The sequence below is a fragment of the Notamacropus eugenii genome, chromosome 5 (assembly GCF_028372415.1).
Source record: "Notamacropus eugenii isolate mMacEug1 chromosome 5, mMacEug1.pri_v2, whole genome shotgun sequence".
Taxonomy (NCBI): domain Eukaryota; kingdom Metazoa; phylum Chordata; class Mammalia; order Diprotodontia; family Macropodidae; genus Notamacropus; species Notamacropus eugenii.
In genome coordinates, this window is record NC_092876.1 from 55,698,843 (window position 1) to 55,823,837 (window position 124,995).

A 124,995-nucleotide genomic window follows, 5' to 3' on the forward strand; every position below is an offset into this window, starting at 1 on the left:
AGTATAGGTATCCCTAATTATATGGAAATTATTTCAATACATCCTCCTTCTCCCTACCATGGCTGCAGGTCACAACTCCAGTACACCTTTGTAGAGAGCTTCATTAGTTGCTGAGGACAAAAGTTAAATAAATTAAAACAAAAATAAATTTAAAAAATAAATAAAATCATATGCAGAAAGTGGCCATACAAAATAATTTGTGTGACTATATATACACACACTATATATGTACATATATGTATTAGTACATACAGTGTAGGACTTGAAGTCAGAAAGACCTGTGTCCAAATCTTCCCTTTGACACTGACTAGCAGTATGACCTAGGGTGGCTAGGTGGGACAATGGACAGAGAGGCAGGCTTGGAGTCAGGAAGACTCATCTTCATGAGTTTGAATCTAGCCTCAGATACTTAGGAGCTGTGTGACCCTGGGCAAGTCACTTTACCCTCCTTTACCCTCCTTGTTTCAGTTTCTTCATCTGTAAAATGAGCTGGAGAAGGAAATGACAAACCCCTCCAGTATCTCTGCCAAGAAAACTCCAAATGGAGTCAAAGAAAGTTGGACACAACTGAAATGACTGAGCAACAGCAGCATGACCTCTGTCAAATCCTTCAATGTCTATGGACCTTAATTTCCTCATCTATGAAATGGGGAAGTTATTCTTGATGACCTCTAAGGTCCCCCCAGCTCTAGATTTTGGACCTTACAATCAAAGGATTTTGGAGTTGGGACCTAAGAGGACATGGAGTCCAACTATATGCTGCCAACTCCACTATAACATTCCTGATAGTGGTCATTCAGCATAAATACCTCCCCATCATTGGATGGGGCATTCATTACTTCCTGGGGCAGCCCATTCCATTGATGAATAGTGCTAATCGTTAGAAAACTTCCCCTTCAATTAAATTCAACAAGCTTTTATTTTTTTAATTTTTCCAAAATATTTATTAAATACTAGGCAATGGTCCATAAGTGCTGAGAATACCAAGTTAAAGCACATCATCCCTTGCCCTTGAAGAGTTTACATTATTACAATATTATATTACATTGATCACAGAAAAGAATAAATATGCCAAATACATTTAAAGCCATTGGGAGGCACTAACTGAAGGCAAATGAGTATAAACTTCTAGTAGGTGCTGACACTTGAGCCGAAACTTGGAGGAAGCTAGTGATTCCAAGAGGAAGAAGTGAGAAGGAAGGAAATAGCATTTAGAAAGCACCTACTGTGTACTAGGCACTATGTTCAGCACTTTACAAATGTCGCCTCATTTGATCCTCATGATAGCCCTGGGAGTTAGGTGTTATTATCATGCCCATTTTACAGTTGAGGAAACTGAGGTAGATGGAGATCAAGTGACTTGCCCAGGGTCACACAGCTGCTAAGTGTCTAAGCTCAGATTTGAACTCAGGTCTATCCCAACTCCAGGTCTAGGGCCCTATCCACTGAGCCACCAACTGCCTGCAGGCAGCTTTAGAAGAGAGAACCTTCATTTCAGGCATGGACCAATCTGTCCAAAGGGACATCTGAATCTGAAACCTGCCCCCCCTGTAACTTGTACCCATCAGTCCTAATTCTGCCAACTAGAGCTGCCATGAATTTGCCGTGAATTCTCTTCAAAGTAATTGTAGACAATGATCATGCCCCTTCTATTTCTACTCTACTAAATCACGTCCCCAGCCTCCAGGCTCCAATCAGTCAATAAATCATCATCAAACATTTATTAAGCACTTACTATGTGCTAAGTTCTGGGGATACAAAGAAAGGCAAAAAAAAAAAATGGTACCTGTGAGGGAGTCCACATACAAAAACTAGGTACATACAAGATATGTAAGCAGTAGATGGGAAGTCATGAGGGGGGATGTAGTGGGTGGGGAAGCAGGTGGGGGACCAGGAAGGCCTCCTGAGACCTGAAGGAAGCCAGGAAAGCTAAGAGGGAGAAACTCCATTAGAAGGGAGAGTCTCCCAGGCATCAGGAACAGCCCATGAAAAGCATAGAGTAGATTCGAGAGTCAAGGATTAAGGGAAATGAAATGCATACGAGAGATCTATGGTTAGGGAATATTGTAAATACTGTCAGACAAGCATATTGTAGGTTGGCTTTGCCTAACTCTTCTAGTCCCAACCCCATCACCTCCTAGTGAGGTATTTGACCGTGGTCAAGTGATTTACTTTCCTTGTGCCTCAGTTTCTTCCTCTGTAAAATGGGAATAAGGGTACTTGCCCTCATCTACTTTCCAGGCTGTAGTGACTAAAGTGCCCTGTAACAGCAGAGTACTAGAGAAATGGGGGCTATGATTATTTCCGGGGCAGAGCAGTGGGAAGAAGGGGGATATACGGGGAGAGGGGAGAGGAAGTCTGAACAGATCTAATTAGGAGGGCTCTCCCTCCCCCATCCCCAGAGGGTGGCAGAAGGCTGAACTGCTTCCTTTCAGGCTCAAACTGACTTCCCCCAGTCCTTTGAAGTGGGTTCCACCCCAATCCTGCCTGTTGAGCTCCTGGGGATGGGGGAAGGGGATCCAAGGCTGGGGGCCAGGGAATCATGCCAGGTGGAGCCCAGGCAGAGCCTAAGACTGCCAGTTCACCTGCCATGTCTCCATTCTTCCTTCTCACTCCTTCTTCTCCCTTTAATGAACACCAAGAATTCCAACCCACAGTTCTTCCTCACATCTTCCCATTAGGTTGGACAAATGCTTTTTCACTCCTGCCCTAAGGCTTCCTGTCCCCTCCCATTCTGTCCTGGGTGAGCTGGGCCACCCGGTACACACCCTCTTTTCTTGCGGGTTGAAGTTTCTACACTATCTTCCCAAGAGGGTGTGCAAGGCTCATACTTTCCCATACATCCCAAACCTTTCCTTTCAGAAAACACAGAGGAATTATTACTTCCTTCAAGAGGTCTGTCCTAATCACCTCACACTAAGAACTCACTCATTCACATGAAGCCTTGAATTATTGCTAAACAGTTCTATGTGTGTCTGCCCTTTGAGTTTCTTCTCTTTCATCTCTCCGAATACCTTGCACAGAGCTTGGAGGCTCATATTTGATGTTAGAGTTATGAGAAACTTGAATTTAGAACATAGCCTGTGTGAACTAGAAGGGGTCTCAAAGACAATTGAATTCAATCCCCTCATTTTACAGGTAGGGAAACTGAATTCAAGAGAGAAGTTATTCAAGTAGCATGCATCAGAGCCAAAATGCAAACCAAGTCACCTGGCTCTTCCCTGACCCCAGCTCTACCCAGTGCCCATCCCTACTACCCAACTCTACCCAATGCCCTGACCAGAACAATCAAGATACCAAAAGGAAGGAAGTCACATTCTGGAATGGGAGAACCCTAAGAACACCTGATCATCAGGTAGGAGAGAGAGCTTACCCTAGGGTATTGCCTCTCTGAAACCCCCAAACTTCACTCTCCCAGTTGCCACCATTAACTTTGTCTCCACTGCTAGAATGCTGGGGGAACAGGAGACCTTGGCTCCAGACTCCAGACCAGATTCGGTTAATTTTCTTGCTGTATGACTAGGACCCGTTACCCCCTCTGGCTCTGTTTGAGCTGTAGTTTGGGGATAGGCATCTCTGCCCTGCCTCCCTCACAGGGCTGAGAAAGCAGTAATATAAAGCACATTGTGACCACAAAGTGTTGTGTTAATGTGAGCTGTTTTTATTAAGCTATTAAAATTCCCTTAAGCTCCTAATCCTCCCTTCCCTCCCCCACACTGCTAGGAACAGCATCTGGAAACATCTGGAGAGATGTGCCCCCAATCCCCTATGCTCTGTACCTTCTCCTTCAGGGAGGAAGATGTGAGGGCTATAAAAGGATGTGAAGGATCTGGTCATGGATAAGTAATTTCCCCTTTCTGGGTCTCAATTTCTTTATCTGTAAAATAGAGAAAGGGGTGTCTGAGTAAATCTGATTAAGAAGGTCCTTCATATGTTGAGGTAGGGGAGGGGTTTAGTCACTAATTCACATAGTCACTAAGGTCCCTTTTAGCTTTAAATTTATGATCTTATGGTCTTCAGATACCTATGAGAAGTAATGTAGAATAGAGAAAAGAGGGTTGGACCTTGAAGTCAGGGAGAAGTGGGTTCAGATCCTTCCTCTGACTCTAGCTGTGTAACCATGAACAATCACTTAACTTCTCTGGTCCTTGAGGGATAATACCACCTGTAGTAGCACTTCACAGGATTGTTGGGAAGCTCAAATGATTTAATGAATAGAAAGTGCTTTGAAAACCTTAATGTGATATATCAATCAATAAGCATTCATTAAGCACCAAAAATCAAAGAATGAAACAATTCCTACTCTTAATGAGCAACAAGTCCATAGATACATATAAACAGCACAAATACAAAGCTTATAAATATATACAAAGTAGTTAAATGTGATTGTTACTGTTAGCACAATCTGGCTCTGCCCTATCTTTCCAGGCTGATTGACAATTCCTCCCTCTTGCTCACTCTATGCTCCAGCCAAACTGGCCAATCTGTTATTCCTGGTTGAATATTCCATCTGCCAGCTCCATCCCTTTGCCCAGACTGTTGCAGTGTAATCCTTCCTCACCTCCATCTCCTAGAATCCCTAGCTGCATTCAAAGCTTAGTTCACATGTCATTTGCTACATGAGCCTTTAGCTGATTTCTTCACTTGTTAATGTTGCCTCTGCCCCCATCACTGAATATATGTGTGTCTAAAGATATATACTTAGTGTTTATAGGTGTCATAGATAATATTGTAATCAATATTATCTACTACAATATTTATAGGCATGTCTTATCACCTATATTTCTTATCTGTTGTATGTATGTCCTAGGTAGACATAATCTTCTACAACAGTTGAAGAAACTGGGATTGTTTATCCTGGAGAAGAAATGACTCAGGGGGACCTTGGTATCTATTTTCCACTAATTGAAGTGCTTTCATGTGGGAGATTAGACCTGTTCTGCTTACCCCCAGAAGGCAGAAGCAGGAACAGTGGGTGGAAACCGTAGAGCACTACTTTAGGCATGATAGCAGTGAAAAAAACTTCCTAAGAATCTGGACTGTTCAGAAGTGGACTGCATTGCCTTGGAAGATGTGGAAGCCCTGAGAGATTCTCCCTCATTGGAGACCATTCAGCAAAGGGTGACTCCTTGACACTTATAGTGAGGGCTGCTTTAGTGTATATAGACCTAGTAATGCACTCAATATCCTCTGAGGTCCTTTGCAGATTCTGGGATTCTGCCTAAACCCAGAGCCAGGCACACAACAGGAGTTTGGAAAATGCTAGTTGTTTAATTGATCGATAGATTGTTCATGTTTTCTGTCTTCAGGACTGGGGGAAGGGAGAGTGGGAGGGATGGGAAGGGTTGAGCTTGTGGATTTCCTGCCAAGGAGGATCCTGCTGATCTGACACCTGGGTGCCCTGCCCCGCCTTCCGGTTATCACTTCACACATTGAGGTGTCTATCCATCAGGAGGTCTCCCCTGAGGGCTGCCTTCTCTCCTTCCCCAGAGCCTACTGCATAAACACAGGCCGTGGACCCCCATCCGCCAGCTGGGAGGTTAGGTGAGGAAAGAAGGAACCGCCATGCATATGCACACCATGCCCTTTCTCTCTTACACTCACAAACACACATACACACATCTGGCACAATATATCTTTACACATCCCTATGGGTACACATACATATGCACATACACACAACACTTAAGCCGTGTAGTGCTTTTAGGTTTATGTTCCTCAATACAGCCCTATGAAATAAGGAGTACATCCAAATATTGTAGATAAGGAAATCAAAGCTCCAAGGGAAGGTGATTTGTGCTCAGGGTTGAGTAGTTAATAAGCCCCAGCATCAGGATTTGAACCCAAGTCTCCTAATTCCAAGTCAGGGATTTTCCCTCTCTATATCACTGCCCTGAAGATTTTTCCAGAGAAGCCCCAGGAGCCAGTGAGTGAAGTAGATGGTGAGCAGCCCACTTTTGCTAGTCTGTGGGGATCTCACTCTGTCAAGGAAACCTCTTCCTTTTCTGCCACTGTCCATTCAAGGTTGCTGACAAGCCCTAGTGAGAGAAATGATAAGAGTCAGATTCTCTTTCTTCCCTCCACTCCTGCCTCCACCCGCTTGTCTGTTTGCAGGACGCCTGTCTCCTGTCACACATAGCTGTCAACCGGTCCATCTCCTGCCTTCCACCCCCTCCAAGGTCATACCGCTTTCTCAGTTCTTTCATCATTTGTCCATCCAACTATCCATCCATCCATCCATCCATCCATCCATCCATCCATCCGTCTTTGCCTCTCTCACACCGTGTACAATAACAGTCCTTTTATATCACCTTCCACTTACTCAAGCAATTTCACCTCCTAACCAGCTCTAACCTATCTGTCCACCCACCCATTCATCCATCTTTCCACTAGCCCATCCATCCAGTCCTTTAGCCACTTGTTCATTCATCGAGCCACCTCTGACCTCAGTTCTAACTTCCCCTGAGTCCCCCACCGTGACTAACTTCATCTATCCTCCCCCAATCCACTGGCCTCTCCCTCTACCCCCACATGCCGGTATTATCAGGAGACATGTAGCTCACTGGGCACTAGTCCCCCAGGAAACAAGCAAGGCCAGAAGGGATCTCAGTCTTTGAATGTTGGTACATATGTGAGGGGCTATAGTGTATGCCTGTGTGCAGTCATATAGGTATCTCTGTGTCGGCATGTTTATATGCTTGCAAGTCTGTGAATATCTACACATGTGTCTATATGTATATCCACAGGTGACTATGCATCCCTTCTCTGTGTCTTTATGGATACATTTGTGTGTGTGTCTAGGCATCTGTTTCTGTGTGTATTTAAATGTCCCCTGTGTGTCTGAGTAAATGTATGACTGTGTGTGTGTGTGTGTGTGTGTGTATGTATTAGTACATTTGCATGGCCATGAATATGTTGCATTGGGTACCTGTGTGCCTATAAGTATACCTATGGGTCTATGTGCATGTTTGTGTACTTTTCCTCTCTCTATGTGTCTGCACATATAGTCTCTGTGTGCATGCATCCCTGAGTTTATGTTGTATGCCCATGTAGATTAATGTGTGCATTTGGGTCTAATGTGTGTACACTTGCTTCAGTGTTGTGTGAGCCAGCTTCCATCTCCTGTGAACATGTACAAGAGAGCCTGGGTTATAATCCCCCATGTGGGGCCTGGCATGCTGCCCCACCGTCCTGGGCCAAGGCCTCCCCCAGACGACTGAAGTGTCTTCCAGAACAGGAGGGGATTAGGGCCTGGGTGAGCAGGATCCTACAGGGCCAGCCCTAATCCTAAAACAAAGCGGGGCCAATTAGCGCCTTTAAGGATCACCTCCACTTCCCCTCTCCTGGCTGGCACTGAAGAATTCCTGAAGCAGACATGGGCTCACAGGCTCAGCTTTGGAGGAGTTGAATGGATGGGGGGAAGGGGATGCAAGGGCCTGAACCTCTTCCAACTGTCAGGCTGACATTCCTTCTCAGGATCTCCCCTCCCACCCATTGCTGAATCCCAGAATCTCAAAGTGGGAATCGGTTGGTCCAGGCCTTTCCATCCCAGAGCAAAAATCAAGCCTATAATATCCCTGACCAATGGTCCTCCAGTGATAGGGGAGAGCTCTGCTGTGTGACCTTAAGCAAGTAACAATCTCTCTAGGCTCTCGTATCAGCACCAATAAAACTAGGAGTTGGAGTACGTGATCTCAAAGGGTCCTCCCCACTCTAAGTCTATGCAGTAAGCAAACTGTCTCCAGAAACAAATTCAGACAACTTGCACTATTAGGGTTTTTTTTTCTTTACATGGAACTGACTTCTGCCTTCTTGAGACTTCAAGTCCTCTGCCCCTCTGGGGCCAGGCAGAACATAACTAATCCCTCAGCCACATGACAGCCTTCCAAATACCTGAAGGCAGTTTTCACATTTCCCTTTTTTTGGATACTTTGCAGCAGAGGGGCATCTTTGTGTCCAGAGGGGAGGTTGGGGCTGTATTTCATAGCCTGTGGAGCTAACTGCAGGCAGGACCCTGAACTAGCCTTCTACCCAGCCCCTTGGGGACCAGCCAACCAACTAGATGCCATATCTGTAGTCATAGACTTGGTCCCAGGATCCAAATTCATGGATTGGGGGTCAAATGCTGGCTATTTCCTGACAGAAGGTTGAGGATCATCACCTCATCACTGAATGGTTCTGGGGTTGAACTGATGATGTCTGAAAGTCCTTCCAATATTAAAATGATAATAATAATAACCTAAAATGCAGAGTCCCCCAAAAGTCTTAGGGTAGTCAATCTTTAATAGCATAAAGATTTTGAAACACCCTGATTAGCTGTATAAAGCTGATGCTTTACATATATTATCAGAATCTTGGGTGTAGGTTTGGAAGGGACATTAGAAATCATCTAGTCCATCTATTTCTTGGCAGTACAGATGGGGAAACTAAGATCCATAGAGTTTAAGTGACTTGACCAAGGCCACTCAGTGAGCAGGTGGCAGAGCCTGAGTCCTCTTGGAAAATGTTATATTATTCATCTCCATGGAACTCAGTTTCCTGACATGTAAAATGCAGCACCCTGTCTCCTAGGGTTGTTCTAAGAATCAAATGAGTAACAATAGCTGTAACAGCCTCGCTAAATGTCAGCTATCGGCTACTACCTCCTGTGGAATTCCCTTGTAGACTGGGCCCATCCTTTTTAAGGTCAATTCCCTGTTCAAGTTCACTCTGAAAGAAGAGCTCCAAAGGTTTCTTTCTAGGGAAGCCCTGGAGCCTGGGTAAGATGGGCCCCTGGGTACAGTCAGTCTGTCAATAAATATATATTAAGCACAAGCTATGTCTCAGGTATTGTGCCAAGCACTGAGGTTACAAAAAACAAAGAAGGGTAAAAGTTCCAGCTCTGGAGGAGATCTCAGCCCTATAGGGGAGAAAATATGCTAATAACTATGTAGAAATAAGCTATATATAGGATAAATTGGAGGTAATTAACAGAGGGAAGTCACTGGAATTAAAAGGAGCTGGGAAAGGTTTCCTGTTGAAGGTGGGATTTTAGCTAGGACTTAAAAGAAGCCAGGAGGCAGATCGTTGCAGGGATGAGAGACAGCTGGAGAAAATGCCTGGAGTCAGAAGAGGGGGTGTCTTGTTCATGAAAGAGCAAGGAGGCCAGTGTCACTGGATCCTGGGAAAGGGGATACAGAGAGGCGGCTAGAAAAAGAGACCCAGAGGACAACAGAGACAGAGAATGATCCCAATTGTTAACTTTTATATCACCCTTTAAAGCTTACAAGGCAACTCACAAACATCTCAGTGCCTCCTGACAACAACCTTACGAGAAGTGGATGCTCCAGGTGTCAATATCCTCATTTTACAGATGTGGACGCTGAGTCTTGCACAGCTAATAAGTGTTAATGGTGAAATTAGGAGCCCAGGGTTTTGTTAACTCTATATCCAGCTCATCTTTCCAAGTAGACCAAACAAGAGATAGAAAGGGACCAACAGAAAGAGACTAAGAGAGGAAACAGAGACCGAAGGAGTAAGATAGAGACATAAGAGAGTGGCTGGAAGAGACAGGGATGGAGAGAAAGGTGAAGGAAGGAGAAAGTGACAGAGATATGAGTGAGGGAAGCAAAGGGAGAGGTAGAGAAGAGGGAAAATAGGTGGAATGTTCAAAGAAGAGTGAGGAGGGAAAGGCAGAAAGGTAAGAAGGAGAAAAAGAGGGAAGAAAAAAGGAAGGAGGGAAGAAAACAAAAAGGAAGGAAGGGAGCAAGGAAGGAAGGAAGGAAGGAAACGTATGCCAGGTTCACTCTGTGAGAGGTGGAGACAGCTGAGGGGAGGGCAGAGCAATGAACCAAAATTAATTGGTTCCAGCTGGGAAAAAGCTTTGTGGTGGCTGTTGATCATTATCAGGTCTATGGGAATGGAAAAGGGGGCTGTTGAAAAGTGATGGGATTGGGGGGACATGGAAACTTTGAAGGGATGATGGGCTTAGGACAGTATCATCCACAGAAGCAGCCTAGCTTCCTCACAGACCCAAGCAGCAGCCTTCATCCCCATTAGCTTTCTGAGGCCTCTCTCTTTTTCAGAGTGGGTATGGAATAAAGGAATAGAGGCAGGGGCCTGGGGGCAATAACCCCAGGAATCACATCTGGTTTTGGAGCTCTCATCTGTGTCAGCCTGGTTTCCCCCAGCATCCTAAAACAACAACAAGTCAATGTACTGGGAGTGGGAGAAGGGCTTCCCCACCCCCAGCTCCTGCCCTGTCCTCAGTCCAAGCCTCCCCCTGCTTTCTTTTCCTACAGGTGTGGCTTTATCAAGGTCCTGATAGACGTTTACAGCCACCGGCCTGGCCCTGCTCTCCAACTGGGAACAAACAGTCAAGCAGCCCCAGCAACTTATAAATTCTATAATGGGGCCAGCCAGGAAGTGATTGTGAGTCTGGGGTTAGGGAGAAACTAGACCTTCAGTTGCCATGGGAGCCATAAGGCCCCCTGCCTTGTCTCTTCAGTATGTGCACCAGGATGGCCACCCTGCACTAGAATGTCAGAGGTGGAGGAGCCTTAGTGCATGAGCTAACAGGATCCTAGATTTAGAGCTGGAAGAAATCTTGGGACCCTCTGGTCCAAATTCTTTCTTTTACAGTTGAGGAAACTGAGGCACAGAAAAGTAAGTTGCCTTGTAAGCCCATTGCAAGTAGGGATCATTTTATCCCTTGTATTTATAGCCCCAGTACCTAGCACATTGACAATCATATAGTAGGTGCTTATTTAAAAAAACAAAAAGGAAATGACTAATTGATCAAGAACCTAGAAAGTAGTAAGTAGAAGAAGTATATTATTAGATGTATTATATTATATGTAATATGAACCCTGCTCCTCTAACTCTAAGGCAAATGCTCTTTCCATTCTGACATGTTACAGTGTCAGAGCTAGAATATAAAATATTCCAGGCACGTTGGTACCCACCTGTAATCTCTGTTGCTGTGGAGGCAGAGGCTGGTGGATCGCTTGGGCTCTGGAGTGCTGAGCAGCAGTGAACTAAGCAAGTGTGGGCTCTGGTCTGAATCTAATATGGGGAGCCACATAGGAAGTGGGAGAGAGAGGGAGCACCAGGCTGTCTAAGCAAGAGGGATCCAGCTAGAATCTAATCAGTAGTGAGATCTGCCAATGGGCTGCTGCACTTCCAGCCTGGATGAGAGAAGGACAACCTGATGAAAAAATGAATGAATGAATAAAGAAATGAAATGTGAGGGAAACTTTAGGACACAGAATGTCAGAGCTGGGGAGATCCTTAGAACATAGAATGTCTAAGATAGAAGGGCCCTTAGAATAGACTGTCAGAGCTGGGAGAGCTCTTAGAACACAGGATATCAGAGCTGGAAAGAACCCTTAAGATCATTCAGTCCACCTCCTTTGTTTGGCAAAAGGAAATTGAGCTCCAGAAAAGGAAGATGACTTTCCCTAGGACAGCAGGTCAAGAAGACAGATATCCTGATTTCAGGTCTAGGCCTCCTTTCACCACACCAAGTTTCCCTGAGGGAGGGCGGGGCCAGTGCTGTCAATGAAATAGACAGCCCAGCCCCCTATGACTCCAGCATGACAGCTGCTTCTTTTCCTGTTACTCTGCTACCTTTGCATATTATTCATTTAGTGTCTCAGGCTCTCCTCTCCTCTTCACCATCCACATCTTTCCCAACATTTCAAACTCACCTCATTGCCAGGAAGCCTTCCATGATTAAGCCCACTGGACTTTGATCTCTTTTTCCCTCTAACTGCCTTCTCCTGGCACATTGGGAAGAGCCGTGATGTAAAAGGTCTGACCCAGAGAAGAGTCAAAGGCTTTATGTGTTTGTTTCATCTTGATCCTGAGTAATTCATTATGTCAACTCTACGTCCACTTCAGCAAAGTCTTCACCTATTCTGGCCTTCAGAAGAGGAAGGCCAGAGCCGTTGTTTTCTCTTGGCTTTCTAAACTTAACTTGAGATGAAGAACACTGAATTTTCAGTCAGAGTACCCAACTTTGATACCTGGGGGATCTTCAAGTCATTCTGTTATCTCTTTGGGTTTCAGCTTCCTCATCCATAAAATTAACCACTTCACACTGAATTCTTTTGTGTTTATTTGACATATATATTTCATCTTCTCTATGACCAACATTTCCTGTGGCTGTATGTAATCCTCATATGTCATGACCTCTCCCATGTAAGGATCTGCTTCTGAATGCCTAAACCTTTGTAGGAAGCAGCATCATAGCCAGGAATGCCTAGGCCCTGGGCAATTTCAACTGGGGGTGGGGTGATGTGGGGTGTGTAGGGAATGATACCACACAGCAATCTTCCCATGTTGGGAGAGTGGACCTTCTCCCAGAATCCATGGACAGAGGAACTGGAAGTAATACTAATAATAGAGTGCCAACTATGTGCCAAGCACTGTGCTAGGTGCTTTACAATTATTCTCTCATTTTATTCTCACAACAACCCTTGGAGGAGGTGCTATTATTACCCCCATTTTACAGATGGGGAAACTGAGGCAGACAGTTAAGTGACTTGCCCAGCGTCACACAGCTAGGAAGTTTCAGTCACAACTCAGGTCTTCCTGACTCCAGGCACTGTGCTCTTTCCACGATGCCAGCTAGCAGTCCCCTAAATAGATACTTACTAATTGTTTGTTGAATTGAACTGAATTGACTTGACTATGAGTTCCATAATAGTAATATAAAATAATAATAACATTAAGTAGCATTTTATAGTGCCTACTATGTGCCAGACACTATGCCAAGTGTTTTACAACTCTTATCTCATTTGGACCTCACAACAACCCTGGGAGGTAGGTGCTATTATTATCCCATTTTACAAATGGGGAACTGAAGCAGGCAGAAGTTAAAGTGGTTTGCCCAAGGTCCAGGGCCAGCACTCTAACTGTCTAGAGTTCCCAGAAGACTCCTACAGATGTCTGGCCACATAAGACATAGGATCAGAGATCGGCCCATGTGGTCCTGTTTACTATAAAGCTATAGTCCCTATGTGAAAACTATAAGTTCAAATGGAAATAGGAAAAAAAACAAAACATGATTTTGGTGGTATTGGAGAATCCCAGATGAAAAAGCTCTGTCTACTAAGAGGTTAAGTGACTTACCCAGGGTCACATAGTCAGTGTATTTCATATTATTTCACCATGTTCAATGTGTCGCTGTATTTCAAGGTGAGACTTGAACCCAGACATTGAAGCCAGACATTCCTGGCTCTCAGACTGGCTTTCTTATCTACTGTGTCATGCTGCTTATATGAGAGTCAGATTGAGAGAGTTATTTAAAATAGGACCCAGGCATGACACTTTCAGCCTTACCTAAGTCTTTCAAGCAGCAAGGTGCCAGCTTCACCTGGCCTCTGCCCCTGGGCCTTGAGCTTAGACTTAAGCTCAGAGTGTGGGTGAAGGAGGTGTGTCTTTCACTAGCTGAACTAGCTCTACTCACCCCCACCAGGTCATGCCCACCTGAATAGGGGTTGGACCCAATGACTCTCACAATTTCTTCTAGTTCTAATGTTCTAGGCTTCCATGGTTCTTGGAGAGGACCAGTTGTGGAGAGAAGAGAGAAATGGTATGGAGGAACCCATACTCCTTGCCATGAGGGGGTGTTTGAAGCAGATAGTGCCAAGGGAGTTACATCATCAAAATAGGTGCCAAAGTGGCCCTGGGGCAAACCAGGTGCCCATGCTCCACCTCCTGCCAAGGATACACCCTTACCTTCCCACTGAGGGTACCCCTAGGAGAACTCAGTTTGGAACTTCCAAGTAACCTGAAACTCATTACTTTTTCTTGAGTTTCCATTTTATCATATTTATAATAAGAACAGAGCCCCCCTTTCCTTTCTGTAATGAGCAGGGAGAACTTCCTCTTTCTTACCCTTCAACCCAATCTTCTGGTCTTCTGCAGCCTCTGGTACACAGGATCTGCACCTGGAAGGGCCCTTGGAGGCCTCTTGTTTTAAACTGAGGCCCTTAGTGGTTAAATGACTTGCCCAACACTACACAGTGAAGAATGAGAAAAGCTGGGGTTGGTGGCTCCGAAACCAATGCTCCTTCCTAAAGCACAATTCTATGTCTCCCACTCTTTCTCAATCAACTTCAGGGGCTCCCTGTGGCCTCCAGAATCAAATATGAAATCATGTACTTGGCATTCCAATCCTTCCATAACCAATCTCCTTCCTATCGTCCCAAGTCTACTTTCTCCTTTGAGATCCAAAGACACCAGCTTCCTTGATCTTCCTCAAACCAGACACTCCATCTCCAGGGATTTTCCCTGGCTGTCCCCTGGGCCTGGAACTCTCTCCTTCTTCATCTCCACCTCCTAGGTTCCTTCAAATCCCAGCTAAAATCCCACCTTCTACAGAAAGTCTTTCCTGATTCCCCTTCATCTGTTGGTTACCTCCCATTGACTCTGCTTATATCTTGTTTGGAGGTATTCATTTGCATGTTGTCTCTCCCATTAGACTGTAAGCTTCTTTCCTTTCTTTAGCAAGGTGTCTAGAACGTAGCAGGCACTTAATAAATGCTTACTAACTGACTGACTATGCCATGCTACCCAGATGCTACTTAGCTATGTGGAGGAGGCTGGAGAGAGTCACCCTTCGTAGTGGCCAAGAGATATTTCTAGACTATGAGCTTCTTGAGGGCAGGGATTATTTCATTTTTATCTGTGTATCTCTAGTACCTAGGTGATTGATAATGCTTGTTGATTGATGAAATCTTGACCACTGGCTGGAGCAGGGGTGGGGAACCTGCAGCCTTAAGACCACATGTGGTCTTCTAGGTCCCTAAGTGCAGCCTTTTGACTGAATCCAAATTTTACAGAACTAATCAGTGTAGATTTTCGACAAATTTTATAGAACAAATGGGTACGTCCTTTTGACTGAATCCAAATTTTACAGAACAAATTCTATAAAATTTAGATTCAGTCAAAAGGTTGCACTTAAGGATCTAGAAGGCCATACATGGTCTTAAGGCCTCAGGTTCCCCACACCCGGGCTGGACTAGGAGACCTTTATTCATTAGTTCATTCATTCATTCATTAAACAACAGTAATTGAGGCCTGTCCCATTTGTGATAATGAGTCCCATATCTAATAACACATCTTAAGGCATAAAAAGTTTTTTCTTGAATGGACTCTATTGGACACGTAGTGTAGACATCACTTCCGTTTTAGAGGTAAGTACATTTAAGACCCAGAGAAGGAACAGAGATTTGCCCAAAGTCTCATGGGTAATAAATATCACCCTAAGAGCTAGCTCTCTGCACCCCACACCAATCCACGCTACCCATGTAATTGGTCAATCCTTACTAAGTCAGATATCAGAACACTGAATCTGCAGTTAAATGACCTTGGTTCAAATCCCAGCTCTTTCACTTACTAGCCATGGAACCTTAGGCAAGTCACCTTCTTTCTCGGGACTTCAGTTTATTCATCTGTAAAATAAGACAGTTGAATTATTGCTATTTACTCACTTTCAGTCATGTCTGACTTTTCTTAGCAGAGATACTGGAGTAGTTTGCCATTTCCTTCTCCAGCTCATTTTACAGATGAGGAAACTGAGGCAAACAGGATTAAATCACTTGCACAGAGTCACACAGCTAAGTGTCTGAAGCCAGATTTGAACTCAAGAAGATGAGTCTTCCTGACTCCAGGCCTGGAGCTCTATCCATTGCTGCACCTAGATGCTCCAGAGTTGAATCAAATGTTCCTTAAATCCCCTGTCTAATTCAATCCAATAAGGATTTACTAAAGGCCAATGATGCATAAGCAATTAGGAAACAAGGACAAATCTCCAAACAGCTCCTTCCCTCAAGGGCCTCACATCTTATTTGGGGGTGGAGGTGCAGAGTACTCTCAGGTGTTCATTGCCTACTTCCAATCCGACGCATGGAACTTTGGTGAGCCTACTTCCAGCCATAGATGACTCAGGGATTTGTAGTACCATGATGTTGGTAAGTCTTCTAACTGGCTTAGGAGCTGGAAAGACTGATGGGACTGAGGGAAGTGAATAAGCATTTATATAGCACCAGCTCTCTGCCAGGCATTGGGCTAAGCATTTTTTTTTAACACATATTATCACATCTGATACTCACAACCACCCTCCAAGGTAGATATTTGTCATTATCCCCATTTTATAGTTGAGTAAACTGAAGCAAACAGAGATTAAGTGACTTGCCCAGAGTCATACAGCTAAGTCTCTGAGGCTGGTTTGAAGTCAGGTGTTCCTCCAGGCCCAGTACTCTATCCACTGAGTCATCAGCTGCCTTTACGATAGCTCCTTAGAGGCCAGGAAACTGAATTGCTTCCATTTTTAGGAAGATTCTGAAGATCGCTTGGCAGGGTAAGATACCAGACACCAAGGTCCTTTTTCAAACTAAGCATTCAAACTTTGCTTCAGAGAGGGCAATTCTGATGGTCGGCTGGCCACAACGTTCAAATGCCAAATGCAGGCTTGCCTAAAAGACTATTTTATGGAGAACTCACACTGGACAAGTGCTTACATGGTGGTCCGAAGAAGTGGTACAAGGACACTCTCGTGGTCTCTCTGAAGAACTTTGGGATTGATTGCATGCCATGGGAGACACTGGTGCAGGACCACCCAGCATGTCATGCCCACATCAAAGATGGTGCTGTGCTCTATAAGCAAAGCAGAATGGAAGTAGCTCAAAAGAAACGTGAGATGTGCAAATTTAGAGAATCTGCCCCAAATGTTCACATGGACTATTTGTGCCTGAGCCATGGTAGAGCATTCCAAGATGGTATTGGTCTGAGCAGCCACAGTCAGACTCACTGTAACTTAGGTTTAACATAGTGATGCCATTTTGGTCCTCTTAGAGAATGAATAACTGCGCTCAGAGGCAGAGTTGTAATGGAGTGAGCATATAAAAGATTTTATCTCAATCTTCTCTTTCCTAGTAACTTTTGAGAAAGAGAGACTGATAGAAACTGCTGGATGGAGGAGAGGCAAACCCAAGCTAATCTCTTCTACTTGGCCACTATGTGTCCATGCATGATGCACATCATTATTTCATTTGCTGATTGTTTCCCAACCTTAGGTGAATGAGTATCAGGGGCAAAACTGACCAGATTATGACCTTGTATGCTTTGTATATTTTTGTAAGAACTAATTAATGTAAATTGGTTGATTATATTAGGAGAAACACACCAGACAGGGGGCTTCTGAGGAATAATATTATTTCTTCAGATTATTCAATGGTGAGACCCTGAGGGGGCAAAGTAGTCAGCTATCCTCTGAGGACCCAACCTGCCACTATGAGTGGAGTATTTGGGAAACTAGTTCATAGGGGATTCTATGTTAAAATAAGAAACTATAAAGCATTTGATGAGAGAGGGACCACCAATAACTATGAAAAAATGGAAAGGCTTCCAAGAGGGAGTGGGACCTGAATTAATCTTTGAAGGAAGCTAGAGATTTTAGGAGAGGAGGGTAAAGAGTGAATATATTTCAGGAATGGGGAACAGCCTCATAAAGAAAGGTTCAGGAGTAGAAGATGATATGCTGAATTTGGGAGATGGTACATAGATAAGCCAATTTGGCTGGATTACAGAGCACAAGAAGGAGAATACTGTACAATACTTGGCAAGACTGCAAAGGCCTTCAAATACCAAGATGAACGATTCCTCTTTTATCCCAGAAGCAATAGAGAAGATGATTGAGCAATGGATTCACACGGTAAGAGTTGGGCTATAGGAAGTAATTTTGGCCACTGTGTAAAGGATGGGATGAGAAGAGGAGCTAGGAGTATAACCAGAAGTCTATTGTGACAGTCTAGGCAAGGGGTGATGTGAGGATCCTTCCCCTTCCAAAACCAATAGAGCTCATTTCCTAGAAAGGACCTGTGTAAGTGCCTTGTCCTTCCTATATTAGACCATAAGCTCACTGAGGGCAGACTGTGTGTTGTTTTTCATCTCTGTCTCCCCAGGGCTTTGCAAACATGTGGCATTTAAGAAATAGATGTTGAATTTAATTGAATAGTAGTTCACCTTTGCTGATTTCCTTACAACCATTTTTGAGGTACCTAGCTCAGAGATTATTTTGATCTCCTCCAGATTAGACAGCTAGGAAGTGATCAAGGAGGATACTGAACCCAGGACTTTTAACTTCAAGATCAGGGCTCTTTCTAACATCACTGTGCTTCCAGCCCAGGGATATCATAAAGGCAGAGACAGGGCCCTTTCCCCTCCACAGCCCCTCTTAGAAATCTGGTCTTCCTTAGAGACACAGTTGAGGTGCCTCTCCCTCCCCTAACCCCTTCCCAATCAGGTTTTATTGTTTTTTCCCTCTTCACATTATTTGTATTTACTTTATGCTGTGTCAACCCTATCTCCTGGATGATGAGCCCCTTGAAGGCAGAGTCTGCTTTTTGTCGTTATGTTTGTGTCCCCAACACTGAGTAGAGTGGTCTGCACATAGTAAGTGGTTAACAAGTACTTGTGGAAATGAAGAGAGAGGAACTTCAAGACCTCCAAGGGGTGGGGGGTGAGGGGGCACAGAATGGTTCAGATTTGGAGTAGCTACTAGGAACAGAGGCTAAGGATTTAGCCAGGTGCCCTCCTGGAGGCGCCAAGGCCAGCAGACCATTATTTATTCACCTGTTTGTTTATTCACTTACAGTGAATGCTGCAATAAAGGTTACAACCCTATCATTTTCTTTAAGGAGTTTACAATCTATCCAGGACTTAAGATAGAGATTTAGCTCATGGGAGCACCCCTTTGGGGTCATTTGTCCAAACTGAACTCATACTTGCAGGTTGGGGTTCCCAGGGGGCAGTCATTACTCCCCTCAGGATTCTAAGGGGAACCCTGAGTGGTGGAGGTTTCTGGCACTATGGTTCATTCGTTAGCTTCTATGGGTGAGTAACTTCAATTATCAAAGAGCATTTGCTAAGACGCCGTATTAAGAACTGTTGGTACAAAACATTCCACTTCTGAAAAGTCTTACATAAACTGATGCAAAGTGAAGTGAGCAGAACCAGGAGAACATTGTAACACAGTAATAGCAACATTGTAACATGGAGAATTGTAAGTGACTTGTCTGTTCTCAGCAATACCACAATCCAAGACAACACAATGATGAAGCATGCTATCTGCCTCCAGAGAAAGAACCAATACTGCTTGAATGCAGCCTGAAGCATGCTATTTTTTACTTTCTTTCATTCTTTTTCTTCTATTCTATTCTTCTTGTACAAAATGACTAATATGAAAATGTTTTGTATGATAACCCATGTATAAACTATATCTGATTGCTTGCTGTCTCAGGGAAAGGGGAGAAGAGGCAGGGAGGGATATAATTTGGAATTCAAAACAAAAAAAATTGCTTTAACATGTCATTGGGAAAAAATAAATATATATTATAGAGGAAAAAATTAAAATAAAATATAAATTTACTTATGAGAAAATTAAAATAAATCAGTCACATCCTTCCCCCCCTCGCAAAAAACCTACACACCAAGTCCCTGGAGAGAGTGAGCTCAAACTTATAGTTAAAAAAAACTAGTGAGACACACATGTAAAGAACACGTATGACAAAGAAATATCTCCCAGCTCCCATTTGCTGGAAATTCTTTTCTCCCTTTGTGTATAAATAGGTAAATGTTTGACAATTAGCTTTCAAAAAATGTATTCAGGAAACCCTTTTAGTTTAATCTGCATTATTAGCATTTTCTCCATCATTTTCTTAAGTCTAGAAAGTCAACAAAACAATAAATGAAGCCCTTATTTGTAGCTTTTGCTAGTTAGTAAGAAAGAAATGCTCACATCGAAAATGGAACATTTGGCTTGAGAGCTGGTTCAAGGTGACTCCAGCTTAGCCCTGCTGAGGCTGCCCTTGGGTCTAACTCTGCTAAGTTCCAAGAGCCTGTCTTTTTATAAGACTCAGAGCCTTAGATATTTTATTTCTTTCTTCTGGTGGCTACCTTTCTATTTAAAGGGGCCATCCCTCGACTACTTTTTAAAGAGGTCTGTTCACTGAATGGGCATTATCTCACTTTAAGTGAGTACCTGAAAAGGCCTTAGGTCTCCCATTGCATCCTGGGTCATCTTCAATCATCCTAATGAATATCTGGTCATTCATTGGATCCAGGTGGCTCAGGAGGAGAAAGTAAGGCTGGTGACTTTGTACAGCCCTCCCTCACTCAAAACAAAGACAAGTGCAAGTCATGTCATCACTTCTCTGATGTCATGGTCCTCTTCAAAAACGAAGGATGAACACAACCTTTCTGTATGTCTCTGTCCATGTTTGCCTTCAGTATGCCTTGCTCTTCTGGCTGGATGAGCCAAGTGTCTCTGATAGCATCATTAATGAGGGTCAGGGAGAGCATAACCCTCCTTCAGAATGTTCTCTTACCTCTTACCACCTGCTTTCCTCTGGTACAGATCCAAGTCTTCAAGGTGGTCCTTAGCCTGGAGACTTCTACCAATAGACTGACCTACTACAGAAATTTCTCCTCCATTCAAAAATCCCAGGCACATGCTAACCTGTTCTCCAAGAGGATGAAGGGATCAAAAGGTGTAGACACATTGTTAGAATAGAATGCTGCCTGTTGATTGGTTGAGGTGGGGCTGTCTTCTAGGATACTCCATCACTACCATCTCTAAGGTCAGTAGGGACCACTGGAGGGGCAGGATGTGACCTGCTGTGCTGACAACTGCCTGAGTGATATGGAATCTAAACAGAGAACAGAACCAGTGACTTGGGGAGAACTTCCTCTTAAAGTTTGGTCCCTAGGACTCAACAGGACCCCATGGCCTTATGAGCATGGGCCCTGGGAGCCTGGAGAAGGGGATCCCACCCTTACAAAAATAGAACCTAAACTGAAGACCACAGGTACTGATAGATTTATGTACACACCTTCCCTTCTCCATGCAAATACCTTGAACCTACCCATCCAGGGACCTCAGTGACTTCATCTCTCCCTGTTTGTGTAAGGGCCGTTAGATGTTTCATGGATAGAACACTAGACCTGAAGTCAGGAAGACTTATGTTTCTATCTAGCCTTGGATGTATAGTAGCTGTGTGACCCTGGGCAAATCACTTAACCTCTATCTGACTCAGTTTCCTCATTTGTAAAGTGGAGATAATAATAGAACCCATCTCCCAAGATTATTGTGAAGATAAAATGAGATATTTGTAAAGTGCCTTGCAAACCTCACAGCTTTATAGACACTAGTCTATAACATTATTATTATGTTTGCAAATATGCGGTAATGTGCTTAGATATATGTATATGCATGCATGTGGACATGGGAGAGTGTATGATTGTATCTATGACTGTATTTCTGTGTGTGTTTGGGCATTAATGAGTATGACCATGCATGTAAGCATACACATGTGCATGCATGTTTGTTTGTAGAGGATGGGACTCTCTGTCAGTCCAAACCCTATAATAGACCTTCCCTTGTCTCGCCAGGGCTGGTTGAGCTGATGCTTAATGAGTGTTTTCCCCAGTGGGTCCAGCGTCACGTCACAGCTAGAAAATGTGACTGATGTGTCCTAAAGCTGACCGCCCCCTCTCTCTCTCAGCAGCCTTCCTATTCCCTCACCAATACTGGCATGGGGGAAAAACAGAGCCAGATGTCTGAAGGAAGCATGTTTGATCGTAATGAGCCTGAATGGGAGTCTCTGAGCCCCCAGCTTCCTTGTCATTCATTCACTCATTCATTCAATAAGCATTTATCATGTGCCTACTAAGTGCCAGGTACTATGCTAGATGCTGGAGAGACAAAGACAAATGATTTGTACAGAGAGAATTAAATGAAAAATATATATAAAGGGAACCCAAAGTCCTGGGTGTGAGATACTAGCAACTAGGGGAAACCAAGAAAGGTTTCACAGAGGAAGTGGAACAAGAGTCAAGCTTTGAAGCAAGCTAGAGAATATACAAGGCACAGTTGAGGACAGAGGGCATGCTGAGCACTGGGGATCACAGCCTTGCAAAGGTATGGAGAGTAGAAATGAAATGCCACATATGGAAAACATCTCTGGTGGGCTAGTTTGGAGGGCATGTTGAATTTATGAAGGAGAGTAATACATGATAATCTAGGTTGGTTAGAGTCAGGTATGTCAAGCAGAAAAACTGGTAGTTTATTCCTGCAACAATAGGGAGCTCCTGGAGCCTTTTGAGTGGAGGAGTGACCTGTTCTTTAATAATCACTAACATTTATATATAGCTCTAAAATTTTAGAATTATAGAATTTAGAACTCTAGAATTAAAAAAAACCTATACGCATATTATTTCACTAGATCATCACAATAACCCTTGGAAATGTGTGCTATTATTATCCCCATTTTTAGTGGGGACATCGAGGCTGAGAGAGGCTGTGCCTAGGATCACACAGCTAATAAGGACGTAAGGCAGAATTCAAACTCAGGTCTAGGTTCAGCACTATCTTTCACAACACAGAACTGCTTTAAGAATGTCACTTTATTAAGTGGAGGGAAAAAAAGAATATCTCTTCAGCAGCAGCTGTGTGGAGGATGGATCAGAGGAAGGAGAGACTGGAAGCCGGAACATGAATTAAGTTACTTTAATAATCAGGATGAGCCGGGCATGGTGGTACAGGCCTGTATAGATAGTCTGTGATGTTGGGGAGGTTAAGATTAGTGGATTACTTGCATTCAGGAGTTCTGAGATGTAGTAGGGCTAAATAAAGCCCATAGATTTTCTTAGCCAAGTCTGATACCACTTATGATGAGCCCCTAAGGATGGAGGGCTGCTAGGCTTCCCAAGGAAAGGCAAATCAGCCCCAATCAGTAAAACAGAGGGGGTAAAAGCTTCCATACTCATCCGAGGTGGGATCAGCCCACAAGTGCCTTCTAATTCTAGGGCATTCTCTCTTTGTTTACTTGTTTCCCCCTTTGGATTGTAAGCTCCCTGAGGACAGGAACCATCTTTTGATTTTTGTTGTATCCCCAGCACTTTGCACAGTACACAACACATAGTAGGTGCTTAATAAAAGTTTATTGATTGACTGATTAGCCCCTTCACTTTCAACCTGGGTGAGGTAAGGAGGTTCAATTTCAAAAAAAAAAAAAATCCAAATGAGAGGAGATGAGGGCTTAACCTTGGGTGGCAAGGGGAGATGTCGGCATGCAAGAGATGGAAAGATGGAATCGGCATGCCTTAGCACCTGTTTGGATGGATGGAGGAGGGGAAAAATTCAAGGACAACCCTGGTGGGCCTGAAGGAAAGATCATCCTTCTCAGAAGAGGGAAGTGTTCTGTTTGGATGTGATGAGCTTGAGATGTCCATGAGAAGTCCAATGGAAAATGTCCAGCAGGCAATGGGTGATGTGAGACTAGGTTTTAATATGTAGACCTGGGAGTCATCTCCACAGATGCTAACTGAACCCAAGGGAACAGACGAGATCACCAAGGGAGATAGTATAGAGGGAGAAAAGAAAGGGGACCAGGACAGATTCTCAGGAGGGGGCCCAGCCACACAGAAGGGTCAGGATGTGGATAATGAAAGTCTCCTCTGGCAAAGGAGACTGAACAGGATCGGCTGGACAGGCAGGAAGTAGTGGGTGGGCAACAGTACTCAATGTAGCAGAGGGGTCAAGAACACCTCAATAATACCTGAAAAATCACCTTGGAAAGAGACTCTCTAGTTTCGTGGTGGGATCACAAGCCAGATTGCAAAGGATTGAGAAGTGACAGAAAGAATCAGAAGTGAAGAATGCCAGTATAGACAGTACTTTCTACACATGTGCTAGGAAAGACAGACAAGAGCATGTCCCAAAACCCTTAGTGCAGTTTTAAGCTTTGATCACTTTAGAAGTAAAAATACATTTGAAAGGTTGATCATTAAAAATTTTTAAATATTGATTTATTTCTTATTAAATTATTTTCACTGTGTAAAAACAGATATCAGCTGTTGCTCAGTGACTGAAAGGACATTTGCAAGCCCAGCCTTAAGATCATCTGTAGAATGAGGTTTTGATGGGTATACAACAGGATTGACATGAGCCCAACAAGACAAAGTCTAATAGAAACAGATCTCTATTAGATCTAGGGATCCCTCCTGGGATGACCCAGGAGGCCATGGAAAAGGGATTCTTCTACCTCTCCACTGGTCATCCAGAAACTGTCCCACATGCAGTGTATAATACCACAATGCCCCATGTTGTTAAAAATAAAAATATAAAATGTATTGTTCAAAATTTACAAAATTAAATATGAGTATAAGAAATGTCAATAATTAAACTTTCAAATGATTCTTTTGCAAGTTTGTAGCATTTATACTTTTGAAGTTAATAAAGCATCAATACTTTTTGGACGTTGTATAAAATGAATGCCTGAAGGGCTGTTGAGCAACATGTGAGGGCTTCCTAGGAATGATTGAAGCTCGAATGTGTGCATGGTCAGCAGGAAAGGAGTCACTAGATGGGAAGACATTTGTGATTACAGAGAGATAGAAGAAATGGCTATCTGGGCAAACTGCCCAGGGAGACTGAAGGGGTCAAGGATTCCAGCAAAATAATTAACCTTGATGAGTAGAAGGGCTACATCCCTCTCTGTTGGACTCGATCTAAGAAAGGGAAAGTGAGGAGTAATGTCAAGTTTTGAGATGTAGAATAAAGGGGAAAGGGAAGGGGAAAGGGAGCTGGAGGCAGTGATCTCTATTTCTCAGTCAAGCATGAGACCAGGGCCTTTGCTGACAACAGTTGATGTCGAAAGCCTTGAGGAGAAAAGAAAAGATTAGGAAGTATCCATAAGGAGTGCAATAGTCATCTAGGGAAAAATGGGAAAGATGGTCTTGCAGTGGTGAGGGCCCAGTTGAGATTAAATAATGCTAATTTTGAGTAGATCTGGTCAGTTCGGTTATGCACAATTAAGCAGCACTGGGGCAAGAGTGGCAAAGGTTAGTGGTAAGGGTGATCCAGGACCAGAGTATGAGAAGGAATGAGAAGTGATTAGGACAAGGGCAACAAAAGATTTGAGAGCTGTAGATAGTGTGCGGTTGAATTGATCAACTATGGGAAGGGGGAGGAAAGTGAAACCATAAAATGGCGGTACCCTAGAATGGCACCTAGCTCGCATCACTTTCAGAGGGACTAGGAAATAAGGCTTGGTACTACTCTTTTAGTCCACCACGCCTTGGCCCATCCCTCCTCCAAGTTACCCTTTTCCAGGAAAACCTTCCCAGACTAATCTGTTGGCATTGTTCAGTCACATCAGACTCTTCATGACCCCATTTGGGGTTTTCTTGGCAAAGATACTGGAGTGGTTTGTCTTTTCCTTCTCTAGGTCATTTTACAGAAGAAAGTGAGGCAAACAGGGCTAAGTGACTTGCCCAGGGTCCCATAGCTAGTAAGTGTCTGAGATCACATTTGAACTCAGGTCTTCTTGACTCCAGAGACAGCGCTCATAGTAGAGCCTGTTTTCTCACGTGGCATACACTTTCCAGCTGCCATTGGTTGTTACAGCCTGTCGGAAAGATTTCTCTTTGTGTCAAAAGTCATTTCCTAGCGTGTATTAATCTCTCTTCTCAGACTAGAAGCTCCGTCAAGATAGCAATTTGGATTCTAGTCATTTAACAGAAGAGGATCTAAATCTCACAGAGGGCAAGAGATTTTCCAAGGTCTTGCTTGTAGACAGTGGCAGAGCCAGTTTGAAATGTGAGTCTTTGGACTCCAAACCCAATGTTCTTTCAGTTCCTCCAGTGGAGCATACCTGAAGGAGACCTTGGCCTAGGAAGAGGAAGACAGTCTGAAAAAGGGACCTGCCGATGTCCTTTACCAGAGAGGATTCTGAAAGAGCTGGGGCTTTGGAACTGGAAAACTGGGCTTTGGATCTCTGTTTTGTCACTTAGACTTATATAGCCTGGAAAAAGTTCCTTCCCCTCAATGTATCTCGGTGTCCTCTTTTGTCAAATGAAAGGACTGGGATAGGTTTAAGACTTCTCCCAGCTCCCAGTCTATGAGGATCCCAGATGCTCTCGGCTCTTAGACTATGATCTGCCCATCTCTTATCAAGGAAACCAGCAATTGAAACAGGGCCCTGTGGCGCCAGTGCCCTTATGCCTAGTGGGCAAGGGAAACCTGCTGTTCTAATAGTTTCAATGATCTATTGAACAAAGGGGAACCGGATGGGGGTGGAACCTAGAGCCCAGGGCCCTGGCACAAGTGGGCACTGAGTTCCCCAAAGCTCCTCGGACTTCCCTTTTCGTAGACACCTGCTGGCTCCAGCCAGGTCAAGAGTAGATCTCTCTCAACCTAGGGAGAGGAAAGGGCGGGGCCCTCAGGGCAGGGAATGCTGTGGGGGAGGGACTCTGAGGGGCCAGGACTGGGGACTCATCCCCGGATCTCCGAGAAGATCAAAGTCTGGGAAGTAAGGAAGGCAATACTAATCTAAAGCAAATACAGTTGAAGGAGGAAATGGGGTGGTGACAAAATCTCACTCAACATTCATTCAACAAATATTTCATCAAATCCTAGACCTTTAGAACTGGGAGGAGCCTTGGAGCAGAGTATCAGAGATGAATGGGGCCTTAGAACATAGACTGGCAGAGCCAGGAGGGGTTTTAGAACATGTCAGAGATAGAGGGGTCTTGGAGCAGAGAATGTGATGAGGCAAGGCGGGGAGGCCCTTAAAACATAGACTAGAAGGGCTGGGGGGAGCTTAGAACACAGACTGGCAGAGCCAGGAGGGATTTTAGAACATGTCAGAGATAGAGGAGTCTTGGAGCAGAGAATGTGATGAGGCAAGGGGGGGAGGCCCTTAAAACATAGACTAGAAGGGCTGGGGGGAGCTTAGAACACAGACTGGCAGAGCCAGGAGGGATTTTAGAACATGTCAGACATGGAGGGACCTTAGACCAGAGAATGTGATAAGGAGGGGTGCTTAAAACATAGACTGGAGGAGCTGACAGGGAGGAAGGGGGGCCCTTTGGCTGAGGGGAGCCAGAGGGAACAAGGTCGGAAGCTGAGCTTCCTCCTGGCCTGGGTCACCTTGCAGGTGATGGGTCTACCCCAAGAGTCAAAGCCCAGTTTTTACCTGCTGACTCAGAGCCTGGGGGCCCCAGGCTTCTTTTACTTAGCAACAGGCTGAGGCCTGGGGCAAACAGAGCCAAGGGGCAGCCACACCCCTGCCGCAGGAATGCGGGCTGCATTCCTAGGGGGTGTGGTGTCCGCTAGACAGAGGAGGGGAGGGGAGGAGGCAGAGCAGGAAGACAGGTAGCAGCCACAATCAGCCCCTCAGCACCTGAGCTAGGGCAGGCCAGCTCACCTGGCTGCCACTGGAACACTTTCTAGCACCAGTGTCTTGGGAAAGGGGGCAGCTCTGACCAGGGCCTCCAGCCTTTTTCAGCTGGAACAGCCTGTGGAGGGCTGGTGTCACAGAACTAGTCACTGGCAGATTCCGAGCCAGAGTCCAGGTCTCCTCACTGGCTGCTGGTCCAGTGGGCTCTTGGCGACATGTTACCATAAGTAGGTAACTTGTGCTCTTCTCTGACTCTCACTCTCCCAAAGATGCCTCATATCACCTCCAGGAGAGGCTGAGCAGTGTAGAACTGGGCCCACAAGGCAGGTAGAAAGGCATGGTGACTAAAAAGCAGGCTGGACCAGGAAACAGGAGGCCTGGCAGCAAAGTCCAGCTGGGCTCTCAGCTGTCTCTTGGGACCTTGTGCGACTCACTTCAGTTCGGCGAGCTCCAGTTCACTCTATGAAATGAGGGAATTGGTTTAGATGCTCCCTAGATCCCTTTTAGCCCTGCCAGTCTGTGTTCTATGGGCCTTCCCAGCTCTGACATCTTGTGTTCTAAGGGCCTTCCCAGCCCTGACATTCTGGGTTCTAAGGGCCTTCCCAGCTCTGACATCCTGTGTTCTATGGGTCCTCCCAGCTCTGACATCCTGTGTTCTAGGGGGTTTCCATCATTGTCATTCTGTATTCTAAGATTCTTTTCCCACTACTCTTCTCCCCTTACCAAATACAGTGTCTTAGGTTCTAAGGCCCTGTCTAGTCCTGACTTTGAGGTCCCTCCTAGCTCTGATATATTTTACTCTAATATAAAATAAACATTCTTGCTCTAATATTAAATACTTGTGTGAGTCTGTGTAGGTAGGCAAGGGCAGTGCAGCAGGAAGTGGGGACTGAGCTCACATGAAGCGCCCCCCTCATCTCTCCCTAAGTTCCTTTTGGTGGTGCTCCCCTGCTCCTGCCCTCCCCCTCCAGTCCCTACCCCGGCTTCTCTGCCCTTTGATCTCCCATTTTTCCAGGCTGGCCACAGCTCTGAATGGGAAGCTTTGAGCTCATGGGGCTTTGGGGACAATGAGAGAAGGCTGAGCCAGCCAGGGCTGCCCCATGGCCCCCTACCATTCATTGCTAAGCCTGGGGATCTGGCTTCCTTTGTGCCATGAACAAAACCCAGGAGATCAGCTGCTCCCAGCGTGGGCTGAGCCGGGCTCCGGAAGGGGTTGGAGGGGGAGGCATGGCCCCCAGAGAGCCCCTAGTCCCCTCCCTTTCTCCACTGAGGCCCAGTCACTTTCAGCATAGGCCAACTCAATAGAGCCGAAAACATTACACACACACACACACACACACACACACACACACACACACACACACACACACACACACACACACACTCCTCTATGCAATCCCAATGCATGTGGGTCTTCAGAACTGTCTTTCTTGATCCCCAGTGGAGTTTTCATATTCAGTCTAAGGAAATATACCCAACCTGAAGCTGGCTGGACATGTCGCTGCCCCAGAAGGCCAGCCTGGAGCAGTGGCCAGGGCTTTACCTTCCCTTCCCACCCCTTACCATGGGTTACCCTACACAGAGGACCCTACTGGCCCCTGGGGAATCCAGGTTTCCATCTATGACTGAGGACCTAAGGACCAGGGCCAGAAAGAGGCATTCAACCCACCAGGGTTTGTGAGCATCTCTCCAGAGGGAGGACATCTCCCAAGCACTTTGCAGAGCCCTGTAAGGTCTATAATGGGCCTACAGTGGAAATTACCCAGCATGTAACCCAATTAGAATCACAGATTCAAGGACAGGAGTGGTTTCATGAGGATAGGGGATACGGGGTGGAGGGAGATCTAACTCTTGCCTAAAATCCTAAGTTTGGGAAGTAGAGGAGAGGTCTCCTCATGACTTTAGAGAGCCATCTTTTGGCCCCTCAGACGTTCCCCTAAATCCTCAAGTACTCACAGCAAACCTTACCCAACACAACCTCCAAAGACAACCTCATTTCAGATGTAGGATAATGGATAGAGCAACGGACCCAGATTTGAATCCTGCTTCAGACCATTACTAGTCATGTGATTTGGGCTACATCGTCTCTGGCCCTCAGTTTCCTTATCTATAAAATGAACATGTTAAATTTGACCTCAAAGGCATCTTTCAGCCCTAAATCTATGTCCCTATGTTTGGGGATACCAGGACCCCAATGAAGGGGAGTGGCAAAGATCTCAGTGAGATGTCTTAGGTCAGAGGGTACTTACTCTGTGAAGAATTTCCCTTCTCTGGATCTGTTTATTTCCTAATCAGAAAAAGGAGGGGATCAGGCTAGATGAGTGTTAGGTTCCTTTCAGTTCTGACATTCTATGTTCTAAGGTCCTTACAATTACTACATTCTGTGTTCTAAGGACCCTTCCAGGTTTGACCTGCTATGTTCTACGTTCTCTCAGCTCTGGCATTCTATGTTCTAAGGCTCCTCCCAGATCTAACATTTTGTCTTCTCAGGGTCCTCCTAGCTCTGACATTCACTGTTCTAGTGTTTCTTCTCTTCTAGCTAGCTATGATTGGGCATGGGCTACATGGGGTTCTAAACAGTTGTATCTGCATGAGCCATTCCAATCCGAGAGTTTGGTGTGCCAGGGAGCAGTTCCCAAACCCCCTCGCCAAGGCACCAAAGGATTGGAGACCAGGTTCTACAGACCATTGTGGCCCCTGAGTTCACTCCAGGGGATTCATCTCCATGGACAGGCTGGGACGAAGCATTGGGGTCAGAGTTGTGTCAATGTGGACAAGTCTCTTAATTTCTTGGTACCTTGTAGTAACTGTGAAAGACCAGAAAAGGCTGAGCCTCAATCTCCATTAGGTAGAGAGAGTTTCCTACAGACCAGAGTTTCCTGGTCCAAACTGAAAGAAGAAACAGGCAGAAAGGCAGAAAGACAGAGAGACAGACTGAGAGAGAGAGAGAGAGAGAGAGAGAGAGAGAGAGAGAGAGAGAGAGAGAGAAGAGAGAGAGAGAGAGGAGGGGAGGGGAGGGGAGGGGAAGGGAGAGAGAAGCCCCCTTCTGGTCACCATGCCCCTTCCTTTGGACTCTCTTCAGAAACAACCCCCTTTCCTCTCAAAAAGTATAGTAATAACAACAGTTTTAGCTGAAAGTTCACAGTGTTTTATGCTTAAAGAGATAAGTCAATGAATTGAATTAGGGACCATCCAGCAGGTTCTATAGTCATGGCACTCCAAAGCTCCAAGAAAGGTATTACCTAACCAGGGGTCCTATGCCACTCCGAGAGACTGGCGGGAGCAGGGGAGGGGAGGGGTGAGGTTTCATGGTTGGTAGGACCAAGCAATTAAGCAATCAACAAGCATTTTTGACACTTGTCGGTAGGACTCCTGTATACCAGGCTTTGAGACAAAAATAGACTAGACCTGCATTGTAAAATCTCAGAATCTCAGGACTGTAGGAGACCTCAGAACTCACATTTCTACAGCACTTTAAGGTCTGTGAAGCCTCTTTCACATATTAACCCTGGGATATAGATGTTATTAATATCATCTCATTTTACACACGAGGAAACTGAGGCCCAGAGAAGATAAGTAACTTCCTTAGGGTAGAATAACCAGGAGGTATATGAGGCAGGATTTAGAGTTAGGGTCTCTTGGCTCTAAGGCCTGTACTTTGTGACCTTGGGCAAGTCACTTAACCTCTGCCTGCCTCAGTTTGCTCATCTGTAAAGTGGGGATAATAGGAGCACCTAGGCTGTTGTAAGGATCAAATGAGATGATAATTCCCAAGTGCTTTGCACAGTGTCTGGCCCATAGTAAGTGCTATATAAATGTTAGCTGCTGTTGTTGTATGACTTGGCTGCCAGCCCTTGCCTGAAGAGACCCCCCCTCTCCATTAACAAGTGACTTACCACTTCCTGGGGCAACTACTTTGGGAAATGCCTAATGGTTTAGAAGTTTCTCCTGACGTCAACGTTGTCCTCCAGCCACCGCCCAGAACACACCCCCTCCCCAAGGCACCAAAGCAGGTCCCTTACCCCACCCATGGTGCCTTGGCAGGGAGGGGAGGCCCAGGGATTCGGGGAATCAGGGGTTGGGGACTGGGATGTCTAGGTGGTTCTGGGGAATTCCGCCCACTCAGGCGATGCCAAGAGCTAAGCTGCCTCCGAGGAGAAAGATTAGAGTGACTGAGGCAGCTAAGCCTGTCTATCCAGGTTGGGACAAGCTCCCGTCATTAGCCATTCTCATTCTCCAATCTCTCCTTGTCGCTTTGCCCAGGATGCAGGGAAAGTCTGGATACTCTGAGGAAGTCCATCAATGACTGAGAGATTCCAAATCACCAAGGGGCTTTGTAAGTTATTGAAAAGTATAGGAAGAAACCTTAGGACCCCTCATTCCTCAGAGGAGAGTCCTGAAAGGGCCTGCAGTCACACAGCTAGCAAACAGCAAGGCCAGAATTTCAACCTGGGCCTCCAAGTCCAGTGCTCAATTGGCTGAGGCCATGGTTGGCCACCAGGCCTGGGGTTACCCAGAAGCCTCTGGGCTAGAGCGAAGGAGGAACACTTGTCTCAGGGAAACTCGGGTCAGGGAAGAGGAAAGACAGGTGACCTGCCAGGACCTGCTCTGCTCAGTTTTTACTGTGGTTTCCTGGTTTCCTCCCTGCTCCCTGTCTCTTCCTAGTAGGACTCCCCAGTCTCCCCCCGGGTACTGTCAGTGCCCCCCCTCCAGCTCTGACAAGTCAAGTTTTTATGTGGTTTAAATAATGACCTTCCCAAAGGCAGGGGGCTGACTTTCTGAGAGATGGCTTTCACAAAGCTTCATCCTATCCATGTTCTTGCCTGGAATGCCCTTCTTCTTGGGGGGGGGGGGGGGGAGCGGGATGTCACAGGTAGATTTGGGTGTGTATGGGTGTGGGTGGAGAAGTGCTTAGTGTCCCGGGTCACCCCACTTCAAGGAAGGCAGGGCTAGAGCATTGTGGCAGAAAGAATACTGTCTCTGCTACTTTGTATCTGTGAAACTTTGGGCAAATCACTTCTTTTCTCAGTCTCAGTTTCCTCATTTGTAAAATGAAAGGCTTGAACTAAATGATCTTGAAAATCCCTTCAAACGTAAAACTTGGAGGGACCCTAGAGGTCATCTAAGCCAAACCTCTCATTTTACAGATGTGACTTGTCAGAGTCTTATGCTAAATTAATGGAAGAATTAAAACTCAAACCTAGAACTGGTTTTGAATCCAGGACTGTTTCCAATCCACTCAAGTCCTTTCTCTAAGTACAAGGATCCAATGGAGACTATGTACTGGACACCCAGTCTCCCACCCTGCCAGCTAATGAGACCCACTCTCCTCTCCCTTCGGGTAGCTGCCCTATAGGTCCTTTGTCCATGAGAAATACTTAGTTGCCTTTGTCTTGTAATTCTTTCTGTATGCATTATAGTAATCATTGTGTATGTTGTTTTCCTGGTTCTGCTGATTTCATTCTGCATCTGTCAATCTGTATATGTCTCCTCTTGCTTCTCTATATTATTCATACTTGTCTTTTTTTTTAACTTTTTACAAAGGAAAATTTACTGACTAGCCATAGGAAAGACAGAATGATCTCCTTTTTATTAATTCTCTTAGTTCCTGGGGAAAATGGAATCAAACTTTTTTAAAAATAATTTTTATTGATATATTTGGTTTCTATATCTCTTAAATTTCTCCCATTATCCTTCCCCTTCTCCCCCCTTCCCTTTTAGAGAACTATTCTGTAAAATAAAGATTTTTTTAGGGGGGAAAAAGAAGAAAAAAATCAGCAAAACTGATCAATAAATTGAGAAAAATCTGAAAATATATGACGGTTTCACATCTGCGTGCACCTCTGCAAAGAAGTTGAAAGAGAGTGTCTTCTCATATCTCTTTTTAGGGTCATGCTGGTTCTTTGTAATTTTCCAACATTCACTTTCATTTGATTTGGGATTGTTGTTTTTTTATTTGCATTGTGATAGTCAGTGTGTGTGTGTGTGTGTGTGTGTGTGTGTGTGGTTTTCTCAGCTCTTCTTACTTCAGTCTGTTTCAGTCCCTGTCTTTCCATGCTTTTTTTCATTCATCACATTCATTATGTCTTACAGCATAACAATATTCCACCATATTTGTGCACCATAATTTGTTTAGACATTCTCCAGTCAATAATATCTACTTTGTGTCCAGTTCTGCTACTACAAAAAGTGCTGCTATAAACGTGTTGCTTCTTCTGGATGACTCAGACTTAAAGCGGCTACTACAAAACCTCTCCCCGCACTGTGCATGTGGCATAATCTTTGATTACAGAACCTGATCTCTCAGCTGCTGGAATCAATACATTCATTCCTGGGATTGGTTGAGTACTTTGCCCCTTGGGGCTGGCTCTTCCTGCTGCTGCAGGTTCTGTTGCTGAAGGGAACCTCTGACAGCTCTTCCATTTCTCCAGCATTCCTTCACCTAAGATCAGAAGAGAGCGACAGAAACAGCGCATGTTCAAGGCCACACAGTGAATGGGTGGGGGGCAAGGGAGCTACAATAACCAAGTGCTTGCTGTCTTTGCTCCCATTCAGAGGCCCACTGCAAAGATGCCAAGGAAAAGCCCATATTTCTCCTTGCTCTCGCACAGTAAGGGAGGAGAGGGAGGAAGTAAGCATTTCTTTCAGTTTCCTCATTTGTAAAACGAAGGGTTTGAACTAAATGATCTTGAAAATCCCTTCAAGCTCCACATTGCATGATTCTGTGGAAGGAGAGGGACAGGATCCACAAGCCCCTGCCCAACAGTTCCATAGTCAGTCCAAAATGCTTCATGGTATCCCTGGCTGCTCTACTCCACTAAGGTGGGGGGCTCCTCCTGCTCTGAAGGCCAGTTACAATGGCAGAGACACAGCATAGTCAAGTTGGAAGGGATCACAGAACACTGAACCAGCACAGCCAGTGGCAAAATCACTGAAGCTGGAGGCCCAGGATCCAGGCTCAAACCCTGGCTCTGCTCCTTACCACCATGTAAGTCATTTAACTGTGAACTCTGCATCTCAAGTTCCAGAATGTAAGAGCTGGGAGGGACCTTGGAACACAAAATGTAAGGTAGGAGAGGGCCTTTAGGTGGGAGGAAGGAAAAAGGGAAGGTGGCTCAGTGGACAGAATGCCAGGTCTAGAGTCAGGAAGACCTGAGTTCAAATCCAGCCTCAGACACTTACTAGCTGGATGACCCTGGGCAAATCACTTAATCCTGTTTGCCTCAGTTTCCTCATCTGTAAAATGAGCTGGAGGAGGAAATGGCAAACCACTCCAGTATCTTCGACAAGAAAACCCCAAATGGGGCCATGAAGAGTTAGACATAATTGAAACTAATTAACAGTAACATATAGGAAGGAAATAAGCATTTATGAAGGACCTACTATGTGCCAGGCACTATGCGAAGCCCTTTACAATGATCATGTCATTTGATCATCCCAACAACTCTAAGAGAGGTGCTGTTATTATCTCTATTTTACAGCTGAGAAAACTGAGGCTAACAGAGGTTTAGTGATTTGACCAGCATTATATAGCGAGTATCTGAGACTAGATTTGAACTCAGGTCTTCCCCAAAACAGGCTCAGCTGTATCTATACCACAGTAATGTTCCTTTACATTCCTGTATCACATCTTGTTTAGCCATTCCCTGGTCAACTGGGCATCTGTTTTGTTTCTTTGCTTCCACAAAAAGTGCCACTATAAATATTTTGGTTTATATGGAGCCACTCTCTTTATCATTGACCTCTCAAGCACCATATATGGAACTCTGCCATCTCAGGAGATGTATTGGTAGGGTAGTTGGAGTTCAGACAATCCTGCCCTGTGGTCTGCCCTTCATTTTAATCCATTGAGGGCCTGTAGAGAGCTTCTTACGTGCCCATGCCTGGGTAAGACACTGAGAAGGATGCTCAAACTGTTGGAGACCATGGGTGCTGTCCTTGAAGGGATAGGAATCGGCTGCTCCTAGGTCTGGACCAGAACTGCTTTAGGGAGGGGTGCTCAGTCTCAGCCCAGCCTTGGAAATAATAAAATGTGGACCAGTTTAGGAAGAGGTTATCAGATCACCTATAGCCCAGAAGCAAATCTTTTAGAATTGTGAGCCACCCTAGAGGAAAAAAGACCAGGGAATCTTCATTGTTTCCTTACTTCTCTCTGGGTCATGTGGGGCTCAAGCCCTGGCATGGGGGAGGGGAAGGGAGAGATGAGCATAGTCAGGCTTCTCAGCCCCTCCAGCAAATAGAGAAGAGGAAGGAAGTGAAGGCTGTTGGCCAGCAGTGGTGGCGAGGGTGACACAGGCTTCAGGAATGTGAAAACAACCTCTCAGCCACGGAAGGCAGAGGCCTGGACCAGGACAGGGTCCCCTGCCTCCTGGGATAGAGGGTGAATCTGCAATCCTGTTGGTCCTGAGACCAAAGGGCGTGGGACTGATTATTTCTGGGGAGTTTCCATTCTGCTAAAGAGATTAGTTGAGGCCAGGAGTGTGGGGAGCCATGGCTGACCCTTCCTCACTCCCCCTTTCTCTTCCTAGTAGCCTCCAGGAGTAAATGATTTCCATGGGCCACCGACTACATGTGGAACCTTGAACAAGTCTGTCTGGGCCTCAGTTCTTTCCTCAGTAAAATTAGGGAATGGGACTAGATGATCTAGGCCCCTCCCAGCCCTGACATCTTACAGCTTAAGCTCTTCATATACTAAGCTCTGACATTCTCTGTTCTAATGGCTCTCCCAGAACTGACATTCTCTGTTCCAACGCCTCTCCCAATCTTGACATTCTGTGTTCTAAGGGCCTTCCTAGCTCTTAAATTAACTTTTTTTTCTAATACCAACCCCTCTGCTCCAAATCCCACCGTTTTATGAGCTCCAGTCTGGAGAGGACCCAGGAAGCCTACTTCACTATCCTGGCCTCCAGCCCTTAGGTCTGACGACTCAAAGAGAGAAAACAAGTCTTTCCAGGGTTGGAAAGTGATCTTGGGCAGGAAGAGAGAGGTACCATATATGGAACTCTACCTTCTAGGTCTTACCTTCTCCAGTCTCAGCTCCACACAATGCCCCCCACTACCACTCCCAGGTGGCAGACCCGCCTCTATCCTCGAATCCATCCACTTTCACACACAAATGAAGAAGGAAGGAAGGAAGGGAGCAGGCCCTGAACATGCCAACACCTGAGTAGCCACTGGGCCTCCAGCCAGCCCTGGGGGCTGAGGTCCCAGACTAGCCAGTATGCCTGCTGACTGTGCTGGGATGGGAGTGCCAGGAGGAAAGCTTGAGAACTAGAAGATGCCTTGGGGATCATATAGCCCAAACCCTTCATTGTACAAATGGGGAAACTGAGACTTAGATGGGAAGTGGCTTGTCGGAGGCCACCAGGTTAACAAGGAGCATAGCAGAGACTTGGCTCTCCAATCCAAGCCAGCAACGTTCCCTGTTAAGAGATGTTCCTCAGACTCAGTCAAGTCTGCTATCAACACAACTCCCCTTCCTCTGTTCCCAGATCGTCACCTGTATCTTTGGTCTTTCATCATCCCTTTCCTGTGACTGGGCAGGGGGAATTCCTGGTGCACTAATGCCCTGGGGTAGGGATGCCAGGCCAGTTTAGCCTCCAGGGCTCTGGCACTGAGTTTAAGGAGGAGACCTGGTAGACTGGATTATTTCACAAGTAAACAATTAGAGTTGAGTGTTAAACATAATTACGATGAGCTGATTAATGTTCCAGAGGAGTATTAATGAGAAGAATAAATTCTCATCTCCCTCCTTGCCTGCATGCCCTAGGAGGACAAATATACTCAGGCAGGGTCTGCTCACACAGCAGTGATCATCCTCAGAGGAAGATCTCACAGAGGTCTTCCCCTCCTCCACTCAATCTCAGCCTCTCTATAACTCCCTAACAAACCCCATCCCCCACCTCCAGGGAATCTTCCTGTTTTTGCCAAACCAACATTCCCAGGACAAGCAGGCTGGCATCTGAAGGACCTGGTGAGAGGATGTGTCTGGGTATGAGGTGATGCTAGCAGGGAAGGGGAGGCTGGAGAAAATGAGACAGAGGGAGGGAGGAAGGGAGGGAGAGAGAGAGAGATACACACATATCCACAGAGGGCAGTGCCAGGGAGACAATTGACAAGGGTAGGGAATGGGAGCAAAGCCAGCACTGGGGCTTCCCAGCCAGGCCTCAGCTGAGGCCCCGGAAGCAGCAAGTTTATCCTGTAACGATGCCAGTTCAATGTCAGCCTGTAGACAGTAGCCCATCAGCCGAGTCAACAATCACATTGACCCTTGACTGAAAACCTGGGAAGCTCTGGGGAGGCACCTGGCCTATGGGATCATAGGTTTTAGAACTGGCCCAGACCTTCAAGCCTATGTAGTCCTATCTTCTCATACTACCTTTAGAAGAGAGGCCTGAGGCCTAGGGAGGGTTGAAAGGTCCCCCAACTAAAAAATAGCAGAGCCAAAATTCAAACCCAACGCTTTGTTGAAAGTCTGGGGGAATGGTAGAAAGCAAGGCTACAACCCACTCCTGTCCCTCACCCTCTGCCTTCATCTACTTTGCATTTTATTAATCTCCCCCTGACTTGAGGATGGCTGCCCCTGCCTACTCCCCTGTCAGACTAGGCAGCCCTGAGCCTACAACCCAATCCCCAGCTTGGCAGAGGGTCAACCTCCGAGAACCAGTTTGTTGAATTAAAAATAAATTAGGCAGGGCCTTTGGATTTGGAGGGAGACAGAAGCGGTTGTCCATGCCTTTACTAGGTTGTACCCCATGCCTAATATGCCCTCCCTCCTACTCAAACCCTTCATTAAGTCCCAGTGCATCCTGGAATCTATCCAGATGTCCCTACTAAAATGTTTTCTGTGTCTGTTCTGTAAACCGGGACTCCTGCTCATTTAGGTTCCGGTTAACTCTGTCAACTCCAAATGCAGTTTAGGGGCTAGTCCTGGTAGGAAAGCCTGAATGAGGAAACTGAGACAGGCTGTTCAGGTCCTCAGAGACCTTCCTACCTACCCTCCATGCCCAGCACCCACCCAGAGGTCCTTAAGTCAGTCAGGGGCCCCCAGCATGTGGCCAAGCCCACGTTTACTGTTCCCACCTTTGCTCTCTGGTGGTTCCCAGCTTTGTCTTTCATTTTTCCTTCATTTCACCTAAGCTCTTCCCTTCTTTAAAGCATAGCCAGAGCCACACTTAAAGAGAGGAGGGGGCTGCTTCAGATAGTGCTTTGAGATCACGGGGTGCCTGAGAGAAACGTAACTGGAGGAACTTTTTGAGGTGCATCTTACAGAGGCCCCCTCCCCTCCTAGCTGGGATTCCTAGGTTAGGGAAGGGACTCATGGCTCAATCCCTCCCAGGCAAAGAGACCAGACTGGGTACAGCTGAGACTCTGGGAATGTTCAGGAAAGGCTTTTGAAGGGAAGGTGGGGGTTGAGGGTGGCAGACGCAGGAGAGTCACAGGGCGTTCTGTTACTGCTGTCACACCCCTGGAGGCTGATAATAGGATCAGGGGTAGGGCTGTCAGCCTGGCTGGCTTCCCACACCCTGCTTGTAGGTAAGGGAGGCAGGGGCACAAGGAAGCCAAGAGGTGAAATGGAGAGAGGGTTGGAGTGGGGACCTGAAACCAGCCTTTCAGCCCTGCTTTGCCAAGAAAATGGTGCTAGGCTTGGGGCAAAGAGCTTCCTTCTCTGGGCCTCAGTTTACTCTGATTAATGTGAGGGGATTGGATTAGAAGGGATAAAGGACCCTCCCAGTTCTGATATTCTGTGTCCTAAGGGCCCTCCCAACTCTGATACTCTGTGTTCTAAAGTTCCTTTCAGCTCTGAGATCCCGTGTTCTAAGTCCCCTCCCAGCGCTGCCATTCTCTATTCTAATATTCTCTCCAGTTCAAAGATCCTGTGTTACTATAACCTGGTCCAGGGAACACTGAGAAGCTGAGTCTAAGACAGGGGTCAGAGAGCCAGAGTGGACAACGGGGTGGGGAGAGTTGACAGGGCCAGAAAGACTCAATGATGCCTCAAGTTGCCTAGCCCACGGCCTCCCAACTCACTCTCAGACTACAGGCTCAAGGAGGGAATGGTAATATCTCAGTTCCCCAGATCCCAGCTTACATGGTCCCCTAACAAGAACTCACACCACATCTCTTCCTTCAGTCATCAGAGCTGGAAGCGTTCAGAGCCAGGCCAGAATCCCACATGGTTTATGAACCTTAGCTGGGTGTGGTTGGAAATAGGAGACAGCAGTAACTGTGGCCTCCTAGAAGATCATGACCTCCCATACCTTCTCATCAATCAATCAAGCATTTATTAAGTGCCTGCTGTGTGCCAGGCACTTCATCCCATTCTTCACCCAGCCCTATCCAAGGGTGGTCCTACACAGGAGTCAAAGTCACCAGTTGGCAGAGTCTGAAGGGGATTGCTGCACTGTGCCTGGTCCCCCAACATCTTCCCCAATTGCCCTTCCAGGGACCAAGATTTCCACTCCTCAGTCCTTTCCCATGCTGCTCCTAGAAGGCCTACTAAATAAGGTAGGACTGTTATCTGGGAAGGGTGACCTCACCTTGCACAGGAGTAACCTGATTATAAGACAATTGTAGATTTAGAAGAGGAAAGGACTTCTGAGGTCACCTGGTCCAAACCCTCCTCTTGCAGAGGTAACCGCTGAAGCCTAGAGGGGTTAAGCAGTTTGCCCAAGATCCCATGAGCAGGAAATAGCAGGAGTCAGACTACAAACCAACAGCCTCCAACTCCCAACCCAGTGTCATGACTCTTCCCTCTACCATCACCCTGGTGGTTGCACCGTGTCCAGGGATTGAGATGGATGGGATCATCTAAGTCAACCCTCTCTTTATATAGAAGAAAAAGCTAAGGCCCAAAGAAATTGAGGGAACCACTCAAGGCCACAACACAAGAAAGCTGGAAGGTCAAATCCAAGTCCTCACTTAAGGTCTTGGTCTACACCACTAGTAGCGTGCTCGTCAAAGGATATCAAGGAAAGATCCAGAGCAAAGGACAGAGAGCATAGGCCCCACAGGCCCTGAGAGCGTCCAAAAGGGGTGCCTTGGGTAGCAGATGGGGCTAGAAGGGATAAGCTTAATTTCCAAATATGGCAGCCTTTAACCCTTTGCCTATAGAGTATTTCGGCCTAGGACTCTGCTGCCCCCTCGTGGCTTACATAGGTACGTGAACCTGAAACTAGGTTTCAAAATTCAGAACAACGTAGTGACAAGTCTCTTCTCCCTAACGTCTGATCCTTCATCTCATTGGGGCACACAGTGCATAGAGCATTCCTGTGGAATTAAAATCTCTAATCCCACTGGAGCAGCTAGGTGGCATAGTGGATAGAGAGCTTGGCCTGGAGTCAGGAAGCGCTGAATTCAGATCCAGCCTCAGACTTTTCCTTGCTGTGTGACCCTGAGCAACTCCCTTAACCCTATTTGCCTCAGTTTCCTCATCTGTAAAATGAGCTGGAGAAGGAAATAGCCAAACTCTCTAGTGTCTCTGCCAAGAAAACCCTAAAAGGGGTCACAAAGCGTTGGACATGACTGAAAACAAGTAAACAACAATCTCATTCAAGCTGGGAGGGACAATATTACAGAACCATAGAATGTGAGAGTTGGAAGGGACTCTGGTGGCTAATCAATAGAATCCAAACCTGATAGCCTCCCGGTGGGTCGGCCTGCCTCAAGTGTCTCCCCACTTCAATCCATCCTTCAATTAGCTGCTAAAGTGATTTTCCTAAAGTGCAGGTCTGGTCGTGTACCCCTTCTAACTCAATAAATTCCAGTGATTGTCTCCAGGAGCAAATATAAAACATTTAGTTTGGTATTCAAAGCCCTTTATAACTTAACACCCCTACCTTTTTGGTCTTCCTAGACCTTATTCTTTTCTTGAGAGGCAACCAGGGTTAAGTGAAATCACTTAGCCCAGGGTCTGTGTGAAAGTTATGAGTCAAACTTCTGAGGCCAGATTTGAACTCAGGTCCTCCTGACTCCAGGGCCTTTAGCTCTATCTACTATACCATCTAGCTGCCTCTCTTCTCACCTCTTATTCTGACATGTACTCTTTGATCCAGTGACATTGACCTTTTGGTTGTTCCACAAACAACACACTCCATCTCTCAGCTAGGGGCATTTTCTTTGGCTATCTCCCATGTTGTTCTTCTTATACAGACCTGAACACTATACTCCAGACTGATCAGACTATGGCAAAGTATTCTCAGAAGCTAGGCCTCTGTTAATTCAGCCCAATAAATTGTCTTAGAGTTTCTGGTCACCCCAGCCCATTGCTGACTCATGTTGAGCGTTTGGTCCACTAAAATTCTCAGATCGTTTTCAGAATTTTTTTTTTTATCTAATCATATTTCCTCAACTGGTCCTTGTGAAGTTGAATTTCATCTTATATGGTTCAACCTAATGTTCTGACTGGACAAGATCTTTTGGGACTCTGATTCAATCAATCAACCACCGTTTTAGCAATCCCTCCCAGCTTTCTGTCATCTGTAAATTTGATGAACCTGCCATCTCTGCCTTTATCCAAGTCATTGATAAAAACATTAGATAACCTGGGACAAAAGCCTGAGCCCTGGAGCATTCCAATGGAGTCCTCAGCCAAGTTGACATTAAGCCATTGATGACTGTTCTTTGAGACCAGTCATCCAGGCAGCTCCAAATTCATCTAACTGGATTTTCATCTAGGCTCCATCTTGCCATCTTCTCCATGAGAACAGTGTGAGAGCCTTTATTCAAAGCTTTGTTAAAAGCTGGCTAAAATAGCTATAACATTCCCACTTACTTACCAGTAAGTAACTGTCAAAAACAGCAGATCAGGCATGTCTGGTATGACCTGTTCTTGAGGGAACCATGCTTCACTGATTCCCTTTCCAGATGTTTGCCTACCAACCCTTTCTAGAACTTTCTCAGGAATCAGAATCAAGCTCACTGGCCCATAGTTTGCATAACTTGATCTCTTCCTTTTTTTAATAAATAGGGACATTTGTCTTTCTCCAATCTTGTGGTCCCATTTTCCATGATATCTTTCAAATATCCATAAGAGTGGGTCAGTGATCACACCTGCCAGTTCTATCAAGGACTCAGGGATGGCATTGGTTCCTCTGGGCCACAGTGGGCCACTGAATTTATTATTCATTGTTATCTTGGGTTAACCATTTGTTCTTTTATTTCTAATATAAAGATCATTCTCCTTGGCAGAAAAAAGTAATATAAATCTTCAACATCTTTATCTTCTGTTATCAATTTACCTTCATCTCATTTAATTCAAATGAAGGTCTTATCCCTTCTCCAGTCCTCTTTTTTCTTCCAATAAGGCTTCTTAAAACTCCTCTTTATTATCCTCAGGTGCCTTTTCCAGCTTCAACTTATGAACTTGAACATTTCTGAAACTTTTTGCAGGACTGGATTACATTCTTGTATTTATCTGTCCTTCTTTCCATCTTCTGTATATTTTTTCATTCTCTCCTTCTTTTGGCAATTGGGGTTAAGTGACTTGTCCCGGGTCACACAGCTAGTAATTGTCTGAGACCAGATCTGAACTCAGATCCTCCTGATTCCAGGACTGGTGCTCTATCTCGTGCACCATCTAGTTGCTCCTATACATGTCTTTGTAAAATCTAAGTTCCCTTGTGCATACATATTGGTCTCTTGAACAAATCATATTTTTCCACCTCATTGGAATTGTTTCTCTTGGTGTGTTTTAGAATTTCCTTCTTGCGCATCTCCCATCTCTCCTGAAATAACTTCCTCTGGAGTCCATGAGATCCCGCTTTTCCTTCTCCTGAACCTTTTGAAATCTACTTTGCTAAAATCTAGAATGCCTGTCATAGTATATCCAGATTTCCTCTCCTTATCTATCATAATCTCTAAGAGAGAATATGTACTTTCCCTCTCCTTGTGAACTGCTATCATTCCTATCCTGTACCCAATTCCTCCGTTAGTGAAAATCAGATTCAAAATTGAATTTTCCCTCTCTCGTTTCCTCAATTATTTTGGAGGAGGAAATTATCATTAAGACATGTCAAGAAGATATTAATTGCTCTGCTTAGACATAAAGAGCCCCAGCAGATGTCTGGATATTTGAAGTCCCCCATCTGTACTATATCACACCTCTGTTCTAGGCACATGATACGTTTCCTAAATTCCTCATTCATTCCTCTTTCTGTCCAGGTGGTCTGTGGACTCTCTTCCATTGACAATATCACTTCTGTTTTGCTCCCTCCTTTATCCAAATTCTCTCCACCATGCTTCCCTCCTACGGTTCCTAGATTTCTAAAATCTAGGGTATATGTCATAGCTTACTCTATATAGCAATATACTTTGATATTATACAATGTTGTCCCTATCTAACTTACTTCTTTTAAATAAACTGAATTCATTCAGAACAATATTCCAGTCATGGGTTTCATCCTACCAACTGTCAGTGATGCCTGGGAAGTCCAGATATTCAGATAACTAGTTTCGCTTGACTGAACTTTGGACATTTATGTATAGACGTTGGAGGTCAAAGGTTTTACTCTTGACTCCTTTTTTGAGTTTTTTCTCTTGTGAACTTCTACTATTCTTTCTTTATTGCTAATATTCTCTAATATCTACTTTGTAGTATATACATAGATGATCTTCCTCTCTTATATTTACCGTTTAAAGTCCTTTTGATTAGATTTGCAAGACACCTGGAAAATACATCATCCTTATCATCACCACCACCATTTATCTAGCTCTTTAAGGTTTATCTCCATTCTCTTGTTGTTTAGTCATTTTCAGTTGCGTCCAACTCTTTATAACCCCATTTGGGGCTTTCTGGGCAAAGATACTAGGGTATCTAGCTCATTTTACAGATGAGAAAACTGAGGCAAATAAGGTTAAGTGACTAGCCCAGGGTCATACAGCTAATAAGTGTCTGAGGCCAACTCCAGGCCCAGTGCTCTATCCAGTGTACCATCCAACTGCCCTTACATTTATTATCCCATTTACTTATTTGCTGTGTGACTCTCATGATAGATTACATCTATTATCTCATTTAATAATAATAATGGCTAACTTTTTTTCAAGTTTGCAAAGTGCTTTACCTGTGTTATCCTCACCATAACCTTATGAAGCAGGTGCTATGACTAGTTTCTCTTTACAGATAAGGAAACTGAACCTGAGAGAGGTTAAGTGACTTGCCAAGGGTCACACAGCTAGTAAGAGCCTGAGGCACGATTTGAACTCAGGTCTTCCTGACTCCAAGTTTACCATTCAACCTAGCTAAATCTAAACTTTATAAGACATTTTTTAAGGTGAGTTCCAGCTCTGGGGAGAAACCTGCAGGCCCTATATTGTAAGTCATGATCTAGAAATCTATTTTTAGACACTATCATCTTGCTCAGTCTTTCTCTTTGGCATCCTTTGCTTTCAATGGCTAACAAGGAAGGAAGAAAATTTGTGCCCATGTGGTCTTCAGTTTCTGGCCCAAGACTTTGTTATCCCAGGTATGTAGGTTCCTTCTGGCAGTATCATTTCTACCCACATGAATCACCATAAATGGGTGGTTGTCATATGTTGTGATAAGCCTTGAGAGGTTCTCTGTTATGTCTTGGGTACATGCCCAGGAAAGACAAGAGAGTTCTCTGTTTTTGTCAGCAAGTCAACAGAGTGTTTCCTTAGTCCACCTCCCCCAAGCTGGGCATCACCAACTACTCCATTCACATCTTCTTCTTCTGACCTTCCTTGGATGCCCTCTCTCAATAGCTTCTGTGCTTCTGTGATATTCTTGGGAGCAAAAGTAGCCTCCCTTCTCTTCCTCCTCAGAGCATCCAAGTCCTTCCTGTTCACACAAAATCTCCAATACGTGAACAATCCAATGGTAAAGCCGGTCCTCTCTCCGCCCTTTCTTCTCTATGTAAACACTTCCACAATCCAACCCCCTGACAAATGGTTCTCTTCTCCACCTCAGATCCCTCACCCGCCCCCATTCCCACTGAAACTTTGATTCTGTTTTCCTTATGAATACTTCATTGTCCCTAACAACCTGGTGTATAGAGAGGTACCCTTCCAGCCTTTCACCTTGTCCTACAGGAGGGAGATCAGCCTACACTTGGCCCATAGATAACACTCACTGGACCGTGGCAGAAACACAAACATGGCAAGCTTGATGTGAGGCATTGCACAATTCCTCCTGCTTTTTAAATGCTTGGCCTCAACCCTAAACTGAAATTGTTATTCAGTCATTTTGCTTGGCAAAGATACTGGAGTAGTTTGCCATTTCCTTCTCCAGCTCATTTTACAGATGAAGAAACTGAGGCAAACAGGATGAAGTGACTCACCCAGGGTTACATAACTAGGAAGTATCTGAGGCTCGATTTAAACTCAAGAAGATGATTCTTCCTATTACTTATAATAGTAAAATAGATTTTAGAATTGGAAGGGACTTTAGAGGTCTTCTGGTTCACACCCTTTATTTTACAGCTAAGGAAATTGTTCAGCAATTTGACTAAGAGCTTAATGGCTAGCCAGTCAGTATCCTAACTCTGCTCTGTCCAGGGAACCACCCAGCTGCCTCTTTCATCTGGCTAAATTTTTTATAGCTAATTACACCTCTTAATAATTTGAAGATCCCACTTAACCTCCTATCTTTAATCTCAACCTCACGGCTATATACCACCCTCCTTTTCCTCTTGTACCAATTTCTTACCTATTTCACCAATTTGCTTCATACTCAGTCTGTTCTGTGAGTTTGCTTAGCCTTCTAATTGCCCTTTTTCCCCGTATCTTGACTTGTCTGGCCAAATATACTTTCCTTCCAGAATCTTCCTTTTCAATCCTTCCTCCTTAATTCTTCTTAATCCACCCTTTAATCCTTTCACTTCCCCCTCTATCCATTAAGCAATCAATCAGTATTTATTTATTATGGCCTAGTATGGGCCAGGGATTTTCTAAGCTGCTGTTTCATTGTTTCAGTCATGTCTGACTTATCACCCCATTTGGGGTTTTCTATTCCCTTCTTCAGCTCATTTTACAGATGAAGGAAACTGAGGTAAACAGGGTTAAGTGACTTGCCCAGGGTCACACAACTAGTAAGCATGTGAGGCCAAATTTGAATTCAAGTCTTCCTGACTCCAGAATGGGTGCTCTAATTACTGTGCCACCTAGCTGCCCCATTCTGCCCACTATTCTAAGTTCTGGTGTTGAGAGAGATAAAGAAAGACAGAGAAAAAGACAGAGAGAAAGAGAAGAGGATCCCTACCTCCTTCCCTTCCTTCTGGATTCTTCTCCTTCCCTTTAACTTCCTTTCATAGAACCAAGAAGTAGATTATGGACCAGTATCCTGACCTGGAGAATCTTCCTCAAATTTTCCATAAATTTCCCCTCTTAAACTCAGTCTTTACTCTCCTTCACTAGCCTACACCTCTCCGATATTACATATACAATCTCCTTTTCCTTCTTACCTTAGAACAGAGAGTGTCAGAACTGGAAGGAATTTCAGAGATCAATTAGTTTTACCTTCTGGGGCTTGAGAAAGGGGAAGTCATGGGACCAAGGTCTCCCAGGCTGTAAGTGACAAAGATGGCTCAGACCTCATAAGTAAGCTTAACAGGCACCAAATGGAAAAACAAAATTTTCTTGATCTTCAGAGCAAGAACGAGAGGTATCATGTATAAAAGAAGCTGTCTTCTCTCAGCAAATTTAGACGACAGAAGGCACAAAATTTAAAACTCTTCAGGTGATAACAGCAGAAAATTTGAGTAAATCATTGTATTTTCCAAATGGGAAAAAATAGATTTCTACTTTCAATTTTCAGTAACTAAGAGGCCTATGGCAGTATCAGAAACCATAATTTGGCACCCAAAACTCGACTTTCCCTACATCTGTAATAAAAAGCATGATTCCACTGGTAGATGTTGCTAAAATGTTTACTCTTGATGACAGAGCTTAATGAACAAAAATCACACTTTCCTGGACACATTTTTCCTGCATCAAATATGATTTGGCTAAAAGGTAAAAAACTGCAGAATCTGAGAGTTGGCAGGGATAATGGACAACTGTAGCTGCCCAAGACTCCTTTCCCTTTCTCTCACACCTATGGCCAATCAGTTGCAAAATATTATTATTTCTCCCTCCACATATGTCCCTTTCTTTCTATTAATACATTTTCAGTCACCCCCAAGATTGAACACTTATCACTTTTTGTTTGCCTCCTAACTCAAGCCTCATGAAAAGCAGCCTGCTCTTCTGGTAATTCTCAGTTTACACATTATTGATGCCTAGCTTGTAAAATTTTAAGCCTAACCTAACCTGCCATGTGAAAAAAGTGCAATTGTTTGGTGATTTTATCTGTTGGCATTGGCCTTCTTTGGGATTAGGATGTACACTGATCTGTTCCAATTCAGTGGCCACTGTTGTGTTTTCCAAATGTTCCAGCACATGGAGTGTAGCACTTTAACAGCATGCTCAGCCAGAATTCCATCCCCCCACTATTGTTAGCGAGGCTTGCTAAGGTCCACTTGACTTCATTCTCTAAAATGTCTGGCTCCAGATCAGTAACCACACCTTTGTGGTTATCAGTCATAGTAAGAGCTGACTTTCTCACCGTTCCTCATACATGGCCTCTCTACACCTCCCATCTCCATGTATTTGCATTGGTTGTCCCTTATGCCTAGAGTGCCCTCCCTCCTCACCTCATATAACCTCTAGTTTCCTTCAAGGCTAGTCTTAAGTTGCACCTTCTACATGAAGTCTTTCTTGATCCTCCCAGGCGTAAAATCCTTCCCCCCATTATCTTGTATCTGCTTTGCATATGTCTTTGTGCATTGTTTCCTTTGGCTACAGTGTAAGCTTCTCAGGGGCAGGTACTGCTTCACTTTTGTCATTGTATCATCCGTCAAAGTGCCCTGATATATATCAGGTGCCTAATAAATGCTTGATCTATCTCTAACAAGTGGTCATCCAACCTCTTCTTGAAGACCAGGGTATCCAATGAAGACAGCAAGGTTAGTTTAATTTTGTAAAGGTTTTCCTTATATGAAGCCTAAATCTGACTCCTTGAAGTTTACCCCTGTTGCCCCCTTGGAGTCCAAGAGCAAAATCTGCTTCCTATTTTGAATAGCAATCGTTCAAATGCTTGCAGTCGGTAACCACATCTTGCCTTAAGGCTAAACAACCCACCTTCCTTCAACCAGCATGCCTGTTTCTTGCATGAGCTACAGAACCTTCTCCATCCCAGTGGCCATCGTGAGGCCCCTCTTTGGTCAGAGTCCTTAAGGCAACTGCTTCTCTTAATGAAAAATTTTTTAGCCAACATGTCATGCTGTTGACTTGCAGATTGTAAATTATTATCCTCTCCTTCCCCCCAGATTTTTAGATGAACTGATGGCTAACTCTTCCTTCTCCAGCTTAGAGCTGTGAAGTTAGCTACTAGAGCCCCAATGCCCCAAATGCAGAGTTTTCTCTACCACACCACAATACTATTCACATGCCTGGTCCAACTAAATCCCTTCTGACCCAAGTTATCCTCTGTCCACTCTCCCTTGTGAGGTGCAAGATCCAAGCTGATGACTCTTAAGGCTGGAAAGGACTTTCAAAGGTCATCTAGCCTGTCTCCTTCTCCCCTCAACAGCCAACCAAGCTCTAGACAATTCGACCTGTTCTTCCAGATCCCCAGGCAAGGAAACCACCCCTTCCCTCCAAAGCCTGCCTGGCTTCTTCTAACAACAATCCTTGCAGTCCAGAAGTCCTTGCTTACATCCAACCTAACTCCATCCTGCTACCATTCGAACTAATTTCCTCTTTCTCTCCTTCTGTGGAGAGACCTTAACTTGAACCTGGGTCAACAGGTTCTGGAAGGTGTCACTCAGGGACAGGAGTTTTACTCTGGTTCAAATCCAGGCCATGGTGTAAAAGATGACACAATGGGTGTTGTTACTACCTGAGTCAGCTCCTCTCTACTTTAATTACTCAGCACCAACCCCAACTTCTCAAAGGTTGACACAGGTGTCAGGAATACCACCAGCCTCTCTATCTATTTCACCTGAAACTTTCCTCTTCTTTCCCTTCTCCCTCCTCCATCTCTCAACCTCTGCTTGTTACTCTGCCTAAAATTCCACCATTAAATGAATTCTTTCTTTTGGGTGTAGTGGTCTTGCACCAAAAAAAATTCAAACAAATTCTTCCCCACCTTATGTTGGGAGGCAGAGAGGAGAGTCCCAGGATATTCATCCATCCATTCGTCCATCCATACACACATACATATCTCTCTCTCATACACACATACATATACTTCCAAATAAAGGGGACCTTGAGGAATTCTATATAAACGTGTATGTATACACACACACATATACTTATATGCAATACATCTATATACACACACACATATGCAGTTCCATATATATGTGGAAATGCTTCCAAATAAAGGGAGGAATTCTATACAAATGTGTGTGTATACACACACACATATATACATATATACACACACATACATACATAGATACACATATATAATATTAGATAGATAGATGTATATATTGAACTGCTTCCAAATAAAAAGGATCTTGAGGAATTCCATATAGATGTATGTGTATACATACACACATATATACATATTTACACACATATATGTATATATACACATGTATAATATATTAAATATATATGTATGTATGTGTGTCTGAATATATGGAACTGCTTCCAAATAAAGGGAATTGAGAAATTCAAAGAGACAGATGGAGATGGAGACACTGAACTATGGGTAGACCTGGAGAGAAGCTTCCACAGGATCCTGAAACCTCGTGTGTCCTAGAGTGAAGGAACTGCCTAGAAAACAGAAAATCGGAAATTGGTCTGGACCTCAGTAGGAGCAAGAGATATGTGCCAGTGTAGAAGGTTCCACAGAACTGAAAACTAGAGGAAGGACCAAAACCAAGAGCAGACCCATGCTTTGCCCCTAACTGACATGTGAGTCTTGTGGACTGTGTGGGTCTGGGGAGTTGATGGCAGGACCTACCAGAGGGGAAGGTTGTTTGCCTCCAAGATACTCAAGATGTATCTAATCACTCTGAGATATGTATCTGGGAGTAGCCAATTGCCTCAATCTCTAAGCTGGAAGAACTATATTGGTCCCTATGGGATAGAAGGTCCTTTAGAAATGGTTTTTCTGATTTGCTAAAGCCTTGCTTATGACAGATTGGATACAAATGCTTTCTGGGTTCAAGGGTGCATTCTTTCTGTACCCTTTAACTATGTAAATAAAACTTCCTCTCTGTTTAATGCCCTGATCAACTTGAATGCTTACAAGAGAGTTACAGGTCCTTTTAAGGAGGGTGATATGAGAAAGATGCTAAAGATTTGAGGCTTTTCCTGGGTGGGGAGATGAATCAGGAATTTTGTGAGAGGTAGCCCCCACATTCTGTCTAGGCTCTTGGGACAGGAAGAGTTCTCCAACACCAGGGTTCCCTAGATATGAACAACTCCCATTTCTACAGAACTTCAAGGCTACTAACAATACCTGACAGGTAGAGAGCACATTGCATCCACCATTTTATTTGAGTCTCATAACAACTCTGTGACAGGAGCACAGACATAGTTCTCACCTCCATTTTACAGGTGAGGAAACTGAAGAAAGATAAAAGGACATAGCCCCACAAAATCCTGGAGCTGAAAGAGATCTCCAAGGCCATCTATTCTAGTCCATTTCTGGACAGTTAGTCAGTAAGCATTTAGCAGACTCTTGCTGTGTACCTGACAGTGCTAAGCCCTGGGGATATAATGAAAGGGAACTCATAGTCTGATGGGGGAGACAACACGTACATGACTAGGTAGAGAAGGCAGGAATTCCCTCTGTAGCATCCCTAACAAATGATTATCTGACCTCTGCTTGAATACCTCCAGTGCTGAGGAGCTCACTACTTTATGAGGCAGCCCATGTTATTTTGAGATAACTCTGATTGTTCAGAAATGTTTCCTTCTGTGGAGCAAAAAGCTGCCCCATCTCTACAGCTTCCCCAGGAGGGAGAGTGCCATGGTTTTGCTTTGCTTTATATCACTTAGCACACAGTTCTTAAAAGAAAATAGCCCTTAATAAAATGCTTGTTGACTGACTCCCTGGCCTACTCTCTGGGACCAAGCAGAGTAAATCCAGTTCCTTTTCAAATATTGGAAGACAGTCATCAGGTCCTCCTGAGTTTTCACATCCCCAGGCTAAATACAAGAGAGTTTCTTTAACCCTTGTGTATCCAAGCCTAGCCAGGCCTCTGCACCCTGACATAATGAAAGGCAGAAAAGCAGTCCCTGTTTTCAAGGAGCTCACAAACCAGAGGTGGGAAGACTTAAGTTCGAATACTGTCTCTGACGCTGATTAGTTATGCAACCACAGGCACTTAGCCTCTTTGAGACTCAGTTTCCTTTTCTGTCAAATGGAGACAAAAGGACTTGTAAAGAAATAAAACCTGCAGAACTATGGGAAAGTTCAATTGAGATGATGTGCTGTGAGGTTCATCTGACAGAGTATTCTGAAAATATATCGGTTTAATCTAAAATGACAGAAGTTTTCTGGCTCTGGTTCACTAAAGCCCCCAGATCTTTTATATCTTACTGGAGCCCAAGGTGAAGGCATGAGGATCTGAGGAGCCAAATCAACCAGGCCAATTGCCAAAGGCCAGTACCTCATGTGCCCTGAGTATACCTAAATACTAGCACTCAGGGAATGAACTCCTAAATCCCAGTGGATGTCCCTGCCTCATTCTCTCCTTCCTGAGGTCCACCCAAGATGCCCTCATCCTACATTTCTCCATAGTCAACACAGAATTCATGAGTTAGAAAGGAGCTTAGAACTAAAGAGGTTAGAACACAGGATGTCAGAGCTGGAACACTTCGCCCCACCCTTACCCTGTCTTCCTCTGCTCCAGTGATTTTCTTCTTACACTGGCAGAGGCAGGGTCTCCACTGTATGGTTTCTTCCTGCAATCAGTGGGTTCCTCTTCAAAGCTCCATTTCAAGAAGCACCCCCAGCAGCCATCATGCTCTGTCCTCTTCCCCCCAGATCTGACCCCTCCCCCCTTTTCCATGCTGTCCTCCCCCCCTCAGAATACTAAGTCCTTGAGGACAGGATCTGGCTTGTTTTTTGCCTCTATTTGTATTCTCAGTGCTTAGAGTAGTGCCTGGCATGTTGTCATTGTTGTAGTGTTCATCCATTTTTGAAGACCATGCTATCAGAGAAATGATGACATGACTTGCACTTGACTTTGTTTTGAGTGAGGGAGGGCTGTGCAGGTCACCAGCCTCGCTTCTCCTTCAGAGCCATCTGAATTCAGTGACCAGATATTCATCAGGATGACTGGAGATGGCCCAGGATGCAATGGGAGACCTTGGCCTTTTTAGGCTAGACCTGGCATATAGTAAGCACTTAATAAATACCGTCTATCTAGGGGAACCTCACAACTTAGAACATCAGAGTCAGATGGAACCTTAGAGACAATCTAGCCAGAACTCTTCATTTCCACATCCCTTTTTCAGGGAAAATCCAACCTGTGGATCCTTGGCCAAAGCTGGATGCCCACAGCCATAAGAGTAAACACTTGGGTAGGGAGGCAGGCTGCACTGGACAAGGGCCCTGGACTGTGTTCCTCTGGCAGGAGGTCAGGACAGGAGTGGGTGAAAAATAACCACATGAGGCTGGGCAGGGGCTTTTACCACCCCTCAGGGTGCCTGGGTCTTGCCAGGTTCTCGTAGGCTGGCATCAGTGATGCCCTTATGTGCTCTCCAACCCAGCTGGCTGGCCCAAGCCTCCAGGTTTCTTGCCAGGATTTGGATATGCTAGGGCAGGTTTAATTAAGAGAGAGCTGACTTTTTTCCATCATGCCAATCTGAACTCATGGTCTTATGATCCCAGAATTCAGAGATGGAAGGGATATTGGAGGTCATTTTCTCCCACTCTCTTCCAGTAGGAATCTCCTCTACCATGTACCTAATAGACGGCCTTTTACTTTCAGAGGAAGAGCTCACCATCCTGGCCCATTCCTATTTCCACTATCCTCCAAGGAAGCCTCTTTCCCAGAATTGCAGGCTCGCTGTCCAACTACATGCCCAATGCCCGTGGGCATCAGACATTTGTTGGGAACCCTGGGCTTTGCTCTCTCATGGTTTTAAGGTGGGAGGAAAAGGAGGTTATTTGGGTGGCAAAAGGAACTCAGAATGGAGAGAACACAGTAAATGCAGCCCCTGATCTGGTCTGTCCCTTTCTTGTTCCTCATCCATCGACAGGCAGTTTGGATGGCCAGGGAGTTCACCCTCATTCAAGCTAAAACCCCTCTTCCTAGAACTATCTCAGACACTGGGCTGCCATTTTCTCTGGAAGACAGGTTGCCATAAAGGATAGCAGGCTGGACTGGGAGTCAGGAACCCCTGGGTTCTGAGTCTCCATCAAACCCTTGAATAAGACACGTCAGTCACATCCTGTCTGTGATCTTCTGTAAAGTGAGGTTTGCCAGCTTTTCTGCTGACTCTTAGGACTTCTCCATCATTCCCCACCCTTCATTTGACTTTCATGAGCCACCTTCCCCAACCGAGGACACCATGGCTGGCCTTTTGTGCTGGGATTTGCATCTTGTGTTTATTAGCACAGTTCCTGGAACATAGTAAGTACTTAATAAATGCTGCTTGGCCTGCTTTGATGGCCCCAAGGGTCCCTTCCAGCTCCGAATGTTGGCCATAATAATAGCACCACCCCACATGCAAATTCTCTTAAGGTTTGTAAAGTCATTTGGAGACCTTAAAGTTTATAGGGATGCTGCTTATTATGGTGGACTTTGTTGCTGTTCTGTCATTTCCGTTATTTCTGATGGTTCATGACCCCATTGGGTCTCTTGGCAGAGACACTGGAGCAGTTTGCCATTTCCTTCTATAGCTCATTTTACAGATGAGGAAACTGAGGCAGACAGGGTGAAGCGACCTGCCCAGGGTCACACAGCTAGCCAGTGGCTGAAGCCAGATTTGAGTCTTCCTGACACAGGTGTCCGATGTGCCACCTAGCTGCCCCATCATTATCATTATAAATGGTATTATTATCCTATCCAGTCAGGCTCTATCCCTTATAATCTTATCTCACACTTTCTGCACCACACTCTATGGGCCAGGTGAAGGATAGGGACTAGATATAGACACGTTATAGATGTAGAAATAGATAGATACACATACATACAAATATACATATGTATACATATAGACATGTGTATACCATGTATATGTGTATATATACATATATATAGCTAACGTTTATATGCTGCTTTGAGATTTAAAAAGCACTTTACACATAATCTCATTATATTTACATCCCAGGAGGTAAATGCTATTACTGTCCCCACTTTACAGATGAAAAAATTTCAGCTGAGAGGGGCCAGTAAGTGTCACACAAGACAGTAAGTGTAAGACAGTAAGAGGTAAGATTTGAACTCAGGTCTTCCTGAACCCAAGTCCAATGCTCTGTCCACTACTTCACCTACCATAAGGAAACTCTCTGTACAAATGTAAGCCAGAACCTTCTCTGCACTTAACGGTCTTAGAGATTTGCCTGGAGCACCAAGGGGTTAAATGTGAGCCCTGGCTTGCTTAGCCAGTATCAGCCAGAAATAGTACTTGAACTCAGGCCTTCTGTGTTTCAAAGTTGGCGCCCTCCCTTCCATGCTAACATGATGCCTTCTCAGTGCTTGGTAAACTGAGGCTAATTGCCACCCTCTGTATATACCCTGCCTTCTCCCAATTTTGCCCATATTCCCTATGGATCTTTTCATCTTTTCTTTCTCTAAATGTTCTCAAGTGTTCGTTAAAGTCTTTAAATTTCTTCATGCCCCAAGCCCAATAACCACCTCCTCCAGGAAGCCTTCCACGCCCAACAGACATCCCCCTATACCATCGCCTCTCTCTCCTCAGATTTTTCTTAGGACTTTGCCTGGACCAAGACCTCTAGCTCTTCAGGGATCCTGGAAAGAGATCCCCATCTCTCCCTGCTGGGAAGAGACCAGAAATTCTGAGCAGCAGATGGAAAGAAATGACCTCCCACTGTTGTTCCTTCCTCCCTCCCTCCTTCCCTTCTCCCTTCCTTTCTTCCTTTCTTCCTTCAAAGCCTTTGATAATCAACCAATCCTTAAGTATCAACAAGGAAAGGATTCTCAAAGTTTAGAAAGGCAGCTTTGTGAAGGGGCAAAATATCTTTGGACTCAAAGCCAAGACCAGATGCAAATCTGAGCTAGGATACCATGTAACTTTGAGCATGTCACTCAGCTTATTTAAGCCTCATTTTCCTCATCTGTAAAATGGGGCTAATCACACTTGAGGCAGTATGGTCTTGTGACTAGAGACTTCTGACACATATTGACTGTGTGACCCTGAGCAAGGTACCCCATCTCTTAGGGATACAGAAAACTGTCACAGAATCAAAGACTCATAGATTTAGAGCTGGAAAGCACCCCAGAGATTATCCATCCCAAGGCATCGAAGGTGATACAGTGGATAGAGCAGTGACCTCAGACACTTATTAACTCTATGTGTGACCCTGGGCAAGCCACTGCCTGCCTCAGTTTCCTCAAGTGTAAAATATGGATAATAATAGCACTAACCTCCTATAGATGTTGTGAGGATCAGATGACATAATACTTGCAAAGCACTTAGCACAGTGCCTGCACATAGTAGGTGCTTAATAAATGTGTCTTCTTCACTTTGCCTTCCTCATTTTGCAGATGAGGAAACTGAGGCAGATAGCAGTTAAGTGACTTGCCCAAGGTAATACAAGTGACAGGGCCAGGATTTGAACTCAGATCTTCTCCCAATCTCCCTCTTTCCCCCATACCACACTTTTTCCGAGTAGTCACTAATCTAAACTGATGGAGGGAGCTTCTCTACCCTAATGAGATCACAGGTCTCAGCTCCCTCCAACCTTTCCCTTCCGCCTTGACTGGTCCTCTCTGGACATTCTCCAGCTGGTCAGTGTCCACCCAATCCAAGATGCTTTATCGATATGTATAATTTTTTTGGTTGTCTCAGCAACTACCTTGTGGGACAGTTTTTTACAGTTGAGGAAAACTGAGGCCCAGGGTATAGAGTGAAGTGATTTACCTAAGGACACAGAGTACAGATATTAAAAAGCTGAGATCAGAGAACTCACATCTTCTAGCTCTAAGTGATGATCTTTCCATTATACCAACTTACTTTCCTGTTCTGAGCCTCAGTTTCCATATCCATACAGGGAGGAGGTTAAATGAGATGATTTCTAAAACCCCTTCCAGCTCTGACATTCAACGTGCTAAGGTCCTTTCTGGTTCTGACATTCAGTGCTCTAAGGTTTCTCCTAGCTCTAGACCTCGGTCTTGAGAAGCAGAGGACATTGGTCCTGGAGAGTTGAGGAACTGGGTTCAAAAGCTACTCAGAAACTTACTAGCTATGTGACTTTGGGCGAGTATTTTCATCTCTTTGTGCCTCAGTTTCCTCATCTGTAAAATGGGTAGGTTGGACTCTAGAACCTCTGAGATCTCTTCTGGCTTGAAATCTACAATCCAATCTTTTCCAGTTCTGGTATTCAATGTGCTAATATCTTGTTCTGATTTGATATTCAATGCTCTAATGTTTCATTCTGATCTGACATTCAGTGCTCTAATGTCTCTTGAGCTCTGACATTCAGCTGTAATGGCCCAAGTTCTAATAATTTGTGTTATAAGATCCTTTCCATGTCTGACATGCTATGATGCTTTTGTCATATGCCCTCACCTCATTCCGCCAGTCAATAAAGAGAGTTCCAGAAAGGGGGCTTTTCCCAGGAAACCCCCTCCCCCAGGCTCCTGAACCTGAATTGTTCTTACCATAGTTTCTAAGTTATCAGCAAGTGTCTCTTTCCTCAGTCAGGGCACGCAGCCACACCTCTGAACCCCAAGTAAACAAAGACAGGTCATTTAATTATACAGAATGCCCAGCTACTGGAGTGTCCAGGAAGAGAGTCACCAGAGCAGTTTGTCCCAAGGGAAAATAAGGGCCAAGAGACCCAGGGTCTCCATCCTTCCCCTCCCAACCCCAGGAGAGGCTGACAGAGTTACCATGGATCCCTTCCATCCCAGGCTTCCTCAAGGAAGTTAAGGCCTATGGAGCTAGGGGACATTTCCCCTTAAGTCATCTGCCCCATCGTATGGCCCAGCACGACAGGCTCCTCCATGCCAGGGTGGCTCCCCTATCTCAGAGACCCCAGTAGAGGCTGGGGGAGGCCACTGTCAATGGCACAGAGACCCGTGGAGGTGGGATGGAGGGGTGGGGGGCATCTCAGATCAGAGTCAGAGGCCACTCCTTAGTCCATCATGCAGTGGTTTCCTGTAGTTTATTGGTGGCATTCTCAATCCTTCTGGTCTCCAGGATGTTTCGAAGACGGGCACTGCGGCTGGTGATCTCATCCACGTAGGCCTGAGGCACCCAGCCCCGCTCACCATCCGCCAAGCGGATACCCTCCAGCCACCCTGCAGGCACAGGAGCCAGGGACCCTGCATTAGCTGGCATCCAGCCCCTAACACAAATCTGCTAATGGTGGAAGGGTACTAGATTTGGAGTCTTGGGATTTGGGTTCAAATCTTGACACCTGCTACTACAGAACCTTGAGCAAATCACCTCCATTCCCTGAGTTCCTTCATCTTTAAAATAAATAAATGATCTCAGGCCCCTCCCACCTCTGACATCTGTGTTCTAAGAGCCCTCTGACATTCTATGGATTCCTTTATCTGTACTGTCTTCAAAAGGTTAAGGAAAGGGTAAGTGGCAGGGGCTTGGTGGGGAGGGGAGGGATGATTGGAAGGAAGGTTCATGTACAACTACCCAGAAATGTCCCCTACCCCAGCTCCACAGTCTGTGGGGGAGGGAGGGGAGGGAGGGGGGAAGACCAGCACTCCTGGTGGCTCTCACCATCGCTGGTCCTGGTCCTCACAGCCAGGATGTCGGCCTTCTCAAGGGTCAGCTCATCGGGTTCCAGAGCCTTATAGGCTCTGATGCACTGCACCTGGGGAAGGTCTGACAGTGCACAACATCAGAGAGCAGGGTTTAAGCAAAGGGCCAGAGGCAGGGCTGGGCAGGAAGGGGCTGGGCTGGCTGCATTTCACACTGCTCTGTATCTCACCCTGGCCTCCAAGGCTGGTGTTCCTCTAGGCTCCATCTTGGGCCCTCTCCCCCTGCTTCCTCTGCCCTCTGTCTCTCTCTGTCTCTCTATTTCCCTGTCTCTCTCTGTCTCTGTCTGTCCATCTCTCTCTCTCTGTGTCTCTCTCAGATCTCCTTCACCCCTCCAATTCAATGATGTCCTCCATACAGATGGCTCCCAAATCTATGGATCCAATCCCTCCCCCAAGCCCTCTAACCCAGCCTCTACAACTGCCTGCTGGACACCCCCATCTGGATGGCCCTCTGACATCAAATGCTACATGCCCCAAAAGGAGAAAGAGATTAGCATTTTCCCCCTAAATGTGGCCCTCCTTCTAAGTTTCCCATTTCTGTTGATGACATCATAATGGTTTTAGTCCTCTCAACCCAAAATTTTGGACTCCTTTTGGTCCTGAACCAACTGTATCCAATTGTTTGCTAATTTGTAGAGGAAATTGGGTTCAAGTGACTTAACCAGGATCACACATCTGGTAAGCGTCTGAGGTGAGACTCAAACTCAGGTCCTCCTGACTCCAGGGCCAGTGCTCTACCCACTGTACCACCTAGCTGCCCCCAGCCAACTGGTTATTAAGATCTCTACTGCACCTCGTGCATCCCAAACCCTTCTCCCAAATCCCATGGCCTAAGCCTAGTTCAAAGGCAATAGCCCCAGCTGGTCCCACTGCCCCCAGTCTCTCCCTCTCCAATACCCTCCTCCACACAGCTGCTGAAATGATTTTCTTAGTCTGGCCAGGTCACTTTCCCTCTCAGAAAACATTTACTGACTCCCTATTGGCCCTAAAGTAAAATAGAAATCCCTCCGCCTGCCTTAATATGGTTCTAATCTAATTTCCCAGTTGTGTCTTATATCATTCACCTCTGCTGCAGGCAGGTCAGACTCCTCGTTACCCTCCAGGCATACCATGATCATGCCTATTTCATGGTGTAATATAAAGGTAATCAGCTGTAAAGCCTCAGTTTCCTCGTCAGTAAAATAAAGAGGTTTAACCTGATGGCACATGGTAGGTGCCTGGCACTTAGTAGGTGCTTAACAAATGGTAGCTGATTGACTGACTGAGGTCCCTTGAAGCTCCAGTTCTATAATCCTGTGATTTTATGAACTAAGGGAATTGGATGGGATGATGTCTAAGGTCCTGCTGGCTCTGAGACTTCTGAAATTCTCCTGCCATCCCACTCCCTCCTTGTCCTTGCCCTCTCTTCTTCTAGACTGGACACATCCTTCAAGGCCCAGCTCAAGGCCTGCCTTGAGGTTTTCCCTGTTCCTGAGGAGACTAATCTCTTCCTCAGTAATGCCATTTCCCTTTGAGCTCCCATGGAACAAAGGCAGTGTTAGACCACAGGGTCTTTCTCTCCCATGATCACACAGGTATCCATTTTGACCTCCCTCATAGAGTTAGGTAATGGTAGGCAGGAGCTAGGTCTTACAAGTTTCCAAGTCCTCAGGCCCTCGCACAAGTAGGGGTGCTGAGAGGGCCCTGAAGGAGGTACCTTCATTCTCGCTGATGGCCTCCTTGTCCTCCTGGGCGCTGGAAGGGCACATGGCTGAGATCCATCGTTGCTTTTCACTTCTGGAGAGACATTGGAGGCCCAATAGCTGCCCAAAGGTCCCTCTCCCCAAAGTCTGGGTTCTTTGACTATCCCAGGGTTCAGAGGCTCAGCTGAGGTACCCAGAGTAAAGGGCCACACTTTCCAGCTCCCAGAACCATGCCTTCCCATAGTCTGAGCCCAAGCTACCCTCTACCCCCTATCCAATATCCCCTGAGAATCCTGGAATACAGATTTACAAAGTGGGATCACATGCCACAGGAACTCTCTTGGATGCCAGGGTAAGAAAAGAGCTGGAAAATTCCTGGGGCAACCTTATTCCTGGCCTTATGTGACAAATGTGCCCAGAAAGAAGGCCCAATGCAGCTGAGACCAGAGCTCCTCTGGTGGGACAAACAACCAATACCCTGTCCTTGGTTCTGAGTTGCATGCTAACCATCTCCAGGGAGGAACTGGGTAGCCTGAGAACAGACCTTGGGAAAGGACACTCACTCTGTCTGAGCTCTCAGGAGGACCTGATTCCTGGGCTGGTGACTATGAAGGAACTGGAGGAGAAAAACTTGGCCTGGGATTCCCTGGAGTTTTGAGCTCAGGTCCTTCACCTGAATCTCTGGCATCCTGGCATAAAGGAAGACGGCAAACTTCCCCATCCTGCAGGGACCAGAGAAAACCCGGATCAGTCTATGCCACCCAACTCTGAGCCCCTGCAGATATGGGAGAGGACCCTGCTCCCACTCCAGGATCAAGACTGTTATGTCTCTAAGTATACTACCCAGAAGGTATCCCCTTTCCTTTCTCCCATGGGACCATGGGGGTAACTCCTCATCACATCTCCCCCAGCTGTGGTCTCTGCCCGCTTTTCCATGTACACAAGAATAAAGAGCTTAGGATTCCAGTGCTGACTTTGACACTAACAGCATGCCACTGTCCACTTGGTGGTTACAAATCTTAACCCACATCCAACAAAGATTGGCTGATTAGCTAATTGAGTGGGGAGAAGGGGAGGTGCCCTGTCACCTCCCCAGATCACCCTTCCAATCTCAAAGGCCCTCTACTCACTCCTTCCTTCGAGAGAGCAGTAAACAGTCATTGAAGACATGCAGGTAGATGGCTTTGGTGGAGAGCTTGGGCTTGGCAGCAGAGACAGCAGGCATGGTGGGGGGCGCCAGCTCCACCAGCCCTCCATGCCTCACCAGCCAACGGGACTGGGAGATGAGTGGGAAGATCTGAGGGAGAAAAATTACAGGGGCCATGTCTATAATCATCTGAAAAAATACTCTAAATCACTCTTGATTAGAGAATGTCAATGAAAAGACCCCTGAGGTACTACATCACACCTATCAGATTGGCTAACATGACAAAACAGGAAAAGGATATATGTTGGAGATGTGGAAAAACTGGAATACTAATGCATTGTTGGTGGAGTTGTGAACTGATCCAACCATTCAGGAGAGCAATTTGGAACTATGTCTAAAGGGCTATAAAACTGTGCATACCCTTTGACCCAGGAATATCACTACTAGGTCTGTATCTAAAAAAGATTATAAAAAAGGTAAAAAGACCCCCATGTACAACTTTATAGCAACTTTTTTTGTGGTGGCAAAGGATTGGGATTTGAGGGGATGCCCATCAGCTGGGGGATGGTTGAACAACGTAATGGAATCCTATTGTTCCATAAGAAATGATGAGCAAGTGGACTTCAGAAAATCCTAGAAAGACTTGCATGAACTGATACTGAGTGAAACAGAGCAGAAACAAGAGAACACTGTACACAGTAACAGCAACATCATTCGATGACTGACTGTGATAGACTTAGCTCTTCTCAGCAATGGAAGAATCTAAGCCTGCTCTCAAAGACTCTCAATGGACAATGCTGTCCACACCCAGAGAAAGAACCATGGAGTCTGAACATACACTGAAGCAGACCATTTTCTCTTTTTTTGCTTTTTCTTTCTCACAGCTTTTCCTTTTTGTTCTGATTCTTCTTTCACAACATATTATATAATAATTTACCCAAGGTCACATAGTTACAAAGTGGTCCAGCCAAGATTGGAGCCAAAGTTTTCTGTAACTTGCAGGTGGGAGGGTGTCTGAGGGGCTTTGGAACCCCCTTGGGAAAGAAGGTTCCCAGGAGCTGTTGCTTTAGCTCCAAACCCATCATTCTGGGCCCCCTGTCTCCTCCCCCTCAGGGTCTCACCTTACTCTCAAAGTGAATCTTCTTGTTAAGATGGATGAGTTCCTCTGTCCTCTTCATCGACTGCACACTGGCATTGCACTCCTGTACCAGCTAAGGAGGGCAGGGGGCTAAGGAAGAGGTCACCTCCCAGGAGCCTCTGCCTTCTGGAGCCCTGGCCTCAGCCCTCAACAAACACAGTGCCAGGGTTGGGGGCTCAAGTTTAGGGCTAAGCTTGGTGTTATTTGGAGAGGGGAAAGTCCAAAGTTCAGAAAGGACAGGACACTGGCCATACACCTGCCTTCACTTCAGAGGAAGAACAGAGAGCAGAGCTCAGAAGGCTGGGCCTTTGACAAGATTTCTGTGGCTGGCCAGGGAGAAAGAATTAGGAGATTAGGGGTCTAGTCTTTTTTCTACCCTTTCTTGTCTGTGTGACTCTATACAAGTCATGTCCCTCAGTGGGCATTAGTTTCTTCAACTACATATTAGTGAGAGAGTTGGACTAAAGTAGACAGTCTATAAAGTCTTACCAGCTCTGACATTCTCTGTTCTAAGGGCCTCCTATCTCTAACATCCTGAGTTTTAAGAGCCTTCCTAGTCCTGACATTCTGTGTTCTAAGGACCCTCCAAGCTCTGACATTGTATTCTAAGAGCTTTTTTTAGCTCTGACATTCTCTGTTCTAAAGTTCCTTTCAGTCCACATTCTGTGGTCACTGTGGTCACTATGTGGCCTGAGGTAACAGCTCAGTCAATACTGAAATCCCTAATCAGGGCAGAGTCTAGACTGTCTCCCAGGGGATTTCCCAGTGAAGTCAGAACCTCTGGGTGTTTTGGGGTGTTTTTGCTAAGTTCTGGCTTGCTGTGTGACTCTGCATGAGTACCTTACCCTCTCCAGACCAAATTCAAGGATAGAAACTAACCCTCTGGGGAGGGCCAGGTCAAATAAGGGGAGGTTCCAATGAGAAGGACTAGGGGAGCCAGAGAGATGGTAGTCCCTAGGCTCAGCACTCCAGTTGGGCAGAGCTCACCTTCTTGAGTTCATTGAAGGCTTTGGTGGCCATGTCCTCACCCCGTGAGCCTTGCCCAGTCCGCTTCAAGATATTCTGGAAACAATGGGAAAAGTGTTATTTGGATAAACAGCACGGATATTCTTCTCCCACCTTCCTCCCAGTATCTGTAAGGCAGTGTCCAGAGAAATCCAGAACAGTTCTTAGCAATGGGCCTGGGTCCTCCCAGAATAGAAGTCAGATGCTGTGACCAACATTGGCCCCTCCAGTCTCCCAATGTTACATGGCATTCTTCCCAACATCACTAAGCCTAGCTCACAACTTTATGGTCCAATCCCATCCAACAGGCTCTGTGGCAGGGCCCCGTGCCAAGTTTTGGAAATGTAGAAGCAAACAGCTCCTGCCCTAGAGGAGCTGGCATCCTACTGGGGGCTGCCCAGTGGAGACAGAGAGACATACTTTAAGGAGGAACAGAATATTTATAACTCAGAAGATCAGCAAAGACTTCCCGGTGCAGATACCTCCACTAACATCTTCAGGCGTGTGATTCTCTGGAAGGGCAGGATGAGGAAGGATGTAAGAGGCAGGCGTTGGCAAACAGGGGCCTCTTCCAGACGAGCCAGAATGCTAGAAAACTTGGGATTCTCCAGTCTGGAGGGCAGAAAGGGGAGGGAAGTAGAGTCACTCCTAACCCCCACCCATCCTCTCCCAGAATCACAGAATCCAAACTGGAAGGGAAGAGACAACCTCATCCATCCCATACATGGCCAAGGATTCCCCACTATGACATTCTCAATGAATGGGTCATCTGTTGTCCAGCTAAAGAATTCCAAAGACAGGGAACTCACTACCTTGAATTCTAGGGCTTATTCAGACACAGCCCCAGGTAGAACAAAGCTAGTCTGATCTCTTCCATGACAATCTTTCAGATACTCAAAAACAACCATGATGTTATATCTGCCCACCTCCTGCCCCCAGTTCTCTTGTCTAATGGGACACTTGGCATCCACTAGATTCAGTATTTAGCACAAAGGCCTTAATGTGTTCATTGATTATTTTATAGATATACCACCTCTGCCCTTTCCTCATTTGGCTCTTTGGTGATGTGGTGTCTTTGTTCAGTCCTGACTTGTCTTCCCACATCCTCTCTATGGGAGATAGACTCAACAAATCCTGCCCCTCTTTCAAACCACTTCTCAAGGTCGAGGTCCGCCAGGTAGTGGACATGTTCCTTGACCACCTCCAAACATAGTGGTCTCCTCCTCCCTCTGAAATCCAACATCTACCCAACTTAGTTGACCTTTAGCAGTTCCAATTTTTGTTTTGACCTTTTCCCATATTCACTTCCATCCACCCTGGACATCCTGGAACATCTTGCCATCCACCCTGCTGCCCCCAACTTGGAACAGCCCCATCTGGACCAGGGCCTGAGCCGCCCTCTCTGTGAGTTACTCTTGGAACTCTGCCCTTGGGCTAAGCTTGCTTGGCAAGTGAATGAGTGAGAATTTGCCCAAAGGACTATATCTAGCTTGACTGAAGGCCATGTTTCATATCCAACCACCGCAAACATCTTGGGCCACCCGCCTGCCGCTGAGAGCTTTCCGCTCCCAATCCCAATCAGCTCTGGCAAGGGCATGACAATGGGTTGCCCTTTGGCTCTCCTCATCATTCCTGGACTTCCCCAGGCAGAAATTCCCTTTTCCTGGCCACCTAGATAGGATCACACAGCAGCACCAAGACTAGAAGCCAGATCTCCCACTATTAGAATATGAGCTCCCTCAGGGAAGGGATGATCTCCCCTTTGTCTGCATCTCCAGTGCCTAGCACAGTGCTGAGCACACAATAGATACATAATAAATGTTCATTTTTTCATGTTTATGTTCTCTTTGATGATATGTCCTTTGAGGGCAGGAACTATATCTTGTACCTCAGAGTGCACAGGATTGAGAACGTTAAGTCCACTTTCATTTGGGGATTTGCCATTTACAGAGCACTGTCTCTAGCAGCCCTGGGAGGGCAGGTGGTGCCACCCCATTTTATAGAGGAAGAGACTGAGAATCAGAGAAATTAAATAAGATACTATAGTCACACAGCAGTGAGTGATGTGCCAGGATGTCTTGTGCTGCTTTCGAGAGGCCGCATCAACCAGGTGGGACCATCAAATCCTGTTCTTGGAGTCAGGAAGACCTGAGTGCGACACTTACTGACTATGTGACCCTGGACAAGTCACTTGACCTCTGTTTGTCTCATTTTCCTCATCTGTAAAATGGGAGTGATAAGAGCATCTCCTTGACGAGTTGTTGTGAGGATCCAGTGAGATAATTCATTGGAAAATGCTTTGCACACAGTGCTTGGCACATGGTCATCACTATATAAAGGTCAGCTATTATTATTCTGATGGCCACTACCACAATGGTCAGCCACCTTTGAGCTACGACCATTGATGGGCACTCTCAGCAAACTGCACTCCATAATCAGCTGATTTTTTTTTCATCATCATCATCGTCATTAGGAAGAATTCCATCAGTCACATATGGCCAGAAACAGATTCCCCCCAAGCTTACACATGGTTGCTTAGACTGAAACCATGCAGGGAATATCTGACCCTTACAGTCTAGATTTGGAGCTGGACCTTAGAAGCTATCATGTACAAAAGAGGCAACTGAGGCACGACAGGGCTAAGTTACTCACTGGGAATCCCAAAACTAGCAAGTGTCTGAGGTGGGATTTGATCCCAAGCCTTCCAGACTCCAAATACAGAATTCTACCTGTGTATCACCAAGCTGTTTTTCATCTGCATGTGCTTCAAAGACCTGGTCCACCCTCACTACATTTTTATTACTTGTTACCTGCTATCCTTGTTACCTTGTTATCCATGTTCTCCTTGTTACCTGTTATCCTTGTTACCTGTTATCCTTGTTCTCCTCCCACTCCAGGGCCCTCAGTCTGGACACTGTCCCCTCACTTAGTGGCCCCAGAGCAAGGGAGATAAAAGAAAGCCCTCTGTACTATGGCTCTGGACCAATCTCTTCCCCACTTTCTATGCCCAGCTACCACAAAGTTCATGATCATGGCTTCACCCAAACTATGCAGAGCCCCTCAAAACCCCCAGACTCTATCAGACTCCATCCCCCTCCCCTGTCCCTCAGGGGACCCCTGCCCCGTACAGCAGTCGCTGGTAGGTGCGCTCTTGATAGGCCTGATTGGTGACATAAGGCAAGTAGACACGCCGGAAGGCAGGGCAGTGACGCAGGACGATGTCACACACACAAAAGCGAAGTATATCCTCCTCCAGGCGCTGCTCCAGCTCCTGCAGAAACCTGTGGGGGCCAGGAGTGCCATGGGGTGGGGGAAAGAGACTGGAGAGAGAAGGAAGTGGGCACAGGGAGAGCTTGGCCTGGACAGTGTCCTCAGCATCCTGCCGACCCCATCCTGGGGAAAATGGCAGCCTCATCTCTGTTTCTACCAGCTCCGCTAGTACCTGCCCCAAAGCTCTGCCTTGTGGACAACCCTGAAGGCAAAAGACACAAGGGACATGCCTGTGATGGAAAGCAGAGGTAAGGTTCAGCCTCAGAACCCACAAATGAGCCCTGCAAAGTACTCTGGCCAGTTCCTAGAAGGCAGAAGAGCCCAGTCACAAGATCATGGGATTCCATTGGTGGGAAGGACCTTAAAACAAAGGATGTCAGAGCTGGGAGGGTCTTAGAATACAGAATGTCAAAGCTGAGAGGGGTCTTAAAGCACAGAGTGTCAGAGGTGGAAGAGACCCATAGAAATCTTCCAGTCCAATCCCCATATCCGACAGAGAAGGAGTCCTAGAGGCCAGAGAAAGAAGGTGATATGTCCAATGTCACTAGTCAATAGCAGAACCAGGATCCAAACTCATATTTGACCTCTACAGCCCACCCTAAGTGTCCCAGAGCGTTGCAGAGTCCCCTCACCTCTCACTGGTGGCCTTGACCTCGGACAGCTTGGAGAACAGCCACTGCTTTTCTTGGGCCCCCAGACACTCGGCCAGCTCTGAGGAGCCCATGAAGTGACCCACAGCCACAGAGAGACTGTGGATATAGGAGGCCTCTGATGTGATCAGCTCAAACTTGGCCTTGAGAGGGATGGAGGGAGGGGAACAGAGATGAGGAGCTTCATCTCTCCCTTGGCCTCCTCCTGAGCCCAGGACAAGGTGAATACCATCAGCACAGCTCCCACTGAGACCCTGCTAGGCATGGAGGGCCCCTGCATACACACAACCTCCTTGCCAGGGCTCCCTGGAGAACTCCACCCAAGGCTGGCCTCCCTGAGGCCTCCCCTAAAATCCGATCCCATCTCCCCTAGGGCCTCCATCTCCACAAGGCCCGGGCCCCCAGCACCTCTTGCAGCTTGCGCTCCTGAAGGCCAATGACAGCCAGGAAGCCACTGCTCCGCACATCTGGGATGTCCTGCCAGAGGGAGAAGGTGGAGCCACGGCCTGAGCGTTGAGCTCGGAAGGAGCTGCTTGGGGACAGGTTGGCCCGGGGTGGTCCTGGCCCCTCCTCCTCCTCCTCAGCCTCCTCCCCCAATGTGTCGTCTTCATGCTTCTGCCTCTGCAGCTCCCGGTCACTGGCCACATCATTGTACTCCTGGTACAGCACAGCTAGGGTGGAGGGAGGGAGAAAGGCCTGAGATAGCTCCAAGGCCCAGTCTGCCCACCTTCAGTACCCACCACTGCAAACACCTCGACATCATTTCTGAGACTCCTTCCATGCTCAAAAGGCCCGTATCCTAACATTCTGTGTTCTAAGGCTCCTCCCAACTCTGACATTCTGTGTTCTAAGACCCCTCCCAGCTCTGACATCCTGTGTTCTAAACCCCCTGCCAGCTCTGAACTTCTCTGTTCTAAAGGCCCTGGTTCCATTGTTCCTTGTTCTTGGATCTTCCTCTCCCAAGTTCTTCCTCACTCTCTGGTGCCCTGTATCTCCTCCTCTCTGCCTCTGGCTCTATCTTTTCTCTCTCTTGCCCAGGTCAGCTCAGAGGCAGTTGCTCGTCTACTTACAATTAAGGAGGAAACGTGATTGGCGCCTCTCATGAGGTACCCAAGCTTTGGGGGCTGGTTCCTGTCGTAGGTCAGTTCTGGGGGAATATGGACATCAGGTTATCTCCCCTCTACGTGCTCACCCTTCAGTATTGCTTGGGAGGTCCAGACATGCAGCAGGGAGGAATTACCTGGTATCAGACCAGCTGTCATCCCTCTCACTAGGACCACTTATGGCTGGGGACATGAGGCCATCAACCCTCATCTCTGAGCAGCTTGACTCCTTCTCAGGTGCTCTCCCTGTATTGGGTGAGACCCAGGGCTCAGAATGGCACCAGTGCCCACCCTGCCTTCTTATTAGGGCTGAAGGAGGCTTATATTTCATCTACCCTATACCAAAACAAACAGGGTCAAGTAATGGTCATGGGGAGTCTGACCTCAGTCTTGCCTCATAGAGTGAGGGGACCCACCAGTTTAGGGTGTTTGATATCCAGGGAAATTGGGGAGGGGGCAGTGTTAAGCTGTAGGGACTAACCTTTCTCAGGCGCCATAATACAAGGACAATGGGACCCATGGGAGATGCTAACAATGCCAAAGTATGATTTCTAGAATACGATCCTAAGTTAGTAGGGTCCCTAGAAGCCATCTAGTGAAACCCCCTCATCTTAAAAATAAGGAAACTAGTCCAGGAAAAGCAAAGTGATTTGGGACCATAGATCCAGTCAGAAGGGGCCTCAGTCCATCCAACTCCTTCAGTTTACAGACAAAGAAACCAAGGTCCAAAGAAAGAACTAACAAAGCATCAAAAGTAGCATTTGAACTCAGGGCTTCTTAATCTAGATTCAGCGTTCTTTCCTCTATTCCATAGTACCAGGTAGTAATCTCAACAAGGTAGACCACTGGCCTTGGAGGCAGGAAGACCTGCCCACATACTTGGTCCCCATTCTGCAAGGACATAAGGATTCTCTTGTTTGAGTTCCTCTGTGTCCAGTGTCTTCTGGGTTCAAATCCTGCCTGAGATACTATGTGACTTTGGCCAAGTCACTTAATCTTTGCCTTATATGTAAAATGAAGGATGTTAGTTTTAATGACCTCTAACACCCCTTCCAATTCCAAATCTGTGATCCTATGATCTGTGTGACCTTGAACACGTGACTTAATTTCTTTGGGCCTTGGTTCCCCAGTTTGTACAGTGACAGAGTTGGTGCGCCCTGGCTCAAGATACTATGAGTGGATGATTCTGTCATCCCAAGCTGGTACCTTCCCTGGTGGCCCAGAGCCCTCGGTCCTTGGTCAGATTCTTGCCCAGACACAGGGAGAGAGTAGCCTTTCTTTGGGCAGACTGGAGCCGGCTCATCAACTCTGAAGCAGAGAAGCGTCTCCTTTCTGGTTCTTTGGCTCCTGCTCGGGGAGTCACTGCCACTGCCAGGGTCTTTGGCACTTCCAAAGAAGGATGCAGCTCAGGGACCTCGGTCCCAACGTCAGCAAAGACAGCATCATCCTCAGCGCTGGTGCTCCCTGTGGCCTCTTGGCTCTGATACACCCGCATTTTCCGCCCTGGGGGAAGGGCAGAGATACTGGGCACAGTGGAGTACCTACCTAGGCAAGAGCACCTGGAAGTCGATGCAATGCCCCCAGGATAGGTTGATAAGACAGAAACCACACACACATACACACACACACACACACACACACACACACACACACACACACACCTCACCCTACCCTAGCCCAGGAGTAACTGCCCTCCCAGGGTTTGAGGTTTAAGGTTTGAGCCTTATTGTAGGGTATAAGAAAAAATCAGGAAAGCCACGAATGATAGCATTTTCTGTCATCAAAAATATGTATCCTTATAAAAAAGTCACATTAAAATGAATTCTCTGCTGCACTCACTGGGTATTGGGCCCAAGGCGACTATCTATGGGCACTCTAGTCCCAAGCAAACACTTGGCACCTCTCAATGCACTTATCTGCTGGGGGCAGGAAAGGGGGAAAGTAAAAGAGAATAAGCATTTATACAGCAACTACTGTGTGCCACAGGCTGCACTAAGTGCTTTACAAATATTATCCCACTTGATCCACACAAGATAGGTGCTAATCCTATCCCCATTTTACAGTTGAAGAAACTGAGGCATTAAATGACTTGCCCAATCTGAGGCTGGATTTAAACTCCAGATCCAGTGAGTGCTCTATCCATGAAAAGATTAAGAGCTGAAGCCTCAAAGATGCTCAATGATTTGCCACACAGGTAAGTGTCAATGCTGAGATTCAAACCCAGGATTCTTTCCACTGGAATATGATGAGGTAGCCAGGTGGTGCAGTAAATAGAGCTCCTGGCCCATAGCCAGAAAGACCAAATTTGGCCTCAGACCCTTACTAACTGTGTGACCCTGGGCACGTCATTTAACCCTGTTTGCCTCAGTTTCCTTATCTGCAAAATGGGGATGATGATAATGATAGCACCTCCCTCCAGAGTTGTTGTATCTCAAATGAGATAATAATTGTACAGCTCTTAGCACAGTGCCAGGCAGAGAGTTGGTGCTAGATTAAAGACTGTTATTATTATATCAAGGCCCTGCTGATGCAGTGCTCTGTGCAGGTCTCTCTAGATAATACGAAATTTCTTTTCTTTCTTTTCTCCCCAAATTCAGCGTTCTTTTTGTTAAAGCCCAGGCCCTTTTCTCAAGGATATTTTGGTCTAACAAGTCACCTGAGTCACAGAGTGCGGTCCAGGGGTTTCAGAAGCAGAAGGCCTGCCTCGGTTCCAATACCATCTCTATCACTTCTGTCCTGTGTGACCTTGGGCAAGTCACTTAACCTCCCTTGTTTTCTTATCAGTAGAGTGAGAATGTGAGACTCAATATCCTCTAGAGCCTAAGCCCTGTACGCTGCCCTCAGCTGCCATGGTAAGACCTACGGGCCTCTCATAAATGCTGGGGGAATTCAGCTTCCCCACAACTGTCTTCGATCCCCCAGAGCACAAAGGGAGACATGGGGCTTGAGTCCCTGCTCTTGCCAGGCTCCATGGCCACAGGGCACTTAGTTCAAAGAGAATCTCGGGGGAGGAAACTCAGCTCAGAGGATCTAGCAGTCTGAGTGTTTGAGACTTTGGTCAAGGCCCTTCCTTTTTGTAGGCCTTAGTTTCTTCCTATGTAAAATGCAGATAATAACACCTGTCCTGCTTACTTCACAGAGTTGTTGTGAGGACCCTATGAAATAATGCATGTAAAGAGCTTTGGAAGCAATTAAAGGTTATTCAGATGAGTTTTCTGTCTGGTTTCTAATGGGCCTGCTTCACTCCCTGACATCATCCCTAGGCTGGGGGAAGGAATACACTCACAGGCAGATTTCTTCTCAGAACTGTGGCTGGTGCGGCGTTGGGGTTCTGGATGCTGGGGACTCCGGGGTCCTCCTAGGAACTCACTGAGGACATCATCTCCAAAGGCTGATGACTTCCCAGTAGGGCCCCTGCTGTCCTGCACTGCCACCGGCAGCGGCCATGGCAGCCCATGAGAAGCAGCTGGGACCTCAAGAGACCAGTGTCCCAGCTGGAAGCGCCCTGGGAGCTCAGCAAAGGACAGGCTTTCCTGCTGGCACACTGCAACAGGGTGGCGGGCAGGGGGAGGCAGCTCCTCAAGGCCCTGAGAGGTTTTCCCTGGGATGCCCCCCAGGGCCTCTGACTGAGACCCCCCATAGCAAAAGCATGCTGGGTGAGGCTGGAAGTGAGGAGAGGGTTGGTAGTCCATACCTGGGGGCTGCCCAGATGACCTAGGCCTGTGGAGGAGAGAGTGAGAAACTGGTCAGAAGCCCTATCCCACCCAGGACCCAGATTAGGACACAATCCCTAGGAGGGATAGCCTTTGGAGTTTAGAAGAACCTGTAGAATGCAAAAAAATCAGAACTGGGAGGGCCCTTAGAACACAGGATGGCAGAGCTGGCATTGAATCCAGAATGTCAGTGCTAAAAGGGATCTTAGAAGATAGAATGTCAGAGATAGAAGAGACTTTAGAAACAGTGAACATTAGAGCCAAGATGACCTTTAAAGATTGCCTTCTCCAATTCCCTCCATTTACACGTAAGGAAACTGAGTTCCTGGAAGATATAGTGGCTGGAAGGGAGGATAGGGAGAGGGATGGGAATCTCTCCACCTCCCATCTGTCTCCAGCCCTGGCAGCTCTGACAAGTAGGAAAAGGAAGTTCTGGGGGAAATCTGTCCCCCTCAGGGCTCCTAGCTCAGTGCCACCAACCTGCGAGCCCTTTGCTCCTCCTCCCCTCCCTCCCCCACCTCTAGGGACTTGCCTCCTACCTGGGACCCTGCTTCCTGGCTCAGACCATCCCAAGACAAAGATCTCTGGGGAAGCCCTGCTCAGCACAGCTGGCTTGGGGAGCTCCCACCCAGACAAAGAGTTTGATTCATCAAACCCTGCGGTGAGCCAGGGAAAGGGAAAGGGAGAGGGCGGGGTGGGGGAGGAGAGGCCTGGCCTGCCCCACCTTTGCTCTGTGGCAGGGAGAAGGGGGGCACCACCCAGATCTCCCTTTCCTTTGAGGCAGAAATACCAGCCCCCAACAGAGAGGGCCCCCCTCCAAAAAAAAACCAGACCCGCCCTTCGGAGACGGGGCATAGCTGAGGCACAGACAGCAAGAGAACTGGACAGGGACAGACACAGAAAGACAGAGAGAAAGATACCCAGAAGCATGGATACAGACAGCTATCCATTGGCAGAGACATAGAACTCATAAAGAGACTCAAACACAAAGAATACAGAGGTATCAGAGACTGAGACAGCAACAGCGACAGACAGAGACCAAGACAGACAGATTGAAAGACTGTCAAGAGACATGGAACAAAAGAGGCAAACAGAGCCCCAGGAAGGGGAGAAAGGCAGGAGAGTTCAGCCATCCCTCACCATCTGGACAAATGTCTCCATTTCTTTGCTGTCCCACCCAGCTTGTCTAACTTTTCTCTTCCAGTCATCCCGCCCTAAGTTCATGGAAGGGACAGAGCAGTCAATGGCCACAGGTAGCAGGGACAAGCCCCTAAGTCTACCTGGAGATGGGTTCCTGCTGCAGAGCATCATCTCCCCTCACCTATCTGGTTCAGTAGAAAAGGTAATGATCGCCCTGGAGTCAGAGACCTGGGTTCAAATCCCAACTCTGATACCTTCTGGATCTGAATGACTTCGGGCAAATCATTCTCTGGTCCTCAGTTTCCTCAGGTGTAAAATGAGGAGGCTGGACTTGCAATGTCCTTTCTCCCTCTAAATCTATGATCTTATGAGCACCTGACCATCCTGCCCCAAATCCAGACCCAGACTGATAAGGAGGCCAAAGTAGAGTATAAGCTTCTAGAATCCAGGACCGTCTCACTTTTGGCTTTGCATCTCTAGTACCTGTCAAAGTACCCAGCACACAGTAGGTGCTTTATAAATGTTGGTTGATTGATGAATCACCTCCAGTTCCACAATCATTCATCACTTCCAACCCAAAATATGGCATTTTGAGGCTCAAATGAGATTATGTAAAGCACTTTGCAAACTATGAAATGCTTTCTCTGTTAAAAGGAGAGGTTGAAGAAGATGATCTTTAAGTCCCCTCTCAGCTCTGACATTCTCTGTTCTAAACACCCACCCCAAGCCCTGACATCCTGTGTTCCAAGGCCCTTCTAAGCTCTAACATTCCGTGTTCTAAGAGTTCTCCCAGCTCTGACATCCTGTGTTCTAAGGCCCCTCCCAACTCTGACATCCTGTTTTGTGACCACTATGTTTCCAAAGGTCGTTGGATCTGGACACTTCATCTCTCAGTTGGCCTTTGAGACTGTCCCAGAGTCTGCTCTTGGAATGCCTGGGGCCCCCACCGGGACCCTGTTGATATCAGTCTCCTTAGCTCACTTTCCAGCCAGTCTGATGAGATGGGAATGGAAAGGGAGATGCTTAGTAAAGGAATAAGACTGTGTGAGAATAATCAGTCTTAATCAGTCGACAGTTTGAACCAGTCACTGACCTGGAGAAGTCGCCCTCTCTGTGACCGTGCCTAAGGGTCAGTGAGGGGGAGCGTGTGTGTGTGCATGTGTGTGTGTGTGTATGTGTGTGTGCGTGCGTGTGTGTATGTGTGTGTACGTGTATGTGTGTGTGCATGTGTGCGTGTGTGTGTTTGTGTGTGTATCACTGAGGCTGTGAGCAGGAAGCTAAGGTGTATGAGGTGGGTGTGAGCATTGGACAGTCTGGATGTCTGTGCATGAGTACAGGATACATGAGGGAAGTCCACATTCCTGGGAGTGTGGGATAGGAAGAATCTGGAGTCACTTTTTCTCTCTCCCTGACGCTGGCCTTGAGACCATCCAAGAAACCCTAAGCCTCAAGGCTCAGGGACTGTCACTGAGCAACACTGAGGCACAAGCAGTGCCCAAACCCCCAATCTTGAAGGAGGAAGGCCTTCAGTGGTCACTGAACTCCTGAGTAGGAGAAATAAGAGGAAGAGAGGGATGATCAGGGATGGAAGGGCCTTCCCAGGAGTCCCAGGAGCACAGGTCAGGGGGCAGGAGCAGGCACAGAGCAGCAGACAGCCCCTCCCCGCACTCAGCTGGATACCAATTTCAAGAGGCAAGTAGAGGCCTGAGCTGGGTCCAAACTGTGCCAAGTCCACCTCTGCCAGAATCCCCATCAGCAGGAGAGGGCCTGGCAAGAAGCACAGCGGGATAGCCGAGGGAAAGCCCAGCTGCTGGGAGAAAGCCAGGAACAGAGCCCGGGAGACCACTGGGAGACTGACCTGGCCTAGACAAAGCAAGTCAGCAGTGCCATAGGGTTGGTCAGTCAACAAACATTTATTAATCTCCTACTGTGTGCCAAACACCATGCTGGTCACAAAGCAAAGTCAAAAACAATCCCTTTTCTCAAGGAGGAGACAAGAATGTACAAATGAGCTAGAGACAGAACATACGGGAAATAAAAAGGGAAAGCACCAGGACAGAGAGACTGAGAAAGACTTCATAGAGAAGGTGGTACCTGCAGGAATGAGGGTGCTGAGATGGAGGAGGAAAAGCATTCCAGCACGAGGGACGGTCAGAGAAGATGCCAGGGGTCTGAGATAGAGCATCTTGTCTGGGGGAAAGCCAAAGAGTCAGTGATACTAGACTGAAGAGTTGGTGGGAAAGTTTAAAGTGAAGGGACCGCAGAGACCATCTAGTCTCACCCTTTCATTTGCAGATGAGAAAATTGAGGCCCATGGAGGTTAAGTGACTTTGGGTCAAAGACGTAGAGCTGAAAGCAAACTAAGGGACCATCTAGTCTAACCAAATGTTTTTACATAAAAGTTAATGATTTGTGCAAGGTCACACCCAAGCACCTGCCCTGATACTAGGAGACTTCAACATATATATTGACTCCCCAATGTCCAGTTCCTCAATTTACTCCCTTCCCACAAGCTGTGCCCTTATCCTGCCTCAGTCATACGCAAAGATGGTCATCCATCACTCACAAATATACTCCTTCCATTTTCAAGAATTCTGAAATTCCTTTAGCCAGGATCAGTGTGTTTCCCACCCAGCCCAGACATGTGAAATTCAATGATCAATGTTACCATGGCCCCTTTGAGCTGAGAGAGGATTCCCTTCAAATTCCTGAGGCTTCTTCCACATTTAGTGGCACAGAAATCATAATTCCAATAGCCACCATTAATAAAGCACTTAAATTGGCAGATCATTTTATATAATCTCATTTGAACCTCAGTACAACTCCAGGAAGTGGATAAGACAGGCAGTTACCCCCAATTAACTGATGAGGAAACATACACTCCGAATTATACAACTCAAGGTAAGTAACTTCCTTCTAGTCACGCAGCTACGAAATGTTGGCTGTGTAATTCAAACCCAGATCTTTCTGACCTTTCTGGCCTCAAACATCAAATATCTGGACTGATAGTAAAGAGATCATACCTGTACCAGCAGCAGAGTACAGAGTTTTAAGGACGGAAAAGATCTTAGAGATTAAGGGGGCAGCTAGATGGCAGAGTGGATAGGGCAGAACTAGAATCAGGAAGACTCATCTTCCTGAATTCAAATACAGCTTCAGACACTTAGGAGCTATGTGATCCTGGGCAAGTCACTTGACCCTATTTGTCTCAGTTTCCTCATTTGTAAAATGGAGAAGGAAATGGCAAACCACTCCAGTGTCTTTGCCAAGAAAAGTCAGACATGACTGAAAGGGGCTGAACAACAAAAAGTCTAGTTAAATATCCCCCTTCGATTTAAAAAGAAGGAAACTGAGACTCAGAGAGGGGGGAATATCAAACTTTCCAAGGTCTACCGCCATCAAGTAGGAGGGAGGGGCTGAGACTTGGGCCTCAGGTATTTGGACACCCTGGAGATCCTCTGGCATTCCTTAATCCCTGAGTCAAGTCCCTTTTCTGGGTCTCCACTGGGACCAAAGGAGAGAGAGTGGATCAGTGGTGTCCAGTAGTCTCTCCAGCCCGAAAACATGTGTATGGAGGGTACCTCATCATCATTAGCCAAAATTCCTCTCACAGCCTGAGAACAAGGGAAAAGGTCCAGGAGCCGGAAGGCAAAATACCCATTGGCACTAGCCAGCAGACGCCCAGACTGTCTGTTCATGTAGATGAGGCATTAAAAGGGGGATGCCCAGGCTGGTGCTCCACAGTCAGGGTTGGCAGAGAAGCATCTCTGGTTCCTTCCTAGAGTTAGGGTTCAAACCCTACATCCACACTTGCTCTCTATGTGAACATGGCCAAGTCCTGTAATGTCTAAGAGTCTCAGTTTCCACATCTGTAAAATGAGCCATAACCACCTATAAAAACTGCCACAATCTATTGAACAGAGTGAGATTCACAAGACATTATGCAAGTAAAGCTGTTTGCATGTACTTAAATTGATATGTACATGTATGTTATGACAATTCTCAGAACCACAGGATATCAGAGGTATAAGGCAACAACGATTCTCAACTGGTGGACAAGACTTTTGGATCGTGTATATTTAAAAAGTCTGAGAACTGCTGCCTTAGAACACAGGATGTCACAGCTGAGAGAGCCCTTAGAACATAGAATGTCAGAGCTGGGAGGGCCCTTAGAACACAGAATGTCAGTGCTGAGAGAAGCCTTAGAATACAGAATGTCAGAGCTGAGGGGGTCCTTAGAACACAGGATGTCAGAGCTGGGAGGGCCTTAGAACACAGGATGTCAGAGTTGGGAGGACCTTAGAACACAGGATGTCAGAGCTGGGAGGGCCCTTTAGAACACAGAATGTCAGTGCTGGGAGAAGCCTTAGAATACAGAATGTCAGAGCTGAGAGGGCCCTTAGAACACAGGATGTCAAAGCAGGGAGGACCCTTAGGACACAGGATGTCAGTTGGGAGGAGCCTTGAACAAAGAATGTTAGAGGAGCAGGACCAGAAGACAGGCCTCCTTCATCCCATTTCAGGATGCCCTCCTTGGCCCTGGGGTCACTCAAACCCAGGACCGTCCGCGCTCAGCCTCTTCAGGCGCCCTGGGAGCCCTTCCTTCTGCAGCTCCACCCCTGGCTCCACCTCCCTGGTGCAGCCTCCCCTGTCCTCAGGGCCCTGTTGACCCACCCACCCCAAACTAAGGGGATCCCTGCTAGTTTTCACCTGCCCCACCCCCCAAAAAAAGAGGACTTGAGCCGATCATAACAAAATCTGGTCTGAAAGGGTTAGAAAGATGGAAGACAGAGAGTGAGAATCCAGGGAGAGCAAGTTGGGGGCGGGGAACCGGGATATCCATCTCAGGTGAGATCCTATCCCAGGGACATGAAGTAGGAGGGAGGCTTGTAACCTGCAGGTGAGCCTGCAGCCCAGGACTGGGCCTAGGGAAGGGACCATACCTTGTCTCGGCTCCTGTCCTCTGCGGAAGTTGTTGGGACGGTCCCTGGGGTATCCCAACACATTCCAGGTTCCCAAGGGGGAGAGGGGGATGGCTCTCTCAGGACTGGGCTAGGGGATGGGAGTGGTGATGGGAGAAGACCCAGGCCTGCCACGGTTGTGAGCCGGTGGTGTGGGTGCCTGTGTTCAGGGCCTGGGGTATTGTGTGTGGGGAAGGGAGGGAGAGGGGGAGAGGGAAGCTGTGCTGTTTCAACCTGCCTGCCACCCCCCCCATCCCCCATCTCCAGAACAGGTTTGGCCAGTCTGGGGCGTGAGTGGGGAGCAGGCAGAGGTGGAGAAAGGAGGGGGAGCCCAGTACAATAGAAGCCCTTGTCCTGGGAGAGGGCTGGAGGACCCCAGAATGAGGCCCTCCTGTGTTAGAGACCGTGGCTTCCCCAACTCAGTTCAGACTCCTACCCAATATTCGCAGGAGACAGACCACTCTCCCTTCAAGGATACCTCAAAAGACACCACTTACTACCTTGAGCAAGGTGCTTCCTTCCTCTGGCCTGTTTACTCTTCTGTAAATGGGGTGATGCCTGAGGTTAGGTGAAACCTCACATACCTCCCAGCTCTCACATCCTGTGTTCTAAGGGCCCTCCCAGCTCTGACATCCTGTGCTCTAAGGGCCCTCCCAGCTCTGACATCCTGTGTTCTAAGGGCCCTCCCAGCTCTGACATCCTGTGTTCTAAGGGCGCTCCCAGCTCTGACATCCTGGGTTCTAAGGGCCCTCCCAGCTCTGCCATCCTGTGTTCTAAGGGCCCTCCCAGCTCTGCCATCCTGTGTTCTAAGGGCCCTCCCAGCTCTGATATCCTGTGTTCTAAGGGCCCTCCCAGCTCTGACATCCTGGGTTCTAAGGGCCCTCCCAGCTCTGACATCCTGGGTTCTAAGGGCCCTCCCAGCTCTGACATCCTGTGTTCTAAGGGCCCTCCCAGCTCTGACATCCTGTGTTCTAAGGGCGCTCCCAGCTCTGACATCCTGGGTTCTAAGGGCCCTCCCAGCTCTGACATCCTGTGTTCTAAGGGCCCTCCCAGCTCTGACATCCTGTGTTCTAAGGGCGCTCCCAGCTCTGACATCCTGGGTTCTAAGGGCCCTCCCAGCTCTGACATCCTGGGTTCTAAGGGCCCTCCCAGCTCTGACATCCTGGGTTCTAAGGGCCCTCCCAGCTCTAACATCCTGGGTTCTAAGGGCCCTCCCAGCTCTGACATCCTGGGTTCTAAGGACCCTCCCAGCTCTGACATCCTGGGTTCTAAGGGCCCTCCCAGCTCTGACATCCTGGGTTCTAAGGCCCTCCCAGCTCTGACATCCTGTGTTCTAAGGGCCCTCCCAGCTCTGCCATCCTGTGTTCTGAGGCCCTCTCAACTCTGAAATTCTCTACTTATTTATGCAATAAGCCTTCATTAAGCACTTACTATGTGCTAGACACTAGATACAGCAAAGAGAAAATGAAAGACAGTCTCTGCTCTCAAGGGGCTTCCATACTACTCTATCCTGAGGCCTTTTCTGACTCTGAATCTGATGAGCCTGTGTCTAGTGACCACCAAACACCTTAGAAGCCCTGGGTACCACTGGAACCTCCACAGGAGAGGAGGCCACTCAGGGCCACTTCCACAGAAGCAGCTGGATTGGAACCCCAAAGGCGAGACCTACGGTGGAGGATGCTGGGATCAGGCCCTTGTTGCTTCTTCCCCTTGGGGGTCAGCAGGAGGGCCAAGACCCCAAGGCCACCCCCTCCACAGCTGGGGTCACAGAGCCTGGCTGGGCATGTTTTTGTTCTACTTCTTATCTGAGTGACCTGGGGCAAGCTGCTTCCTCTCTCTGAGCCCTCTGTACCCTCCTCTACAATGTGAAGACTGGACAAGATGACCTCCAACGTCCTTTCTAGTTTTAGATCATTAGATGCTTTTTCCCTTTTCCCTTCAGGGATCAGGAGGTGGAGCCTTGAGGCAGAGGATTTCAGACCTCACAGCCCTGCTTACTTCCCTCTTCCCAGGCCCCCACTCTTGGGGTGAAGGGTGGCCTGTCACAAGATAGAGTCCTGTCAGTTACTCTCTCTCAATGGGAATGAGTTCCACAGGGCACGACCCTCCTGAGACAGATGTCATGGCCCTGTGAGAAGGAAAAATATCTAAAACCTTGCTCCCCTCTTCCAGGGCCATCTTCATTTGCCTCAGTGGATAGAGCACTAGGCTTGGAGTCAGGAAGACTCATCTTCATGAGTTCAAATCTGACCTCAGACACTAGCTGTGTGACCCTGGGCAAGTCACTTAGTCCTCAGTTTCCTCATCAGTAAAATGAGTTGGAGGAGGAAATGGCAAGTCACTCCAGTATCTCTGCCAAGAAAACCCCCAAATGGGACAAAGAGTTGAACACAATTGAAACGACTAAACAACAATCCACTCCAAATAAAGGAAGGGACCTAAATGTCCCCACTGCCTCCTCCTCCTCTTACACCTCTCCCCATCACAGAAGTTCCACAGACCAGCTCACAGTTACTATTTATTGGTAGCTCTGTACAAAGAGGGGCACATGCCAAGAGTGAACCAAAGGCATGCGGGCTTGATGGGAGAGGGTACAAGGGCTGCTTTGGGTTCCTCAGCAGGACCCAGAAAGGGTGTGGGGAAGTGTAGGGGCCATGAGAACTTCCAACTCTGGGAATTCAGGAAAGTTCTAAATGCTGGGAGCCCCCTTTCTCAAAAGCCACTGGGACACAGGTCATCCATTCATTTCTTTTACTTGGTCATTCATTCACTCGCTCATTCAACTAACTTTTATTAATTGTCTAGTACTTGGGGAGAAGATGCAAAGGTCATCAGGAGGAATGGGGGATGAGGAAAGATCAGGGAACTCAAGATGGTTCCAGAGACTTCTTTTTGCACTTTGCACAGGCGCTGACATCCCCTCCCAAGGCCGATGGAGTTAAATGCCCTCCTGGGGCACTGGTTTCCTTCATTTCAGTGGATCCTCTTCTGGGAGTCCAAGGGACAGGTGCCCTGCTATAATGGGAAGAGAGGAAAACTCCCTTAGGAAAGCTTCCTAGGCAGAGCTGGGGCTGCCTGCATTGGGAGCCTCCTGGTTTCACAATCCCCTACTCTGCCTGTTGTCACTTGGGCAAATCACCAAACTCCCCTGATGTCATCTGTAAAATGGCAGGGGGGGGCTCACAGGTCCTATCTACCCCTAAAGGTGATCCCATTGCCAGGGATACAAAGAAGTCTAGTGGAAAGAGTGTTGGATTTGGAGACACAGACCCTGAGTTCAGATCCCAGACTGGGCTACTTTTGACCTGTGAGATCTTAGACAAGTCCTTTTCCTTATCCCTTTCTCTAAAATGAGAGGGCTAGCAGAGATGATCTCTATGGTTCTTTTCAGCTGTAACTCCTGTGATCTATGCCCAAAGGGCAGAGGGATCCTAGAGATCAAGGACATTGTGGGGCAAAGACCTATCTGGAGCTGGGGGACCCTCACTGAGAAGAGGGCATCTTGGTTGTCAGCCAGGGCCTGCTTGGCCAGGTAGCGTTCTCGCTTCATTTGCAATGCCAGGTCTGCAGGCACATCAGGCACCAGCCAGGCTATGAGCCGAAGGAAGAAAAACACAACGTGCTGTAGGGGGGACACAGAGACAGAGAGATGAGAGAGACACAGAGAACGATCGTGGTATAGAACAGAGGAGGGACCACGGGAACCTGGGTTCTGCCAACAGAGCCAGCAGCTCTCTGCCTGGGGATGGGTCAGGGCTCAGGTGCTTGGCAAGGAAAGGCAGAGAGAGAGGGGAGGAGTAGAGAGAGAGCTGACTTCAGAGTCAGGAGAGACTTGGGTTCAGATCTGGATTCTGGCGATTGCTATGTAACCCTGGGTAAGTCACTTTGTCCAGTCCCAGAGTCTGTTTCCTCATATGTAAAATGGAAATAATAATGATCAATTATAGAGTTCATTGAATAATGGTGAGAAAAGCACTCTGTGAATTTTAATACGTTAAGAAATGGGAATTATTATTATTCGCAGCCACAGACATAAATCTAGGAAAGGACCTCAAAAGCCCCCTAGGCCAACTTTCTCATTTTATAAATAAGGAATTTGAAGACCAGTGAGATTCTAGCCCCAGCTCTGACACAACGTCTGTGACCTTGGGACATGACTTCCCTTCTCTGGGCCTTGGTTTCCTCTTCTGAAAATGAGGAGGGTGGCCCTTCCATCTCTAAATTTCTGATACTATGATTCTAAAATATTTTTCCTCGATCCCACTGATACCATCATCATCCAGGACTGGTCAGTCCAGTGGAAGCCTGAAGGTGGTGGTTGGGGATGGGGATGAGGAAGATGATGGGAAGGGCAGCCCCTCAGCTCAAGGGTTGTGACACAAATGCACCTACCTCAAATGCCAGGATGAACCCCAATCTCACAGCCAACAGTTTCCAGTAGAAGAGGGTAAAATCCCCAGTTTCATCCCGGAAGGCTTTGTACCTGGGGTCAGGAAGGGGAGGGAAGGGGGCACACCATAAGCATCCTTTCCCCTGGCTCCTACCCCTCCACCCTGTAACTCACCCATACCTGCAGGGGGTGTGATTGCCCTGGGCCAGGTAGGTGCGGGGTGCCTGAGCCAGGGTGAAGTTGGTATAACCCTGCAGTTGAGTGTGGTGCTCATATTGGTACAGAAGACGGGGCAGGAAGTCTGAGGTGAAGGCAATAAGGAAGGCCTGGGGGACAAAAAAGATGGTCACAGGAGAGATCTTTTTGGGGTCCCCAACTTCCAGTGACCCAGGACATTCTTGCTTCATCCTTTTCTGACTCTCCAATGTAGAGTCCCAAGCCTCTGTTACCTAGTAACCAATCTTTGATTTCCCATTTCTGATCCCTGAGACCCCATTTCCTATCTCCAAGCCTTGATCTGTTCTCTTATCCCCGACTTTTGGATTCCTAGCCTCTAGTTCCTGGGCTTTGATCTGATCTGCAGCTCTTCATCTGATCTTAGAGCTCCCAATCACTCATTCTTCATCTCAGCTACCCAGTCCTTGAGCTCCTACTTCTGATCTCTGATCTCCAATCCCCCATCTTCTATCCTGATTCCTAATTTTAGATCACCAGTAACTGTTCTCCAACATCTGCCCTGAGGTCATGATGCCCAAGCCCTGATTTCTAGACTCTGATTCTAATATTCAGCTTCTGAGCCCCATATCTCAGAGCTCTGATTCCCAATTCCCACTTTTCTGATTTCCGATTCATAGTCCCTGCTCCCTGCCTCCCCTGCCCACAAACCTGGCTCACATTGATAATGACAGAGAGATGGGCCATAGTCTCCAGGATGAGCAGCCAGACGCCAATGCCCTGGGCCCGCTCGGCCACAGGCCGCCGATACTCACATACAAACTTGTGGGCGTCCAGACGGATCTCCACCCAGTTGTTCAGTAGTGCAAAGAGGGGTGCCAAGGGGAAGGCAGCCACAAAGATGGTGATGAAGCCAAACTGAAGCACTACAGGGCATGCGGGAAGCTAAAGGTCAGGTCTCCCCTCTACTGTACAATCTCAGTACAATGAAATCTCAATCTCTTTGTAAGCAAGGACTTTTTCATTTTTTGCCTTAGTTTCCCTAGTACCTAGCATGGAGCTTGGCACAGGGTAATAAATGCTTGTTGATCAACTCATTGGTCTTGCAGATGTTGGGTTTTGGGGAGCGCAGGTCCCAAGGGCCTACTCCCTGTTGAGAACTGACTATCTACTAGTCACTCCCATCGAATCCCTCCTCACCCAATGGAGGGGCATCCTGGGGTATACCCAGCTTACCCATCTCCAGGTATTCCTCAAACAACCCTTCGCACTCAATGAGTTCATAGTCATCCTCCCAGCGTTGGGGGTCATGCCCCACTTGGGCTCCCCAGAGGCCTGCCAGTTGCCGCTTCTGCCACCAGGCTTTTATCTTCCTATGGACATGGAGTATTGTGTGTGGTTTGTCCTTTGTTCTCAAAGAGGACCATAACATCTGGAAGATGATGCCATGACTTGCAAGTGAATTGGATTGAAGTGAGGCAGGGCTGTGTAATGTCACCAGCCTCACTCTCTCCTCCAGAGCCACCTGGCTCCACTGGCCAGATATAGTTTAGGATAACTAGAGATGGTCCAGCACATGGAGGATGGAAGAGGGAAGAAGGAAGAGCTAAAGAACCCGGATGACCCCCAGGGCTAGATCCCCACCTCTGCAGACTCCACCTGGCTGGTGCCCTTTGACCCACTCAGTGCCCACTGGAAACTCACGGCAAGACAAATTCCTCTACATTGTTGGCCAGCTGTTTGCCCACCATGATGATGAATAACTGTTGAGCTAATTCAATGAGGCAGCCACCAGGTCCACACTGCAGGAACCAGAGAGAAGCCTCATCACCCTGTGCCCTCAGGACATAGGACAGGAGTCGAGCTATCCTCCCACATTTCACAGGTGGAGATGACTGTTGTTGGCTTCTCATACCTCTTGGTATGAGACACATTCATTCATTCCAAAAGCATTTAAATGTTCCTCCCAAGTGAGGGACTGTGGGCCAGTGGAACACCTGGGTTTCTGCCTCTGTCACTGATTGGTTGCATGACTCTGGACGAGTCACTGAACCTCCCAATGTTCCAGGCAGGTGCTCATCTGCCATGATGGAGTGATTTTCCTCAACATGGAGTTCCCCACACCTAATTAAAACACAGGTCTGAAACGCACAAAATGTGGAAACTCTGAGGCCACAAAGGCAAAAGTGAAATGTTCTTTTCCTCAAAGAGTTTACATTGGGTTGAGAGGAAATATTCCTCGTTACCTTCTGTCTCACCCCTTCCCCAGAAGCTGCAGAGGTCAGGGGAAGCATGCAAGGTCAGGGCCAAGAGGTACTCACATCCTCGTTCCTCATGCCCAGCAATGTGCCATATTGTCCAGGATAGCCCACAAACCTGCAAATCCCAAACCACCAGTTGGACTCACTGGCCAACACCACCCCAAAATCTATTCACAAACAGACCAAGAATTCATAAAACGTAAGTTGGAAAAGCTCTTAGAACATAGAATGTCAGAACTGGCAGGGACCTTAGAACACAGAATATCAGAGCTTGGAGGAATCATAGAACACAAAATACCAAAGCCAGGAGGAGCCTTAGAACACAGAACATCAGAGCTGGGAGGGCACTTAGAACATAGGATGTCAGAGCTGGGCAAGTTGGCTTATATGCCTTAGGAAACTCTCTAGGATTTCTTATAATCACTAGCCTTTATAGAGTGCTTTAAGGTTTCCAAAGTGCTTTACAGATATCTCATTTGATCCTCAGAACAATCCTGGGAAGCAGGTGCTACTACTGTCCCTATTTTACAGATGAGACAAACAGAAGTGAAGTGACTTGTCCAGGATCACACAGCCAGTAAGTATCTGAGACCACACTTGAAGTTCAGGTCCAGCTGCCACACCCACTCACCTGCCTTTGAAGAAGGCCACGTAGAAGGGAGAAGAGTAGAAATTGACAAACTGGAAGATGAAGACTTTGAAAGTGAAAGCATCTTCATGAAGAGTCTGTGTCCGGTGCATCTCTGGAGATTTGTAGGGAAGGATTTTGTTGAATGGAAATAAACTAAAGGTAATTAGCGGTCCAGCTGGGGAGAGACCAAGCCCACCCCTAACACAGTCCACCTTTCCAGCTTCTCTTGGTGCCCCCAATATTGACCAAAGGGGTTTCTGACTTGCTTTCCCTTCTCCACTCCAGGAACTCTCAAGAAGGACTGCCTGCCCTTCCCTTCTCATTTCATAACCCTGTGGGCTCTAGGGACTCCTGTGTACCAAGTATGATGGCTGGAGAGGCAAAGATTGCCCTTGGGTCTCAGAACCTCAGAGCTGAAGGGGACTTTAGAGACCATCCATTTCCACCTGTGCTTGAATTAGAACCTCCCTTTCCCCATCTATAACATACAGAACAAGTGGTCATCACCCTCTACTCAAAGACCTCCATGAAGGAGCTATTAGGGAGGTGGTGTAGATGAGGCCTTGCACAGGGAGACAGGCAGAAATCTCATCTGACGATGACTAGCTGGGCAACTCTGGACAAGTCCCTCTGTGCCTAAAATCCCTTAGCTGTCAAATTAAGGAGTTGGACTTCACAGACTCTAGGGTCCCTTCTGGCTCTACATCAATATTCTTAGGAGCTCCCAAGGCAGCCCATTCCATTGGTGAACAACTCTAAATGTGAGAAAGTTTTCCTCATGTGGATCCTATATTGCTCTTTCTATAGCTTCCCTTCATAGATTCTAGTTCTTTCCTCCAGTACTATACAGGCTATAGCCCATTCCTCTTCCAATATATTTCAGACTTGAACTCTGATGTTCCTGATTCCAAGGCTGGCCCTCTATCTACCATGTAATGCTGCCTCTCCAGTGCCTGACACAAAGTAGGCATGCAATAAATGTTTGTTGATTGACTGACTGAATAATTTTAGGGTATATTAATTGGATTGTAGTATTTGGAATGAGGTCTGATAATCCTACAATCTGGTCAGGACCCATCTGCAGTTCTGGGTTCACTTCTGGTTATCCTATTTTGTCAAGGACATTAAGAAGAAGGAGCATGTCCAGAAAAAGTTTACTATGATGCGGATGGGACTGTAGACTGTGCCACCTGAAATACTATTTTGTTGTAAGAATGACGAAGGAGATGGCTTCAGAAAATCCTCAGAAGACTTATATGAACTGATACAAAGTGAAGTGAGCAGAACTGAAGAAACAACGTATACAATAGCAGCCATATTGTAAAGATAATGAGTGGGATAGGTTTAGTGAAGACTTCTCAGATTGTAATTCTTCTCCCAGGGGTGAGGTAAGACCTAGAGGCTCAAGGTTACAATATTTTTAGAATAGAATAGTTCCATATAAGGATATAAAACTGTGTAGTGTATTAGGGTCTCAATGATTGGATAAAACTTGCATAATTCCTTGATGTCTTCATTTCAAAAGGGATTGGTTAGATTTCATGTCTAGAATGTAAGATCATATTCTCAGCTAATGAGGATAATGGTCAGTGGGGAGGAGGGACTTGCGTTAGGGTCTATATAAATCACTGCCTTTTCTTTGTCTTTGTCTTTCCTACTCCAGGTGAACTGGTGTAGGATTGTCCCGCTTCTCGAGAATCAAATAAATAAACTTTCTGTCATCACTTTGAGAGGCCTCTGAGTAATTGATTTAAGTAGCGACCTGAGCCATCCCACACAATAATCAACTCTGAAAGACTTAAGAACTTTGACCAACACAAGGATCCACCGTAATTCCAGAGGTGAAACATGCTATCAATCTCTAGATGGAGAAGAGATGAACTCAGAGTATAAACTGAAACATTTTCTTTTTCTTTGATATGGCTAATGTGAGAATTTGTTTTGCACAACTATTCATATTTATAAGGGGGTTTGTTTTTCTTACTTTTTTCAACAGGCAGGGAATTCGAAGAAGCAGGGGGAGAAATTTCAGAATTGAAAATAATAAAATAAATTTGAAGAAATTAAAAACTATACCAATTGTGTCCTGGTTGAAAGAACTTGAATTGTTTAGCCTAGAGAAGACTTGAAGGAGACATGAGGTCTGTCTTCAAGTATCTGAAAGGCAGGTTTTGTGCAGGAGAGACAAACTTTGTTCTGCTTAACCCCAGGGAGCAGAACTAGGAAGGATGGGTAGAAACTGCAGAAAGGTAGACTTAGCTTTAAGGAAGGCAAAATTTAGAGCGTTAGCTCTTTCTAACAATTAGAGCCATCCTAATGTGTTATGAATAAACTGCCTTGGGAGATTGATGTAGAATTGCTATTTGGCCAAAGGGAATCAAGTAACACCAAGGTTCACATCCTACCTCTGACTCTAACTTCAGTGAACCTTAGACTACTCTATAGGGCTTAGCTACTAAGTCACAGGAGGGGATGCAATCTGCTTTGGTGAAGGGAGCTCCCATTCTGGGAGTTCTCAAATAGGACAAAATCAAAATTCATAAGATCACAGATTCAGAGTTAGAAGAAATCTTGAAAATAATCTACTCCAACTCCCTCATTTTACAGATGAGAAAACTGAAACTCAGATAAGTGAAGTGACTTGCCCAAAGTCACACAGAACCAAGATTTGAACTCAGGTCCCTTGACCTTACTAGAAGACTTCAGGCAAAACTTGCTCTTCTTTTGTCAGGTGCATTCGTATTCAGGTACAGTCTAGAAGGTCTTCCAGTTCTGAGACTGTACACATCTGGCTGACATGCTTTGTGATCACATTGGACAAATGCCATCAGACTCCCCTGAACCCCACTCTGGCCCTGCCCCAGCCTTACTGACCCCATTTGGTGAGCTGCTCTGCGAGTGAGGTGTACACCTTTCCCATCAGGAGAATCAGCACCAGGTTGAGGAAGGTACTGCTGATATTGGCAATGTTGCCAGCCTGCAAAGCAGTCATTGCTTGGTTACCTGGGACTGCCTGCCCCTCCCTGCCCAGGGCCCACCCACACAGCCCACACCTCCATGAATGCTCATCTCCCTCCAGGAGTTCATGTGCAGAGTCCACCAAACACTAGGGGACCAGGACTCAGGGAGGTTCCTCCCCAGAGTTACCATGGAATAGGTGACAGGGAACTTAAAACATAATATCAGGGCTGGGAGGGCCCTTAGAACACAGTATATCAGAACTGGGAGGGCCCTTAGAACACAGGATGTCAAAGCTGGGAGGGCCCTTAGAACCCAGGATGTCACAGCTGGGAGGGCCCTTAGAACACAGGATGTCAGAGATGGGAGGGGACTTAGAACACAGGATGTCAGAGCTGGGAGGGCCCTTTATAGAGACTAATCAGGCATGAATGGGAACTTGTAAGATTGTTGCATCCAGCAAAGGAGTAACCTGAGGGCCAGAGAAGAGAAATTACTCGCCCAAGGTTACCCAGGAAGGAAGGGGCACAGCCAGGACTTCAGGTCTTCAATTTTTCCATTAGATCATCTGCCTGGAGGCTGGTTGTGGAAACAAGAGGAAGAGAAAAGAGAGGGACAGCGCCACCCTCTCCCCTGTGCCTTTCTCTCCTCTGTCCTGCAACAGTACTTACCTGGGTCATGAGCACAGGGTTGCCTGTATGGAACATCACAATACTGATAATACCACGGTACATGATGACAGATACCAGGAAGATCATCACCACACACAGCTGTGGGTCAGAAGCACGGGATAATAAGTGGCAGGAAATAACCTGTTCAGATTTGGCCTGGGGCACTACCCCAGGAAAGGCTGCCTATCACCCTGTTCACTTGTTGGCTAGGCCTCAGATCCTTCTCCTTCCATCCTTCCATCTCTGGCCCTTCCCAGGCTGACATAATCCTATGCCTTTCTCCTACCTCCCAGCTCCTCACCATGACAAGAATGGCCATAGATCCAGTGACCATGCGGGAGAGGCGGGCCCTAGGGGGGAAGTAAGGCTCCTTTAGTCCAGTTACAGGGTTCTGAGCCATCTGAGGTGCCATAGCTGCAAACTCCGGACGGGGACGTTCCTGCCAAAGATAGAGAACAGGGCAAGGATTAGCTGACTGGCTTGACATCCTGAATGACCAAGGGATGGCCAACATGGAAGGAGAAAAGACAAACTGAGGGCAAACTGGGGGGTTTGAGGCTAAGAGCCCTGACAACACTGGGAACTGGTGCTCTTACTATTTCCTCCATCTCCAATTGGAACATCCTTCCATGTCCAAAACCTCCCATCTTCCTGCAGGATGCCTTCTCTGATCTCCTATAATAACCCTATTTAGTATTAAAAACCAACCCATTTCAAGAATAGACAAAAACACAAACAGCACAGGATTTGGAGTCCAAAGGGAAGCAAAAGAAGGGAATAAGTATTTACATAGTACCTCCTATGTGCCAGGCACTGCGCTAACTCATTTTTACAAATATCATCTCATTTGATCCTCGCAACAACCCTGGAAGAACAACCCTGCAAAATAGGTGCTGTTGTTATTCCCATTTTACAGTTGAGGAAACTGAGGCAGAGGTTAAGTAACTTGCCAGCATCACAAAGCTAGTAGGTGTCTGAGGCAGATTTGAACCCTGGTCTTCCTGCCTTCAGGCTCAGTGCTCTGTCCATGTTGCCACTAGCTAAGAAAGTCTAGATTCAAATCGTGACTGCCACTTACTGTATGTACAAATCACTGGACCTCTCTAGCTCTAAATCTGTGGTCCCATGATTCTTCTTATTGCTACCATGATTTTGTTTTCATCCTTTCTGATGCAGTTCAGATAGAACTAGCCCAAGGACAAGCTGCTGTTTTGTTATTACTCTTTTATAGTTTAGGTTTTTCAAACTGTGGTTCAGGTGAATAAAATTCAATAAGAGGATTGGTATGTAAATCATCTTTGGTAGATTCCTGGGACAACTCCAGCAACAGGTCAGATGATGGGGTTGATCTGCACCCTTCCTGTCCCCACATGGTTTTGATTTCTTCTTTCTGGGTCTCTATATTTTGAAAGTTTTACATTCTATGGAGTTTGGAGATTATAAATGTTTGGTATGGGTAACACCTTTTAAAATGTCATTCTCAGATTTCCATGTGTCAGTGTAACACCTGGGCAATCATGAGTAACAATTTCTGCCTAGAATGATGCTACTGTTCCAATACTTTCTTCTCTTCCCATTTTGCAGAGACACTAGAAGATCTGGTTACAACATTCCTTGCCATGACTGTCCTGTCATTTATCATATTGATGGTGGGAATGTTTTCTATTTCTTATTTGATCTGACATGTTTTTGTTCTGTGACCTTATAGATAGCCAAGATTTTTCTTCAAGAGGTCTCTCTCCTTTGAGAATCTGTGATCAAGTTTTTGATGGATATTTAATTGTTTATTTGGTTCTTTGCAATGGTTTGAATTCTTGTGTTGTCTTAATTTTGGGTCTTTTGCTTTTAATTAAGGATGTCGGAAACTTCTGATATACTCTTCTTTCTGGATTCCATTCTACTTGCCTCTTTTGGGACGTCTTTAATTGGGTAAGATGGTGTTCACATTTCCTATGGCACATACCAATTAGTTACTGATATATTCTTTCAGCATCTTTCTGCAGATCTCTAATAGTTTTCTTAAATCAGTTCTGCCCACAGTGGTATTTGACCCACATTGTTAGGAGGATTCCTAGATCACTCTACTCATCTTCCTCTGGTTCTTACTGGCAATGGTCAAAACACATATTGTTGTACATGGATACTGGAATGCTGTTACACTGTCATATATAATGGGAACATGTGTTCATTCATGATAGAGCAGATCCAACATTTCTCTGATTTGATCATGTGTCTTGCCATCTTGAATGGCCACCATTTACTCAGCTGATCATTGTGAGGGGTTTTAGAGAAGCCAATCTGTAGCCTTAGGCCATTCTGTCCATTTCTTAGCTTCATAGGAGCAATTACATCACATTAGCCAGGTGTGAACCCAATCAGTGGTATCACCAGATCTCAGTTGGCCAACATTCAGATTTCTGCCAAGCCTTCACAGCTACCATGGTCCAATTTGTACATAACTATTGGCATGTCATTTCCCCCATTAGACTGGAAGCTCTCTGAGAGCAGGGACTGTCTTTTACATACTTTGTATCCCCATCACAAAGAACAATGCCTGCCACATAGTAGGGGCTTAGTGAATGCTTGTTAACTTGACTTGGCACACAGTGCTTAATGTACATCACCCTGGCTGACCTTCCCTTACCTTGCTATTGTCCCTGACTCAGGACATGGATGTGAGGTTGACTTTTTTAGAGGGGTATTATTTTATTGTTATTATTATTATTGCTGTCATTGTTATTATCTTTTCCTTTCATTTTCAGTGAGATCCAGAGAGAAAAAGGTCCTAGGACAAGTGGCTCTCCCATTAATATTCTTTAATATTGTACAAGTGGATAAAAAGGACAGCTTTGTAAGTGAATCAAAGTCGTAGGATGAAAAACAATCGCAGGCTTCCTGCAAGCATCCTTGAGACAACTCCAATAGCAGTCAGAACAATAGATGTGGTAGGTACCTTATCCCATTAATGCATTCAGTCAGTTAGCCAATCAACATTTAGTAAGCACCTACTATGTACCAAGCACTGTGCTAAGAATTGGATACATAAATATGAAAAAGAGAATCCCTGCCCTCAAGGAGCTTATAACCCAATGAGGAGGGTGATAACACACAAAAGGAAGAAGAAGGGGATGTTAAGGTACCCAATCTGGGGGCATGATGGAGTCCATTCCAAAGGAGTGTCATCATTTACTTCTACATATTTTGAAAGCTTTTCTTTCCAGGTATCTTGGATATGATGAGTAATTGGATTAGCAACATCTACTAAAAACACCATTCTTGTGTCTTTTGTGGAGTAATGTTATGTCAGGGTGATTGGGATGAGCAGTTCTGTTTGTGTTTGAACTCTCTGGTTTCAGTATGGTTCATTAGCTCAGTTCTCCAGGCTATATTGAGGTCTGTATTTGTCGCCCATCCATGAAAGAGAGCAGACTTCTGAGGCATAATTCTAGCTGCCTGAACAAGTCTTCTTACATATTCATTAGTGCTAAATTTTTACTGCAGTGGTGATGACATGTTTCAATTCTCCTTGCATAATTGATACTGAATATGGAGACTAGTCTCCTTAAGAAGAACCTTTCTTTAATTTTTGGTGGCAATGATCTGGTCCTGAATTGCCATCATAAACCTCTCCATATTCAGAAGCAAGTCCACAAGACAGATATTTTTTCAGTACTACAGACTGTTGGTCGATTTCATTTGGATGTTGACCATGGAGGGTCTTTTGATTCTATGACTGGATCTTAGCCATATTATTTATTTGTTTGTTGATTTCAGACTATTTTATTTAACTTTTCTTATGTCTTCAACTGGTCTCCCCCAATATGGGTTTCTTGAGGCCAAAGATTGTATCTACTGCTTAGGAATATAGGAATTAGAAGTGAAAGGGATCTGGAGTCGAGTTACTCCAATCCTTTCACTTTACTAAGTCCTGGAGAATATAAGGGAAACAGCTATTAAGTAGAAATAAGGAGATTCTCCAGATCCTCTGAGTTACTATGCCACACTGTTCCCCCTCTCTGAATCTCCCACAGTTCCTAGCCCAGAGTCTTAGCATAGTAGGCTTTGGTAAATCTTTGTAAACTGATCATTGGAAACTATCAAGAATTGGAAGAAATGGGATATCTAGAATACAGGACTCCTAAGAAATGGAAAAATGGGGACCTGGCCATCCTGGGCCAGGGTGGCCCTGACTAACTAAATGCCAACGAGAGATTGGGCAGGAGCCCAGTGTGGGGGTCAAGGATGGGGAAGCTACCTCCTCCTCCTGGAAGTCTGCGCAGTCCCAGTGGTGGGCCAGCGTGGCATTCTTCCGCCTCCAGTGCTCTAGGAAGGCCATGGCCCAGAAAGACATGAAGATGCTGAAGAAGACAGTCCCTGGATTGTCAAAGAGGTAGCCCAGCTAAAGGGGGAAGAAAGAACAAGGGAGCTGGAGTGGGCCTGGGACCCTAGAATTATTGATCACCGAATTTTAGTTCTAGAGCCAAAAGGGACCTTAGTGGTCATCTGGGTCAACCCTCTCATTTTCAGATAAAGGGGAAAGACCTTGCCAAGGGTCACACAGCTAGTAACCAATAATAACACCAATGATGAAGATGATGATGATGAAGATGATGATGACGACGATGATAGCTGGCATTTATATAGCACTTCAAAGCTTACCAAATACTTTACACATTATGTCATTTGATCCTCACAACAATGCTGGAAAGCACTATTATTGTCCTCATTCTGCAGGTAAGGGAACTGAGTCTAAGGGAAGGTAAACTAGGAGCACTGAGCTAATAAATGTCTTAGGTAGGATTTGAACTCATGTCTTCCCAACTCCAAGTTCAGCACTCTATCCCTTGCTGCGTGCAAAGCCTACTGAAGTCTGTATCTCCTGACTCCAAATATAACGTGTTGGTCACTACATCATGATCCTGGGGGACCAGGCTACCAATTCAATTCAACAAACATTAATTAAGCACCCATTGTATGCCAGTCATGCTTGGCACATGTAGTGATACAAGGACAGAAATGAAAATAGCCCCTGCCCTCAACATAATTAGAGTCTGTAAGACAATTTGTACACAGATAATGAAATACAAAATATGTGCAAAGTAAATTACCAAGTGATTTGGGGAGGTGGCAGGAAGTACTAACCACTGGGGGGAGTCATGAAAGGCCCCTTGTAAGAGGTGGTGCTTTAGCCGATCCTTAAATGGAGTCAGGGACGTTAAGAGGAGATGGTGAGGGGAGAGCGCATATTGGCATGGAGGACCGAGCCAGTCAGAAATGCCACGTCCTCTGGAGAACAGGTTGTTGGGTTGGAATGCACAGTGCATGAGATGGGAAAATGGGAAATTAGTCTGATAAGAGAAGCTAGATCCAGACTGTAAAGGACTTGGGATGCCAAAAAGAGAGGATTCTATTTTATCATGGCAATAGAGAGCCACTCAAGCTTCTTGAGCAGAAGAGTGAATGAGGAAAAAAATGAAAATTAATTTTTTAAAAAAGCACTTGGTTGTTTACTTCATGCCAAGCACTGTGATAAGAAATGAACATAGAACAGAAAAAACAGTGCAGTCCTGGATCTTAAACAGCTCCACGATCCAATAGGGGAGACAGTACATTTAGGGTGGGGCAGATGGAAAGCTAAGGCAGTCTGAAGGGAAGCAGGGCAGTTACACAATTGGACTTATGTTTTTGGAACATCAATTTTAGTAAGAATATCAGTTTATTAGTGGTATGGAGAATGGCTTGGAAAGGAGAAAGACTAATTTCTGGGTGCTATAAGGTTGGGTTCTATGCCCAGCTAGATTAAATTCCCCACCCAACCCTCAATACCTCTCTGGCTCACCTTGGCCATGGGGCAGATCTCTGAGATGTTCCAGGTGGCACAAGTAGCACATAGTGGGCACATGACGAAGGTGCCCCCACTGGTGCAGATCTCCTCTCTGAAGGCAGAAGCTGAGATTGGCTGAAATGCTCCCTTTATCTATCTTCTCCCCTCTAGTTCCCAAGTGCCTATCTGGACACACAGTCAGGCTACTCCAGGCATGCCCTTGGACACTCACGCAGGGGTATTGGTGCCCATGGTGAAGAGTCCTGAGAGGAAGACCAAGGTGCCCACAATGGCAGCAGGCAGAAGCCAGGCAGTGTAGAAGCCTAGAAAGGAAGGGAACAGGATGGCAAGAGTCTGACCAGTACCCATCCAGGAACTAGCCCCTGACCCTATGAACCCCTTACCTAGCCAGGCAAAGTAGATAGCCACCTTCTCCCCAAAATACTCGCGTACGTGGTCTAGAGGCTGGTATTTGTGCCAACAGCACCAGCGCGCCCAGTAGGCATACAGCAACTGTCTAGGGTTCAAGTCTGCGCCAGGCACATGATACCCAGGCAGCTCAAAGGGTCCCTGGGAAGGAAGAAAGCCAGGTGGGTGTGGCAGGGTAGTTCAGAATCATCAGTAACACCATTTCACATCTAGACAGCACTTCCTACTTGATGTCAGTGGTCACTACCCAGCACCAAAGTCTGCTAGACCCCTTCCCCAGGGAGAAGCCTGACTCATCTAGGAGCTTCTACCTCATGCAGTGGGAAGGCAGCTGCATAAACCCCCTCAGCCAGTAGGCGGGCAATGCCCATCTCTGCATGTTTCCGTTTCCCGTACACCGTACGTGCTAGGATCTCTGCTACCTGCAGAGAGAGAGACCCCTTGTGTCCAGCTGTACAGTGGGAAGGGGCCTGGGCCATCTCAGGTCATCTCAGCACCCATTCCATTCCTCTTTTCCTAGAGGGCAGTCACTCACCACACGGTGTCTCTGGGTGTTGGAGAAGTAGGAATCTGGGGAATCGCTGCCCAGAAACCTGCAGAGGAGGCAGAACCCAAGGCAGGTCACAACCCTGATGCTCAAGGTCAAGACTCCATAGTAACCAGGGCTAGAATCAGGCAGAAAAACTCACACCAACCAAAGATGACCCAAGCTAGAGGTGGCGGCCAAGGTACCCATCTTGGCAAACAGAAGCATAGATTCCTTCACTCTCTCCACTCCAGTTAAACTAGGTGACTTTTCCAGTTTTTCATATGTAACACTCCATTGACTACCTCTACATCTTTGTACAGGTACTCTCTCATGTCTGGAATGCATTCCTACCTCAGCTCACAGAATCCTTGTTGTTCGGTCATTTGCACCCGTATCTGACTCTGAGACCCCGTTTGGGGTTTTCTTGGCAAAGATACTGGTGTGGTTTGCCATTTCCTTCTCCAGCTCATTTTACAAATGAGTAAATTGAGGCAAACAGGGTGAAGTGACCTGCCCAGGGTCACACAGCTGGTAAGTATCTGAAGCTAGATTTGAACTCAGGAAGAGGAATCTTCTTGACTTCAGGCCCAACGCTATCTCCACTGCACCCTCTTGCTGTCCCAGTCACAGAATCTTTATCTTTCTTCAAAGCACAGCTCATGTGACCTTTCTTACCCAGTCTTCTCCTGATCCCCCTAATTGTTAGACTTCTGTCCCTTTCAGAATTACTTGGTATTATCCTTTGTTTTAATTGATCTTTGTACATGTTATATTTACCACCCTCTTCCTCAATAGAAACAATTAAACAAATGATAAGCTTTTATTAAGCACCTACTATGTGTCAGGCACTGAGGATCCAAAGACAAACATGAAAGTGAAAGGGGGGTGGGGTGGGAGGAGCACTGGAAGCTAGAGGAAAAGCAGGCAGGGATTCCATTTCATTTTGTCTGTACCCTCACCTCCCAGCCCAGTGTCTGGCCCAGAACAGGTGTTTCCTAAAGGTCTGCTGAACTGAATCCCACTGAATTGGCAGGGGGAGGGTTCACAGCTCAACAGAAGGAATAAGTTCCCAACCCTCAGAGCTGATAATGAATGAGCTCACTATCAATGACAGGGTACAAGTGGAACCTGGATCCCATTTAATGGAACAGACATTTACCAGGCACCGATTGCATGCAGAGCTTCCTGCTAGATTAGCCACCATGGGGTGCTTGGCATCAGGCTGGTGCTGGTTGGAAGAGTTGCTCTCTCAGGTGCCTTCCTGGCCTGAGATGATATGGCTTTGACTCTTCTGCTGCAAGGTTCTTGAAGGGATGGGAGGTGGGGTGGGGCTGGGAGACAGTGCTTGGAAGGGGAGCTTTGGGGCAGGGTTCGCTACTCACTTGCTGAGCTTGGACCTTCGGAAGGCACAGGTATAGAAGTCCAGGGGCTTGTTGGGTACGTGTTGTTGCAAGGGGTTGGGGAGGTGGAGCTGACGCAGAATCTCAGCTGAGCCATCGGTATCTGGGTTGGGCTGGACCTGTGGAGAGCCTCTTCTGGTCCCTCTCACTAGCCCCCAGCACGCAGTGGAGGCAGGGCTCTTCGGTCCTGCTCTCCTGCAGCCACCCTCACATCCAGTGCAGGGAGCTGACATTCAGCAGTTTAGTTGCTTTTGAGACCCCAATCCTGCCCGTGTCCATGCCCACACCCACTGCCCACCTGCAGGGGTGCCCGCATGCACAGGTCCTCGGCATAGTAAATCAGCACTTCCCAGGGGGCGCTCAGCTTCAGGTAGTGCACTACCCTCTGCTCCCCAGGGGTCTCCTCCTAAATACACAGTGAAGGTCAGAGAGGCTCAGACATCCCAACCCACAACCAGAGGTCAGGACAAACACCTGCCTATCCATCCACTCACACATACATACTCTGACCTAACAGCTGGGAGCCATGGAGATACTGAAGGAGGAAAGATCCCAGAATCTGGGAACCTTGCATGGGAGATGGGAGGAAGGGTCCTCAGAACTAGGGTCACAAGTAGGAATTATGGCATTGGGCACAAATTCAGTTGGAGTTGGGAAAATATCCAAAAGTCTGATGCTGTCAAACTGGGTAGCCCCTGGGGGACAACAGATGGCTCCTGCTGATGGGGCGAGAGGGCTAGTACCCTAATAGCACGGAGCAATGCAGAGGATTAGCGTAGAGAGGAAGTGTGCCCCACCATGCTGGCACCCTGGCAGTCAGGTTTTAACCCAGTCAGAGCTCTGCTTAGAACATCGGAACTGCAAAGATCCTTAGACAATTCAGTCCAGTCAACTCATCCTTCAGAGGAAGGAACTAGGGGTCCCAGAAAAGGAGATCAAGATGGCACTCAATGACTCACTGGGCACCTTGGCTGGGTGCATTTCCAGGGAGAAGACCGGAAAGGAAAGGACACGTGCTCATGCACTGCTTTCAGGTCCCTTCCCAGCAGACCTGTCCTCACCTCCTCCAAAAGCAGCCCAGCTGCCTGAAGATTCCTATGGAACTTCTGCCGCCATTTGTGATGCTGAAGCCTTTGCCGTTCAGTCCTAGTGAGACCCGCCAGGGCCCCCCTTCCGGGGAGCCACAGCTTTTCCCCCCATACAAGCACAAAGTCTGTTGGGAGGAGGGTCTTCAGTGAGCACCTCTTCTCCACTCCCCCCTCCCCGACTCTTGTTCTGTATCTAAAATGAGGGAGAACCTTGGGCATTCATTCAGTGAGAGGGAAGAAAAGGGGAATTAATAATCATTGTCTTTCAACTTAAAAACATGTTAGGAAATAATATCAGAGTATAGTTGTTCAAATATGAGGAAAAAGTGTGAAGTTCGAGGAATTGGGATTGGATTTAAGAAAACATTTCCCACTGCCAGGTGTGTATGCATGGCTGGATAGAGAAGCAGGATGAATTAGAAGTCTTCCCTGGAGGCAGGGGTATGAGTGAAATGACCCCTAGCACCTCTAAAGGGATGACCCATGTCCCTCTCACCAACTTCTCACCGATCTTGGTTTTCTGATCTCGGAAATAGTTGCCCCTGGAGTCTAGAGAGGAGGGATGGGAGCATGGGATGAAGATGGGGTTGGCCTCCTCCTCTTGCTGCCACTCCTGGGGGGCATGATTTGAGCTAGAGATGCAGCCTGTACTACTGTGCCCAGCCCCACCCCCAGTGCCAGCTGTGCCAGCCCCTCCCTCCCACCCACCCTCCTACTGCCTGCTAACTATAGAGCCTCAAACAATGGAGCTGCTGTCTGGGAGCTGAGAGAAGGCACCCCTCAAAACCCTACTCCTCCCCTAATAACTTTCCTCACCCCTTAGCCCTCCAAAGTTATCTCTTCCAGCCCTTTACTCCCTGGGAGCTATTAGGGAACCCCTCCCCCCAACTCCTCCCAGTCACTTCATTTCTCTCCCAAGTCCTCAACTCTTCCAGTCATCCCTCTCCCAACTCTTAAATCCTCTAGCTCTTGACTCCTCACTCATCTTCCCCAGATCTCCAAAAACTAGAAGGCCATTTAGTGCAACCTGGACATGGCCAAGAACCTCCAACAAGTAAGTGGTTATTCCCATCTTTTGCTAGAAGACCTCAAGTGATGAAAAACCCATTACCTCCCAAGGCAGCTCATGCCATTTTGGAATGGCTCCAATTATGAGGCAGTTTCTCCTTACATTAAGCCTAAATCTACCTGGCACAACCCCTGGCAAACTGTTCCAGTTGGGTTTTAAGTTCAATTTGGGCTCAGATCTTTAGATCAACTGTTCTCCACATATTTTCCAATATTCTATGGATGAAGCTGATTTGTTGACCCTAAGTGTAGGGCTTTCCATTTAGTCCTACTACATTTTCTTATAATAAGGCAAATTTTACGTTCTCCACTCCCCCAAAAAATTCTTTTTCATCTTAGTTTGCCTCTGTCCTGGAGATATCTTTTGACCTATCTACCCTGTCTGCCAGTGTTCTAAACTCTCCCTCCCAGCTTTGTGTCTTCAGCAAATCTGATGAGCCCACCATCTGCATCTTTATCCTAGTCACTGATAAAGACAGGAAACAGCCCCAGGGGCAAGCATAGATCCCTGGGGCACTCTACTGGAGACCCCTTTTTGAGTTGAAATCAACTATTCTTTGGGACTGGCCCTTCAATCATTTCCAAATTCCCCTAACTGTACTGTGATCCTGCCAGTATCTACTATCTTGGTCATCAGGACAGCATGAGAGACTTTCAAATATTTTGCTGAGATCTAGGTAAGTTATAGCTATAGCATTTCTGATTTATCAGACTAAAATGCCTGCCAAAAAGGGAAATCAGATTTTGGTATGACCTGCTTTTGATGGATGAATGAATTTTTTTAAAGGTCTTTATTATGGGATTTAAAGAAAGTGAGACAATTCCTTTCTTCAAAAAGATTACATTCTAATGGGATGATGCTTAGAGATGAAGGTGGCCAGAGGTCTTTTTGCCTAGGGGGCTGAGTGGATGAAGCCAGGCTGCCTTTAGTGATCTTTGCTTCCTTTCCCAGATGGCCTCCTATCATCCTTTTAAGAACATTTTCTAGAATTTTGCCAGGAATTAAATCCAAATTCTTCAGGATACAGTTTGTAGCCTCTCCACCTTTTGAAAATCAGGACATTTGCCTTCTTCTGGTCCTTCCCTCCCCCCTTCCATCTTCTGATTATGATCGTGGTGATGGCGACAGCTAAAATTCTGCAGCATATACTATGTGCCAGGCACTATACCAGGCACTTTACAGTTATCTCACTTGATCCCTGATCATGGCTCAACAACAAACTCCTTTACCTCCTTCAGTTCCTGGTTCATCTCATGCTGATCCCTCCCTTCTGTCTTCTCCCCATCCCTAGTCCACAACTTCTCCGACATCCTTCACAATAATGTCTCATTCTCTCTTACCAGTACCTCTCCAACAGCCCTCCCCACTCTCTGGCCTTTCTAACTTGTTGGGTTTCATGTGAGAAAGGGATCTCCAGACCCCTCCCTGGCCATGGACATCCCAACCCCCACTACAGACCCTGCTAGATTCTCTCCAGGGTTGAGGAGAAAAGGAGGGTAAGGTGTTAAATTTTCAAAGTCAGTACCCAATCAGGCTTCGGTTCAGGGTCCTGAGGGCTGTCAATCATAGAGAATTCAAATTTTGTGCAAATCACACTCCCTTCCTCTGTTTTTCTCTCTGACAGGTTGGGCTAAAGGGGAGGAGGTGGGGGTACAGGTGGGTATATCTAAGCCTTCAGATAGTTCTGGGGTTCTGCAGAGAGGCTGAGAGATTAGATAAGTTTTAGTAAGGTACCTAAAAAACTCCCCTCTTGTTTGCTGAGTAAAGAAATTGCCATCACACTATCTTTTGGAAGGTATGGGATCTGGGAGGTCCCTACTAACTGGCCCTTCACTGCTCGAGACATAGAACCATCCCCAGCCCAGCCCAGCACACACACTCTTTAACACACCATGGCTGGAGACTAGCACCTTATTGATCACCTGGACCAATGCTCTAATTTTACAGAAAGAGAAACTGAGATTGATCAACAACAAATGACTTGGTCAAGATCACACACCTGAATCCAGATCTCCTAACTCTTGCGCTGGTATTCTTTCCATAGCCTCTTGGCAGAACCCTCCCTCCCTTCTCCAGGCAGAGCCTGGTTAAGATGTCCATGCCAGATGACCCTGGGTGTCAGTGAGTTAAGAAGGGCATCTGGAGGATCAGCCCAGGCAGCCCTTCAGGACTTTTTTGCCCATTGTTAACAGTTCAGTGCCCTACCCCCATCTGGGCCCGGCACTCACTTGGGCAGTAGAACAGGGCACCCCATTCCGCAGAGATCCCCTAGGGAGATGGGCTGATCCTTGCTCCAGATCAAGCAGCAAGTGGACGTCCTGCTTCCTGGACCCTTTCTTATTCATCCTACTGATAGAGGGACCAGCAGGCTCCCGATGTCCCCAAGACCAAGCAGAGAAAAGAGGACTCAGGGACTGGGGCTCAAAAAATTGTACTCATTTCAGCAGCAGCCTTGGGAACAGGAGGGAGGGAGGAGGCAGGATGCTACACCGTATTTCTTCACATCCTAGCAACCACAGAGCTTCTAAGGGGAGGGCGCCACTCCAGATGGGGTCCCTAGCAGTCATCAATAATAACAGCTCGTGTTTATTACATAACATGCCACAGAGCTCTTTCCTCATAACACCTCTGCCAAGGGGGAGAGGAAGAAAGGTCTGGACCAAGGTCACCTGGCTGGTAACTAGGATTAGAACCTGTTCTCTGGCCCAGATAGAGGACACACTGCAAAGGAAGTGATGCTAGAGGGGTGAGGTCTAGGAACGCTGAGATCAGACAGTCTGTCTAAAAGAGGGGAGGGTACAGCAGGATCTGCCATAGCACAGGAGAAGGTGCCAGGGTTGTAGGTCAACTGTACCATATACTGAGTGACCTTGAACAAATCATTTCTTTTGTCTTGGGCTCAGTTTCCTTCCCCATAAAATGAGGTCATTGCAAAGAAGCAAACTTAGCTTTGATGTGAGGAGGAATGTCTTCCTAACAATTGTTCAATTGTTCAATTGTGTTTGACTCTTCTTGACCCCATTTAAGATTTTCTGGGCAGAGATACTGAAGTACTTTGCCATTTCCTTCTCCAGCTCATTTTACAGATGAGGAAACTGAGGTAAACAGGGTGAAGTGACTTGCCCAGGGTCACACAGGCTGGATTTGAACTCAGGTCTTCCTGACTCCAAGCCAGGTACTTGGTGCACTACGGTGCTACCTAGCTACCCAATAATTACAGCTCTCTAAAAGTGAAATGGACCACCTGAGGAGGTGATGGGTGCTCCTCATTCACCAGAGACCATTCATCAAGTTAGAATAGAGACTCCTTTCAGTTTGGGTCAGACTAGCTAGCCACTAAAATCCTTCCCTGGGTTGCTAGGTGGTGCAGTGAATAGTTTGGGCCTGGAGTCAGGAAGACTGACTCTGGATTCAAATTTGACCTCAGACACTATCTGTGTGACGCTGGGCAAGTCACTTCACCCTGTTTGCCTCTGTTTCCTCATCTGTAAAATGAGATGGAGAAGGATACGACAAACCACTCCAGTATCTCTGTCAAGAAAATCCCAAAATGGCGTCACAAAGAGTGACCCCACTATTGACAATCATTATTGAAACAACAAAATCCTTCCCTACTCTAAATTGTACAATTAGTTGAATTCTAGGGGGGCTCCTAGCTCTACAGACCCTTCCAGCTCCCACATTCTATGTTCTAAAGGCTATTCCTGCTGTTATCTGCTACTACATACACACCTTTGAAGAGACTAGAACATTCAGGCATCTTCCAAGGAAGGTAGAGTTAGCAGGGGAGGCAAAGCCTGAGAGGAAGACACAGCCCATACCTGGGTCCCAACTTGGCTGGGGTTTCAGGTACTCCCCAAGGCAGTGTCCCATATCTCTCCTGCTCCAATGTTCCAGCTGGAAGGAAGGATGCGTTCCCTCACTCCATAGAACATTTGAGGAAAACAGTGGTGTCCTGCACTAACAGGGCATTCCTAATAAGACCAGACCCCCCAACTTCCTAGGTGGAGCTGAGCAGCTAAAGGATCCTGGGTCCCCAGAGAGGACCCATCACAGACACTGGCTTTGGAACTGCAAAGGAAGTCCCAAGGGCCCCAAGATGAGGATTCTCAACCCTGTCTCTGGGACACTGAAGAAAAGTTTACTGTCATCCCCAGGGAGAGAAAAAGCAAACGACTCAGTGAAGTTAATAATGACTAATCCTCCCCCCTCTTCCCGAGGCAGGGGGTCAAAGGTTCTATCTCTACTGGCTTCCCTATTTCATGGGCATCCACTTAAGAGGCGGAGGACAATCTGGAGAGATTTGAGTCCACTTTGTAGGTAAGGAAACTGAGACCCAGTGAGGCTGTGCTCCCCCAGGGTCAGCTAGAGCTGGGAACTAAACCCAGGGCCCTGGATCCCAAACCAAGTACTCTTCCTCCCACCCCCTCGACCTCACACCCCAGTTATACTTTAAGATTTACAAAGCACCTGACCTACAACATGGGCCACCCTAGGAAGTCCAAGCATTAGCATCCCATTTTACAGAAAAAAGAAACTGAGGCTCAGAAAGGGGCAAGAGCCTGTCACCAGCACCAGAACCTTCAAATGCACATTTCCCAACTACAATTCCAGAGCTGCTTCCTCCACAGTAGCTGCCTCCCCTTCAAGAACAGTGGCTCTGCCATTTGCATTTACCCAGTTATTAGGAAAATTACGGGACAGAAGTGTGGGCCACCAGGGCCCCTCCCTCCCAAGTTTGCAGCATTAGCCTGACTGCCCCTGGGGGGCAGGCCTATTAAACACTGAAAGCAGAAGGAGGACTGGGGGGGAGAAGGGGGGAGAAAGGGTGGAGACATCTTCACAGTGCTGTGGGGAATGCTTAGGCTCTCCGCTCCACCAGCTTGGGATCCCTCCACCATTCCCCCCCACCCAGGGCCAGGGAGGTTGCTGTCCAGCCCTTTCCAAGGACAGGAGAGGGTGGACGCTCAGGGCTCCTGCCAGATATGGGCTCCTACACACACACACACACCCCCCCGCCCCCGGGCCTCTAAATCCGGGGTTCTTAGCCCTCCTTTTGTCATGGACCCCTTTGGGGAGATGTTTTTAAATGAATAAAACAGACTCCAGAGAATGACAAAGAAAATTGATTCTATTTAGTTATCAAAGTCGCATATTTTACACACATGTAACATATATTCATATATGAACAAGTTCCCAGAGCCCAGGTCAGAAACCCTGGTCCATACTTAAGGACTGAGTGAACTGCTTCTGCGATTACTGGTCTCAGCGGCTTCAGAACCCAGGTCCCTCTGAGTCCTTGTGAGAGACGTAGTATAAGTACATTTCCATTTTACAGATTAGAAAACTCAAGTTAGGAATCAAAGTGAAATGACTTGATCAAGGTCACACTAGGAAGAGTCGCAGCTGGGACTCGAACCTAGATCTTCTGCCCCGATGTGTTCTTTCCATTCCACTAGATTACAAGCACACCTCCTCCCCCTGGCAGGGATGCCAGCTCCAAGCTAAGTCCTACTTCCAGGAGCCACCTCAGGTCAGACTTCCCCTCCTCAACCCTGCCCTCCATCTGGAGAGCTCTCCTGGGGGCCAGGGACCAACCCAGCTGCCACCTGGTCCTGGTGCCACAGATGCTCCCCCAGACCATTGAGGATATGTGCCACATCTGCCAGCCCAGCCCGCCCATCCAGGGTGCGCCCATCAGCCAATCGGCGCCCAGGCACACTCTTCACACGCAGCAGGGGCAGCTCCCAGGCCTGGCGGAAGGCCGTGAGGTCACGCTCAGGAACATCAGTGTGCATGTATTGGTCAAACCTGGTGAAAAAGGAGGTCAAGGAAAGCAGTGTCCCCTGTGGCTCCCCAACCCCTTCTGGATGACCTGAGCACTTGCCCTGAGGCCTTCTCTTCCCCTAGACTCCACCTCATTTATCTCTGGGAGGGACCCAGGGCTGAAGGTCAGCACTGACCGTCCCAACCTCCCCCAGGATAGCCAGTTCCCAGATCCAAGAGCCCTATACCTCATCCCACAAGTCCCCTGTCCAGCCTCACCCATGTTCACCTACTTTTGAGCCTGGAAAAGATATAGTACCAGGATGCTGGTTTGTCTCTGAGATCCTGGCTAACATCCCCTCTAAGAACTAGTGTCTCAGAAATAAAAGGAACCTCAAGGCTCACTGAGTCAGCCATTACCTGAGCAAGACTTAAAGCAACATCTTCTTGACTCTGCGACCAACTCTCTTATCTACTGAGCCACACTGCCTGTCTCTCTCAAAGCCCCAGGTTTTCTTCCCTTCTGACACAAGAGTACAGAGCTTGCTGGAGCAGAGAAACAAATACCTCTGGACAGAACAGCCCAGTCATCTGTGCCATGGGGCACACCCAGGGACAAGTGCCCTTTGACCAGGCTCCCAGGACCATAAATGGGAAGATGCCATAAGGATACTTAGAGCCAATGACCATCTTGACAGTGTTGGGGGCATCTCCGGCAACCCGAGAAAGCTGAGCAGGGAGGTCTTCAAAGGAGGAACGGTCAGTGAAAGAGAAGAGGAAAAGGAAGGCATCTGTTTTCTCCTTGCAGGCCTAGATTACAGGAGCATGGATTTAGAGCTGGAAAAGCCCTTAGAGGTCACTGAGTCCAAGCCTTTCATTTTATAGATGAGGAAAGTGAGGGTCAAAGAGGTCAAGTGATTAGCCCAGGGGTCACAAAGCTAAGCAAGTATCAGAGGTGGGATGTGAACTTTCGGACTCCAGGTTTCGTTATACCATGCTGCCTCTCAAAGGAGGATGCCTGCAGCCTCTAACTCTGGGGAGAGCCTCAATAAATCCCACCCATCAGTCACTGTGCCTACTAAGACCTCTCTAGCTATGACTCAGGACTTCACAGAGCAGTCAGGATACCCTGCCCAGCCCAGTGTCACCAAGAGGCAGGGCAATGACCTTTGGGAGGCAGGAATAAGAAGTAAGAGTTTTCATCTGCATCCCATCCAACTCCCACCTTTCCAGAACATATTCCAGCCCCACCCTGGGAAATACCCATCTATGCATTCTATATGTTAAGCACCTACAGTGGGCCAAAAAGCACTGTGCTAATCACTGGGAGAGATGTAAAGTTTGGATATAGTATGGCAGTCCTGGCCCTAAAGAGGCTGACCATATTGGGGGGTTGGGGGGGAGACAAACAAAACACAAGCATTCTTAACCCTTCTCTTGCACCTCCACTCACAGGCAGAATGTGATCAAATTTCTTGAGTGCCGCCTCTCCACAGTCCCAGAACTCAAATCGGAAGATGACCGCTCGATCGCTGGCCTGCAGTTTGGCGGGCCAATACACTACTGTTGTCTGGATACCTAGGGAAAGGGGTTTCTCATCACCTCCATTCCTCTGTCCTTACCTGGCCCCAGCTCTGCAAACAATTTGGGAAGAAGAAATGGCCTAGGGGCTGGGGCAGCTTCCAGAAGAGAAAAGAATACCAGCCCTAGGGAAGCCCCTAGTCTTAGAGGGAGGGACAGAGTTCTGTCCTCAGGAAACAATCTAGTTTGACCATCAGTCACAGGACATAAACACAAAACATATTTAGGAACAACTATGAAGTAAAACATCAATGAATATAAAGGAACAGAGGAGAAACACAAATATATGAGTTCAAGAAAATATACCAAGGGACCCCAAAGTAATCAGAGAAGATTTTCTAACAGAGGTACATTTTTAAAAGACAGCAGAGGTGGTTAATCTCCTTACTCCAGACCCAAGGCTTCCCATCCCATTACCCAATTACTTACCTACAGTTTCATGGTGGATCACAGGGATCTCCAAGCCTGCCAACTTGGCCACCAGAGCTGTCTTCCCCACCCCACTCTTCCCAGAAACAAAGATCTTGTAGCTTGCGGTGTCAGCTGTTACCTGGGGAGGCAGAACCGGCCTCTCAAGCAGCCCTAGAGTAGTAAGTAATCCTCGCTTCAGATAGTCACCCCTTCAAAGTAAACCCTTTCCCCAGGTTAGTGACCATGCAGTCTGACCTCTCCATTTCTCAGACCCAAAGAAGGATTTGGGGAAGGAAACTGAACAAGTCAGCGACGTTGCAGGAAATAGAAAACAGTACTCCTAACATCTAGTTGAGGGCTCTCAACTATACCCTATGTGTGGAATATATGAATGAATTCAATATACTTTTTAAATATACTAGAAGAGTCTTGTACCAGATGAGTAAGACATAATCCTTGCAAATATGAGAATGGATGGTCTGTGAACCCTCTTACAAAACCAAGACTTAAGAAAAAACCTAGGGGACAGACACCATCTTTTCTGGCAGTTACTGATTTGTGGTGTGACTCTGACAAGTTATTTTTCTTATCTGAAACTCTGTTTCCCCAGCTGTAAAATATGGAGGTTAGACTAGACAATTTCTAAGGCCCTCCCAACTCTGACATCCTGGGATCTAGGGTACCTCCCAGCTCTGACATTCTATACCCTAAGGTCCTTTCTAACTCTGACACTCTATATTCTAAGATCTCTTTCAGTTCTGACATTCTATACTCTAAGGCCCCTTCCATCTCTGACATTATTTGTTGTAAGAGCCCTTCCAGCTTTGACATCCTATGTTCTAAGATCCCCCACACCTTCAACATTCTGCAAACTACTGATCCTCTCAGCTCAGAATTAGGGTTACAGTGTTGTGTTCCAAGGTGCCTCTGGGCTCCAATATCCTTAAGCATCTTTCACTTCTCAAATCTACTGAGTATCCTGTTGCTCAGGCTATCCCCAAGGTTTTATTTATAACTGGCAGTGATGGCAGATAGGAGGAGAAGATATAAGATAACATGGGCTAAAATACCAGACCCTGTTCTTTTGGGGATGCCAACAGCCCAGAGAGGAGTCATTGAACACCAGAGCTAGAGCAGACCTTGGAGCACATCTAATGCAACCCCTTCCTTTTTCTGAGGAAGAACCTGAAGCCCAGAGAGGTTCCTACCCAAGGTCCCACATTTTGTGGTAGGGCTGGGATCTGGCTCCCAATGAAAGTTATGGGAGCCTCCCAGGCCTCTGCTGGCAGAGGACAAGAGTTTGAGTCTTCACTCACCAAACACCCTCCGCCGGTTCTTTCGAAGGATGGATGACAGGTGCTCTTTGCCCTCTGAGCTCTCATGCCAATCAGGGACAATCACAGAGCCTGGGGCTGGGAGCCTGGCCATGGCCTGCCCCAGATAGTCCACTCTACCCAGGAACTAAGGAGGCCAAAGTGCAACTGGTCTGTGATACTGGTGGGAAGACCTAATGAGAAACAGCTCTCTAAGAAGGCCTTCCTTGTCTAACAAATGGACAAAGCAATCTGACCCGGATCTCTTATTGCCCTCAAGGGACAAGTACACAGTTTCCCATCCTCTCACTGCCCCAAGGAGGCATGGGGGGGGGGGGAATTTCCTTATGTTTTTATTACTCCCAGGGGGATTTTCACTGCCTCAGTGGGACACTGACAACCCTTCTCCCTCCTCTGCCCCAAGGGGACATTGACAGGACCCCCTTCCTTCCCCTGCCCCGTGGAGATATTGACAAGACCCCCTCCTCTGCCCCAGGGAGACAATGACTGGACTCCCTCCTCCTCCGCCCCAGGGGAATACTGACAAGACCAATCCCTCCCCTGCCCCAGGGGAATATTGACAAGACCCCCTCCCCTCCCTCCTCTGCCCCAGGAGGATATTGACAAGACCCCCTCATCTGCCCCAGGGGAATATTGACAAGACCCCCTCCCCTCCCTCCTCTGCCCCAGGGGGATACTGACAAGACCCCCTCCTCTGCCCCAGGGGAATATTGACAAGACCCCCTCCCCTCCCTCCTCTGCCCCAGGGGGATACTGACAAGACCAATCCCTCCCCTGCCCCAGGGGAATATTGACAAGATCCCTCCCTCCTCTGCCCCAGGGGGATATTGACAAGATCCCTCCCTCCTCTGCCCCAGGGGGATATTGACAAGATCCCTCCTTCCTCTGCCCCAGGGGGATATTGACAAGACCCCCTCCTCTGCCCCAGGGGAATATTGACAAGACCCCCCCTCCCCTCCCTCCTCTGCCCCAGGGGGATATTGACAAGACCCCCCCCCTCCCCTCCCTCCTCTGCCCCAGGGGGATACTGACAAGACCCCCTCCTCTGCCCCAGGGGAATATTGACAAGACCCCCTCCCCTCCCTCCTCTGCCCCAGGGGGATATTGACAAGACCCCCCTCCTCTGCCCCAGGGGTATATTGACAAGGTCCCTCCCTCCTCTGCCCCAGCGGAATACTGACAAGGTCCCTCCCTCCTCTGCCGGAGATGGACACTGAAAGGGTCCCTCCGTCTTCTCACTGTCCTTCCTCTCTAGGTGGACCAAAGTGGGCAATTATCCACTCCCCCTCCTCCACCTGCTCTGCGCCGGCCCCCTTAAGAGCCCCTGCTCACCGCCTCCCATCAGCTACAACCAGGGACCCCGAGCTTCCACGCGGGATAAATACAACCTCACTGCGCACGCGTAGCCCCGCCTCGGGATCGGCTCCCGAAGTCCGAGTAGAACTCCGTGAGCTCGCGCTACCCGAAGCTTTAGTGTTGCTATGGAGACCTATTAGGCGGGGAGGAGGGCGGGAGTACATCATTCCCCACCCCTTCCCACTTCTCAGAGATTCGGGCGTTCTCTCCATGGCAACAAGAGTACTGGTGCGCCTGCGCATATTTGCTCTTCTTTCCCAGGGTGCGTAATGAAGTCAGACGCAGACCGGGCGGAAGTAGAACCCCTGGTAGTCTGGCTGATAGACGTAGAGGAGCTGCGGCTCTTAAAGAGGCAAGAGCGGATCCAATCTTCTCATCCTCGCCCAGTGAATGAGAACCCTCAGCTCTAGCAACTGCGGCTGCGCCATTCTAGCCAATCAACACACACCTGGAATTTCTTCGACCACCCCTACACATACCCTGCAGCAATACACCACCTCCTCCAGGGAGACTTCCCGGATTAATCCTTTTCTCCTTGCACTGAAGTGTGGCCCTAAGAGACTATGGGGTCAGAAGTTCTTAACTTGGAGGAGGATCTTGTCAGTATCCCCCTGGGGCAGAGGAGGGAGGGATCTTGTCAATATCCCCCTGGGGCAGAGGAGGGAGGGAATCTTGTCAATATCCCCCTGGGGCAGAGGAGGGAGGGATCTTGTCAATATCCCCCTGGGGCAGAGGAGGGAGGGATGTCTTGTCAATATCCCCCTGGGGCAGAGGAGGGAGGGATGTCTTGTTAATATCCCCCTGGGGCAGAGGAGGGAGGGATGTCTTGTCAATATCCCCCTGGGGCAGAGGAGGGAGGGGGTCCTGTCAATGTTAAGGGGTCGTGAACTTTACTTTTCTGATAATTTGTTGTTCAGTTATGTCCGACTTTCAAAGTCTGTCCAAACTCATGTCCGTCCACAACACCCTTCTCCTTTTGCCTTCAATCATTCCCAACTTCGGGGTCTTTTCCAATGAGTCCCATCATCTCAATATGCGGCCAAAGTGTTCCAGCTTCAGCTTCAATCTTGGGCCTTCCAGTGAACAGCCTGAACTAGTCTCTTCAATGGACTGATTTGACCTCCTTGCTGTCCAAGGGACTCTCCAATGTCTTCTCCAGCACCAGAATTAGAAATCGAGGTTCTGCCGCACTCGCTTTTCTTAATCTTTCCAAATTTCCCAGCCATACACTGCTACTGGAAAAACCATAGCTTTGATTTTGGCCTGGTGGTCATTTTGCACAGCCCTGCCTCACTTAAATCCAATTCACTTGCAAGTCAAGACATCACCTCCCTGATGTCATTTGTCCTCTTTGAGACAAAGGACAAACACCAAGCAATAACAACAGCCTGCTGGTGGATCTGCCTCACTCAGATCTCTCCCTGCTCTAATTCATCTTCCATTCAGCCACTAAAACTATTTTCCTAAAGCTCGGATCCAACTATGTCACTCCCTACTCTATAAACTCTCCATAACCTCCAGGAGCAAAACCAGAATGTTTTGTTTGGCAAAGCCCTTTATAACATAACCCCCTTCTACCTTTCCAGTCTTCTGACACCTTACTGCCCTCTGTATACTCTCTGATCCAGGACTCTGGCCTCCTGGCTCATCCTGGAACTCTAGACATTTTCTATGGCTGACCTCCTTGCAAGGAACTCTCTTCCTCCTGATCTCCACCTCCTGGATTCTCTGGCTTCCTTCAAGTTACAATTAAAATCTCATCTTTTTCAAGGAGTCTTTCCTAATCCACCTTCATTTTTTTAAGCTTATTTATTTAGTTTTAGTTTTCAGCATTCACTTTTATAAGATTTTGAGTTCCAAATATTCCCCCTCCCTCCTCTCCCCCACTCCCCAAGATGGCATGCAATCTGATATATATATGTACAATCATATTAAATGTATTTCCACATTAGTCATGTTGATCTGCCTTCATTCTGTGCTGATTATTTCCTACTTGTCCTGTACATTGCTTACACATGGCTTTGTACATGGCTGTTTGCATATTGTCTCTCCCACTAGACTTTGAGGTCTTTGAGAGCAGGGATTGTTTTTCCCTTTCCTTTAAGGTGGCAGGCGTACCTCTTAGTGTTTTAAATTTTGTTGTTGTTCAGTCACTTTTCAGTTATGTCTGATTCTTTGTGACCCCACTTTGGGGTTTTCTTGGCAGACATACTAGAGTGGTTTGCCATCTCCTTCTCCAGCTCATTTTACAGATGAGGAACCTGAGGCAAACAAGGTGAAGTGACTTGCCCAGGGTCACACAGCTAGTAAATGTCTAGGCTAGATTTGAACTCAGGAAAACTCATCTTCCTGACTTCAAGCCAGAACTCTATCCACTGCTCCACCTACCTGCCCTAGCTTTTTAATGGTTGTTTAATAAATGCTTGTTGACTTGAGGTTACTGATTCCCCACCCCCCCAGCTGCTGGCACCCTCCCAAAATTACCTAGGATTCATCTTATATACATTCTGAATATGCTTTTTTTTATATTCATGTCATTTCCCCAAGAGAAAGTAAGCTCTTTGAGGGCAGGAACACTTCCCTTTAGTCTGAATCCCCAGAGCTTAGCCCAGTGCCCAGCTTGTAGGAGATTCTTAAACTCCTCTCTGTTGATTGTTGCTGCCCTGCAAGGCTCTGACCTTGGCCTTCTCCTCCTATTCCTTGATACCAACCTGCTCCCCTGGTGACCTCAGACACTCACGTGGCTCTAGCTATGACCTTTCTGCAGAGGACTCCCAGATCTGCTTCTCCCCAGATCTCCAGTCCCCTATCTTTCCAGTCTTCTTACACCTTACTCCCCTCTATCCAGGACTCTGGCCTCCTGGCTCATCCTGGAACTCTAAACATTTTCTCTGGCTGACCTCTTTGCAAGGAACTCTCTTCCTCCTGATCTCCACCTCCTGACTTCTCTGGCTTCCTTCAAGTTACATCTAAAATCCCATCTTTTTCAAGGAGCCTTTCCTAAGTCCACCTTCATTCTTTTTTTTTTTTTCTAAGTTTATTATTTATTTACTTTTAGTTTTCAGTATTCACTTTTATAAGATTTTGAGTTCCAGATTTCTCCCTCCCCTATTTCTAATCTTCCTGCTAGAAATCCTCTTAACTCCTCACACCCAATGTGTTCACAACTAAATAATTTCTTTCCTCATCTTGCCTCTCTCCTTCCCCACCTTGTTCACTTTGATTAATGACCCCACCCAAGTACATAACCTCAGAGTCACCTTTACCTTCTCCCTCCGCCCCCAACCAAACAGCTGCCAAGGCCTATTGTTTCTACCACCACAGTGATGTTTCCACTCCTTCACTTCTGCTGTCACCGCCCTTGTTTTTGGTCGTCACCTCTTTTCACCTAGAATATTGCGTCTACATCCTAACAGGTCTTTCTGCTTCCAGTCTAAGCCTTCTGAAATCCACCCTCCAAATTGTTGTTCAAGTTATCTCCCAAAGGGAGTGAAGGTAGGGCTCTGATCAGGTCACTTCTCCTAAAAAGCTTTCTGTAGCTCCTAGTCTACGGTATCAATTGTGATATGGTTGGTTGTTGTCCATTCTCAAAGAGGACCAAAATGACATCACTATGTTAGAGTGAAGTTACAATGCGTCCAACTGTGGCTGATCAGACCACTATGAACTTGGAAGGCTCTACCACAGGTCAGGCACAAATATTCCATGTGGACATTTGGGGTGAGCTCTCTAAATCTGAGTAGTTCATGTTTCATTTGAGCTACTTTAATGTTTTGATCATAGAGCACAGCACCTTTTCTGATGTGGGCGCGCCATGCTGGGCAGTCCTGTGCCAGTGTCTCCCATGTCAAACAATCAATTCCAAAGTTCTTAAGAGAGACCTTGACAGTCTCATTGTATGACTTCTTCTGACCTCCATGTGAACAATTGCCCTGTATGAGTTCTCCATAAAATAGTCTTTTTGGCAAGCGTACATTTTGCATCCAAACACCATAGCCAGTCCATTGAAGTTGCACTCTCTATAGCAGAGTTTGAAGGCCTGGCAGTTTAGTTCAAGAAAGGACCTCAGTGTCTGCTACTTTATCCTGCCAGGTGATCTCCAGAATCTTCCTAAGAGAATTCAAATGGAAGTGATTCAGTTTCCTGGCATGGCACTGGTACTTAATATAAGTTCTTTCTGGACAATAAACATTTGTTGATTGACTTCATCTGAGTCAATAAACATTTCTTAAAGCGTTCACCATATGCCAGGCACTGAAAGCATGATTTCTGACCTTCTAATGGTGAAAGACAACATGCAAAGATCTATATTTCTGACAAGAGCTACACTGTGTAAATGGAAGGTAATGTCCAAGGGTGGAGGATGGGAGGGGATGTCTCATCTTTGTATCCTCAGTTCCTATCACATAACCTAAGAGATGGTTAACTCCTCTTTCCAACAATCAAGTCTCTTCCCAATCTGTCTCCCAATTCTCTGTTCAACTATATCTCATACGACTCTCCCTTAAGGTATTCTACAGACCTGGCAAACTGGATTCTTCTCCTCCTGCCTGTATCCATTCTTTCATTCATACCATCCCCCAGGCTTGGAAAAGTCTCATCCCCTAACCATCCATCTATCTCTCCCTTCAAGGTTCAATTCAGATGCCTTTCCTCTGTGAAAATGACCACTCCCTCCTCAGATTTTTTTTTTAAGATTACAATAAAAATAGGTTTTTTAAAAAAGATTTTCCAGTCTTAGTCAACATTCAATTCAATGAAATTCCTAGTCAGCAAAAAAGAGTTCTTTAAACCAGAGATTTGACCTGTATCTCAAAACAGCTAGGTAGAATCATAGTGCCCAGAGCACTGGGCCTGGAGTCAGGAAGACTCATCTTCCTGAGTTTAAATCTGGCCTCAGACCCTTACTAGCTGTGTGACCCTGGGCAAGTCACTTCACCCTGGTTGCTCAATTTCCTTATCTGTAAAATGAGAAGAAAATGACAAACCACTAGAGTAACTTTGCAAAAAAAAAAAAAATGGGGTCATGGAAAGTTGGACACAACTTAAAACCATTGAACAGCACCTCAAAACAAATTTATCATTACTGAAAACTTTTGGGGCAGGTAGGTGGCAAAGGAGTACCTGAGTTCAAATCCAGCCTCAGTGACTTACTACTGTGTGACTATGAACAAGTCACTTAACCCTGATTGCCTCCCAAAACAAAACTTATAGCTGACAATTGTCTCTAGCAAGAATTCCTAATCTTTTTGTGTCTAAGGATCTGTCTTTGAAATGTTTGTTATGAAATGTTACAAAGGGAACAAATCCTATTGAAATAGTTACCAAAATATTTTTACAGACAACTAGTTAAGAACTTGTATCCCTGCCCCTGTACCCTTGTATTCCTCTAATTTTAGCGTTTAGAGTTTTTTTCAGATTTTTCAACGTTTTATTTTTACCTTACAAACATTTACAAATTATTCCCATTTTGTGAGAAGTCTCTTGTACACAGTAAAACCCTTTAGCGAAAGAAATAATACAGTAACCTCACCTGAAAGTTCATATCCTATTTCACCTCTTTCAAACACCCTTCCCCCTCTCTCTAATTAAAAAACAAAAAACAGAAACCTATTTATTTCGTCTCTGACTCCAATTTTCCATAGTACTTTGTCTGCCTGAGCCTCTCCTGGGCATTTAGCTCAGTCAGGATTATTTCCCCCCAAACAATCAATCAGTCCTTTATTAAGTGCCCAATCTATGGAAGGCACTATAATGGACAGATTAGAAACTCATTTGGGGTCTATTTCAAATCTATCTTTTTATAGCCCATGGGCTAGGCCCATAGTAGGCATCCATCCTCCTGGCTTTTCAAGGGCTTGAGGGTGTAGTGGGGGGATTCTTGCACCTATGAGATCATGGATCTACTCAACTGTAAAAGCATGAAGATCTCTGAGGTTGCCACCAATTGAGACATTGTGACTCAATGGCCAGAGGACTCCAGGGGAGAATCAATGTCTCTTCCCCTCAATGTATCTCTGGGAAACTCAGGAAAGGGAGAGAAGTACAAGCTTGGGAACCAAGAATTCCCTTGAGGAGTTGGGAAGGCTTTCAGCATGGCCAGTGGCACCAAGGACTCCCATTTCCACCAGGATTCCCTGGAATGGTACAAAGTCTTTCCTGAGCCTTGGGGTAGGGCAGGGGGAAGTGGGGTGGGGAAGGGTAGACCCAGATTAGAGACTGCTTCTCTACCTCCATGACCTCTTCATCATTTAATACTGTTCAATTTGGAGCCAGACAACCTGGGTTCACATCCCACCTATGCTACCTACTACCTGTGTGACCTTAGATAAGTCTCTCCATAACTCTGCACCTCATCTTCCTCTCCGTAAAATGAGGGAGTTGAACTAGATGACCTCATGGTCCCTTTGAGCTCTAGATCAATGATCTTGTGACAGTCTAGACCATGTCCCTGGAATCTGGAATGTCCCTGGCTTAAGCCAAAACAGCTCTTTTTTCTTAAAGCATGGGAATGGGAGGAACAGATGGAGTCCCAGCCTAGAGCCTGGAAGAGCCAAGTAGACTTGGCCAAGGCACTCAGGCATTTACTCAAGACTGCTACACAGAGTAGGTACCCTGGGAAATTGCCCAAGCACAAAGGAGTTTTCCCAAGCAGAGGCTACCATCAGCTAGGAGAGAAGGCAAAATAAAACATGCTCTCTCCACCTCTTGATTTATTATTTTTCAGAAGAGGAAAAAAGGGAGGGATTCAGAAGTTTCAGGTTTGAGTCCTCGTAATAATCTTGGGCCAATTTCTTTACCTGTGGGAGCCTTAACATCCTCTTCAGGAAAACGGAAGAGTCCTTGACTGCTTCACAAAAGAGTTCAAAGGAGACAATGTATGGGAGAGCCCCTTGCAAGTTAGAAAACATCTCATGTATGCAAGGGGATTTCTTTACTATGAGATGTTGTCATCATATAGTGACTGCTGGGCTCAAAGGAAAGAGATCTGCCTTCTCTTCTGTGGTCCTCAGTTTTCCCTTCTGATGATGTGTATGCTCTTTGAGGACAGGTCGCTGGTTCATTTTCTCTTTTATCCCCAGCGTCTAGCTCAGGGGCCATAATTATTTGTTGATGGACTAAATCTATAAAATGAGACAATTTGGACTGGATCCTCTGGAAGATCCCTTTCTCTGACACTATATGCCATGACCTTCGACTGTGACGGAGTGTGGTGCTATGATCAGAGTACTGGACTTGGAGACATTTACTGGCTATGACCTTAGGTTAAGTCACAAGCTACATGAGCCGCAGTTGCCCCTTTTTTTGAATGGGAATAATCATACAGGTACACCAGATTACCATAAGGAAAGCCCCAAGCCCCAAGGATTTTTTTCTTAATTGAATCTCTGCTAGGACTGGAGTCTAAAACAATTCCCAGGGTGCCGCCATGTGGCTGCTTTGGGAACGTCACTTGCCTGGCCGCTGATGCTTTTTCTAGCTATTGACTTCTCATCAGAGCTGTATCATCTGAGGTTTTTTTTGTTCCTTTTCCATATCAAATATCAAGCATAAAGTGCTCAGCAGATGGAAGGGTTGACCCTGGTACTGTCTTCTTCTCCTTGTCTTTCCTGGCACCGGGTGGGGGTTAGTCCCTGCTTCCTCATATCTGAAGAAACCTAAGTCCAACTGGTATCCTCGGTCCCAGTCATGCATAGAGCCCCTTCCCCTTCTTTTCCTTAAGGGTCCAAGTCATCAAGTCCTGAAGACAGATAAATGAGGCTGGTTTGGGTTTCTGGGGCAGAACTAGGGGTATGTGTGGTGTATGTATGTGTGTGTGTGTGTGTGTGTGTGTGTGTGTGTGTGTTAGATGGGGAGGCAGGGCAGGGACGAGAGACTAGAATCATTGCCAACATGAGGCAAACTACCAGATGTACTGTGTGACCTTGAGCAAATCACTTTGAACAAAATGCTTCTGGGTCACAATTTCATACTCTGTAAAATTAAGGGATTGGACTAGATTTCTAAGATTCCTCTCAGCTTTGATCCTGCGTGTAAAACCTCTCTACTGTACCCAAGACCCTCACAGAAGGTATGGGGTGCAAACAGTAAAGGCATAGCTGTCAAGCTTAAATTTGCAGATGCCACAAAATTAGGAAAGCTGGCCATCACAATAGATGACTTAGGAACTAAAGATCCAAATCAAATAATAGCAAATTTCATAGATGATAAAAGTTTTACATTTCAATTTCTAAAATTCACTTCACAAATATTAGATGGGAGGAATATATAGCTAAAGAAAAGGATTTAGGGATTTTAGTGGGCTGCAAACTCAAGGTGCTAAAGACACTTTAGGTTGTCTATTAACATTAAGTGCCTACTACATTTCAGCTGTACAGATGTGTTAGGGACTCTGCTGAGTACTAGGGATTCAAAAGAAGGCGAATATCAGTCTACACTCTCAAGGAGCTCACTGTCTCATGAGGATGACAACGTGTAAACACACCCATTTTATCACAGGATAGATTGGAAATAATCTAGGCAGGCACTAAATTAAGGGGGAGCAGGACGAGCTTCTGGCAGGAGGGGGATTTTGGCTGGGGTGCCAGTAGGGGGAGATGAGGAGGGAAACAGGGAATGGCCAGAGGAAGTGCCTAGAGGAACCACCAGGGAGACTGGTGTCACTGCATCTCACTGAAAAAGAACAAGAAGACAGCATTCCATATGGAGTCATACACATAGAGCATGTGCTCAGCTCTAGGAGGGAAGGAAGGAAGGAAGGAAGGAAGGAAGGAAGGAAGGAAGGAAGGAAGGAAGGAAGGAAGGAAGGAAGGAAGGAAGGAAGGAAGGAAAGAAGGAAGGAAGGAAGGAAAAGGATGGAAGGAAGAGAGGGAGGAAGGGAGGAAGGAAGCTGATAACCTGAAGAATCCAGAAGAGAATAATCAGGGTCACATAATCATCTCTTAGCCTCTGTGGTAGACATTAATAAATATGTATTGACTGAGTGATATGAAGACGAATTAAAGGGACTGGGGATGCTGGGGCCAGAGAAGGTATGGGGAGGCCATGATAGCTGTCTTCAAGCATTTATAGGGTTGCTATAAGGAAAAGGGATTATATAGGCCAGAGAGCAGGATGGGTAGAAATTGCAAATTTATAACTTGATGTAAGGAAAAAAAACATTAATTAGACCTACCTAAAGGAAGGATGGGGTGCCTCAGGGGTGGGAGTCCATTCACTAGTGAGTCATCACTTTGCTGCCGTTCTGCAGCAAAGGCTAGATCAACCCCTTGCCAATTATGTCATGAAGGTGATCCCTGTTAAGGTATGGGTTGAATTAGATGGCCCCTGATGTCCTTTAGATTCTGTAAAGGTAGACTGCCATGTAATTCTAGGGCCTTCCCTCTGTTAATTATGTCCTGCTTATTCTGAATATTTTTGCTTTGCATACAGATTTGTCTGCGTGTTTCCTGCCTGGTTAGATTCTAAACTTCTTGAAGGCAAGAGCTGACTTTCAGCTCTTTTTTGTATTTCAAGTGCTTGGCGCATAGTAGGCACTTAATAAATGTTTATGGATTGAATAAAAGAATATGAGGTGGTTCCTACGGTGAAAATGACAGCCTGTACTCTACAAGCCCAACCTCCCAAAACTTGATTGGTTGCACCCACCGTCTGGGTAGCTGGAGGGAGATGAACACAGTCATGGGAGATGGACAGACTTTGTGTTCAAGGGATCTGCTGTTACTGGGAGAATCAATAATTTATTACTTATTTAGCTATTTATCAATAATTTATTATTATATAATTAATAATAGCTATTGACTAGCAGTCAATAACATGATTCGACATTTGTACACCAATCAGCAGTTTTACAAAGGGCTTTACCTAAGTCACTCCTTTTGATCCTTCACAACCATCCAATGAAAAAAATCTGAGCAGGTCCCATCATCCTCCACTTTTTTTACCTGACACCATAAAGCAGGGGCTCTTAACCTTCATGTTATAGAGTTCTCCTTTGGTAGCGTGGTGAAGCCTATGGACCATTCTAAGAATCCTGCCCTTAAGTGCACAAAATAAAATACATAGGATTACAAAGGAAATCAACTATTTGAAAATAAAGTTATTTTTTTAAAATTTTTTTAATTCAACCCCAGGTTAAGAACTCCTACCACATTCCTATTTTATAGATGAGGAAACTGAGGTCTAAAATGAGTATTAAAAGTAAGGTCATCTCTTCTAACCTAAGTTTCACAGCAAGTAGAAAGAATTAGGATTAAAAACCAAGTTATTTGACCTCAAATCTGATAGTCTTCTCACTAAACCACAGTCAAGCAGGGGCAGATCAAGGATTTGAACCAGGCCATTCTAATTCCCAATCTTCCCCCTTCTCCCATCTGGGAGTTTCCTCCTAGAACCTCCATTTTATGGAGGGACCCAGGCTGACTAGTCTTCATTCCCTCCTGGCTCTCACTCAGATTTTCTGAACTTTAAAACCATGCCTTAGTAACTGTCTCACCCTAGAATTTACCCCAGCATCTTGGGTCTCCTTGTCTTGGAATGCCCAACTATCCCTGTGCCTTTTTTGCTGTTGTTTAGTCATTTTTCCACTGTGTCCTACTCTTCATGACCTCATTTGAGGTTTTCTTGGCAGAGATACTGGAGTGGTTTGCCATTTCCTTCCTTAGTTCATTTTATAGATGAGGAAACTGAAATGAACAGGGTGAAGTGACTTGCCCAGGGCCACAGAGCTAGGAAGTGTTTGAGGTCAGATTAGGCCTGGCTCTCTATGACTGTGCCACCGAGCTGCCCTCCTCCCCAGTGGTTTTACCACCTTGGAATACCCCTCCACCAGGCCTGTCCCCTTCCATATTTCAGCTCCTCTCAGGGCCTCTGCTTTGTTGGGGAGTCCAGCCATCATTCTCCTTCCAGTCCTGTTTCTGGATTTCTATGTCCTACGGGTACCTTCAACTCTCAACTTTTTCTGCTCCCTTTTGTGTGTTGTTTCCCCTCATCAGCAGGGAAGCTCCTCGAGGACAGGGAATTTTCCCTTTTGCTTATTCCAAAATTTAGATTTACTGTGTACTGGGTTTAATAAACACTTGCCTCCTTCTAGGGCATTTATGCTCAATATTCTTTTTTTTTAAATATACTCTCGAGGGTAATTATTAAATAAGTGTATCTTTTACATATTAGCAGAGAAGAAACTTGCCTGAGCGTGGGGGACTGGTATGAAATTCAATGAGATTATAAAATGCAAAAATGCTTGCATTATCTGATATTTGTAATCAGGGTAGAACCTTTACTAATTAGCTTTGAGACTAGAGGCATAAACAAACAGAATTAAGAAATTTACTAATTGTCCTTCCTTGCTGTAACTGGGTTTTTTCTCAATGTTTTTATTTATAGGTTTATGTAGATCATAGGATTTAAAACTGGAAAAAATCTTAAAGATCAGTCTAAAATCTAGTCCAATTCCCATATTTTTATGCAAGTAAACAGGCCCAGAAAGTTTTCTAGAATCATACTCATAGTCAACCAGTAACTGACAGGATTCTCCTTTCTCTGTTCTGTATCTGGCTCTAGGTCCAGTCCTAGGCAATTTGTCATTGAATGCAAATACAAGGATTATCAGTCATTTTTTTTCCTTCTGGTGATGCATGAATTAAATGTTTAATAAGGTTTTGCTGATGTTGGCTCAATGCAGTCTTTGCTCCTGAAGTCCACAAAAGGCTAACAACTGAAGGGAACAGGAAGCCCCAGGATTTGATTAAACAAACAAGATTCACTTTCCCCAACACTCAGCGCTTGCTTTTTCCATTCATGAGAAAGGGAGCCTTCTTCCCACAGCTTTTTCCTTCTGTGCCTGCAGAGAGCTCAGGGAGCCATCACTCCTCCAGGAATCTAATACATCTTTCTATACCACCAGTTTACAAAGCCTCGAGAGTATAGCAGTCCTGACATCTTCTAAAGACTTGGCCTCACCCACTGCACTTCTTGGATGGATCTTTAATAAAAACTGGCTAGTTTCCAAAGTGGCTGGCTTTACAATGTCTTATCAGCTAATTTTTATTTCTTTTTTCAACAGAGAATGACCTGAATTTTATTTGAAAGTCTTGGAATCAAAATGCAGGCCACAGCTTTAAGGGCAGACAACTCTGACGTAATTTTACCAGACCTGAAGATAGACTAAACCTGGGCTGTGAGGTCACAGTATTTTCCAAGAAGGCCATGGGATATGGTGGAAAGAGCCTTCAGTTTGGAGTCCAAAGGACTTTTCAGATACCACCTATATGTATCCTGAAGCAAGTCATATTACTTCTCTATCCCCCAGTTTCTTCATCTGTAAAACAAGAGGGTTGGACAGAGATGGTCTCTAAGGTCTCTTGTAGTTATAAAACTGCAATCTCATCATTCCATTTGTGTGACCTTGGGAGTCTCTCGAGGAATGCATGATGTAAGCTACAAAGACAATCCATTGTGCTCAATCTTCAAATCTTAGTTCAAATCAGCCCTGAGACACTATCTGGGTGATCCTGGGCAAGTGATTTAACCGTGTTTACCTCAGGTTCTTCATCTGTAAAATGAGCTGGAGAAGGGAACAGAAAACCACTCCTGTATCTTTACCAAGAAAACCTGAATGGGGTCACGCAGAGTCAGATACGACTGAAAAATGACTGAACAACAGGATTTGAAAAGGGGCTTTCCCAACAATTGCCTAAGACCAGGTTAAAGTGTCAGAGAGGACTTACCCCAGGGCACAAAGCTAATAACGTTTTGGGGCTGGGACTCTTAACCTAGACCTCTTGACTCCAATGTACTGTTCACTTCTACATGTTCTCTCTATATTTTGATCACAATCCAAATATAAATCATTAGAGAAGGAAGAGCTTGGATTAGAAAATTCGAAGAGCACTCTTAGAGTAGGATTCAAGAGATAACTGAGTTCTAATTAGGAGGCTAAGAGGTCTTTGTGTAAGTCAACCTCTAAAGCCTCGGTTTTATCACCCCAAAAATGGAGATGATACACAAACACCACCCACCTCACAGCTTTGGATTGGTTGGTTGGTTTTAACCTTTGTATATTTCTTATTCACATCTCTGGGTAAGTTTTTTCATGAGTAGAAGAGGATTTTCTTGAGGGTAGGGATTTTATTTTCATCTTTGTATCGCTAGCATAAAACAGTGCTTGGCACATAGTAGATGTTTAAAGCTCCTTGAACTGAATTCCTCATACTATCAGACCAAACTCCTCCGTCTTGATGAGTCTACTGGGACGGAGGGAGTTTATTTGTTAAACAATGCCAATTCTGTAGCCTCTGTTGGTTCTCAATAGGGATGTCTTCTAGTCTTGACTCTGGGGCTTCTGAAAGCCAAAACCGTGGCGAGAAGCACAGCCATAACTGGGAATGCTTGAGCCCTGGGCAAATTCAATTGCGGATGGAGTGAGGTGTGTAGGAAATGTTACCACAAAGGAATCTTCTCACATTAGGAATAGACCATCTCTCAGTCTAATCCACAGATGGAGGAACTACTGCTCCTGGGAGTTAATTAATAATGTTTATATAGTGCCACTGTGTCAGGCACTGTGCTAAGTGCTTTACAATTATTATCTCATTTTATCCGCACAACAGCCCTGGGTGGGGGGTGCTATTACCCCTTATTTTACAGATGAGGAAACTGAGGCAAACTGCTAGTGTCTGAGGCTGGGTAGGAATTCAGAAATTCCAGCGTTCTACCTACTGTGCCACCCCGCTGCCTCTAAGCTGCCTCCCTTCCTCCCCAATTATTTCCTATCCCCATCCCCTAGCTGAACTGCTCTTGTTACAAACACAGTTATTACTCCAGCTTTCAGATGAAGCTTAGGGATCAAATCCAACCCCAACCTCATTATTTTAAATGAGGAAACTGTTAACTGTTTATCTGTGTCCAGCTGTTATTTCCAGAATGGAGAAGACGTTGATGGAGAGACATCAGACAGGGAAAGAAAGTGCCAGGCTGAGAGTCAAGAGGATCTACAACCAGGGGTGGGGAACCTGCAGTCTTGAGGCCACATGTGGCCTTCTAGGTCTTCAAGTGTGGCGCTTTGACTAAATTCAAACTTTACAAAACAAATTCCCTTCATAAAAGAATCTGTTCTGGACTCAAAGGGCAGTACCCAAGGGCCTAGAGGGGCACCTGTGGCTTCGAGGCTGCAGGTACCTCACCCCATTAGACTAATTCAATTTCTGACATTGTGTGATCTGAGGGTGGCCCTTGTTTCCTCATCTGTAAAATGGAGGCGGGGGAGGGGTGAGATCTCTCTAGGCATGCCTAGCTGACATCGAGTCATAGTCATTGGGGTGTAGCAAAACCAGGAATTTATCAGCTAGAGGGTGGGTGAGCTCTTTGAGACTGCTGACAGTTAACCAAAATGGGAAGAGGGAAGAGATTTGGGGCTTCTTGTAGAGACTTCTTGCCACAGATTCAAAGCATCAGCTTCCCTCTCCCACTTGACCTAAGCCTGGGATAGCCTTTCTCTTTCTCCTGCTCACCTTCTGAATTCTAACACGAACGTTCCCTTCTCTAAGAGCCCCAATCTTCCTTCCCTCTTGGCCCTGACAAAGCATTTTGGGTACCCATCTCTGATGCAGTTATCAAACAATGTGTGGTTATTTGTACAGCTGCCTGGTCCCTCTCCTAGTCTGTAAGCTCAGTTCTTCAGAAATTCCCCAGGTCCCAGCTCAGTGCTATCTGTCTGTTATGTATGTAAAATGACAACTAAACATTAGTCTGGATACAAATGGAAAAAGAAATGTGTGTGTATGCGTTTGGGGGAGAAGTAGGTAAAATACTGCATGTTAATTTTGGAACACTGTAACCAATACTCTCCACCGAAGTTTCAGGACAGTGTCACTATTTTTTAGAAAAGGGTCTCTGGGCTGTCCTGGGATATGCCCCCTTTCCCAGCAGACACACTGCTTGTAGACTTCCTAGGACTTTCTCCATCACATCCCTTTGTGGATCCCTGGTGTTCTCCTCCCCTTCCTATTGTGTGTTGTCTGCCTCCATTAGATTATAAGCTCCTTGAGGGCAGGAATTGTTTTTATACTTAGATTTGTATCCCTAGTGCTTAGCACAGTGGCTGGCACACAGCAAGGTCCCTATGACATGTTTATTGGCTGATTCTCCCC

The 124,995-nt window shown here is 46.4% G+C and overlaps 3 protein-coding genes across 8 annotated transcripts; all 3 read right to left on the bottom strand.

The window, feature by feature from the left end:
- Positions 1 to 57,115: 57,115 nt before the first annotated feature.
- On the bottom strand, positions 57,116 to 78,216 carry ARHGEF19 (Rho guanine nucleotide exchange factor 19). 5 transcript variants are annotated; one of them, XM_072609011.1, is made up of 16 exons: positions 77,957 to 78,215; positions 71,447 to 71,880; positions 69,367 to 69,663; positions 68,298 to 68,406; positions 68,128 to 68,204; positions 67,466 to 67,728; positions 67,040 to 67,200; positions 66,266 to 66,418; positions 63,620 to 63,749; positions 63,120 to 63,194; positions 62,116 to 62,205; positions 60,978 to 61,144; positions 60,411 to 60,569; positions 59,799 to 59,941; positions 58,125 to 58,229; positions 57,116 to 57,685 (listed from the first exon to the last, which is right to left on the bottom strand). In XM_072609011.1, the coding sequence occupies exons 2-16, from the start codon at positions 71,850 to 71,852 to the stop codon at positions 57,528 to 57,530; spliced, it is 2,493 nt and encodes an 830-aa protein (XP_072465112.1). In that variant the 5' UTR covers positions 71,853 to 71,880; positions 77,957 to 78,215; the 3' UTR covers positions 57,116 to 57,527. The 5 variants fall into 5 exon arrangements, with proteins under 5 accessions (XP_072465112.1, XP_072465113.1, XP_072465116.1 ...); XM_072609012.1 differs by having other exon boundaries at positions 59,862 to 59,941; positions 77,957 to 78,214; XM_072609015.1 differs by lacking the exon at positions 66,266 to 66,418 and having other exon boundaries at positions 77,957 to 78,216.
- A 2,291-nt stretch (positions 78,217 to 80,507) lies between these two features.
- LOC140507476 (anoctamin-7-like) lies at positions 80,508 to 102,255 on the bottom strand. Its single transcript, XM_072615555.1, has 23 exons — positions 102,199 to 102,255; positions 101,627 to 101,812; positions 98,837 to 98,942; positions 98,303 to 98,454; positions 97,540 to 97,647; positions 97,224 to 97,360; positions 95,848 to 95,905; positions 95,624 to 95,734; positions 95,288 to 95,453; positions 95,116 to 95,206; positions 94,899 to 94,995; positions 93,315 to 93,458; positions 89,361 to 89,498; positions 89,060 to 89,158; positions 88,305 to 88,407; positions 85,431 to 85,542; positions 84,860 to 84,914; positions 84,243 to 84,340; positions 83,775 to 83,911; positions 83,259 to 83,464; positions 82,545 to 82,690; positions 82,367 to 82,457; positions 80,508 to 81,596 (listed from the first exon to the last, which is right to left on the bottom strand). The coding sequence occupies exons 1-23, from the start codon at positions 102,253 to 102,255 to the stop codon at positions 81,252 to 81,254; spliced, it is 2,943 nt and encodes a 980-aa protein (XP_072471656.1). The 3' UTR covers positions 80,508 to 81,251.
- A 2,256-nt stretch (positions 102,256 to 104,511) lies between these two features.
- Positions 104,512 to 110,033, bottom strand: CPLANE2 (ciliogenesis and planar polarity effector complex subunit 2). 2 transcript variants are annotated; one of them, XM_072609016.1, is made up of 6 exons: positions 109,823 to 110,033; positions 108,473 to 108,663; positions 107,175 to 107,327; positions 106,618 to 106,742; positions 105,838 to 105,974; positions 104,512 to 105,209 (listed from the first exon to the last, which is right to left on the bottom strand). In XM_072609016.1, exons 2-6 carry the CDS (start codon positions 108,582 to 108,584, stop codon positions 104,948 to 104,950), a joined length of 789 nt encoding a protein of 262 aa, XP_072465117.1. In that variant the 5' UTR covers positions 108,585 to 108,663; positions 109,823 to 110,033; the 3' UTR covers positions 104,512 to 104,947. The 2 variants fall into 2 exon arrangements, with proteins under 2 accessions (XP_072465117.1, XP_072465119.1); XM_072609018.1 differs by having other exon boundaries at positions 109,672 to 109,843.
- Positions 110,034 to 124,995: the final 14,962 nt, after the last annotated feature.

Bases quoted from the DNA above. Each gene is read 5' to 3' on its own strand.
- ARHGEF19 (XM_072609011.1), bottom strand. From the start codon at position 71,852: ATGGACTACCAACCCTCTCCTCACTTCCAGCCTCACCCAGCATGCTTT. The intron at 63,750-66,265 runs GTACGGGGCAGG...TCTGCCCTCCAG, and splicing joins CGCACCTACCAGCGACTGCT to ACTGGAGAATCCCAAGTTTT. The intron at 62,206-63,119 runs GTGAGCTCTGCC...TGCCCTCCTTAG, and splicing joins CCTTCAATGAACTCAAGAAG to CTGGTACAGGAGTGCAATGC.
- LOC140507476 (XM_072615555.1), bottom strand. From the start codon at position 102,255: ATGGTACAGTTGACCTACAACCCTGGCACCTTCTCCTGTGCTATGGCA. The intron at 97,361-97,539 runs GTGGGCAGTGGG...GGCTCTCCACAG, and splicing joins GCATGCGGGCACCCCTGCAG to GTCCAGCCCAACCCAGATAC. The intron at 95,735-95,847 runs GTGAGTGACTGC...CTCTCTCTGCAG, and splicing joins ACACCCAGAGACACCGTGTG to GTAGCAGAGATCCTAGCACG.
- CPLANE2 (XM_072609016.1), bottom strand. From the start codon at position 108,584: ATGGCCAGGCTCCCAGCCCCAGGCTCTGTGATTGTCCCTGATTGGCAT. The intron at 107,328-108,472 runs GTGAGTGAAGAC...TTACTACTCTAG, and splicing joins GAACCGGCGGAGGGTGTTTG to GGCTGCTTGAGAGGCCGGTT. The intron at 106,743-107,174 runs GTAAGTAATTGG...CCCTTTCCCTAG, and splicing joins GATCCACCATGAAACTGTAG to GTATCCAGACAACAGTAGTG.